We start from the raw sequence: 144,179 nt of genomic DNA, 5'->3' as shown, positions 1-144,179 counted from the left end.
CTTGCCATGTTGTCCTAGCTGGTGTCAAATGCCTGGCCTCAAGCAATCCTCCCACCTCAGCCTCTCAAGGCTCTGGGATTACAGTCATGAGCCACCAAGCCCAGCTTGAACCAGCTTGGTTTTTTTTCTGCTTTCTTTCTTTTTTTTAATTGAGATGGGGTCTTGTTACCAGCAGCAACCTCAATTCTTGCCTCCTCCAAAGAAAGAATTCTACTGAGGGGCATAAGACAGAAGGATAGACTGAGGCAAGTTTCACAGCAGGAGTGAAAGTTTATTAAAAAGCTTTAGAGCAGGAATGAAAGGAAGTAAAGTACACGTGGAAGAGGGCCAGGCAGGAGACGAGAGATCAAGCACACCATTTGATCTTTTGACTTGGGGTTGTTTTGTTTTGTTTTGTTTTGAGATGGAGTCTTGCTCTGTCACCCAGGCTGGAGGGCAATGGTGCAATGTTGGCTCACTGCGACCTCCGCCTCCCGGGTTCAAGCAACTCTCCTGCCTTAGCCTCCTGAGTAGCTGGGATTACAGGCACCCAACACCACGCCCAACTTAGTTTTGTGTTTTTAGTAGAGATAGGGTTTCATATGTTAGCCAGGCTGATCTCGAACTCCTCATCTCAGGTGATCCACCCGCCTCAGCCTCCCAAAGTGCTGGGATTACACGCATGAGCCACTGCGCCTGGCCACCTTGGGGTTTTATACATTGCATATTTCTGGGGTCTTGCAGTTTACCTCTCCCCTGATTCTTTCCTTGGGGTAAGCTGTCCGCATGTGCAGTGGCCTGCTAGCACTTGGAAGAGGAGCATGCGCAGTGTGTTTACTGGAGTTGTACACATGCTCACTTGAGGCGTTCTTCCCTTGCCAGTCTAGCATTCCTAGAGGAAGGTCATATACCAGTTAAACTCTGCCATTTTGCCTCTTAATGCGCATGCTTGAGCCAACTTGCCCAACTCCTGGGATCTTATCAGAAAGCTGTTGATGACCAGTTTTGGGTATTCTTCCTTTTCCTGGTGCTGGCTGTGACCAATTATTATTTTAAAGAGCCAGTTAACAATTGCCTGACCATCACCTGATGGTCACCTGACATTCGTGGTATACGTATGGCAGGGGTATAGCAGGGAGCCCCTCCTGCCCTGCTTATGCCTGACTAGCTACCTAAAATAACAATCTCACTGTCTTACCCAGGCTAGTCTTGAACTCCTGAGCTCAAGTGATCCTCCCACCTCGGCCTCCCAAAGTGCTGGGATTACAGGCATGAGCCACCAAGCCCAGCCTTGAATCATTTTTAAAAACTCTGGCCGGTGCGGTGGCTCACACCTGCAATCCCAGCACTTTGGGAGGCCAAGGCGGGTGGATCATGAGGTCAGGAGATCGAGACCAGCCTGGCTAACATGGTGAAACCCCATCTCTACTAAAAATACAAAAAATTAGCCAGGCGTGGTGGCACACGCCTGTAGTCCCAGCTACTCTGGAGGCTGAGGCAGGAGAATCGCTTGAACCCGGGAGGTGGAGGTTGCTGTAAGCCGAGATCACGCCACTGCACTCCAACCTGGGCAACAGAGCGAGACTCCATCTCAAAAAAAAAAAAAAAAAAATTTAATGCTAGCCAGGTGTGGTGGCTCGTGTCTGTAATCCCAGCACTTTGGGAGGCTGAGGCAGGCAGATCACCTGAGATCAGGAGTTCGAAACCAGACTGACCAACATGGTGAAACCCTTTCTCTACTAAAAAAAAAAAAAATACAAATACAAAAAAAAAAAAAAATTAGCCAGGCGTGGTGGCGTGCACCTGTAGTCTCAGCAACTCAGGAGGCTGAGACAGCAGAATTGCTTGAACCTGGGAGGAGGAGGTTGCAGTGAGCTAAGATCGTGCCACTGCACTCCAGCCTGGGCGACAGAGCCAGACTCTGCCTCAAAAAAACAAACAAACAACAACAACAACAAAACTTTGATGCCAAACTAGTGTTCCCTACTTTTTTTTATTTTACCAAGTACAGACATTAAAAAAGGAAACAATCCACTACCATCATCATCACTTTATGAAATAAAAGACATTTTAACCATAAAAATGAAGAAAATAATCTCAGAATTGAGGTCAATCATTTAGTAAAAAGAGTTGCATTACTTTTATTTTTCCCATTTCTCTTAGGCCTGGTGAAAGCACTATCAGGAACCAGCACTAGTTTGTTGGTGGGTATTTGGGGACAGCAAACACAAGGCACATAGCAGAGAGGCATTGGCTGTGACAGGTATGGGAGGCAGCCTGGGGCCACGGAAACAGCTCTGGAGGCCAACCACTTCTGGTTAGACTCTCACCACAGCAATTTCTCCTGAGCGAGTGACAATCTTTCTGAGCCTCAATTTTCTTTGAAATTGGGAGACAAGTAGTTCCCTCAGAGAGTTTTTGTGGGAATTAAACGAGAAAAGTATATAAGGCACCTAAATATACAGCACCTGACACTTAATAAGTATTGAGTAAATAGTGCTTTCCTGGCCGGGTGTGGTGGCTCATGCCTATATTCCCAGCACTTTGGGAGGCCAGGGTGGGCGGATCATGAGGTCAGGAGATCGAGACCATCCTGACCAACATGGTGAAACCCCATCTCTACTAAAAATACAAAAATTAGCTGGGTGTGGTGGCATGTGCCTGTAATCCCAGCTACTCAGGAGGCTGAGGCAGGAGAATTGCTTGAACCTGGGAGGCGGAGGTTGCAGTGAGCCAAGATTGTGCCACTGCACACCAGCCTGGCGACATAGCGAGACTCTGTCTCAAAAAAAAAAAAAAAAATTGTGCTTTCCTTCCTTTGAGGAAACAAACTCAGAGTGGGCCTTTAACTGCCTAGAATGACTTAGGGATGGCCTTTTCTGAAAATAAGTGGGTTTCTCAACGTTCACAAACTGGAATGCATCAGAATCATTGGGAAGCTTGTTAGACATATACATGACCAAACTTCACCTAACAAGTTCTGATGCCAGGGCTTTAGGGTTAGGCCCTGACATCTGTATTTTAACAAGCTCTTGAAGTGATTCATATGCACACCAAAGTCTGAACCTCTGTGCTAATAACTCATTGATTGAGCCATTCATCGAATAAGCATGTGCTAGGTGCTGGGCAGAGGCAAAGAAAACTATATATATATATACTTTAAGACAGAGTCTCACTCTGTCTTCCAGACTGGAGTGTCGTGGTGCAATCTCAGCTCACTGCAACCTCTGCCTCCCAGGTTCAAGCAATTCTCCTGCCTCAGCCTCCCAAATAGCTGGGACTACAGGCACGTGCCACCACGCCCAACTAATTTTTTTATTTTTAGTAGAAACGGGGTTTCACCATGTTGGCCAGACTGGCCTCAAAGTCCTGACCTCAAGTGGTCCACTTGCCTCGGCCTCCCAAAGTGCTGGGATTACAGGCGTGAGCTAGCGCGCCCAGCCAAGAAAACAATTTATTTTTCGATATGCCAATGCCTACCACAGGGCCTTGCACATGTGAGCATTTATTTAAAAGTTAACACATAACAGTCTTTAAGGAGGTGCATCTTTATGTGGGAGACAGACATAAGAATCAATACATCTGTAAATAGATTGAGTACCAAGAAAGGCTAATGCTGCCTTCAGAGAGAGATATCTGAGAAGGCTTCCTAGGGAAGGGATATCTGATAGCTTAAAAGATAGGCAAGGTTGGGGCTGGGCACGGTGGTTCACACCTGTAATCCCAGCACTTTGGGAGGCCGAGGCGGGCAGATGACGAGGTCAGGAGTTCGAGACCAGCCTGGCCAACATGGCAAAACCCTGTCTCTACTAAAAATGCAAAAATCAGCCGGGCGTGGTGGTGGGCACCTGTAATCCCAGCTACTCCAGAGGCTGAGGCAGGAGAGTCGCTTGAAACCAGAAGGTGGAGGTTGCAGTGAGCCAAGATCACACCACTGCACTCCAGCCTGGGCCAAAGAGCAAAACTCCATCTCAAAAAAAAAAAAAAAGAAAAAAAAAAAAAGGGCAGGGTTTACCAGCCAGAATATCGCATGTGTGCAAAGATGCAGAGGAGTGACAGAAAATGACTAGGTGTGTCTGGAGCTTAGGGTACCAGGGAGAATGGTGGGCAAGGAAGCAGGAAGAGGTGTGTGTTTGAGGACCAGATTGTGGTGGGCCTGCTCTGCCAGAGTTTCAACTTTGTGATGAAGTTCATGGGAGCCATGAAGATTTTCAGATAGGAGGTGAATTATCAGATTTTCATTGTAGAAAGATCATTCCAGCAGCAACCAATGTGGAGAATGGGAGGGCATAGTCAGTACTGGAGGTAAGGAGAGCAATTAGGAAGCTGTTGCAATAGTCCACAAAAAGAATGCAGAAGATCTGAACTGGAGTAGTGACAGTGGAGTGTGGAGGAGAGGCATGAAGACCCATTCAAAAGATTTTTAAGCAGTTCCTTCCAGTATCATGATTCTATCATCGCAGTATGGCCCTTTTCAAAACTTAGGGGAAATATTTTTTGCCTTATAGGCTATTATAAAGAACTCTTATGGTTATGAAAGTAACATAGGCTGGGCGTGGTGGCTCACGCCTGTAATCTCAGCACTTTGGGAGGCCAAGGTGGGTGGATTACCTGAGGTCAGGAGTTTGAGACCAGCCTGGACAACATGGTGAAACCCATCTCTACCAAAACTACAATAAATAAATAAATAAATAAATAAATGAAATAGCCAGGTGTGGTAGCGGGCACCTGTAATCCCAGCTACTTGGGAGGCTGATGTAGGAGAAGCACTTGAACCTGGGAGGCAGAGGTTGCAGTGAGCCGAGACTGCGCCATCGCACCCCAGCCTGGGCAACAAGAGGGAAACTCCACCTCAAAAAAAAAAAAAAAAGTAACATATATATAGATTATGAGAACTTTAGAAAGCATAATAAAGCATAAAGAATATAATATAAATCACTGGCCGAGCACAGTGGGTCAGCCTTTAATTTTTATTTCATGCATTTTTCTTGACCCTTGACACTTTCTATCTATACAAAGGCCTAATGTATTGCAGTAAGTTAGGTAATAGTTAAAATTAATATATCAGTGTTTCATAAAGTACACAAGCAATAGGACAACTGAGGCTGTTGGGAAATATCTGGGGAAGAAGGTTGCAGATGGCAAGATTTGTTTGGACATGGCAACCAAGCTACCTAAGCCGTGACCTTAGAAAGTGGTATGAGAGGCTGGGCACGGTGGCTCACCCCTGTAATCCCGACACTTTGGGAGGCCGAGGTGGGTGGATCACCTGAGGTCAGGAGTTCAAGACCAGCCTGGCCAACATGGTGAAACCCCGTATCTACTAAAAATACAAAAATTAGCCAGGCATGGTGGCACGCGCTTGTAATCCCAGCTGAGGCAGGAGAATCGCTTGAACCCAGGAGGCGGAGGTTGCAGTGAGCCGAGATCAAGCCACTGCACTCCAGCCTGGGCCACAGAGCAAGACTCCATCTCAAAAAAAAAAAAAAAAAATAGTGCTTGCATGTGACCAGAGGGGAAGAGTCAGCTCTTTTGATGGTCACATTGTCCTTGCTGCCTTAGGCTGAGGTTGCAGTTAATTAAATTCCAAAATATTTTCTTCCATCCTGTACTTCACAGTTTTCTGGATCTAAATTCAGGACTTGATGTTTTTCCTATCGTGTTTCATCTGCTATCTTCCTGACCAGGGAGAGATTTGTGGATCCAGATGATTCTGGCAATAAATTCCACAGGTCCTGTCAATCCCCTCTGCTAGGGACTGAATTGTGATCCCCCAAAGTTTATATGTGGAAGCCTTAACGCCCAATGTGCTGGTATTTGGAGATGGGGCCTACGGGAGGAGGTTAGGGTTAGATGAGGTTATGAGTGTGGGGTGCTCATGTTGGATTAGTGCCCTTATAATAAGAGACTCCAGAAAGCTGCTTTTGATTTCTCACTCCCCTGACCCCAAACCATGTGAGGAAGAAAGCCCTCACCAGAGTTCAACTATGCTGACACCGCGGTCTTGGACTTCCAGCCTCCAGAACAGTGAGAAAATAATGTCTGTTTTTTAAGCCATCCAGTGTATAATACAGTTGACCCTTGAGCAACGCAAGGGTGAGGGGAACCAACCCACCATATAGTCAAAAATCCACATATAATTCTTGACTCCCGCAAAACATAACTACTAGCCTACTGTTGGCCAGAAGCCCTACCGATAACATAAACAGTAAGTTAACACATCTTCTGTATGTTATATGTATTATATACTTTATTCTTACAAAGTAAGCTAGAATAAAGAAAATGTTATTAAGAAAATCATAAGGAAGGTAAAATATATATACTATTCATTAAGTGGAAGAGGGTCACCATAAAGGCCTTCATTCTCATCATTCTCACAGTGAGTAGGCTGAGGAGGTGGGAGAAGAGGAGCAATTGGTGTTGTTGTCTCAGGGATGACAAAGCTAAAGGAGGTGAAAGGGGAAACAAGAGAGGCAGGCACATTTGGTGTAACTTTATGAAAATACGTTGTAATTTGTCTTTTTTGCTTTTTCATTTCTCTAAATTTTTTGTCTATACAATACCAATCCTTCTCCAACCATATGCTTTAGTTTCAGTCTCTGTATCACAGAAAGGTCCATGTCGTAAAAGAAGTCAAAAGCGGCCGGGCGCAGTGGCTCACGCCTGTAATCCCAGCACTTTGGGAGGCTGAGGCAGGTGGATCACCTGAGGTCTGGAGTTTGAGACCAGCCTGGCCAACACGGTGAAACCTCGTCTCTATTAAAAATACAAACGTTAGCCGGGCATGCGGGCTCACGCCTGTAATCCCAGCACTTTGGGAGGCCGAGGCAGGTGGATCACTTGAGGTCAAGAGATTGAGACCATCCTGGCCAACATGGTGAAACCCCATCTCTACCAAAAATACAAAAATGAGCTGGGCATGGTGGCGCATGTCTATTGTCCCAGCTTAGGAGGCTGAGACAGGAGAATGGCTTGAACCCGGGAGGCGGAGGTTGCAGTGAGCCGAGATCGCACCACTGTACTCCAGCCTAGCAACAGAGCGAGACTCCGTCTCAAAAAAAAAAAAAAAAAAAAAATTAGCCAGGCGAGGTGGTACACACCTATAATCCCAGCTACTCTGGAGGCTCAGGCATGAGAATTGCTTGAACCCAGGAGGCGGAGGTTGCAGTGAGCAGAAATTGCGCCACTGCACTGCAGCCCAGGTGACAGAGTGAGACTCTGTCTCAGAAACAAAAACAAAAACAAAAAAACAAAAGAAAAAACAGCAGAACAACAAGAAATTACTTTTTTTTTTTTTTTGAGACAGCGTTTCACTCTTGTCGCCCTGGCTGGAGTGCAGTGGCGTGATCTTGGCTCACTACAACCTCCACCTCCCTGGTTCAAGCAAATCTCCTGCCTCAGCCTCCCAAGTAGCTGGAAATTCAGGCGCCTTCCATCATGCCCAGCTAATTTTTTGTATTTTCAGTAGAGATGGGGTTTCGCCATGTTGGCCAGGCTGGTCTCAAACTCCTGACCTCAGGTGATCCACCCACCTCAGCCCCCCAAAGCGCTGGGATTACAGGCGTGAGCCACCGCGCTCGCCCTAAGAAATCACTTTTTACTGTGATGTACAATTTCCTGGAGAGATTAACTACTCACTTGCTCACTCAGAGATGATCAGCGTCACACACTGTTTTAAGTGGGTACTCACCATGCTTGAGCTCACCACAACAGCAACAGGAAGTGGCTAGGAAATTATTATAGTAGTATAATATATCCTACTGTTATTGTATACAATTATGATTTAATACTGCATCTTTACATTTACATACGTTTGTCTTGACTTCAAATGGCGCCATGTGCTGTCTGTGTATGTGTGTATATGTTTTTATGAACTTTAACTTTTTATAATAGATTTGTGTGTATTTTATGGTAGTAAGTGATAAAATAGACTAATATCTACATGTATTTTATGTATTCATGACCTACCTAACTTTTTCTTATTTTTTATATTTATTTCCAGGCTACATGGTTCATCTGTATTTTTATTTCATTTTTATTTTTTTATTTTTATTTTTGAGATGGAGTCTCACTCTGTCACCCAGTCTGGAGTGCAGTGGCGCAATCTTGGCTCACTGCAACCTCTGCCTCCTGGGTTCAAGCAATTCTTCTGCCTCAGCCTCCTAAGTAGCTGGGACTATAGGCATGCGCCACCACACCTGGATAATTTTTGTATTTTTAGTAGAGATGGGGTTTCACCATGTTGGCCAAGCTGGTCTCAAACTCCTAATGCCAGGTGATCCACCTGCCTCGGCCTCCCAAAGTGCTGGCATTACAGGCATGAGCCACCATGCCTGGCTGATCTGTATTTTTAAATAGTCGCAAATCTCAAAAAAATTTTTCAATGTATTTATGGGGGAAAAATCCCATATATAAGTGGACCTGCACAGTTTAAACTCATGTTGTTCAAGGGTCAACTATATTTTGTTATCGCAGCCAGAGCCTGAGCCAAGTAAGACACCTTCTTTATTCCATTATCTCATAACTCCATTATCCTCAATTCTCACTTTCTTGTCATATAGTAGCATCACCAGGTTACATGGTGACTCACCTTCCAGTGCCCTTGCATTTGCTCCACAAGCTGCCTTAGGTTCCACCTGGCCTCCAACCCCCACACCTCCTACAGATTTGAGCATGCCCTCCTCGGGGCCCTCCAGCCCCCTTTAATCAAGATATGAAAGACAGACAGACACTAATATTTAATAAAACAGTTAAAACTGTAGGCTCTGAGGCCAGAATGTCACAGTTCTATCCTCTGCTAATTCCCTGACTTTAGGCAAGTAATTCAACCTACCTGTGCTTCAGTTTCCTTATCTGGAAAACAAGGTCATTACATGAGTTAGTCTACCCATAGTACTTGGAACAGTGTCTAGCACATTACAAACATTCAGTAATTGTTACCATAATTAATACCCTGTCTCGGGCACAATGCTAAGTGCTTCATATGTAGTATCTTATGTAATTTTGATGTCAACCCTGTGAAACAGAATTGTCATCTCCTATTACATATAAGCAACATCCCTGGTCACTGTATCATTTTATCTTATTTTATTGTTTTTGTTTGTTTTTTGTTTTGAGACAGGGTCTCACTCTGTTGCCCAGGCAGGAATGCAGTGACACCATCAGGGCTCACTGCAGCTTCCACCTCTCGGGCTGAGGTGATACCTCCTGCCTCAGCCTCCCAAGTAGCTGGGACCACAGATGCACACCACCACACCAGCTAATTTTTTGTTTATAGTAGAGACAAGGTCTCACTATGTTTCCCAGGCTGGTCTCAAACTCCTGGGCTCAAGAGATCCTCCTGCCTTGGTTGGGGTTACAGGCATGAGCCACCATACCCAACCATCTTATCTTATTGTCTTTTTAGTATCTACTACCATTTCCATATTACACCATTTATTAGTTTTCTTGTTTATTGTGTCTCCCCAACAACCCTGCATGCCTGAAAGCTCTAAGAGATAAAGAGACTTTGTCTTGTTCACCACAAAATTGCAGTGCCTAGTAGTAAATTCTCAATAAATATTTTTGAATACATGTATCATCAAATGAATGAAAAGGAGAGGTGAGGCCAGATGTGATGGCTCACACCTGTTACCCCAGAACTTTGGGAGGCCGAGGTGGGTGGATCACCTGAGGTTAGGAGTTTGAGACCAGCCTGGACAACATGGCGAAACCCCGTCTCTACAAAAAATACAAAAAATTAGCCGGGCGTGGTGGCAGGCGCCTGTAGTCCCAGCTACTTGGGAGGCTGAGGCAGGAGAATGGCGTGAACCCGGGAGGCGGAGCTTGCAGTGAGCCGAGATTGTGCCACTGCACCCAGCCTGGGCGACAGAGCGAGACTCCATATCAAAATAAAATAAAATAAAATGAGAGGTGAACTTGCTAGGACAAGGTCACACAGCAAGTAAGTGACAGAACCAGGATTTGACATCAGGTCTAGATGGTTCTAAAAATCAATATTTACTTCTGCTTCCCAGAGCAGCCACAGCTTGGGGGAAAAAGCTGTAGAGGGCAGGGAGAGGGAGTGGATAACATTCAGCTCCCTAAGCCAGCGCTTCCCCTCTCTCTTCCCATTGGTCAAGTGACATCACAGCTGGCGGAGTCGACATTGATATCCAAGGTGCTTTATGGACTAGCAACCCAGCTCCAGGTTGCACTTACAACCTCTTATGTCTCCACATCTAAGGGAGAGTAAATCTGTCTGATAAATCCCTGGGAGTTACATCATTGATTAAAGGCTATGTGCATCTCTTCTTTTGATATTAATCCAAAGAGGATGCACCAGTCTCTACTCACATAGTATTTTCTCACACTTTCACAACAGAGTACTAGTAATCTTTTTTGATATTTTAATTTTTGCCAATCTGAGAGATGCAGCTGGAGACTGCAATATTCTAAACCTCCCCAAATTGCTCCCGGGGATAACATCTTAGGTTACAGTAAAACCTAAGATCAGTGCTTGAGATAGTTTGCAGATCCTGTACTCGATGGATCAGCTGACACCACCCAGATCAATAAACTGGCTCATCTGGTCTTGTGGCCCCCACCCAGGAACTGACTCAGCGCAAGAGGACAGCTTCAGCTCCCTATGATTTCATCTCCAACCTGACCAATTAGCATTCCCCACTTCCCAAGACTCTACCCACCAAATTAACCTTAAAAACTCCAGTCCCTGAATTTCTGTGACCAGTCTCTGCTCTACATAGTATTTTCTCACACTTCCACAACACAGTATTAGTAATCTTTTTCATATTTAAATTTTTGCCAATCTGAGAGATGGAAAAGAACTCATTTTAGGTTGACTAATTCAATTATGAGTAGGACTATGCATTTTTTTCTTTTTCTTTTTTTTCTTTGTTTCTTTTTTTCTGAGGCAGAGTTTCACTTTTGTCCTCCAGGCTGGAGAGCAATGGCACGATCTTGGCCCACTGAAATCTCCGCGTCCCGGGTTCAAGTGATTCCCCTGCCTCAGGCTCTTGAGTAGCTGGGATTACATGTGCCCACCACCACGCCCAGCCAATTTTTTGTATTTTTAGTAGAGATGGGGTTTCGCCGTGTTGGCCACGCTGGTCTCGAACTCCTGACCTCAGGTGATCCGCCTGCCGGAGCCTCCCAACGTGCTGGGATTACAGGCGTGAGCCACTGCGCCCAGCCCGTCTTTTCTTGTTTATTAGCCATGTATAAGCTGTTCGTCTGTGAGCTGCCTGTTCCTGTCTTTTGCTAATTTGATTTGAGATTCTGCATGAGGACCCAGAGCGGCCCCAAAGTCCCACACCCGTCCGCTCTTCTCTCCCCACTATGAGCCCCTCCCCCTGCTCTGCTCGGTTCTCTACTGCCGCCTAGTGACAGGGGTTAGTCTTACCACAGGCCTCACAGACGCAACTACTGCCTGCCTCTCCCTGAGGATAAATTTCCTGCTGGAATCATGCCCTTGATTCCTAGGTGGGATTGCCAGGTGTAGTTAATAAGAATGCAGGACCTCCCGTTAAGTTTGAATTTCAAACAAACAAGTACCTTTTTAGTTGTGACATACTTTTATCCAAATTTAACTGAGTGTCCTGTAATATATCTGGCAACCCTATTCCAAGGCTTCCCATTAAATTTCAGTCCCCACCCTCCACCATTCCTCACTGGCTCTCATTCTCAGCAAGTTCCATTCTACTACATTCCTCCCCAGTGGTTTCCTAAATGGCACGGTTAGGCGGTACATGAATCACTGTTGTTAAGACCTTGTCTCTGGCTCAATCCTGGGTTTGAATCCTAGCTCCAAACACTTTGCTAATTTCTTTTAAAACTGTATCTAGTCAGAACTTAATCATTTTATTGCATATGTTTTTACAGTTGCCTTCTATTTAAGGCGAGTGATAGTGAATTCCCAGATTTCTTTTTAAAACAGATTTAAGGCCAGGCACGGTGGCTCACGCCTGTAATCCCAACACTTTGGGAGGCCAAGGCGGGTGGATCACGAGGTCAGGAGTTCAAGACCAGCCTGGCCAAGATGGTGAAACCCCATCTCTACTAAAAATACAAAAATTAGCTGGGTGCAGTGGCAGGCTGAGGCAGGAGAATCGCTTGAACCCAGGAGGCAGAGTTTGCAGTGAGCCAAGATCGCACCACTGCACTCTAGTCTGGGCGACAGAGCAAGACTCCGTCTCAAAAAAAAAAAAAAAAATGAAAAAAAAATTTAATCTTTAAAAACCTGAAGAAAAGGGATTGAATAGTACAGATGATAAGTGGAAATGGCAAAAGTCATAAGGCAGCTTCTGAAATGATTAAAGTTTGGGAAATACTGTCCTGTTCCCATCCTGGGAGTCAACACAGATCAGCACAGTGCTGACTGAAATAATGTGCTCCTTTTGTAGCGGGACAAGCTGTAGACAAAACCCCTCAGACACTGAGTTGAAGAAGGAAGGGCTTTATTCGGCCAGGTGATCGGCAAGACACATCTCCAAAAAACCAAGCTCCCCGAGTGAGCAATTCCTGTCCCTTTTAAGGGCTCACAACTCTAAGGGGGTCCACGTGAGAGGGTCGTGATCGATTGAGCAAGTGGGGGTACGTGACTGGGGGCTGCATGCACTGGTAATCAGAACGGAACAGAACAGGACAGGGATTTTCACAATGCTTTTCCATACAATGTCTGCAATCTATAGATAACATAACTGGTTAGGTCAGGGGTCAATCTTTAACCAGGCCCAGGGCACAGCGCCAGGCTGTCTGCCTGTGGATTTCATTTCTGCCTTTTACTTCTTCTAGTTTTTACTTCTTCTTTCTTTGGAGGCAGAAATTGGGCATAAGACAATATGAGGGATGGTCTCCTCCCTTACTTTATGTGGCCCTGGTTTCAGGAGGAACCTTCATAACTCAGAGGGTGCCCAGAGGAGGAGGGAAAACTCAAGAATATATAACTGTTTCATTTGGGGGCTGAGGCAGTGTAACGACTCAACAGGTTTTCCTTGCCTGCTGCCTAGACAAAGCTGATGCATCAAGACAGGGGAACTATGGCCAGGCGCGGTGGCTCACGCCTGTAATCCCAGCACTTTGGGAGGCTGAGGTTGGTAAATCACAAGGTCAGGAGTTCGAGACCAGCCTGGCCAACATGCTGAAACCCCGTCTCTAGAAAAAATACAAAAAAATTAGCCAGGCGTGGTCGCAGGCTCCTGTAATCCCAGCTACTCAGAAGGCTGAGGCAGAGAATTGCTTGAACTCAGGAGGCAGAGCTTGCAGTGAGCCAAGATCTCACCTCTACACTCCAGCCTGGGTGACAGAGCGAGACTCCCTTTACTTTACTTTCTTAATAATTTACTTAATTCCTTTACTTTCTTAATAAACTTGCTTTCACCCCATCTCAAAAAAAAAAAAAGAAAAGACGGGAATTAGAATACAGAAGGAGTTTAATTCATGCAGAACTGGCTGTATAGGAGACCAGAATTTTATTATTACTCAAATTAATCTCCCCAAAATTTCAGCAATCTGAATTTTTTTTCTAATACTTTATTAATTCAAAAGCACTTTACAAGAAAATATAAGTATGGCTTCCAATAGGAATGTTATACCTGGACTTGGTACCAAGCTCAGCTCACAGATTTGAGTTTGCAAGGAGAAACAGGCTTTCAAGTTAAACAACAATTTGTAACCAAAACTTTAATCCCAAGGATTCTCACAAAACATATTACAAATGACAGCATGAAAAAAAAATCTTGCACAGTAACTCAAAGTTCGGCTCTACAATGTATCCTTAAACTGGCAGGACATTTTTGAAATCTCAAATTTGCACATAAAAGATGTCACGAACAGCCATGTATTCATATACAGCAATCAAATAAGTAACTTATGACCTAAAGCAAAGGCAAACTTTCTTGAAACTTAACAGATTCTATACCAACTAGGCAACCTCTGCCCAGGATGAAAGTGAGTTGGATTTTTCAAAAACCTGTAATTTAATAGTGCAGCGTTTATTTCTACCTGATGGCTTGTGTTTCACAGCAGATTTTAAAGACTGCTTGTTCAACTATAGCTGCATCCTATATCCCAGCTATGGAAAAAAAGTAAATCTTAGTTCAATTTTTGCCAGTTGCTTCTGTATTAAAAAAAAAAAATCACACTTCTGCTGGGCAGGTTTAGAGGTTTATTGTCAGTCTATGCGTAACTAAAGTTCAAAGCAAATTCAATCTTGCTTAAGGGAACATTGTAAAGTAACAATTCTTGGTATTACATGCCTCATATGATCCATTTCAAACCATAGAGAATTACACCTCTGTGTCACTGATTCCAGAGACAGATTTGAACAGCTAAAACATCTTAAAAATGCACCAAGCTTATGAAGTCTCAAACAAAACTTGAATTTTCTGTACATACTCCTGTCAGATGAAGTAATTTCCTGTACACCACTTCTCTTGCAAACTGTCTCCTATTTCCTTTCATTTGACCTAGATGGGCTACGAGACCTAGAGAAGGATCGGGATGGCTTGTGATTTCTCTCCCGAGACAGCGACCTCTCTCTTCTCCTATCTCTAGAAAGGGACCTGCTCCAGCTGCGAGAGAAGCTTCTCCTTCTTGGAGATCTGCGACGAGGTGGAGGACTACTCCTACGATAATCATCTTGAGGGCGACGACCCCAAGAGGGAGGTGGGCCATGATTTCTACTTCTTTTTTCACCATTGGACAGTTCCACTCTTACACGGCAGCCACATAGTGTTCTTCCATCTAGCTCTCGGGGATGGAACTGCATCAGCCGCATCTCGGGGATCTTCAAATTCAACAAAAGCAAAGCCAGATGGGTTTCTAGCAACCCACACACTTTGGAGTGGTCCACAGTAGCCAAAAGCCCGTTCCAATTCGGTCTTGTTGCCATTGTTTCCAAGATTGCCTACATAAACCTTTCAGTCCAACGGACAGGAATCACGATGCATTTCAAGATCTAGGGTTAAAAAATGTGGTGGCTCAAATCCACATGCTCCGATGGGCCTTCCTGCTTTCCTCCGGCCCAACACCCACCAATGCTCTCACTCACCCGGCTTCCATGAAATGGCTCCTGAATTTTATTTGATTTTATTTTATTATACTTTAAGTCTAGGGTACATGTGCACAATGTGCAGGTTTGTTACGTATGTATACATGTGCCCTGTTGGTGTGCTGCACTCATTAACTCATCATTTACATAGGTATATCTCCTACTGCTATCCCTCTCCCCTCCTCCCACCCCATGACAGGCCCTGGTGTGTGGTGTTCCCCACCCTGTGTCCAAGTGTTCCTATTGTTCAATTCCCACCCATGAGTGAGAACACCCGGTGTTTGGTTTTCTGTCCTTGCGATAGTTTGCTCAGAATGATGGTTTCCAGCTTCATCCATGTCCCTACAAAGGACATGAACTCTTCATTTTTTATGGCTGCATAGTATTCCATGGTGTATATGTGCCACATTTTCTTAATCCAGTCTATCATTGATGGACATTTGGGTTGGTTCCAAGTCTGTGCTATTGTGAATTGTGCTGCAATAAACATACGTGTGCACGTGTCTTTATAGCAGCATGATTTATAATCCTTTGGGTATATACCCAGTAATGGGAAGGCTGGGTCAAATGGTATTTCTAGTTCTAGATCCCTGAGGAATCACCACACTGACTTCCACAATGGTTGAACTAGTTTACAGTCCCACCAACAGTGTAAAAGTGTTACTATTTCTCCACATCCTCTCTAGCACCTGTTGTTTCCTGACTTTTTAATGACTGCCATTCTAACTGGTGTGAGATGGTATCTCATTGTGGTTTTGATTTGCATTTTTCTGATGGCCAGTGATGATGAGCATTTTTTCATGTGTCTATTGGCTGCATAAATGTCTTCTTTTGAGAAGTGTCTGTTCATATCCTTCACCCACTTTTTGATGGGGTTGTTTGATTTTTTCTTGTAAATTTGTTTAAGTTCTTTGTAGACTCTGGATATTAGCCCTTTGTCAGATGAGTAGATTGCAAAAATTTTCTCCCATTCTGTAGGTTGCCTGTTCACTCTGATGGTAGTTTCTTTTGCTGTGCAGAAGCTCTTTAATTAGATCCCATTTGTCAGTTTTGGCTTTTGTTGCCGTTGCTTTTGGTGTTTTAGTCATGAAGTCCTTGCCCATGCCTATGTCCTGAATGGTATTGCCCAGGTTTTCTTCTAGGGTTTTTATGGTTTTAGGTCTAACATTTAAGTCTTTAATCCATCTTGAATTAATTTTTGTATAAGGTGTAAGGAAGGGGTCCAATTTCAGCTTTCTACATATGGCTAGCCAGTTTTCCCAGCACCATTTATTAAATAGGGAATCATTTCCCCATTTCTTGTTTTTGTCAGGTTTGTCAAAGATCAGATAGTTGTAGATATGTAGCATTATTTTTGAGGGCTCTGTTCCGTTCTATTGGTCTATATATCTGTTTTGGTACCAGTACCATTCTGTTTTGGTTACTGTAGCCTTGTAGTATAGTTTGAAGTCAGGTAGTGTGATGCCTCCAGCTTTGTTCTTTTGGCTTAGGATTGACTTGGCAATGCGGGCTCTTTTTTGGTTCCATATGAACTTTAAAGTAGTTTTTTCCAATTCTGTGAAGAAAGGCATTGGTAGCTTGATGGGGATGGCATTGAATCTGTAAATTACCTTGGGCAGTATGGCCATTTTCATGATATTGATTCTTCCTATCCATGAGCATGGAATTTTCTTCCCTTTGTTTGTGTCCTCTTTTATTTCATTGAGCAGTGGTTTGTAAGTCTCCTTGAAGAGGTCCTTCACATTCCTTGTAAGTTGGATTCCTAGGTATTTTATTCTCTTTGAAGCAATTGTGAATGGGAGTTTACTCATGATTTGGCTCTCTGTTTGTCTGTTATTGGTGTATAGGAATGCCTGTGATTTTTGCACGTTGATTTTGTATCCTGAGACTTTGCTGAAGTTGCTTATCAGCTTAAGGAGATTCTGGGCTGAGACGATGGGGTTTTCTAAATGTACCATCATGTCGTCTGCAAACAGGGACAATTTGACTTCCTCTTTTCCTAATCGAATACCATTTAGTTCTTTCTCCTTCCTGATTGCCCTGGCCAGAACTTCCAACACTATGTTGAATAGGAGTGGTGAGAGAGGGCATCCCTGTCTTGTGCCAGTTTTCAAAGGGAATGCTTCCAGTGTTTGCCCATTCAGTATGATAGTGGCTGTGGGTTTGTCATAAATAGTTCTTATTATTTTGAGATACGTCCCATCAATACCTAATTTATTGAGAGTTTTTAGCATGAAGGGCTGTTGAATTTTGTTGAAGGCCTTTTCTACATCTATTGAGATAATCATGTGGTTTTTGTCGTTGGTTCTGTTTATATGCTGGATTACGTTTATTGATTTGCATTTGTTGAACCAGCCTTGCATCCCAGGGATGAAGCCCACTTGATTATGGTGGGTAAGCTTTCTGATATGCTGCTGGATTTGGTTTGCCAGTATTTTATTGAGGATTTTTGCATCGATGTTCATCAAGGATATTGGTCTAAAATTCTCTGTTTTTGTTGTGTCTCTGCCAGGCTTTGGTATCAGGATGATGCTGGCCTCATAAAATCAGTTAGGGAGGATTCCCTCTTTTTCTATTGATTGGAATAGTTTCAGAAGGAATGGTACCAGCTCTTCTTTGTATGTCTGGTAGAATTTGGCTGTGAATCTGTCTGATCCTGGACTTTTTTTGGTTGGTGGGCTCTTAATTATTGCCTCAATTTCAGAGCCTGTTATTGGCCTATTCGGGGATTCAACTTCTTCCTCGTTTAGTCTTGGGAGGGTGTATATGTCCAGAAATTTATCCATTTCTTCTAGATTTTCTAGTTTATTTGTGTAGAGGTGTTTATAGTATTCTCTCATGGTAGTTTTTATCTCTGTGGCATCAGTGGTGATATCCCCTTTATCATTTTTTATGTGTCTAATTGATTCTTCTCTCTTTTCTTCTTTATTAGTCTTGCTAGCGGTCTATCAATTTTGTTGATCTTTTCAAAAAACCAGCTCCTGGATTCATTGATTTTTTTGAAGGGTTTTTTGTGTCTCTATCTCCTTCAGTTCTGCTCTGATCTTAGTTATTTCTTGCCTTCTGCTAGCTTTTGAATGTGTTTGCTTTTGCTTCTCTAGTTCTTTTAATTATGAAGTTAGGGTGTCAATTTTAGATCTTTCCTGTTTTCTCTTGTGGGCATTTAGTGCTATAAATTTCCCTCTACACACTGCTTTAAATGTGTCCCAGAGATTCTGGTATGTTGTGTCTTTGTTCTCATTGGTTTCAAAGAACCTCTTTATTTCTGCCTTCATTTCGTTAAGTACCCAGTAGTCATTCAGGAGCAGGTTGTTCAGTTTCCATGTAGTTGAGCACTTTTGAGTGAGTTTCTTAATCCTGAGTTCTAATTTGATTGCAGTGTGGTCTGAGAGACAGTTTGTTATGATTTCTGTTCTTTTGCATTTGCTGAGGAGTGCTTTACTTCCAACTATGTGGTCAATTTTGGAATAAGTGCAACGTGGTGCTAAGAAGAATGTATATTCTGTTGATTTGGGGTGGAGAGTTCTGTAGATGTCTATTAGGTCCGCTTGGCACAGAGCTGAGTTCAATTCCTGGATATCCTTGTTAACTTTCTGTCTCGTGGATCTGTCTAATGTTGACAGTGGGGTGTTAAAGTCTCCCATTATTATTGTGTGGGAGTCTAAGTCTCTTTGTAGGTCTCTAAGGACTTGCTTTATGAATCTGGGTGCTCCTGTATTGGGTGCATATATATTTAGGGTAGTTAGGTCTTCTTGTTGAATTGATCCCTTTACCATTATGTAATGGCCTTCTTTGTCTCTTCTGATCTTTGTTGGTTTAAAGTCTGTTTTATCAGAGACTAGGATTGCAACCCCTGCTTTTTTTTGTTTTCCATTTGCTTGGTAGATCTTCCTCCATCCCTTTATTTTGAGCCTATGTGTGTCTCTGCACGTGAGATGGGTCTCCTGAATACAGCACACTGATGGATCTTGACTTTTTATCCAATTTGCCAGTTTATATCTTTTAATTGGAGCATTTAGCCCATTTACATTTAAGGTTAATATTGTTATGTGTGAATTTGATCCTGTCATTATGATGTCAGCTGGGTATTTTGCTGGTTAGTTGATGCAGTTTCTTCCTAGCCTCAATGGTCTTTACAATTTGGCGTGCTTTTGCAGTGGCTGGTACCAGTTGTTCCTTTCCATGTTTAGTGCTTCCTTCAGGAGCTCTTGTAAGGCAGGCCTGGTGATGACAAAATCTCTCAGCATTTGCTTGTCTGTGAAGGATTTTATTTCTCCTTCACTTATGAAGCTTCGTTTGGCTGGGTATGAAATTCTGGGTTGAAAATTCTTTTCTTTAAGAATGTTGAATATTGGCCCCCACTCTCTTCTGGCTTGTAGAGTTTCTGCTGAGAGATCAGCTGTTAGTCTGATGGGCTTCCCTTTGTGGGTAACCCGACCTTTCTCTCTGGCTGCCCTTAACATTTTTTCCTTCATTTCAACTTTGGTGAATCTGACAATTATGTGTCTTGGAGTTGCTCTTCTCAAGGAGTGTCTTTGTGGTGTTCTCTGTATTTCTGAATTTGAATGTTGGCCTGCCTTGCTAGGTTGGGGAAGTTCTCCTGGATAATATCCTGAGGAGTGTTTTCCAACTTGGTTCCATTCTCCCCATCACTTTCAGGTACACCAATCAGACGTAGATTTGGTCTTTTCACATAGTCCCATATTTCTTGGTGGCTTTGTTCATTTCTTTTTACTCTTTTTTCTCTAAACTTCTCTTCTCGCTTCATTTCATTCATTTGATTTTCAATTACTGATACCCCTTCTTCCATTTGATCGAATCGGCTACTAAAGCTTATGCATGCATCACATAGTTCTCGTGCCATGGTTTTCAGCTCCATCAGGTCATTTAAGGTCTTCTCTATGCTGTTTATTCTAGTTAGCCATTCATCCAATCTTTTTTCAAGGTTTTTAGTTTCTTTGCAATGGGTTGGAACATCCTCTTTTAGCTCAGAGAAGTTTATTATTATCGATCTTCTGAAGCCTTCTTCTCTCAACTTGTCAAAGTCATTCTCTGTCTAGCTTTGTTCCATTCCTGGTGAGGAGCTGCGTTCCTTTGGAGGAGAAGAGGCATTCTGATGTTTAGAATTTTCAGCTTTTCTGCTCTGGTTTCTCCCCATCTTTGCGGTTTTATCTACCTTTGGTTTTTGATGATGGTGACGTACAGATGGGATTTTGGTGTGAATGTCCTTTCTGTTTGTTAGTTTTCCTTCTAACAGTCAGGTCCCTCAGATGCAGGTCTGTTGGAGTTTGCTGGAGGTCCACACCAGACCCTGTTTGCCTGGGTATCACCAGCAGAGGCTGCAGAACTGCAAATATTTCTGCCTGATCCTTCCTCTGGAAGCTTCGTCTTAGAGGGGCACCTGGCCGTATGAGGTGTCAGTCGGCCCCTACTGGGAGGTGCCTCCCAGTTAGGCTACCCACTTGAGGAGGCAGTCTGTCCATTCTCAGATCTCAAACTCTGTGCTGGGAGAACCACTACTCTCTTCAAAGCTGTCAGACAGGGACATTTAAGCCTGCAGAAGTTTCTGCTGCCTTTTGTTCAGCTATGCTCTGCCCCCAGAGGTGGAGTCTAAAGAGGCAGGCAGGCCTCCTTGAGCTGCAGTGGGCTCCACCCAGTTCGAGCTTCCCGGTGGCTTCGTTTACCTACTCAAGCCTCAGCAGTGGCGGGTGCCCCTCCCCGAGCCTTGCTGCCGCCTTGCAGTTCGATCTCAGACTGCTGTGCTAGCAGTGAGCAAGGCTCCGTGGGCGTGGGACCCTCTGAGCCATGCGTGGGATATAATCTCCTGGTGTGCCGTTTGCTAAGACCATTGGAAAAACATGGTATTAGGGTGGGAGTGACCCAATTTTCCAGGTGCCGTCCGTCATGGCTTCCCTTGGCTAGGAAAGGGAATTCCCCAACCCCTTGCGCTTCCTGGGTGAGGCATCACCTCGCCCGCTTCGGCTCACAGTCTGTGGGCTGCACCCACTGTCTTGCACCCACTGTCCGACAAGCCCCAGTGAGATGAACCCAGTACCTCAGTTGGAAATGCAGAAATCACCCGTCTTCTGCGTTGCTCACGCTAGGAGATGTAGACTGGAGCTGTTCCTATTTGGCCATCTTGGAACCAATCAATCTGAATTTTTAAGGATAATTTGGTGGGTAGAGGCTCGGGAAGTGGCGAATGCTAATTGGTCAGGTTGGAGATGAAATCATAGGGAGCTGAAGCTGTCCTCTTGCAGTAAGTCAGTTCCTGGGTGGGGGCCACAAGACCAGATGAGCCAGTTTATTGATCTGGGTGGTGTCAGCTGATCCATCAAGTACAGGATCTGCAGACTATCTCAAGCACTGATCTTAGGTTTTACTGTAACCTAAGATAATACCCCCAGGAGCAATTTGGGGAGGTTTAGAATCTTGCAGCCTCCAGCTATTGGACTCCAAAGCCATAATTTCTAATCTTGTGGCTAATTTGTTAGTCCTGCAAAGGCAGTCTAATCACCTGGCAGGAAGAGGATTTATTTTGGGAAAGGGCTGTTATTGTCTTTGTCTTAAAGTTAACCTATAAACTAAGTTCCTCACAAAGTTAGTTCAGCCTATGCCTAGAAATGAACATGGACAGCTTGGAGGTTAGAAGCAAGATAGAGTCAGTTAGGTCAGATCTCTTTCACTGTCATAATTTTCTCAGTTATAATTTGTACAAAGGTAGTTTCAGTGATGAGAATGTCAGAGACATATTTTGAACCAGAGCAACTCCATCTTGAATAGGGGCTAGGCTGCATTCCCAGGTGTTAGGTATGCTTAGTCACAGGAGGAGATAGGAGGTTGGCACAAGATACAGGTCACAAAAACCTTGCTGATAAAACAGGATGCCATAAAGAAGCCAGCCAACACCCGCCAAAACCAAGATGGTGATGAACGTGACCTCTGGTTGTTCTCACTGCTAATTATACACAAATTGTAATACATTAGCATGCTAAAAGACACTCTCACCAGACCCATGACAGTTTACAAATGCCATGGCAACATCTGGAAGTTACCCTATATAGTCTAAAGAGAGGAGGAACCCTTGGTTCCCGGAAATCCCTGCCCCTTTCCCGGAAAATACATGAATAATTCATCCCTCGTTTAGCATACAATCAAGAAGTAACTATAAGTGTACTCAGCTGAGCAGCCCATGCCACTGTTCTGCCAAAGGAGGAGCCATTCTTTTATTCCTTTACTTTCTTAATAAACTTGCTTTCACTTTACTCTATGGACTCACCCTGAATTCTTTCTTGCACATGGTCCAAGAACCCTCTCTTGGGGTCTGGATTGGGACCCGTTCCAGTAACAAGAAGACCTAAGTGGGACAGGGAGATGTCTTTATATGGTGATGGGGAAGGGTATAGGAAGTACAGAAGACAGAAGAGGGGACAGCCAGAGCAGGTGGCTTCAGAGCACAGCTCCTGGAGCAAAGAAAGGATGGAAGGAGGCAGACGGAGGTTTTTGACCCAAGAGAAGTAAGAATTTTTCAGTGGTGAGAAAAGGAAACTTTTGGCCAGGTGTAGTCTCACATCTGTAATCCCAGCACTTTAGGGGGCTGAGGCAGGAGGATCTCTTGAGCCCAGGAGTTTGAGATTGGTTTGGGCAACATAGCAAGATCCCATCTCTACTAAAAATAAAAAAAATACACCAGGCACGATGGCTCACACCTGTAAATCCCAGCATTTTCAGAGGCCAAGGCAGGTACATCACCTAAGGTCAGCAGTTCGAGACCAGCCTGATGAATATGGTGAAACCCCACCTCTACTAAAATTACAAAAATTAGCCGGGCATGGTGGGGTGCACCTATAGTCCCAACTACTTGGGAGGCTGAGGCAGGAGAATCGCATGAACCTGGGAGGCAGAGGTTGCAGTGAGCCAAGATCGCACCACTGCACTCCAGCCTGGGCAACAGAGTAAGACTCTGTCTCAAAAAAAAAAAAAAAAATCAAAAAAATGGCTGGGCACAGTGTCTCATGCCATAATCCCAGTACTTTGGGAGGCCAAGCAGCTGGCAGATCACCTGAGGTCAGGAGTTCAAGACCAGCCTGGCCAACATGGTAAAACTCGGTCTCTACTAAAAATAAAAAAATTGGCCAGGCATGTCTGGGTGTGGTGGCTCGCACCTGTAATCTCCAGGACTTTGGGAGGCCGAGGCAGGTGGATCACGAGGTCAAGAGATCGAGACCATCCTGGATAACATGGTGAAACCCTGTCTCTACTAAAAATAGAAAAAATAGTCAGGCATGGTGGCGGGCACCTGTAGTCCCAGTTACTCAGGAGGCTGAGGCAGGAGAATGGCGTGAACCCAGGAGGTGGAACTTGCAGTGAGCTGAGATCATGCCACTGCACTCCAGCCTGGGCAACAGAGGGAGACTCTGTCTCAAAAAAAAAAAAAAAAGGTGGTCGGGGGGGGCAGGTGAGGTGGTTTACACCTGTAATCCCAGCACTTTGGGAGGCCGAGGCGGGAGGATCACGAGGTTAGGAGTTCGAGACCAGCCTGTCCAACATGGTGATACCCCATCTCTACTAAAATACAAAAAATTAGCCGGGCATGGTGGTGCATGCATGTCATCCCAGCTACTCGGGAGGCTGAGGCAGGAGAATCACTTGAACTCAGGAGGCGGAGGTTGTGGTGAACGGAGATCATGCCACTACACTCCAGGCTGGGCGACAGAGCAAGTCTCCATCTCAAAAAAAAAATTAAAAAAATTAGTCTGGCATGGTGGCGTATGCCTATAGTCCCAGCAATCGGGAGGTTTAGGTGAAGAAAAAGAAAAGACACTTTCATCCTTGGGGTTGTTTGAGCACAGAGCCAAGTGATCACATGTCAGAGCTTCTCACAGTCCTTTTTTTTTTTTAGATTTTTAGTGAAGATGGGGTTTCACCATGTTGGCCAGGCTGGTTTCAAACTCTTAACCTCAGGCGATCTGCCCAAAGTGCTGGGATTACAGGCATGAGCTACCGTTCCCGGCTTTCTCACAATCCTTAAACCCAAAAGTCTATGATTCTTATTTTAAAATTCCAGGTGCTTCTCTTTCTAGGCTGGAGAGATATTCCCCTAAAGTCAATTCAGGTTCATAGTTGAATTCCTGTCTACGGATTCTAGGAAGGCAACAGAATAAGGATCTTTGAGGTTTAAAAGCCTTTTTTCTTTGCTTTCTCTTCTTTTAAAAAAGGAAGGGGGGCTGGATGTGGTGGCTCATATCTGTAATCCCAGCACTTTGGGAGGCCGAGGCAGTTGGGTCACTTGAGCTCAGGAGTTCAAGACCAGCCTGGGCAACATGGTGAAACCCCATCTCTACAAAAAAAAAATACAAAAATTAGCCAGGCATGGTGTTGCATGCCTGCAGTCCCAGCTACTTGGGAAGCTGAGGTGGAAGGATCACCTGAGCTGGGAGAGTTTGAGGCTACAGTGAACCAAGACTACACCACTGCACTCAAGCCTAGGTGACAGAGCAAGACTCTGCCTCAAAAAAAAAAAAAAAAAGAAAAAGAAAAGAAAAGAAAGAAAAAAGGGAAAAAAAAAAAGAAAAGAAAGCATGGTTAATACAAGTTGAAACATAGTAGTTAACTAGCAGTTGCCTGGCGCGGTGGCTCACAACTAATCCCAGCCTTTTGGGAGGCCGAGGCGGGCGGATCACGAGGTCAGGAGATCGAGACCATCCTGGCTAACACAGTGAAACCCTGTCTCTAGTACAAATACAAAAAATTAGCCAGGAGTGGTGGCAGGTGCCTGTAGTCCCAGATACTTGGGAGGCTGAGGCAGGAGAATGGCGTGAACCCGGGAGGCAGAGCTCACAGTGAGCCAAGATCGTGCCACTGCACTCCAGCTTGGGTGACAGAGCGAGACTCCATCTAAAAAAAAAAAAAAAAAAAAAAAGTAGTTAATGCTGCATGGTTTGGAGTCAGACTCTGCCTAGATCCAAATCCTTGCTCTTCAGCTGTGTGACTTTAAGCCAGTTGCTTAACATCCCTGTACCTTGATTTTCTTAATCAAGAAAGATTAAGATTTTCTTAATCAAGAGAGATTAAGATTTTCTTAATCAAGAGAGAAATAATTCTAGCCTCAAAAATTGCAAGGTTTTTTTTGTTTGTTTTTCTGTTTTTGAGATGGGGGTCTCATTCTGTCACCCAGGCTGGAGTGCAATGGCGTGATCTCAGCTCACTGCAACCTCCACCTCCCGGGTTCAAGTGATTCTCCTGCCTCAGCCTCCTGAGTACTGGGATTACAGGAGCCTTGCACCACACCCAGCTAATTTTTGTATTTTTAGTAGAGATGGGGTCTCGCCACATTGGCCAGACTGGTCTTGAACTCCTGACCTCAGGTGATCCACCTACCTCAGCCTCCTAAAGTGCTGGGATTACAGGCATGAGCCACCACGCATGGCTATAAATTGCAAGTATCAAATGAACTAAAATGTAAAGTCCTTAGAACCTTCTAAGGTTTACCCATATCGAACACTCAATAAATGTTTGCTCTCATTAAAAATAAGGGAGGAGCCGGGTGTGGTAGCTCACGCCTGTAATCCCAGCACTTTGGGAGGCCGAAGTGGGTGGATCACAAAGTCAGGAGTTTGAGACCAGCCTGATATGGCGAAACCCCGTCTCTACTAAAAATACAAAAATTAGCCAAGCATGGTGGTGGGCACCTGTAGTCCTAGCTACTTGGGAGGCCGAGGCAGGAGAATCGCTTGAACCCAGTAGGTGGAGGTTGCAGTGAGCAGAGATCGCGCCATTGCACTCCAGCCTGGGCGACAGAGTGAGACTCTGTCTCAAAAAAAATAAAATAAAATAGAATAAAATAAAATAAAAGGAGGAAATATGCCCAAAATAAACATGTATATATATTCACCATAACACATGTTCAAGAAGATTCATAGCACCAAACTCATAATAGCTCCAGACTAGAAACAACCCAAATATCCATTGACAGAAAATAGTGATATATTCAGGCAGTGAATACTACACACAATGAGAATCAATAAACTACAACTACACACAGAAATACAGATGAATCTCACAAACATAATATTGAGCAAAAGAAGTCACAAAAGACATATACTGCCTGATTCCATTTATAGAAAATTCAAAACTAGACAAAACAAATCTATGTTGTTAGAAATCAAGATAGTGCTTTTCCTTGGAGTAAGGGTAATGACCAGAAAGAGGCTTCTGTGAGTACTGATAATGCTCTTTTTTGTGATCTGTTTACTGAAGTGTGTTGACTTCGTGAAAATTTATCTGTATACTTTCAATTTGTTTATTTTTAGTATGTTTGTTATACTCCAATTAAATTATTTCCTTTTTTTTTTTTTTTTTTTTTTTGAGACGAACTCTCACTCTGTCGCCCAGGCTGGAGTGCAATGGTGCAATCTCGGCTCACTGCAAACTCCACCCCCCGGGTTCACGCCATTCTCCTGCCTCAGCCTCCCGAGTAGCTGGGACTGCAGGCGCCCACCACTATGCCCAGCTAATTTTTTGTATTTTTAGTAGAGACGGGGTTCACATGTTAGCCAGGATGGTCTTGATCTCCTGATCTCGTGATCCGCCCACCTCGGCCTCCCAAAGTGCTGGGATTACAGGTGTGAGCCACCGTGCCCGGCCAAATGATTTCTTAAAAGTCAAAAGTGGCAGGGAATAATATGCACAATCTTACGCTCTTAAATAACTACCATTGTCATTTTGGAGTGGATTCATCTGGGCAATTTCTACACATATATAAACATATAAATAGGCCAGGTGCGTTGGCTAACACCTGTAATCCCAGCACTTTGGGAGGCTGAGGCAGGTGGATCACCTGAGGTCAGGAGTTTGAGACCAGCCTGGCCAACATGGCAAAACCCTGTCTCTCCTAAAAATACAAAAATAAGCTAGGCGTGGTGGCACACACTTATAATCCCAGCTACTCGGGAGGCCGAGGCAGGAGAATCGCTTGAACCTGGGAGAGGGAGGTTGCAGTGAGCTGAGATCACTGCACTCTAGCCTGGGCAACAGAGCAAGACTCCATCTCAAAAACAAAAACATATAAATAGATGAGCTTATACTACACTATTATTTTTTTCACCTATCACCTAATTTTTTCACTTATTAATATAAATCTTAAACACTATTTCATGTACAACATTATTCTTAGTGGTTATAGAGTATCACATGTGCATACCACAGTTAATTTAATAAACTCTCTATAGCCAGGCACGGTGGCTCATGCCTGTAATCCCAGCACTTTGGGAGGCCGAGGCGGGCAGATCACCTGAGGTCAGGAGTTTGAGACCAGCTTGGCCAACATGGTGAAACCCCATCTCTACTAAAAAATACAAAAATTAGCCAGGCATGGTGGCAGGCACCTTAATCCCAGCTACTTGGGAGGCGGAGGCAGGATAATCATTTGAACCCAGGAGGCAGAAGTTGCAGTGAGCGGAGATCAAGCCATTGCATTCAAACCTGGGGGACAAGAGCGACACTTCTCTCAAAAATAAAAAATAAAAAAATAAAATAAAATAAACTCTCTGTAGATGAACATTTAAGCTATCTCTACATTTTTGCTGTATAAAGAACACTTGGCAACAAGTATTTTTAATTCATTTTTGTACTAGTTTTCCATTATTTATCCTTGTATTTTTGCTGGGAACTTTTTTTTTCTTACCTCACTCGTTCTTTCCTCTTCACCCCCTTTCTCCTTGCTCATTCTTCATGCTCAAACATACCTAAATATCTATAAGGGTTTAATTCTTGTTCACTTTACAAAAATAGAATCAGCCAGACACAGTGGCTCAAGCCTGTAATCCTAGCACTTTGGGAGCCCAAGGCAGGAGGATAGCTTGAGGCCAGAAGTTCCAGCAGCCTGGGCAATTCGGTGAGATCACATCTCTATACTAAATAGAGAAATTAGCCAAGTGTGGTGGTACACACCTATAGTCCTAACTACTCAGGAGGCTGAGGTAGGAGAATTCCTTGAGCTCAGGAATTTGAAGTGATAGTGAGCTATGATCTCACCACTACACTCCAGCCTGGGTGATGGAGTGAGATCTTGTCTCTTGAAAAAAAAAATCATAGGCTTTCCTCTGAAATTTGCTGCTTTCATTTTGCCAAAGCTCACAGAAGCCCCTCTAGAGCACTTGATATGGCTCTAACGTGTATTTTAAGTAGCTGCCACAATATCCAGTGGGATGGGTATACCATGATTTTAGTCAATCATTCTCTTATTGAGAACACCCAAGTTATTTCTAGGGCTTAAACATTACAAAAAAATCCTGCAATAAATGTCATTGTGTGTATGACCTTATGTGCCCATTGCCAGTTTATTGCCTCTTCCAAATTCATCCTTTTTGATGGCTCTGTAAATAATAGTTCTGGGCCCTTTAAATATTTTCCTTTGCAAGTGATGCTGAGGCTTTGTCAGTAGAGGGCGCTACAGACATTGAAGGAGAGTCTCTTGCTTCCTGGTTCCTGTGTGCTTCCTTGGCCGTCTCCTTGCAGGCGACTTGGTGTCTTAGTCCTCTGGCTCCTGCAATGCATGGCGGTTCGTGCACCAGCAGCCGCAGCTTCCTCCCGGTACTCTCCCCCAGGGAGTTTTATAAAAGAGTTCCTACAGTGAGACATCTCCCTGTGAACAGCTTTCCCCAGCACCCTAGAAGACAGATATTTAACACGTTTCAGAGGATGGATTTCCAGTCAGTTCTACTGATTTCTGTCACTTAGTGAGCCACAGCCATGTCCGTTCCAACAAGATCTGGATCTCAGCCGTAGGTCTTCCTTGGATCTTCTATCTCATTTATGGGGTTAGTGGTTGCTTCCTAACCTAACCGCTTCCTTCCTAACCTAACCGCTTCCTTTTTGTTTGTTTGAGACGAAGTCTCGCTCTGTTGCCCACGCTGGAAGGCAACGGCACGATCTCGGCTCACTGCAACTTCTGCCTCCTGGGTTCAAGTGATTCTCTGGTCTCAGCCTCCAGAGTAGCTGGGATTACAGGTATGCACCACCATGCCCCGCTAGTTTTTTGTATTTTTAGTAGAGATGGGGTTTCACCATGTTGGCCAGGCTGGTCTCAAACTCCTGACCTCAGGAGATCCACCTGCGTCGGCCTCCCAAAGTGCTAGGATTACAGACATGAGCCACTGCACGCAGCCTGCTTCCTGTATTCTTTAGAATTCTACTTCTTACTAGTCAATCCCTCATTACTCCAATCTTCTGTTATAGTTAATAATTCTTCATGTTAAACTTCTCTGTTTGAATTACTAAGTGGTTTTTCTCTCTTGATTCTACTCAGACTGAGACACTACCTGCCATGTTGCATGGGTGGAGTATGCTATAGTTTTCCTCTGTCATTTACCTACTGAAGGCATCCGGGTTGTTTCTAGGTTTTAGCCAATACACATAAATCTGCAATAAATATCCTTGTACATATAACTTTGTGTACTGGTGGTTTTATGTCTGAATGTTCTATCTCAAAATTGGAATTGCTGCTTCAAGGCACCAAGGAGCTCTCGTCACCAGCCAGACCCATTCTCCTCAGTCCCTGCTTTCACCAAATGGTTTTGTCTTTTACCTGATTAAGAAAATGAAAGTTATCTCATGTGATGGCTGCATGTCCATTTCAAAGTATCTTGGTTTTCATCCTTCCTCTTTCTTTATGCTTTTCTCTAAGGAAAAGTGTCCCTCCCTTCTCCATGCATTCATTTAACTAGCATTTGCTGAGCTCCTTCTATAAGACTGGCCCTGTGCCAGTGGCTACAGATATGGAGATAAACAAGAATTGGTCCCTGCACACACAGTGCTGGTTACCTATCTTGGAGTTTACTTCTTATGGCCTCTCTCTTATCTCTTCAGACACTTTTTTTTTTTTTAGATGGACACTCGCTCTGTCACCCAGTTTGGAGTGCAGTGGCGCAATCTTGGCTCACTGCAACCTCCGCCTCCCGGGTTCAAGTGATTCTCCTGCCTCAGCCTCCCGAGTAGCTGGGACTATAGGTGCAAGCAACCACGCCCAGCTAATTTTTGTATTTTTAGTAGACACGGGGTTTCACCATGTTGGCCAGGCTAGTCTCGAACTCCTGACCTCAAGTGATGAGCCTGCCTCGGCCTCCCAAAGTGCTGGGATTACAGGCATGAGCCACCGCACCCAGCCACTTTAGACACTTACTATTGTGTTTTCCCTTCAGCCTGCGTGTGTGCTCTCATCCTTCCTCTGAGGATAGTTTGCCTGGACCCAGCTTCCCTTTCACACTACTGTCCTGACCCTTTTCCTTTATTGCCGGACTTCCCAGTGGTGGCCTTGGCTCACTGCCCCCGCTGTTTCTCATCTCATTTTGTCTTTGTCTCACGTGTCCCTGTGAAGAGACCACCAAACAGGCTTTGTGTGAGCAACAAGGCTGTTTATTTCACCTGGGTGCAGGTGAGCTGAGTCCGAAAAGAGAGTCAGCAAAGGGTGGTGGATTATCATTAGTTCTCATAGGTTTTGGGATAGGTGGTCGAGTTAGGAACAGTGTTTTGTGGGCAGGGGGTGGATCTCACAAAGTACATTCTCAAGGGTGGGGAGAATTACAAATAACCTTCTTAAGGGTGGGGAGATTACAAAGTACATTGATCAGTTAGGGTGGGGCAGGAACAAATCACAATGGTGGAATGTCATCAGTTAAGGTTATTTTCACTTCTTTTGTGGATCGTCAGTTACTTCAGACAGTCTGGATGTATACGTGCAGGTCACAGGGGATATGATGGCTTAGCTTGGCCTCAGAGGCCTGACATTCCTGTCTTCTTAAATTAATAAGAAAAATAAAACAAAATAGTGGTAAAGTGTTGGGGCGGCGAAAATTTTTGGGGGTGGTATGGAGAGATAATGGGCGATGTTTCTCAGGGCTGCTTCGAGCAGGATTAGGGGTGGTGTGGGAACCTACAGTGGGAGAGATTCAACTGAAGAAAGATTTTGGAGTAAGGGGTGATATTGTGGGGTTGTTGGAAGGTGCATTTGTCATATAGAATTATTGGTGATGGCCTGGATGCGGTTTTGTATGAATTGAGAAACTAAACGAAAGACACAAGTTCCGAATAAAAGAAGGAGAAAAATAGGTATTAAAGGACTAAGAATTGGGAGTACCCAGGACGTCCAATTAGAGAGTATCCAAAGGGGTTCAATGTTATTGTTTGCTTGATTGGCAAGTTTTTGGGCTCTATCCTTGAGATTTTTTATGTTGTCATATACCAGGCCAGATTGATTTAGGTAAAAACAACACTCTTCATTTAAAAATATACAAAGTCCTCCTTTTTCAGCAGTGAGTAAATTGAGGCCTCAGCAATTTTGGAGGAAAGAGAAATGCAAAGCCAGCAACTGTTTGTTAAAGAAGGATTAGAAATGGCTAGGAGAGAGTGAGATTGATAGTGTGGTGGAGATAGCTGGGAGAGGTAGAGGGTGGAATAAGAACGGGAACCAGAATAAGAGTGAGTATAAAAGTAAAGAATAGGACTTCATCAGGGTGAAAGTATTGGAGTGTACTTTGTCACTGAAGATCTTCTATCCACTTAAAGAGAGACTTAAGGGTGGCAGTTTGAGGTAAAACCAGGTGCCACTGAATACCAAGAGCCTGAGAAACTGAGGTGGGAAGGCCAAACTGAGGTGGGAAGGCCAAACTGAGGAATTACGTCTGACAGAAGGGAAGAATTGACCGCGGTGGCCTTCTCAGACCCTGTGGGGAAGGCCTCTACCCATCCAGTGAAAGTGTCTACCTAGACCAGGAGGTATTTTAGTTTCCTGACTTGAGCATGTGAGTAAAGTCAATTTGCCAGTCCTGGGTGGGGGCAACTCCACGAGCTTGATGTATAGGGAAGGGAGGGGGCCTGAACAATCCCTGAGAAGTAGTAGAATAGCAGATGGAACAACTAAGAAGTGATTTCCTTGAGGATAGATTTCCACAATGGAAAGGAAATGAGAGATTCTAAGAGGCGGGCTAGTGGCTTATAACCTACATGGAAGAGGTTATGAAATGATGATAGAATAGAATGGGCCTGTGAGGCTGGAAGGAGGTATTTTCCTTGGTCCAAGAACCATTTGCCTTGTGTGGGAAGAGACTGACAGGTGGAAGTTTCAATGGAGGAGTAGGTGGGAGTGACCAGATGAGAAGGAGAAAAACTGGCCGTGAGGGACAGAAGTTGGAATTCTAGCTGCTTTTTTAGCTACCTTATCAGCATAAGCGTTGCCCTGAGTGATGGGATCTGATGCCTTTTGATGGCGCTTGCAGTGTAAGACTCCAGCTTCCTTTGGAAGTAAAGCGGCCTTGAGAAGAGTTTTTATTAAAGAGGCATTAATGATGGAGGACCTTGTGTAGTAAGGAAATCTCTTTCAGCCCATATAACAGCAAAGTGGTGCAGGATATGGAAGGCATATTTAGAGTCAGTATAAATATTGATGCCTAGTCCTTTTGCAAGAGTGAGGGTTCGAATTAAGGCAATGAGTTCGGCTTGCTGAGAGGTAGTGGAGGGGGGCAGAGCAGTAGCCTCAATGACAGATGTGGAATATACTATAGCATAGCCTGCCTTTGCTGGTATGTGGTGATTAGTCCTGGTGGAACTGCCATCAATAAACCAAGTGTGATCAGGGTGAGGAACAGGAAAAAAGGAAATCTGGGGAAATGGAGTGAACATCAGGTGTATCAGAGAGATGCAGTTATGGGGGTCAGGTGTGGTATCAGGAATAATGAGAGAGGCTGGATTGAAGTCCAGGCCAGGAAAAATGGTAACTGTGGGAGACTCAACAAAGAGTGAGTACAGCTGAAGGAGCTGGGGGGCAGAAAGTATATGTGTCAGGTGTGAGGAAGAAAATAGATTTTGGAAGTTATGAGACTGTAGAGAGTGAGTTGAGCATAGTTTGTGATTTTGACGGTGTCTGAAAGTATTAGGGTGGCAGCAGCCACTGCACAGAGACATGATGGCCAGACTAAAACAGTAAGGTCAAATTGTTTGGACAAAAAGCCTACAGGGCATGGTCCCGGCTCTTGTGTAAGAATTTTTACCACACAGCCCTGTACTTTGGCTCTATGTAATGAAAGGGGTTGGGATGAGTTGGGAAAGCCAGCGTGGGGGCAGCTTCTAGGGCTGTTTTTAAGGAACAGAAAGAGGAGTGGTGAAAGGATTTAGGAGCTATGGAGTTAGCTAGGTTGGGTTTTGTGAGTTTATATAATGGTTTTGTTAGGATGGCAAAACCAGGTATCTAAAGGCGAAAGTATCCTACCATGCCCAGTAAGGAAAGGAGTTGTAGTTTTGTAGAAGGGGCTGGGGTTTGGGAGATTAGCTGGACACGATCAGCAGGGAGAGCACGTGTTTTCATGAAGAATCATGTCGAGATAGGTAATGGATGAGGAAGAAATTTGGGCTTGACTGAAGTAATGGGGGCTGTCGACGAAGGCTTGCGGCAGTACAGCCCAGGTAATTTGCTGAGCCTGATGGGTGTCAGGGTCAGTCCAAGTGAAAGCGACGAGAGGCTGGGATGAAGGGTGCAAAGGAATAGTAAAGAAAGCATGTTTGAGATCCAGAACAGAATAATGGGTTATGGAGGGGTTGTGGAGGGAGGTATTGAGCATAGGAGAGTATATGGCTTTGGCACAATGGGGCGGATAGGTAAGACAATTTGGTTGATAAGGCACAGATCCTGAACTAACCTGTAAGGCTTGTCCGGTTTTTGGACAGGTAAAATGGGGGAATTGTAAGGAGAGTTTATAGCCTTTAAAAGGCCATGCTGTAACAGGCAAGTGATAACAGGCTTTAATCCCTTTAAAGCGTGCTGTGGGATGGGATATTGGCATTGAGCAGGGTAAGGGTGATTAGGTTTTAATGGGATGGTAAGGAGTGCATCATTTGTCGCCAAGGAGGGAGTAGAGGTATCCTATACTTGTGGATTAAGGTTGGGGGATACGAGAGGAAGACGCGAAGGAGGCTTTGGGTTGGGAAGAAGGGTGGCAATGAGATGTGGCTGTAGTCCAGGAATAGTCAGGGAGGCAGATAATTTAGTTAAAACGTCTCGACCAAAAAAGGGAACTGGGCAGGTGGGGATAACTAAAAAGGAGTGCTTAAAAGAGTATTGTCTAAGTTGGCACCAGAGTTGGGGAGTTTTAAGAGGTTCAGAAGCCTGGCCGTCGATACCCACAACAGTTATGGAGGCAAAGGAAACAGGCCCTTGAAAAGAAGGTAATGTGGAGTGGGTAGCCTCCCTATTGATTAAGAAGGGTACGGACTTACCCTCCACTGTGAGATTTACCTGAAGCTCGGCGTCCGTGATAGTTCAGGAAGTTTCCGAGGCGATTGGGCAGCATCACTCTTCAGCCGCTAAGTCAAGAAGATCTGGGAAGGAGTCAGTCAGACAGCCTTGGGCCAGAGTTCCAGGGGCTCTGGGAGTGGCTGCTGGGTGAGTTGGACAGTCTGATTTTCAGTGGGGTCCCACACAGATGGGACACATCTTAGGAGGAATCGCAGGCTGCGGGCATTCCTTGGCCCAGTGGCCAGATTTCCGGCACTTGCAGCAAGCTCCTGGGGGAGGAGGTTCTGGAGGAACCCCTGGCAGCTGTGGTTCAGGCATCTGAAAGTTCTTTGTGTTAGAGATGTGGCTGGGGTTTGTCTCACAGTGGAGGCAAGGGGTTGCAACTCAGAAATACATTGCTACTTGGCTGCCTCTACTGTATTACAGTACACCTTGAAGGCGAGGTTAAGTCCTGTTGTGAGGTTTGAGGGTTGGAATCTAATTTTTGGAGCTTTTTCTAATATTGGGAGCAGATTGGGTAATAAAATGCATATTGAGAATAAGACGGCCTTCCTCTGGGGGCCTTCCTCTGGGGTCTAGATCAGTAAAGTGTCTAAGGGTTGTTGCCAAATGGACCATGAACTGGGTTTTTATATTTGATGAAAAAGAGCCTAAATGCTAACTGATTTGGAAGAGGTCAGATAAAGAAAAAAGGAGCATTAACCTTGACTATGCCTTTAGCTCCAGCCACCTCTTTAAGAGGAAATTGTTGGACAGGTGGGGGAGGGCTAGTTGTGGAACGAAACTGTAAGCCAGACTGGGTGTGAGGAGGGGAGGTGATAGAAAGATTATAGGGTGGGGGAGCAGAGGCTGAGGAAGAATTGGGACCTGGCTTGGCCTGGTGAGGAGCAGCCTGGGGAGAAGGAGAGAGGTCAGATGAGTCCGTAGAAAAGAAGGATTCACGGGACTCAGAGCTTGGGGTGGAGACTGAAGGAACAGACAGGAGAGAAAGAAGAAAGATTTGGGACGCGTCTCAATGGGAGCAGAGACTCGGAAGGGACCAACGTGTAAAAGAATGCCTGGATGTCAGGCACCTCAGATCATTTGCCCATTTTTTGACAAAAAATATCTAGGTCTCGTAGGATGGAAAAATCAAAAGTGCTGTTTTCTGGCCATTTAGAACCATTGTCAAGTTTGTATTGGGGCCAAGCGGTGTTGCAGAAGAAAATAAGATGCTTAGATTTTAGGTCAGGTGAGAGTTGAAGAGGTTTTAAGTTCTTGAGAACACAGGCTAAGGGAGAAGAAGTAGGAATGGAGGGTGGAAGGTTGCCTATAGTGAAGGAGGCAAGTTTAAAGAGAAGGGTAGAGACACGGAGAGGGGGGATGGGGAGCAGCCCTGGGCTGCAACGTGGGCGAGCAGCCAAAGCAGGTGTCCCCACAATTGACTTGCCACCAAGGGAATGTGGGTGAATGACCAAGGCAGGCGTCCCCATAGAGATCAGACACCAATGGAACGTGGGTGAATCATCAGAGAGGCGTCCCCGCAATGATTAAACACCAAGGGAAGGCTGCCTTCCCGAGTCCATGACTGGCGCCGGAGTTTTGCGTCCACGGATAAAATGTGTCTCCTTTGTCTCTACCAGAAAATGAAAGGAATTGAAAATAAGAGAAGGGAGAGATTGAAGGGTGGCGCCAAGATTGAAAGGAGAAAGAGGTTGAAGGATAGTGAGAGAAGTTGGAGAAGAGAGTAAAAATCGGCCGCTTACCCAATTTAAAATCGGTGAGATATTCCTTGGGCTGGTTGGTCTGAGGACCCGAGGTCGTAGGTGGATCTCTTCACGGAGTGAGGGTGAGGACAGGGGACTGGTCTTCCGAAGGAGTCCCGCTGACCCGGGTCTTCGGCACCAAATGTTTCATGTGTCCGTGTGAAGAGACCACCAAACAGGCCTTGTGTGAGCAACATGGCTGTTATTTCACCTGGGTTCAGGTGGGCTGAGTCCGAAAAGAGAGTCAGCAAAGGGTGGTGGATTATCATTAGTTCTCATAGGTTTTGGGATAGGTGGTCGAGTTAGGAACAGTGTTTTGCGGGCAGGGGATGGATCTCACAAAGTACATTCTCAAGGGTGGGGAGAATTACAAATAACCTTCTTAAGGGTGGGGAGATTACAAAGTACATTGATCAGTTAGGGTGGGGCAGAAACAAATCACAATGGTGGAATGTCATCAGTTAAGGCTATTTTCACTTCTTTTGTGGATCGCCAGTTGCTTCAGGCGATCTGGATGTATACGTGCAGGTCACAGGGGATATGATGGCTTAGCTTGGGCTCAGAGGCCTGACACTCTTCTCCCCTTGTAACCTGGGCTCTGCACTGCCCCCTCCCATACTCTACTGAAACTACTGTCTAGGAAATCAACAATTAACTACAAATCTCAGTCCAAAGGACCCTTCTCATGCTTCATGGCGCTCAACATCTCTGCACTTCAGTCCTACTGAATTCCTTTTCCTCCTCCCCCTTCTTCTCCTCTTCCTCCTTCTCCTCCTCCTCTCCCTCCTCCTCTTCCTCCTTTTCCTCTTCAAAAAGTATTGTATCCTTACTTTAATTGCAAACAATAGAAAACCTAACTCAAACTAATTTTTATTTTTTTGAAACAGGGTCTTACTCTGACGCCCAGGCTGGAGTGCAGCAGCCAAATCTCGGCTCACTACAACTGCTGTCTCCTGTGTTCAGGCGATTCTCCTACCTCAGCCTCCCAAGTAGCTGGCATTACAGGCTCCCACCACCACACCTGGCTAATTTTTGTATTTTTAGTTGAGACGGAAATGTTGAGACCATGTTGGTCAGGCTGGTCTCAAACTGCTGACTTCAAGTGATCCACCCACCTCAACTGTCTAAAGTGCTGAGATTACAGGAGTGAGCCACTGTACCTGGCCCTAACTCAAACTAATTTAAACCTAAAGAATACTATGTAGTAAAAGTATAAACACATGCATGGAAATGATAAACTCCACACTCACGATAATTATTAGTTCAGTGGGGGCCGGGTGCAGTGGCTCATGCCCATAATCCCAGCACTTTGGGAGGCCTAGGCAGGCAGATCACTTGAGGTCAGCAGTTCGAGACCAGCCTGGCCAACCATATAGTAAAACCCTGCCTCTACCAAAAAAAAAAAAAAAAATTAGCTGGGCATGGTGGCAGGTACCTATAATCCCAGCTACCAGCTACTCAGGAGGGAGGCTGAAGCAGGAGAATAGCTTGAACGTGGGAGGCAGGGGTTGCAGTGAGCCAAGATCGTGCCACTGCACTCCAGCCTGGGCAACAGAGCAAGACTCTGTCTCTCAAAAAAAAAAAAAAAAAAAAGGAAATGTTATTGCTAGGCATGTGACAGAAATGTTTAACATGTGGAGAAAATTAGCAGCAGGTCCATGAAAACCGACAAGTGAATAAACAAGGCAATTATTGATTCTAAGAAAATGAGTTGTACATAAAAGGAGACATGTTTGTAGTATACTATGTGCCTCAACAGTAAACAATAGTTACATAAGAATACTGTACATGTGGACTACTGTCTTTCTAAAACACTGTGGTATTATCTATGTTGAGAGATTACAGGAGTAGGGTAGGCAGGGATGGAATGAGAAAGCTACATCCTTATCTAGCACAGTGAGATGTCATCCATCGAGTCCCAACTATTGTGGCAGCTGAGGTGGCAGGATCGCTTGAGCCCAGGACTTTGAAGCTGCAGCCATGACTGCACCACTGCACTCCAGCCTGGGTGACAGAGCAAGACCTCATCTCTAAAATAAATCAATTAATAAGACTGCAAAATCAAGACATAGCAAACAATAAAGATACTATTTAGACATGTCAAATTTGAATAAGAGGGAAGCATCAAGAGGACTTGAGAATGGTTGCCTCTGAGGTGGCAACCTGGGGAATATAGGGTGGGGAGGGATAGAATACTCCTAAAAATAAGTTTTTTGTTTGTTTCGAATTTTTTTGGGTGTTTTTTGTTTTTGTTTTTTTGTTTTGTTTTTTTGAGACAGAGTCTTGCTCTGTCACCCGGGCTGAAGTGCAGTGGCACAGTCTTGGCTCACTGCAACCTCTGCCTCCCGGGTTCAAGTGATTCTCCTGCCTCAACCTCCAAAGTAGCTGGGATTACAGGCGTGTGCCACCATATCCAGCGATAATCCCAGCTAATTTTTGTATTTTTAGTGGCAACGGGATTTCACCATGTTGGCCAGGCTCAAACTCCTGACCTCAATTTATCCGCCTGCCTCAGCCTCCAAAAGTACTGGGATTACAGGCGTGAGCTACCATGCCTGGCCCACTCAACCAACTGTAAACCAGAAAATGTTTAAATTTACCTATAGCCTGGAAGCACTGTCTCCCCACTTCCCCACCCTCTGCCCACTTCAAATTGTCCTGTCTTTCTGGACCAAACCAATGTATTTCTCAAATGTATTTGATTGATGTCTCATGCCTCCCTAAAATGTATAAAATCAAGCTGTACCCCGACCACCTTGGGCACATGTTCTGAGGACCTCCTGAGGACTGTGTCATCATGGGCCATGGTCACTCGTGTTTGGCACAGAATAAATATCTTCAGATATTTTACAGAGTTTAACTGTTTTTGTTGACATACTTAGTAAAAAATAAAATAGGTTTGCCCAGAGTCAAACCATAAAGAAAAAAAAGTTTTTAGGCAGGGTATGGTGGCTTATGCCTGTAATCCCAGCACTCTGGGAGGCTGAGGCGGGAGGATCACAAGGTCAAGAGATGGAGACCATCCTGGCCAACATGGTGAAACCCTGTCTCTACTAAAAGTACAAAATTTAGTTGGGCGTCGTGGCATGAGCCTGTAACTCCAGCTACTTGGGAGGCTGAGGCAGGAGAATTGCTTGAACCTGGTAGGAGGAGGTTGCAGTAAGCCAAGATCGTGCCACTGTACTCCAGCCTGGCCACTGAGCAAGACTCCATCTCAAAAAAAAAAAAAAAAAAAAAAAAAAAACGGAATTAAAACATTTTTTATTCCCTTAAAAAGGATTGTAGACCCTAGGCATTATGTCTACTGTTTGAGGGATATGTTGTTCCTGCCTGATTTAGGCTTGGATGGAATAGTTTCTTTGACTTAATCATGGGAAATGGTGATTAAATTATATTAATTAGGTTATAGCCAGGGGTTGGTGGTGCTACCCTAGAGTTTGGGAATGGGGTCCATCCCACCCAGATGGAATTTCTGCCGTATGATGGGAGAGACAGTGAGATTGATGCCAAAGAAATCAAAATACCCACTGCAGATGTGAACAATTTAAAGAAGAAAAAAGCCCAAAAAATTATCAAGTAGCATAAGAAAAGATGCTAGCTGGTAATCAAGGATATGCAAAATAAACAACGAGATATTTTTCACCCATGAAATTGACAAAAATTTAAGTTTAATAATATCCAGATCTGATGAAGTATAGAGAAAAGGGTGCTCCAATAGCTCCAATATATTGTTGGTGGGAATCTAAATTGGTATGCCCTTTTTGGAGGACAACTTGGTAGTAGCTATTAAAATTTGAAATGTACATACCTTCATCCCCCCAATCCAATTTCTAAGTATCTAAATATCTAACACAGGGAAACATGATCAGTATTTGCACAAAAAAGCATGTGCAAGGACATTCATGGCAGCATTGTTCATGATAATAAACATTTTTAAGCAGCCTTACAATTCATTAATAGTCCTGTGGTTAAATAAACTATGTTAAATACATACTCTGGGCCAGGCACAGTGGCTCACGCCTGTAATCCCAGCACTCTGGGAGGTCGAGGCCGGTGGATCACTTGAGGTCAGGAGTTTGAGACCAGCTGGCCAACATGGTTAAACCTCATCTCTACTAATAATGCAAAAGTTAGCCGAGCGTGTTGGGGGCCGCCTATAATCCCAGCTACTCGGGAGGCTGAGGTGGAAGAATCGCTTGAACCCAGAAGGCTGAGGTTCCAGTGAGCCGAGATCCTTCCACTGCACTTCAGCTTGGGTGACAGAGCCAGACTCCATCTCAAAAAAAAACAAAAACAAAAACAAAAAAAAACAAAAAAAAAGTATGGAATATGATATGATGCAGTAGTTATACAAAACAAAGTAGATCAATTTGTACTGACGTGAAAACAGCTATAAGACATATTTTAAATTGAAACAAGAGAAAACCCAAGTTACATATTGTCTGAATCTGCTATGGCTGCCATAACAAAATACCACAGTCCAGTGGCTTAAATAACAAAAATTTACTTTCTCACAGTTCTGGAGGCTACAAGTCTACGATTAAAGTGTCAGCATGGTTGGTTTCTTCTGAGACCTCTTTGCTTGGCTTACAAATTGCTGTTTTCTCATTGTGTCCTCACATGGCCTCTTCTCTGGGCATGTGCAACTCTGGTGTCTCTTCCTTTTCCAATAAGGGCTCCAGGTCTATTGGATCAGGGCCCCATCCCAATGACCTCATTTAACCTTAATTACCTCTTTTTTTTTCCTTTTTTTTTTTAAGACGAAGTCTGGCTCTGTGGCCCAGACTGGATGGAGTGCAGTGAGGTGATGTTGGCTCACTGCAACCTCTACCTCCCAAGTTCAAGCAATTCTCCTGCCTCAGCCTCCTGAGTAGCTGGGACTACAGGTGTGCACCACCATGCCTGGCTAATTTTTTAGTTTTTAGTAGAGATGGGTTTTCACCATGTTGGCCAGGCTGGTCTCGAACTCCTGATGTTGGGTGATCTACCCACCTTGGCCTCCCAAAGTGCTGGGATTACAGGCATAAACCACCACACCCGGCCCTTAATTGCCCCTCTATTTATTATTATTTTTTTAGAGATGTAGTCTTGCTCTGTCACCCAGGCCGGAGTGTGCAGTGGCGCCATTTCAGCTCACTGCAACCTTTACTTCCCAGGTTCAAGCGATCCTTGTGCCTCAGCCTCCCATGTAGCTGGGACTACATGCCTGGCTAATTTTTGTATTTTTAGTACAGATGGGGTTTTACCATGTTGGCCAAGCTGGTCTCAAACTCCTGACCTCCAGTGATCAGCCTGCCTCAGCCTCCCAAAGTGCTGGGATTACAGATATGAGCCATCATGCCCGGCTTTAATTACCTCTTCAGAGGCCCTGTCTCCAAATATATTCACATTGGGGGTTAGGGTTAGGGTTTCAATACATGAATTTTGAGGGGACCACAATTCAGCCCACAGCACATATACATATGTATGTGTGTGTATTTCTATAAATAAACCAAGGACACACAACCAAGTTACATGTTTTCAAAGATACATATCCTAGATTTATATTGATATGCTAATATTATATGTTCTATGTATCCTACAGATATATAGTACATTTATATATGTACATTATATATTGTACATTAGGCATAATTTTGTGTACACGAACATCTCAGAAGCACACTCAGCAACTTTATATGGTAATATCCTCTAGGGAGGGAGATGAGATTGAGGGAGGCTGATGGGAGCTTTATGTTATTTTTTTGTTTGAAAATTTTTTACATCAAACCTTATATTCAAATACTGTGCCATACATCAAAAAGTACAAAACAGAAACTTGCCTAAGGACACACAGCCCTTCCACAGCAGAGCCTGGACCTGCGGTTGGCAAAGACCCAGTTCATTCCATTCTTTCTGGTTCACACTACCCGAGTTTACCTTTTTACCAACAGCCTCTACCCACCACCCTGGTTATTGCATATCACTCGCCTTTTCTTCATCACCAAGTATCCTGAAGTATCACACTCACCTGTCCTTCCTCATGCCCAGAGTCTCACTGTCACCCAGGCTGGAGTGCAGTGGTATGATCTCGGCTCACTGCAACCTCCATCTCCCGGGTTCAAACGATTCTGCTGCCTCAACCTCCCAAGTAGCTGGGACTACAGGCGCCCACCGCCATGCCCAGCAAATTTTTGTATTTTTGTAGAGACAGGGTTTTGCCATGTTGGCCAGGCTGTTCTCGAACTCCTGACCTCAGGCAATCCGCCTGCCTCGGCCTCCCAAAGTGTTGGGATTACAGGTGTCAGCCACCTCGCCCGACCTTCACTTACTTTTCTGACCTTTATTTCCTAGCATTCTCCTAAATACACCCACTACTTGTTCTTTCAACCCTTTAATATGCTTTTCACACTCTCTAAATGTAATGTTGTAGCTGGAATTCCAACACTTCTAGAGTTGCCAGATAAATACAAGACACCTAAAGTTGAATTTCAGATAAACAACAAATGATTTTTGGTGTATGTCTTTCCAATTTAACTGGATGGGCTGGGCACGGTGGCTCATGCCTATAATCCCAGCAATTTGGGAATCCCAGACGGGCAGATTACCTGAGCTCAGAAGTTCAAGACCAGCCTGGGCAACATGGTGAAACCTCGTCTCTACAAAAAATAAAAATTTAACCAGGTGTGGTCGCATACACCTGTGGTCCCAGCTACTTGGGAGGCTGAGGTGGGAGGATGGCTTGAGCACAGGTCGAGGTTGCAGTGAGCCGTGATCGCACCACCACACTCCAGCTTGAGTGACAGAGCAAGATCCTAACTGGATGTCCACATTTTTATTTGCTAAATCTAGCAACGCTATTCCCCACACTTTGTATCCCTAATACAGTTAGCACTTTCTGTTTTACATAATTGTTACTTGTGTTCACACAAGAATTAAAAGTTCTGATCAGGCAGGCAGGATATGGGTCATCCATAAGGTTGGGCACACAGTAGTAGTTTCCCAGGAAGTATTTGCTGAACTCAATGATAGAATGTTTTACAAGGATACAGGAAAATTGCTCCTCTCATTCCTTACCTCATTCCCACCTCCAGCAGTTGTTCTTGATTTTGACTAACTAGGTATTAGTTACCTAATCCAAGCCCTTTTACATTATAACTCCATGTACATAGACTTGTACCAGTTCAAATGGGCTAACTGAAATATAGAGTCTGGTTTGGGTAATCTAAGGTTCTAGTCTTGGCTCTCCGATTGACTAATGGTACAGTATAAGTCTAATTTCATCTCTTCAAGCTTCAGCTTTTCATCTATAAAACAGTAACAGGAAATGCCTTATACAACACTCATGATTAAGTCAGATAATCCAGGTCAAGCACTAAGCATATAGTAATGGCTCAATGTATGCTAAGTACTACAATATTGAATCTTGGGAGCTTTCCACTTATTGATTCATTAATTTGGTCAAAAAATCTTTGTTGCAGCTTTTATGTGCATTAGCAGGGAACTGTGCTGGTGATGGAAATAGTGATGGGTAAAATAGGCTTATGCACATTTTCATAGCTCTACCTATCACAGATATAGCCAATAGTTTAAAAAAAAAAAGAACAAATATGTAATTACAAACCGTAAAATGTTGCATGAAGGGAAATACTGGGGGGCTCTAAGAATTTATAAAAGGGGCCCTGAGATAGCTCAGGAAGAGCTTCCCTGAGAAATGATGGTTGACATTAATTGAAAACACCATATGCCAGTGTATTCGTTTGCTAGGGCTGCCAATAACAAAGTACCACAGACTAGGTGGCCTAAACAACAGACATTTATTGTCTTAACAATTCTGGTGGCTAGAATTCCATGATCAAGGTGTGGTTACCTTGAGGTCTCTCTCCTTGGTTTGTACATGGCTGTCTTCTCCCGGTGTTTTCACAAAACGATGCAGGAAAGAAAGGCTAATCGATAATCAGAGGAACAAACGCAGCTGCCTGTTATGTAGCTCAGGTTCCATAATGACATTCTTTTAAGGCGCAAGATAACTTAAAGTTCCAACAGCTTTGATTTTGAATTACGTTCGCAGCATTAAACCATCAAAGAGTAAGACTCAGCAGCTTTGTCTAGCATGTTTTAACAGCTTGACATATTTACATACTGTATCATTCTCACCCCTCTTAAGTGTACGATTTTTAGTACATGTATAGTGCAACCATCCCCACTATCCAGTTTGGAGGCATTTCCATCTCACCGAAAAGATCCCGAGTACCTGTTTGCTATCAATCCCCAGGCGGGTTCCCACTTGCAGACCCAGGTTTGCCTAATTATTTTCAGTGTTTTTGCTAAGTCGAAATGACCTTACAGATCCAAGATAACTCTCCAAAGGAAGTCAGGACTAGGATCCCAATGAATATGAATATGAAGCATATGTTCATCAGTACACCAAAGTTATGTCAAGGCTGGGTCTGTATGTGAGAAATTCCTTAATCCATTGCCTGAGCAAAAACACAGGTTGGCTGCTCCACATAAAACTTATTTTCTAAACGGGGCAAAAGAAGTAAGCGCGTGCCCCCATCCCCGGCACGCGTGCATCTGAGTAGGAGGTAAGCGCACGGCATGTGGCCGAATTTGATGAGTAATGTGCATCCAAGACAGGACCACGGCGCTGCTGTGTGCGCCTGCGCAGCTTCGCGAGCGCCTGGACACAAGTAGCCCAAACCCCGGCTCGAGATCCGTCTGTTCAGCTGTTGTGGCGCCGCCGTTTTGGATCTAAGCGCCTACCCGTGACACCCAGAGAACCCAGGCCTGGCAAGTAAACCCTCTACCCCCTCACTTTCTCTACCCAGCGCTCACAAGAAGCAACAAGATGACAAGACCGCGCGCCCGGGCCACCAGGGAAGCCCCTCTCTCGCTTAGCCACACCCCCTTGGTTGCTAAAATGCCTAGTCCCTGCCCCTCGGGCCGACGCCAGCAGCCACGTATCACGTTTGTACGTGTCTCGGCCTAAAAGCGGAAGTTACGCAGGGACTCGCGAGCGCTGTGGCGGCCCTGAAAGGATATAGGCCGTGGAGGGAAGGGGGCGGGCAGACGGCATAGGAAGGCGCCGGAAGTGGTCCCGCAGAGGCGGGGTGGGAGTGGGGCTGCCGAGGCAGTGCATTTGGCTGTAGCTGGGCGCCTCGGTTAGGTGCGCTGTCAGTCCTTTCCGAGTGCCTGGCCCAGTCTCTCCCGCCTCGGCCCAACATGGACTTCAGAGAAATTCTCATGATAGCTTCCAAGGGACAAGGTGTCAACAATGTGCCGGTAAGTAGCAGCTGGGGCATCAATGTAGGGGACCCTAGTCTTCCAAGTTCGGAATGTGTGTGGCCCATGAAACTTCTAGGCAGCCGCCTATCGGCTCCGGGAGAGGAAAGACCCGGACGCCTTATTTCCTTTTCTTGGGTTTATACTCTTGGGAACTCGGGAGAAAGGAGCTTGGGACGAGACGCGGGAGCCTTCCTGTGAATGGGTTTCGCCAGCTTATTTACCCCTGCAACAGGGACTTTGCGGTTTGGGTGTTGTAGCTAGAATTGCGTGAAAGCCGTGAGTGAGCTGTGCCTGGCACGCGGTGGATTCTAGCTCTGGTAGTTTTTGGCTTCCACATAAACTTCAGCTCAGAGATTGGGAAGGAAATATGTATGTAAGGGAGTTAGGGGGTTTGGGGTCCTTGGCTTGATAGCTTTTTGGCTGGCTTCTCATCGATCTTCAAGTCAAACGTTTAGCGATTTCTTGAAAGAATTCTCTGACTCGGCCCCACCCACTCAGCCACCGAGGTGATTAAATTATCACCTCCCAGGGGATGGGTATCATCTTTTGGGAAGAGAGGGTTAGCAGATTCCACGAAATCCTTGGCCAACAGAATAGGTGAGCTAGTTTCAGCTTCTGTTTACTTGTAGCCTTCCAGATTTCAGTCTTTGTTTAAAATCTAGGTCCCATTTGCTCAGTAGATGTTTGTCAATTCGCTTACAGTCGCAAGAGCGGTGTAAGAGTTCAATGGTAAAGTGGTGGAGAGCGCCTGGTTTCTGGGGGTTGTGGCTGTTTTGCATAAGCTAATCATTTCCAGATTTTCAGATGGTACCCACAGCACAGCTGTAAACCGATAAGTTGCATGGTGATGCCTGCGGTTTGAGCAGTGAGGTGTAGAACTAAAACGGCTCTGAAAGTCAATTCAGCTAGAATTTATTGAGCTCCGACGAAGTGCTCTGCATTTCCTAGATATTCGTATATTGCAATATTCGTTTTTTTCTCTTCTGCAGCTTTTTTTTGTCTTCTGAGGCTAGTTCATTCTTTTATCCCTTTGAAAATATTGATCTGAAAAAGGTCTATATTTATGTTTATAAATATATGTATATATACACACACACAGCCATCCGTTATCCCAAGAACTCTGAATAACCATTCCTCTAAGCCGTGAGTCATAAGCTTTGCATGTTGAAGGTATAGACTCAGACCTTTGAAACCCAGATCAACAGATTTACTTTCCAGAAGCATCTGTAAATTTTCCAGATGAATCAATAATGGGTCTAGTAACCATTCATCTTTGCATAATTTGGTCTGTATTTCATTCTAGATCTTACTGAATTTCAGTAAAGTTCAAAGATAGTACTAGCTTTGATGCCCAGTACTGTTCTATGGAAGAATCAGAACTAAGTCATTTCTTATTCTGAAAGCCAGTAGCTGCTGGGAGAAAAGCAGACAGATAATCGTAAAGCAGAAAATTTCAAAATATGTGTATATGTCATAATATATGCATTATCTATGATTGGAATAACAGAAGAATCAAAAAGGGGAAAAAATAATTTAAAATTTAATAGATGGTCGGGCGCAATGGCTCAGGCCTGTAATCCCAGCACTTTGGGAGGCCTAGGCGGGAGAATCACCTGAAGTCAGGAGTTTGAGACCAGCCTGACAAATATGATGAAACCCCGTCTCTACTAAAAATACAAAAATTAGCCGGGCATGGTGGTGTGCGCCTGTAATCCCAGCTACTTGGGAGGCTGAGACAGAATTGCTTGAACCCAGGAGGCGGAGATTGCAGTGAGCTGAGATGGTGCCATTGCACTCCAGCCTGGGCAACAAGAGCAAAACTTCATTTCAAAAAAAAAAAATTAATAGATAATATAGCCATATATTTTATGAATCATGCATTCTCTGACCTCTCCCCGCCAAAGCTAGTAAGCCTAGAAGTTTGATTTAGTTACCAGCATTATAATTCTTATCTTTTTATGTGGAATTAAAGTCACAAAAGAAACTATTGAGGAATAGAATAAGACTGTAGTTAAATTTCTTCTTCTTCTTTTTTTTTTTTTTTTTTTAAGATAGAGTCTCACTCTGTCGTCCGGGCTGGAGGCTGGAGTGCAGTGGCATGGTCTCGGCTCACTGCAACCTCCACCTGCTGAGTTCAAGCAATTCTCCTGCCTCAGCCTCTTGAGTAACTGGGACTACAGGCACCTGCCACCACATCAAGCTAACTTTTGTATTTTTGGTAGAGACAGGGTTTCACCATATTGGCCAGGCTGGTCTTGAACTCCCTCCTCAAGTCATTCGCCCACCTCGGCTTCCCAAAGTGCTGAAATTACAGGTGTGAGTCACCACACCTGGCCAAATTTCATGCTTTACTTGATTTGCTTTAACTTGATTCATCTAACTGTTCTATTTACTTTTTCCTTATCAGCTTAAAGTAATTTGGACACTTTCAAACATAAGGCATGTTAACACATTTCTAATATACCCAAACCCCGTATTTAGCATATTAACATTTCCCCATATTTATTCCACCTATTTTAAAAGAAATAAAGGTTTTTTTCTTTTTTTGCCATCTATTTTAAAAGAAATAAAGTGTTTGTTGTTTTTTTGTTGTTGTTATCTATTTTAAAAGAAATAAAGCTTTTTCTTTTCTTTTCTTTTTTTTGAGACGGAGTCTCTGTTGCCCAGGCTGGAGTGCAGTGGTGAAATCTTGGCTCACTGCAAGCTCCGCCTCCCAGGTTCAAGCCATTCTCCTGCCTCAGCCTCCTGAGTAGCTGGGAATACAGCGGTGCACCACCACGCCCAGTTAATTTTTTTGTGTTTTTAGTAGAGATAGGGCTGGTATCAAACTCCTGGCCTCAAGTGATCAGCCCACCTCAGCCTCCCAGACTGCTGTGAGTACAGGTGTGAACCACTGAGCCAGGCCTGTCTTGAAATGTTTCTTGACTTCGATGGTAGCTTAAAAGGATACTTGCTTTGTAATAATCTGTTACCCTGTACACTATGTCTATGATATTTCACAATTATAAAAACAAAGAAATAGAGAGTTGGGGACTATCGTATCAATTAACAGCTTTATTTCTGGCCGGGTGCTGTGGCTCACACCTGTAATCCCAGCACTTTGGGAGGCCAGGGTGGGCAGATCACCTGAGATCAGGAGTTTGAGACCAGCCTGGCCAACGTGGTGAAACCCCGTCTCTACTAAAAATACAAAAATTAGCCACGCATGGTGGGGCACACCTGTAATCTCAGCTACTCAGGAGGCTGAGGCAGGAGAATGGCTTGAACTTGAGAGGCGGAGGTTGCAGTAAGACAGAGGTTGCAGTGAGTGGAGATTGTGCCACTGCACTCCAGCCGGGGTGACAGAGCGAGACTCTGTCTCAAATGAAAAGAAAAATAAAATTAAAAAAAGAAAAGACAGCTACATCCCTCCCTGCCCTATACACACCCTGCTGTTATAAATTTACTTGATTAATTGATCTGAGAACCACAGAGGCTTTGCAATAACTAACTAGGCTGCATCTCTCTCTATTGATTGGTTCATTTTTCCCTGTTCGCCAACTTCTCCCACCTTCATTTGGAACCTATCAGAGCTAATGCTCAGAATTTCAGTCTTCAGAGTTCTTGGGTCAGACCTTTACTATGGTAAGGAAATCCAGTGACTAGCGATGATTAGACTAAAATCCAAACACCTGTACAGCCACTTCAGGCCTTCAGACACTGCAGAGCTTTTTGTTGTTATTTTGAGACGAGTCTCGTTCTGTCACCAGGCTGGAGTGCAGTGGCGCTATCTCTGCTCACTGCAGCCTCCACCTTCTGGGTTCAAGCGATTCTCCTGCCTCAGCCTCCCAAGTAGCTGGGATTACAGGCGCATGCCACCACACCCAGCTAATTTTTGTATTTTTAGTAGAGACGGGCTTTCACCATGTTGGTCAGGATGGTCTCAATCTCCTGAGCTCGTGATCTACCTGCCTCGGCCTCCCAAAGTGCTGGGATTACAGGCATGAGCCACCATGCCCGGCCAGAGCTTTATTTTTATTTTTATTTTTTGAGACAGAGTCTTCCTCTGTCACCAGGCTGAAGTGCAGTGGCATGGTCTTGGCTCACTGTAACCTCCGCCTCCTGGGTTCAAGCCATTCTCTTGGCTCAGCCTCCCGAGTAGCTGGGATTACAGGCACCCACCACCACGCCCAGCTAATTTTTGTATTTTTAGTAGAGATGGGGTTTCACCATGTTGGCCAGGATGGTCTCGATCTCCTGACCTTGTGATCCACCCGCCTTGACCTCCCAAAGTGCTGGGATTACAGGCGTGAGCCACCGTGCCCGGCAGAGCTTTATTTTTTAAAGCTACCTATTGTATCTGTCTTGAGAAGCTGTGAGTATTTCCCTAATCATCATTTTTTTGTTTCTTAATTTTTAACAAATAGTTTTTTATGTTAAAGGTAGGATTGCATCAGGCCCAGAAATAGTAGGCACACTGTCATTTCCCAGTGGAAAACTGAATATATAATAACTGCTGATCAAGGTGATGAAACAAGTTGTCGTCACTGGCTCTGTTTATATATAAAGGAGAAAAGATATTTTTGGTAAACTTGCACTTGATTTTTCTCCCTGGGTTCCAGTAGGAAAAACAAAGTAGTTAACTTGTTTTGGTAGAATACTAGAGCTTAGAATGTGGATTCTTACAGGTTTCACATAGCTATAATTTTTTTTTTGAGACAAAGTCTCACTCTGTCGCCCAGGCTGGAATGCAGTGAGCGATCTGGGCTCACTGCAACCTCTGCCACCCGGGGTCAAGCGATTCTCCTGCCTCAGCCTCCTGAGTAGCTGGGACTGCAGCTGCACGCCACCATGCCCAGCTAACTTTTGTATTTTTAGTTAAGAGATGGGGTTTCGCCATGTTGGCCAGGCTGGTCTCGAACTCCTGGCCTCAAGTGATCTGCCTGCCTTGGCCTCACAAAGTGCTGGAATTACAGGCGCGAGCCACCACACCGGGCCATCACATAGCTATAACTGATGGCTTGTAAAGCATAAGCCAACTTATATGGTCTTTCTCCCAGTGAGACTGTGAAAAACAACCAGAAAAGCTGCTGAAGCTCTGGTATGACCTCCACTGCCACAAACCGAAAGGTAAAGGGCAAACCTTCATGTGGTACCAGGTATACCAGAATTTGGGGGTCTGCCTATAGCCCCTTAAGGATAAGAACCATAGGTAGTGAAAGTAAGAGCCCAGGACATTAACTAGGACAGCAAATTCAGATGTCTTCAGGGGCCAGGTAGATAATGTAAATTCTTGAAGTAGTCTGGATAAAAAATGATAGGTGCCAAGCTCCATGTATTTAAAAAAAGCCCACGATTTGCATAGTAGTTACATTTTCTTTTAAAGAACAGTGTGGGCCAACAAAAAGTTTTTGTAGATGTCTTTTTTCTGCAGGTAATGTTTGATCTATAATGGATTGTAACTGGATTGCTCCCCACCCTTGGATCTGTTAACCTTAATAACGAGGTCCTGGCAATATGATATTGAGCTTATTTGAGTGCAGTTTGAGGATGGCTACCTGGGAAGACGCAGACTCCACAAAGCAGACAGATAATCCTACAGCAGAAAATTTCAAAATGTGTGTATTTCAGGATGTATGCATTCTCTTATGTGCCAGATAGTTCTTCTGCCTTACTAAATAGAATATAATGTAATCCAGCCTGTGGCTTTTTTTCTTTATAAACATGATTCTCCACTGGGCTACCCCTATGGGATAGGGGAGCTGTCTTTTAAAACATTCCAGTACCACATCTTTTGATAGCAAGGTCTGATTGCAACCCCCTTTTGAAAGGTCTTGCTAGCTCAGTGTTAAAAAGATCTATGATCATATGCCTAAGAGAAAGGAAAACATACATCCACATAAAAACTTGTACACAAATGTTCACAGCAGCATTATTCATAATAGCCAAATGGAGTACTCCAAAATGGAGAGATCTGAGAATCTTTTATATAGGCAAGGTCTAGGGAAGCTTAACAGGATTTCAGTATTTTCTGTACAAGGTTAATGCATAGTTGCAGCAATTTGGTAGTAGGCAGTGTTTCTTTTTTGGGAAGGGTGTATTTAACATTCCACATTAAGGGTGGAATAGTAAAGGGGTCTCTTATCTCAGTCAGGTTTTTTTTGTTTTGGAGACAGAGTCTTGCTCTGTCGCCTGGGCTGGAGTCCAGTGATGCCACTTCAGCTCACTGCAACCTCTGCCTCCTAGGTTCAAGCAGTTCTCCTGCCTCAGACTCCCGAGTAGCTGGGACTACAGGCATGCACCACCATGCCCAGCTAATTTTTGTATTTTTTTTTTTTTTTTGAGACGGAGTCTTGCTCTGTTGCCTAGGCTGGGATGCAGTGGCATGATCTCGGCTCACTGCAAGCTCCGCCTCGCGGGCTCACGCCATTCTCCTGCCTCAGCCTCCCGAGTAGCTGGGACTATAGGCATCCGCCACCATGCCCGGCTACTTTTTTTGTATTTTTAGTAGAGACGGGGTTTCACTGTGTTAGCCAGGATGGTCTCGATCTCCTAACCTCATGATCCACCCGCCTCGGCCTCCCAAAGTGGTGGAATTACAGGCGTGAGCCACCATGCCTGGCTAATTTTTGTATTTTTTGGTAGAGATGGGGTTTCACTATGTTGGCCAGTCTGGTCTTGAACTCCTGACCTCAAGTGATCCACCCGCCTTGGCCTCCCAAAGTGCTGGGATTACAGACGTGAGCCACCACTCCCGGTGAAGGGTTTTTTGTTGTTGTTGTTTTTGGAGATGGAGTCTTGCTCTGTCACTCAGGCTGGAGTGCAATGGCATGATCTTGGCTCACTGCAACCTCTGCTACCCAGGTTTAACCCATTCTTTTGCCTCAGCCTTCCAGTCTTTGCTGGGATTACAGGCATGTGCCACCACGCCTGGCTAATTTTTTTTTTTTTTTTTTTTTTTTGTATTTTTAGTAGAGATGGGGTTTCATCATGCTGGCCAGGCTGGTCTCGAATTCCTGACCTCAGGTGATCCACCCACCTCGGCCTCCCAAAGTGCTGGGATTATAGACATGAGCCACCATGCCTGGCCAAGGGTCTTTTATCTCAGCCATGTAGTCTGAGCCTGGTACAAAAAAATAAGGAAGTTAATTTAAAACAAAAGGTCATTAATTAATAGGTCATGCTCCAAGACTCCGTCTCCAAAGTCAACCTCCTCGGGGCTGAACAACCTTTAGAAGCCCCAAATAGACTCTCCATTTTCTTTCACAGATCTGAAGATGACTTGTCTCATGTCTGGGGCAGTGTTGGATTTCTAGCCTAGAGCAGTACCTCTCAACTAGTGTTTTAGGGAGAGGGTCTTTTAGAAACTACTGTTCACCTTTTTCCCATAGAGGTTCTGTTATTTCCCTTCCCCATCACTACCAAGATAATCTCTTTCTGAATAACAATTAACCTTTATAGTGCTTACTCTGTGCCAGGCACTGTTCTAAACACTTTATATATTAATTAATTTAATCATCATAATAACCATATAATGAACAGTATTTTACTAATGAGAAAACTGAGGCCCGTAACTTGCCCATGGTCACAGAGCTAACGCTAGATATGGTAGAGCAGAGAATCTAATCCAGGCAGATTAGCTCCAGAGTTCTTGCTCTTAATCATGAGCTTGTGTTGAATGAGGGGCGTGTACTGAGGATGGTATAGTGAGGAAGGTTGTTACCTACACAGCTTGAACCCATCCAGTTCCCTATCCCCAACTCCAGCCTTAGGCAGTAACTCTGTTTTTTGTTTGTTTGTTTTTGTTTTTTAATGACATTCTTAGTATACAGTAGAGTCTGATGGGAGACAAATGTAAAGGCTGAACCAAAATCATTTGGAAACTGATAGGCAGAAGGATATTTACAGCTTGTTTAGGACAGTGCCAGCATGGTTAACAGAAGTAGAGTCTGAAGGTGAGGGAGGATAAGATAGAAGTTTGGTTGTAGACCTTTCTGAAGTACTGGCATTATCCAAATGGCAGGTGGAAATTAGGGAAAGGAGGTTAGAACTAGAGATCCAAGTGTTGGAGTTAAATTAAAAACTAGAGATGAAAGTGGTGGAGCCAGGCATTGTGGCTCACGCCTGTAATCCCAGCTCTTTGGGAAGCTGAGGTGGGCAGATCATGAGGTCAGGCGTTCGAGACCAACCTGGCCAACGTGGTGAAACCTGTCTCTACTAAAAATACAAAAGATTGCCTGGGTGTGGTGGCAGGTGCCTATAATCAATCCCAGCTACTTGGGAGGCTGAGGCAGGAGAATTGCTTGAACTCAGGAGGTGGAGGTTGCAGTGAGCCGAGACCACGCCACTGTACTCCAGCCTGGGCAACAGAGCGAGACTCCATCTCAAAAAAAAAAAAAAAGAAAGTGTTGGAGTTAAATTAGAAGTGACCAGCATGGGCAACAAAGTGAGACCCCCCCCCCCCCCCATCTCTACAAAAAATACAAAAGTTATTAATAGCCAGTTGTGGTGGTGTGTGCTTGTAGTCCCAGTTACTCGGGAAGCTAAGGTGGGAGACTCACTGGAGCCCAGGAGTTTGAGGCCACAGTGAGCCAAGGTCATGCCACTGTACTCCAGCCGCCTGGGTGACAAATCAAGCAAGACCCTATGTATTTCTAAAAAAAAAAAAAAATGAGATGTGTTGTAGTGAGAACATTTTGGGGCTGAGTTAGGCGATCTGGATTCTAATTCAGACTCTGCTATAAACCGTGTGATTGCCAGTAAATACACAGGTGTTCTGGGCCATTTCTAACATAGAGGTTGGACTAGAGACTCCATGAGACACCTATCTGATATTATTACATTTTATAATCAGGTATGTTTTTGTAAACACAATAACAGTAAAATTTACATTTAACTCCATAGCAATTATGAATAGCATCTTTTGGGGCAGGTTATTAATTTTTATCCTCTTAGCCATCCAGCTAAGCAGTTCTAATGGAACCATTGGTTTTCCAGGCCTACTTTCTTTCTCTGACTCTGATGTTCTGAGAAAATTTTTAAAAACTGTGGTGATTATTAAAGTTAAGGATGCAGCATTCTTTGAATATTCCTAACTCCTAATTCTAACCAGTTATAAATCTCTTATGTAAAGCCATCAAGAAATTTATATTTTCTACAGTTGAAACAATATGTTATCTCCTGGGTAAAGAACAGCTTTCATGGAGGAATTGACTTTTTTTTTTCTTGAGACGGAGTCTCGCTCTGTCGCCCAGGCTGGAGTGCAATGGCGCGATCTTGACGGACCGCAACCTCTGCCTCCCGGGTTCAAGCAATTCTCCTGCCTCAGCCTCCCGAGTAGCTGGGATTACAGGCAATGCGCCATCCCGCCTGGGTAGTTTTGTATTTTTAGTAGAGATGGGGTTTCTCCATGTTGGTCAGGCTGGTGTTGAACTCCCAACCTCAGGTGATCCACCCACCTCAGCCTCCCAAAGTGCTGGGATTACAGACGTGAGTCATCACGCCTGGCCAGGGATTGACTATCGATTCCAACATAACATACAGTAGTTGGTGTACACATGTTTCTAGACTGATGTCTCCTTATTTTCTTAATCTGGCCTAGATGATACAGTTTAAATGCAAGGAACAGATATGTTTTAAAGTGGCTTAATATTTCTAAAGCTCTTGGCTTCAGAGTTACAAATCTTGGCAAAATCTCTGATGTTGTATTTAAATGACAAGCTTCACTGTGGTGGATCATTCATTGGGGTGTAGCAGAATGACTGAGTTGGCTTGCAGTGTAATAAAATGGATATGCTTAGGATAAAAGAAACTCTTGTCCAGCTGCTTTCCATGAAGCTCAAACAATGAAGCAGCCTGGTGCCTTGACTCAGATTCAGAATTGATGGGTGCATCCTGATGTGCTGCTGCTAGAGCTAAATATGACCATGTGATGCGAGGGGAAGTGCCAAATAGTTCTTCTGGGTTATTAAATAGAATATAATTTAATCCAGCCTGAAGCTTTTTTTTTTTTTTTGTCTCTCTTTTTAAAAATGTTTCTCCACTGGGCTGCCCCTCTGGGGAACTGTCTTTTAAAATATTCCATTACAACACATCTTTTGATACCAGGGTCTATTGCAACCCCCTTTTGAAAGGTCTTGCCTGCTCAATGAGAAAAAGATCTGTGGTCATATACCTAAGAGAAAGGAAAATGTGCATCCACATAAAAACTTGTACACAAATGTTCACAGCAGCATTATTCATAATAGCCAAAAAGTAGAGACAATCCTAATATTCAGTTGATGAATATAAAAATAATGCATGGTATATCTACACAATGGAATATTATTCAGCCACAAAAAGGAAGGAAATATTGATACATGCTACAACATGAACTTTGAAAACATGCTAAGTGAAAGAAGCCAGATACAAAAGGCCACTGTATCTGTCAGTGTTCTCCATGGAACCAGTAGGATTTATTTTAGGGAATTGATTATGGAGGCCTGACAAGTCTGAAATTTCTCGGGCAGGCCAGCAGGCTGGAAAATCAGGCAGGAGTTCATGCTGTAGTCTTGAGATAGAACTCCTTTTCTTAGAAGCCTCGGGTTTTGCCCTTATGCCTTCATTGGCATGATTGGATGAGACCCATCCACATTATGGAGGGTAGTATTCTTTACCTAAAGTCAACTGATTGTAGATATTATATCTACAAAATACCTTCATAGTAATGCTTAATGTTTGATTAAATAACTGGGTATTATAGCCTAGTCCAATTGACATATAAAATTAACCATCATAGCTACATATTATACGATTTCATTTGTATGAAATGTCCAGAATTGGTAAATGCATAGAGACAGAATGTAGATTAGCGTTTGCCAGGGGCTGAGGGGAGACAAGAACATGGAGTCATTGCTAAAGCTAAGAGATTTTTTGGGAGAATGATTAAAATTTTCTGGAATCAGATGGTGGTGTTGGTTATACTCTGTGGATGCAGTTGACCCTTCAACAACATAGGTTTGAACTGTGTGGACCCACTTATACATGGATTTTTTTCCAATAAGTGTTTTTTAAATTTGTGACAATTTAAAAAAACCTGCAGATGAACATAGCCTAGAAATATTGAAAAGAATTAAGAAAAAAGTATATCAGGATTCATAAAATGTATGTTAATTGACTATGTTATCAGTAAGGCTTCTGGTCAACTTTGAGTTGTTAGTAAAGTTTTTAGGCAGTCAGAAGTTATACATGGAATGTTGTTGTTGTTGTTGTTGTTGTTTTGAGACAGAGTTTTGCTCTTGTTGCCCAGGCTGGAGTACAGTGGCGCGATCTCAGCTCACTGCAACCTCCACCTCCTGGGTTCAAGCGATTCTCCTGCCTTAGCCTCCTGAGTAGCTGGGATTATAGGTGCGTGCCATCACGCCCAGCTAATTTTTTGTATTTTTAGTAGAGATGGGATTTCATCATGTTCATCAGGCTGGTCTCGAACTCCTGACCTCAGGTGATCTGCCCGCCTCAGCCTCCCGAAGTGCAGGGATTACAGGGGTGAGCCACCGCGCCCAGCCGGAATTTTTTCTTACCACACAGGGTGGTGGCATCCCATGCTACCATGTTTAAAGGTCAACTGTATATCAAAAACCATTTAATTGTATACATTAAATGGATGAATTTTGTGGTATATGAACTTTATCTCAAAGATTTTATTTTTGAGACAGAGTCTTGCTCTGTCACCCAGGCTGGGGTACAGTGGCACAATCATGGCTCACTGCAGCCTCCACCTCCTGGGCGGAAGCCATCCTCCCACATCAGCTGTGTAGCTGGGACTACAGACGTGCGTCACAGTGTCCGGCTAATTTTTGTATATTTTGTAGAGATGGGGGTCTCATTATGCTGCCCAGGCTAGTTTCGAACTCCTGGGCTCAATCAGTCCTTCCACCTCAGCCTCCCAAAGTGTTGGGATTACAGACATGAGCCACCATGCCTGGCCATTCAAAGATATTTCCAAAAATATAAAGATGATCTCTAGTGACCCAGTCTTTTTTTTAGGTTGTGAACCTAAACTTTGTCTAAGGGTGTTTTAATATCTTATTGGTATTTGTGCCGTTGAGGTTTTTTTTGGTTTTGGTTTTGGTTTTGGTTTTTTGTTTTTTGTTTTTTTTTTGAGATAGGGTCTTACTCTGTTGTTCAGGCTGGAGTGCCATAGCACAACCATGGCTCACTGCAGCCTCGACCTCCCTGGCTGAGACAATCCTCCTGCCTCAGCCTCCCGAGTAGCTGGGACCACAGGCATATGCCACTGTGCCCAGCTAATTTTTAAATTGTTTGGAGAGACAGGGTCTCCCTATATTGCCCACGCTGGTCTGGAACTCCTGTGCTCAAGCGATCCTCTCAAATTAGCCTCCCAAAGTGCTGGAATTACAGGTGTGAGCCACTATGCCTGGCCTGAGTACATTTTTAAGCTGCAGAGGATATAAGAAATTAATTGATTATGGCTCAGTTCATATAAACAAGATTAAGCCTCATTAAAGCAGTGCTGACCTTGCCTTACTGCTAGCCTTTTAAGTTGTTGAAGATCAACAAAATAGACATTGTATAGATTTATTGAATTTCTGCTGCATCATAAGGACAGTACAACAAGTACTGCAAAGTTGTTGGGTTAAATGTGAGACCAGCTTAAGTATCCTTAATGATTAGAGCTGTTTAAAAAGGCAGAATTTGAAGTTGACTTATAAATTGATGAGAATAGGTGTATACTTTGAAAAAAAGCTAAAAGTAGCCTTTGTTATTCTTTTCAAAGCAAATCTGAGTTCCTGAACACCACCTTCCTTGTTTTTCTGCCTTTCCTGTATTTTTGTTCCCTAAGTCAGTGTTTCTTTTCTTTTCTTTTCTGTTTTTCGAGACAGAGTTTCACTCTTCTCACCCAGGGTAGAGTACAATCACCCAGGCTGAAGTGCAGTGGTGCGATCTCGGCTCACTGCAACCCTTCACCTCCTGGGTTCAAGCAATTACTGCCTCAGCCTCCAGAGTAGCTGGGATTACAGGTGCCCACCACCACGCCTGGCTAATTTTTGTATTTTGATGGGGTTTCACCAAGTTGACCAGGCTGGTCTCGAACTCCTGACCTCAGGTGATCCACCCGCTTCAGCCTCCCAAAGTGCTGGGATTACAGGCGTGAGCCACCACGCCCGGCCTCAGTCAGTGTTTTTAAAGAGCAGCACATATAGGGCCTGGATATAAATGGTATACAAATATACCATTTAAAATATTTCTACTTTTTTTTACAAATAAAATATTTTTTATTTTAATAGTATGTATTTTTTTTTTGAGATAGGGTCTTGCTCTGTTGCCCAGGCTGGAGTGCAGTGGCGCGATCTCGGCTCACTGCAAGCTCCGCCTCCCGGGTTCACGCCATTCTCCTGCCTCAGCCTTCCGAGTAGCTGGGACTACAGGCGCCCACCACCACTCCTGGCTAAGTTTTTTGTATTTTTAGTAGAGACAGGGTTTCACCGTGTTGGCCAGGATGGTCTCAATCTCCTGACCTCATGATCCGCCCACCTTGGCCTCCCAAAGTGCTGGGATTAAAGGTGTCAGCCACCGTGCCCGGCTTAATAGTATGTATTTTTATATGAATTGGAAAAATATAACTAGTTGTTCAAGTCAGTCATTTTGTGGATATTATTGCTGAGGTAAAGCTATAATAATGGCTCATGATGTTTTTGTTTTTGTTTTTTTGAGACCGAGTCTCACTCTGTTGCCCAGGCTGGAATGCAGTGGCGTGATCTTGGCTCACTACAACCTCTGCCTCCTGGGTTCAAGTGATTCTCGTGCTTCAGCCTCCCAACTGGCTGGGACTACAGGCGTGAGCCACCATGCCTGGGTAATTTTTGTACTTTTAGTGGAGGCAGGGTTTCACCAGAGTTCGAGGCCAGGCTGGTCTCGAACTCCTGACCTCAAGTGATCTGCCCGCCTCGTCCTCCCAAAGTGCTGGGATTACAGGCGTGAACCACCGCACCCGGCCAACTCTGTATGTTTTTTTAAATTATTAAGTAATGGTAGGGGTAGTATACCACAAAGGCAAAAATCATAAAGGTAGTATGCAAATGACTGAAGCTTACTGAACACTGCATTAAACTATGCCCCATTGACACTGATGTTTTCCCTTTTGGATACCAGTATTCAGTCAAGAGCAGCTTTTTGGTTTGTCATATCCCACTTTCTATCTCTTGCAGTCCCAGGTTAAGACAAAAGATACCTATCCCAAAATCATGTTAGATAGTGCTCAATGCTGGGTTATTTGGACAGCAAACCAGTCCTGTTTAAAATAAGTAACGCTAATATATGTATTTGCATTTTTCTTGGGGAAAACCTTGTATGGGGCTTTGATTTGTATGGGGCTTTGTAACTCTATGAGCTATATAATGGACAGGGACAGGAAATTTTTGTTTTTTGTTTATTGAGACGGAGTCTTGCTCTGTCACCAGGCTGGAGTGCAGTGGCGCGATTTTGGCTCACTGCAGCCTCCGACTCCCTGGTTCAAGCAATTCTCTTGCCTCATCCTCCCAAGTAGCTGGGCTTACAGGCAGGCACCACCACGCCCAGCTAATTTTTGTGTTTTTAGTAGAGATGGAGTTTTACCATGTTGGCCAGGATGGTCTCGATGTCTTGACCTTGTGATCCGCCTGCCTCAGCCTCCCAAAGTTCTGGGATTACAGGCGTAAGTCACTGCACCCAGCCTTTTTTTTTTTTTTTTTTTAAAGAGATGAGTTCTCACCATGTTGTCCAGGCTGGCGTCTTAACTCCTGGGCTCAAGCGGTCCTCCCGCCTCAGCCTCCCAAAGTGCTAGGATTACAGGCTTGAGCCACTGCGCCTGGCCAGGAAAATCTTAAGTGTTAGTGAAAAAAAATCCACCTTCTTCTGCTTCCAAATCCCTTAATGGGATGGAGTGGAGTGAGTGTGTGCCTCTGCTTATGAGTTTTTTTCTATGTCTTCATTTGAATCATATTCATGGTGCCCTTTCCACAATGAAAATGTAAGTTCCTTGTGATTAATACCTATGTTTGTGGTTCTTTTCTTGTAAACAAGGGCAATTTTATATATATCTAGTTAGGTTAGCAGTATTACTTCTCCTTTCTCCTCTCCCTTCTCCCTTTTCTCCTTTAAATATTGAGCCCCTATCCACTATGGAAAGAGTCTAAAATTAAATTTACAAAGATATGGACTTTAAAGGATCTCACTGTGGCCTAGCCAAGGTGACTGGGAAAGAAATCTGGATGCTGTCTTGGGACTTCTCTCTATTAGGGATATGTCACTTCTCAGCATTGCTATCATGTGAGATTTTCAGGTTGGATTAGAGCCTGCTTCCTTGGCCAGCTGCTTTGTTGGCAGACTAATTTAGTTGAAACTTCCAGCCTGTTTCAAGATACGTCGTATTTGGCAGCCTTATAGTAAGCACATATCGTTTGGTTTTCCTCCAAGAATTTCATACATATTTGGGAATACTTTTTTGGTTCCTAAGTTGTTCCTAAGTTGTCTCAATTTGTTCTTGGACATGTTTCTTTTTCTGCTAGCCACAGCAACAGGTACGTTAGATGAGAATGCATCTGCCTAACAAAACAAAAAAAGGAGGATACTTTAAAAATCTTATTTCCTGGATTTAATGGTCGTAGAGGTGAATCATCCCTGGTCTGAATTTATTTTAGCTCTATGTTCATCATATTTCTCTCATAATAGGTACTTATAAAGTGGAAATATTTTTCCTTTTGTAGTTCAAATTAACATTACTTGAGTTTAGTAATTTCTTGATGCAGTTACATAAAAACTGAGGTCCAGAGACTTCATCTGTGCCAGGATAATGTAAGCTTTTTTTGGGTGTTATAGGAACCTGTCTAAAAAGGAGGTTGTGAGGCAAATTAACATTTAGTGAACATAAGAGCTACAGTTAAAGGTTGCTGGGAATTGGGCCTTTATTGCATAGATTTTTTGAAATGCTTTTTTGCTATGGTTTGCCCCAGCCTTTGTGTGTGGTCAAAGTAAAACCTCAGTGTTTCCGTGTTCTAAGCAAAATAAAACATGTAGCTATGAGTCTCTACTAGAATGTCATCTGGAGTAGTCAGGAGAGAAAATAGTTGTGAGGAGTAGTTTTTTCTGTTCGTTTGAAAAGTTGGACTTTGAAATGCTTCTTTCTAAGGCAGGCTATTTTTAAACCCAGAATTTTATACATTTACTTACTTACTTACTTACTTACTTATAGATTGATTGATTGAGACGGAGTTTTGCTCTGTTGTCCAGCCTGGAGTGCAGTGGCGCAATCTCGGCTCACTGCAACCTCTGCCTCCTGGGTTCAAGCCATTCTCCTGCCTCAGCCTCCTAAGCAGCTGGGATTACGGGTGTGCGCCACCATGCCTGGCTAATTTTTGTATTTTTAGTAGAGACGGAGTTTCGCTATGTTGGCCAGGCTGGTTGCTAACTCCTGACCACAGGTAATCCTCCCACCTCAGCCTCCCAAAGTGTTGGAATTATAGGCGTGAACCACCGCACCTGGCCTAAATCAGATTTTTTTTTTTTTTTTTTTTTGAGACAGAGTCTTACTTTGTCGCCCGGGCTACAGTGCAGTGGCACAATCTCGGCTCACTGCAACCTCTGCCTCCCGGGTTCAAGCAATTCTTCTGCCTCAGCCTCCTGAGTAGCTGGGATTACAGGCACCCGCCACTACGCCCAGCTAATTTTTTGTGTTTTTAGTAGGGATGGGGTTTCACCATGTTGGCCAAGCTGATCTCGAACTCCAGATCTCATGATTCGCCCGCCTCCGCCTCCCAAAATGCTGAGATTACAGGCATGAGACCCTGAGCCCAGCCTAAATCAGAATTTTAAAACACAAATAATCGATTCTTCTAAGTGGTGATTTCATTTAGTTACCCAGTCCAGGTTCTTTTTTGGAAAATAGCCTGAAAACAGTGTTTCTGTGAATTGTTCATTTATGCATTATTTTGGGATGTTACATGGAAACTTTGTACCCCAAAATCACCATACGTAATAAATAGTCTGAAATTTTATAGCTAAGCTTTATTATGGGTTATATGATCTCTCAATTATTCCGAATAGGTTTCACAGTTAACATTTATACCTCTTATTACCTGGCACAGTGCCTTATACCTAATAATGTATTTTAAAAGTTGAATTGCTTGTAACTTTTACTGTTTTTGTTTTTAGAAAAGGTATAGTTTGGCAGTGGGGCCTCCAAAAAAAGACCCAAAAGTTAAAGGTGTCCAATCAGCAGCTGTACAAGCTTTTCTTAAAAGGAAAGAAGAGGAGCTGAGACGAAAAGGTATGTATCTATAGCCTTATTCTCAATTTTAAAGTATTCCATCTTCACCATCTAGCTTGTACTAAACCAGCGGCTGTTTATAAAAACATAACAGGCCAACAGATTTGGGAGGGTGTGTGTGTGTGTGTGTGTGTGTGTGTGTGTGTGTGTGTGTGTCCAGGTTAACTGACTGTATTCATGGCTTTACATATGTTATCTCGATCATTTGTATAAACGTTTTCCTTTTTTCTCCCCTTGAAGTAACAGCTTTTTGGGGGTTAGTAGCCATGTCTTCTAATTGGCCATAGTAAGTCCCCAGTAAGAACTCCATTCTTTCTTTAATCTTGGTTCTGAAAGTGTTTCTACCCATTTTGTATTTTAATTTTTATTAACAGAATGCTATCTAAAAGGCTAAAGTAGAGATAAGTTTTAAAGTCTTTATTTCGAATAGTTCTACTTCATGCAAATACAAAGAAACTGATTCAATATGTTTAAGTATTCATTGAATCATAATTAATAACAACTACTAAGTGGATACTAATGTTCTCTTAACTTGGTAATGTATTTGGTTTGAAGTATTTTGTATATTTAAAGCTGAAAACCAAGTCTCCCACTTGCTTAGTCATATAGAAAAACCCATATGTCTCCCACTCATTATGTAAAGATGACTCAATTGATACTTGTTCAAATGACTTCCTCATTTGATTCCTAGATGTCTTCAAACTGTAACCTGAACATTGTGTTTTGACTTGAGCATACTGCAATCTTGAGATCTCGAAGTAATAACATATTCTTGTTTTGTCCCTTTTAGCCTTAGAGGAGAAAAGGAGAAAAGAGGAACTAGTGAAAAAGCGAATTGAGCTCAAACATGACAAGAAAGCAAGAGCTATGGCCAAGAGGACAAAGGATAATTTCCATGGTTACAATGGGATTCCTATTGAGGAAAAGTCAAAGAAGAGGCAGGCAACAGAAAGCCATACCAGCCAAGGAACCGACCGAGAGTATGAAATGGAAGAAGAGAATGAATTCCTGGAGTACAATCACGCAGAGTCAGAGCAGGAGTATGAGGAAGAGCAAGAACCTCCCAAAGTTGAAAGCAAACCAAAGGTCCCCCTTAAAAGTGCCCCACCACCCATGAACTTCACTGATTTACTCAGGCTGGCTGAGAAAAAGCAGTTTGAACCAGTGGAAATCAAGGTAGTGAAGAAATCAGAAGAGCGACCTATGACCGCAGAAGAACTTAGGGAGCGAGAATTCCTTGAACGAAAGCATAGGAGAAAAAAACTTGAGACAGATGGAAAACTACCTCCAACTGTGTCCAAAAAGGCACCCTCTCAGAAAGAAAGTGTGGGCACAAAACTTAGCAAAGGTTCTGGAGACAGGCATCCTTCTTCCAAAGGAATGCCCCTTCCTCATGCTGAGAAGAAATCAAGACCCAGCATGGCCAATGAGAAACACCTCGCTTTGTCTTCATCCAAATCCATGCCAGGAGAGAGGATCAAGGCAGGATCTGGCAATAGCTCCCAACCCTCACTTCGTGAGGGCCATGACAAACCTGTTTTTAATGGAGCTGGAAAGCCTCATTCCAGCACCTCTTCACCAAGTGTCCCAAAGACTTCTGCTAGCAGGACTCAGAAATCTGCTGTTGAGCACAAAGCCAAAAAATCTCTGTCCCATCCTAGCCATTCCAGGCCTGGGCCCATGGTCACCCCACACAATAAGGCTAAGAGTCCAGGTGTCAGGCAGCCAGGCAGCAGCTCTAGCTCAGCCCCTGGGCAGCCCAGCACAGGGGTTGCTCGACCCACAGTTAGTTCTGGCCCTGTGCCTAGGCGCCAGAATGGCAGCTCCAGCTCAGGACCTGAGCGATCAATCAGTGGATCCAAGAAGCCAACCAATGACTCAAATCCCTCTAGGCGGACAGTCAGTGGTACATGTGGCCCTGGACAACCTGCAAGCAGCTCAGGTGGCCCTGGGCGACCCATCAGTGGTTCAGGTAGTTCTGCAAGACCCTTGGGCAGCTCTCGTGGCCCTGGCCGGCCTGTGAGCAGTCCACATGAACTTCGACGACCAGTGAGTGGCTTGGGCCCCCCGGGGCGGTCTGTCAGTGGCCCTGGGAGATCCATAAGTGGCTCAATTCCAGCTGGACGGACTGTCAGTAATTCAGTCCCAGGAAGACCAGTGAGCAGCTTGGGACCTGGGCAAACAGTTAGTAGCTCAGGTCCCACTATAAAGCCTAAGTGCACTGTTGTCTCCGAAACAATTTCTTCCAAGAATATCATTAGCCGGTCCAGCAATGGACAGATGAATGGAATGAAGCCTCCCCTATCTGGCTACAGAGCTGCCCAAGGTAAAATTTCCCCTCACCCGAAAGAGTATATATTTGTCATTAGGAAATTGGAAAGAGTTTTTATATTATCAGGGACCCTTTGAACCCCTCATGTGCTGTCCTTTAATGTGCTGTAGTGTTGATAGAATCGTGATGTTTTATCTGCCTTGTGGTTGAGAGTTCCTTGTTTTTTTGTTTTTGAGACAGGGTCTTGCTCTGTTGCCCAGGCACAATCACAGGCTCAAGCAGTTCTCCCACCTTAGCTTCCCAGGTAGCTGGGACTATAGGCGTGTGCCACCATGCCTGGCTAACTTTTTATTTTTTATAGAGATGGGGTTTCAATATGTTGCCTATACTAGTTTCTAACTCCGGGGCTCAGAGATCCGCCTTCCTCAGCTTCCCAAAATACTGGGATTATAGTCATGAGTCACTATTCCCTGCTGAGAGTTCCTTTAATGGCTTGGAAAGGTCTTTAGAAAGAGACTTGTCTAGGATCTCTGTGTTCACCCTTGAAATGTCCCCAAGTGTGATAAACTTAGCTTTGTGATTTGTGAACATTCAGGGTGAATGTACGTGACTTACATATGTATGCTACAATGGATGAATTAATCTACTTTTTCCTGAGGACTAAAGAGACCTGTCTTCAAGGATCAGAGTATAATCGGAAGCTTATTCAGCAGATATTTCTTGGGCACCCGTTATGTGCCAGGAACTGTTTTTAGATTGTACTTGTGTTTCTGCTTGTTATAATGGTTAGTATCAAGATCCTAAACACCGATCCTTCAGGAATCTGCTGTCCCAAGGTATATGATCATTGGTGGCACCTGCTAGCTGCTAGGTCGTACTTGCTTTATGCTAATAGACATTTATTAAAGCACTTGTTAGGCTCCACGGAGAATATAAAAAGGAACCAATGATTGAATTACTTGTTTTAAATTTCCTAGTTCAACTAGACCATTGATTCTTAACAAGGGCAATTTTGCCCTCCAGGGGACTTTTGGCAATCGTCACAACTGGGGATGGGGGATGCCACTGGCATCTACTGAATAGAGGACAGGGATGCTGCTGACAAACAATGCATGGGATAGCCCCCTGACAGCAAAGAATTATCTGGTCCGAAATGTCATTGAGCTAAGGTTGAGAAACTAAGCTAGGGAGACAAGCCATGCATATTAAAAACAACCGTAGAAGAACAAAAGAAGTGTCTGTAATCAAAAACTAGAAAGTAGTTGTTCCCAGATCCTGGGCTGTTGATCAATGCCTGTCTTTTGCAAAGTTTTTATCAGTCTTTTGGTAAAATGACAAAAATAAGGATAATGTAGTGAGTTTTTCCTACAGTCAAACTTACTCAGTTTGAACAATATAATTCTGAGAGTCATTCATACTTCATTCAACTTTAAATTTTTAAATGAAATTGTGATTATAGTAGATGGTAGTTGCTACTTTTGGTGTCTTGGCAAAAGTTAATGATTCTGTGGAGGTTTGTAAATTGTATTTATTTTTAGAAATTTTACTGATTTTGGCCGGGCGCGGTGGCGCCGCCTATAATCCCAGCACTTTGGGAGGCCAAGGCAGACAGATCACCTGAGGTCGGGAGTTCGAGACCAGCCTGACCAACGTGGAGAAACCCCATCTCTACTAAAAATACAAAATTAGCCAGGCGTGGTGGCACATGCCTATAATCCCAGCTACTCGGGAGGCTGAGGCAGGAGAATTGCTTGAACCTGGGAGGCAGAGGTTGCAGTGAGCCGAGATGGCACCATTGCACTCCAGCCTAGGCAACAAGTGAAACTCTGTCTCAAAAAAAAAAAAAAGAAAGAAAGAAATTTTACTGATCTTATAAATTCAGAAATATTGGCACTACTAAGCTAGAAAATGTAACAAGATATTTCTGGTAAGCCCTGGGATAAAACAGGAGTTCTGTTCCTTCTGGATACCATGACACAGCAAGGATGACGGCTCTGCGCTGAGGGCCAGCCTGCTTGCTCTGGTTTTAAAGGATACCATCTTGATGACTCACAATTTCAGTTTACATAGAACTGCATTGGAACTATTTTAAATTGTAATATTCTTATAAATAATGGTTTCTTAGGTCCTCAAAGGCTTCCCTTCCCTAGTGGTTACAAAAGGCAGCGAGAATATGAAGAGGAAGATGACGATGATGAATACGACTCTGAAATGGAAGATTTTATTGAAGATGAAGGAGAGCCTCAGGAAGAAATATCCAAGCACATTAGAGAAATCTTTGGTTATGACCGAAAAAAGTAAGACTAAAGAAGATTCAGATAACTATGACATCCTTTTTTTATTTTGAATAATTCATGTCATGGGGTAATAAACTAATAGTGGAGGCACTGAATACAATTCTTAATTAGGAACCCTTGGGTGATTGTTATTTAAATAAATGTACTCTTTTAGCACTAAATATTTTATATTTAATTCAAAATAGTTTCTGTAGTTATTTGCATGAGGAACAAAAAATAACCCTTTTAAATTGTTATTCTTATAAGATATATATTTAGTGAGATGGAAGCAGCTTAGTGTAGTAGAAGTAGATTGGCTCTTGAAAGAACAAGCTGTATGTTCTTGGTCAGTCTGTTAACCCAACTGCTTCAGTTTCCTCTGGTCTAAAGTCTTTCCCCACCTCATGATGGTCATGAAGCTCAAATTAGATTATTATATATAAAATAATTTTCAAATATACTGTGCTTTCAAATTTTAATATTATAAATTATCAAGTAAATGTAGGTGAGTGAGTTGAGGAAGCACTGTAGGATCGGTACCTTCATGAACATTAGCTTCAGAATAGTTGCCCTCTGAGGGTAATAAGGGCTTATCTAAAACTTGTCTTTACTTCAGAAACCTATCCATCCTCCACTCCCCTCACTCGCTGCCAAGCAAGGAGTAATTCTAAATGTGTGCTTGATTTAGTTTTAAAGGAGATACTGATTTTTTAAATGAGAGGACGTAGTTCCTTTAGAAAATTGAAGTTTTCTCTTCTTATCATTTTGATTTCCTTTTATCAGATACAAAGATGAAAGTGATTATGCCTTACGTTACATGGAAAGTAGTTGGAAAGAGCAGCAGAAGGAAGAAGCAAAGAGGTAAGCATAAAATTTAACATACTTGTGCAAAAATGTCCTAAAAATTCCTTTCTGCGTATTGCTACAATTGCACCATTGGGAACTGGGGCTTTGGGCCAGAGAATTCTGGATTCCAATCCTGTTTACTAGCTGTGGGGCCTTGGACAAATTCCTTAACAGTTCTGTTTTTTCACTGGTTTTTGTTTTTTTTGTTTTTTAACAGAGATGGGGTCTCGCTATGTTGACCAGGCTAGTCTCAAACCCCTGGCCTCAAGTGATCCTCCCATCTCAGCCTCCCAAAGTGCTGGGATTACAGGCATGAGCCACTGCACTGGACCATCACTGTTTTTTTTGTTTGTTTTGTTTTTAAGAGATGGGGTCTTGCTTTGTTATCCAGGCTGGTCCCAAAGTCCTGGGCTCAAGCAATCCTCCTGCCTTAGCCTCACAAAGTGTTGGGATTATAGGTGTGAGCCACCATGCCTAGCCTATTTTCTTTTGTAAAATGAGAATATACTGTTTTACTCATTTAAGTATAATGAGGATTAAGACGTGTACAAGATGCCTAGTGCAGTGCCTCACATGTGTGGATATACAGTAAATGTTAGATGCTTTCCCTAATCCTGTTGTAGCAAATTCTTGCTTTTTTTTCTGCATCAGACACATCTCAATCTTGGTAACCTGTAACATTGCTGGCCTCAGGGATGTAGGTATATTACATTTCCTCTGATTTCTGTTTGGCTATCTGATAGTAAGCTAATGATACTTTCTCTATTGGGGTAAAAAGTAAATACTTTGTTTATAGTATTGTTGTTGTTTTTTGTTTTTTTTTTAAGAGACAGGGTCTTGCTCTGTCGCCAAGGCTGGAGTGCGGTGGCATGATCACGGCTCACTGCAACCCCCACGTCCCCGGGTTCAAGCGATTCTTCTGCCTCAACTTCCCAAGTAGCTGGGACTACAGGTGTGCGCTACCACGCCCAGCTAATTTTTGTAATTTTTAGTAGAGATGGGGTTTCACCATATGTTGGCCAGGCTGGTCTCAAACTCCTGACCTCAGGTGATCTGCCTGGCTCGGCTTCCTAAAGTGCTGGGATTACAGGTGTGAGCCACTGTGCCCCGCCATAATGTTATTATAGGTAAATAATTCACTTCAGTCTCAAGCCAGAATACTATATCTTTTTCTCCCTCTTGCCCATGAAATTTCAAACTAAAGTGTTGGAAGAGAACAAGAATAGAATGTTAGTTAATGAATAAATGCTTCTTGCTGTTTATTTTTAAAAGCTATTGAGATAAACCTATATTTTATTATTTTAATGGAAATAGTAAGGTTTTTGTGGTGTGTGAGTTCTTTTTCCCACGACAATTTGGGTCTGTGGCCCCTGGTAAAAAAATATCCCTGCTAGTTTGTTTTCAGTGGTAAAGCCGTGAGGCATTTTGAGAGCATCAGCACAATCCATGTGAGCTCCCAGTTGGAAATTTCATTCTTTTTAAGGAAAGTGGTCATCTCATGTATATTGACAAATACCCTTTAAAAATTCTTTGGCAGCTTAAGACTGGGTATGCAAGAGGACTTAGAGGAAATGAGACGTGAAGAAGAAGAAATGCAACGTCGAAGGGCCAAGAAGCTGAAGAGGCGTTAGCTGCTGCTTTTATTTTTGTGAAATTCTAGAGCTGCTCTGCTGCAAGGATTTCCTGCCTTCAGACTGAAGAAGCCCCCTTATCATTTTAGATTTATACTTGGGTACTCAAGGAGAAGGAATGCATACTGTCATTTGCAGGCTGTCATTTGAGCATAAAATATTTTCAGATATTTTCCAGGGTGAAATCTGTAATGCAGATGATATAATGCCCACTTGTGCTCTTATGAAGTTAACTGTTCACAGATGCCAGCCTTGATCCTGATGAGCTATGCACTCTAATGTGGGGCCACTCACCAGTCAGCCAATCTTTTATTGTTCCTTTGCTACTTTGAAAGGAAAAAAAAGGTTGTCTCTTGATTTCTGTAATTCTTCTGCTGATCTGTGAGCAGGGCACTGCCCTGCTCCCAATCAAACTTAGTCTTTTTATGAGAAACCTGGACCTTCCATGAATGTTGCCAGCAATAAAGTGACTTGTCCTAATCTATGGATTGAGAACTTGAAAATGTAGAGTAGAATTTATAACTATCATATGGATGTCATCCTGTGACTTTGAAGTACAAAGTAGAATAAATTCTGTATTCATGGATTGGATGCTGAGCATTCTTACTCATTAATTTAGGTGGCTAGGAATTAATGAAAAAATTTTCAAGTTAAAATACAGGTTATAACAGTATAATATTCTTTTCTAAGTTTTCCTTTCAGATTTACTGTTATGTTGGCTTTAGTGTAAGACAAGGTCACTGTGCTGATTGATTTTTATCTAAAAAAAATTCATTTTTATATCGAAGAAAAAATATTTTATTCAAACATTAGATTTGAAAGAGTAATAGTTTATAAAATAAGGAAGTAACATGTGAGGCTCTCCCCTCCTCCCCTTCCCCATCATAAAGATATTTTGAAATCCCAAGGTGCCCTCGTACCTCTTGACATTAATGACTTCATTTTTTAGCTTGAATTTGTTAGCAAATATTAATGGCAGAAAACCAAAAACTAAATTTATGGTATTGAGAGCACCACCTTCTCTTTTTGCCCATATTGCACTTTGATTTCAAACTATGCACTGTGAAGAGATTTTTTTCCCCAGGTAGGAAGGGATGTTCCCTGTTATCGTTATTTTACTGAGCTGTGGAAACTCATTTTTACCCTTTTTAAAGTCATAAATATGGACTTAATAGCCCTTAACCTTCAAGTCCAAGCAGTTCCAATCAGGCTGACTTAGGATCATGCTGGAAGGAAGCCAAGTCTCAAGAACTGTCAGCAACAGAAAATGAGATATGATGCTAGACAGCATTTGTCCTTGACTGTAAGTACAGAGGCTTAGGGGAAGTGAGACATAAGCTTGTAGGAATAATAAACGTTCTACAATAAACGTTTTGGCTATCTTAAGCCATTGTATGGGGGGGATTAGGAAGTAGGAGGGATTGTCCTACAACAGGCCCTTATACTTCAACAGCCCAAATATTTTGGTTTATTCCTTTTTATCCATAAAGTCTTTATTCTTCAAGTTTGGGTATTATAGATTACCATTGTTAGCCTCCCTTAATGGGATCATATGAGCCAGGCTTTTAAGACGGACTCATTTTGAATTGAGTTTCAAACTTTGAAAGTGCAAGGATTTAATTTTTAAGTTGAATCCCATGAAAGGTGTCATCATCACTAGGAATAACACCCTTTGTAACTACATATAGAACTGTTACAATGGTAGCAGAAAATCCTATTGATTTCATCTCACCCATTTCAGATACCTTCAGTGAAATTAAGGGTAGTGTGATGTCCCATGTAATAAAACAGGCTTAGAACATCAATTCCTCTGCTGCCATTTATGTGCTTTTATTCCCCCTTCAAAAATTTTTTATTGGATATATGTATTTTTCAGTATTCAGACTCTGAAATCTGTCATTACAATCAAGTGCTTGTCACAGCTGAAAGATTTCTGGTGGCTTAAAGTTTACTAGCAGTAAATTTATGATATGGTACAGTTCTTTGTACAGAAAGGCACCATTATGTTAGAATAAATTTCCAGAACTTAGTGGGAAGAATCAGGTTTTAACCTTGTGTGTCTGTTACTTCTGAGTGCATTTCTATAATATAAATGTTGATTTGCATCAACATTATAAAAGAGCACTTCTGTGGCTCATTTAAAAGAAAAAAAGGTTAAGTCTTTTAAATTTTGGCCTTGTTTCCAAATCCTGTCTTCCATGTTGTTTTTCTGCACTTCCTGACCACTCTTATAAAAAGCTCACAAACCTTTGAAGAAACTGGAGTAGGCTGTTATTTCATTAAGGTTTACAAATTAAATGCTTGATTTTTAATGTATTCTCTACTGTTTTGATTTTTGGATTTTCTTAATTCAACATTTGAAGATGTGCCTTTTGGGTAATGTTAATCACGAATGTAGTAATATTTCATGATTGTAATAATGTTACATGATCATGGGTGTGGCATTCTCTAACAAATGATGTGAAAGGAAAGTAGTTTTCATAAAACTCATGGCTCTGATTGCACAGTCCCACTTGCTTTTGATATTGCTATGTCAAAGCAAAGGGCACTTCTTTTAAGGCTACTTTCAGAACTTTGTATTTTCGCTAAACTATAAATGCAGTTGTGTCCAGTTGGAGGCCAGGGTACCACATGTCACAGGCAGCCTTACATGTGTGCCGTGAAAAGATTCAAAGACCGTTAACAAAAAAGTAAGTCTGGCCGGGCATGGTGGCTCAAGCCTGTAATCCCAGCGCTTTGGGAGGCCGAGGCGGGCGGATCACTTGAGACCAGGAGTTCGAGACCAGCCTGGCCAACATGGTGAGACCCTGTCTCTACTAAAAATAAAAAAATTAGCCGGGTGCGGTGGCACACACCTGTAATCCCAGCTACCGGGGAGGCTGAGGCAGGAGAATCGCTAGAACCTGGGAGGTGGAGGTTGCAGTCAGCCAAGATAGCACCACTGCACTCCAGCCTGGGTGACAGAGCGAGACTCCATGCCAAAAAAAAAAAAAAAAAGTGGGAACTCAAATTTTCATTTTTAATGTAATCCCCAAGATTTTCTCCAAGAAATAAATTGTTGTTTTGTATTTTGTAACTTAAAAGCAGCTATTGGTAAATTTCTGAGATATAGCAGGAGACCAAAACATGTTTGGAAAGAGAATAAATATATGAAGAGAGACTGGTTGTTTTATTTTCAATGTATTGAATATATTAGACTACTATTTATTTTCTGAGTGGATGTGATTAAATATTCAGACGTTTAGTGTATGATTAAGAGTGAGATAGAGATTTCTTTGGAGTAATTAAATCCATCCTGTCTTTTACACAATGGACAAATCAAGTTAAAAAAATTTTTAGATAGTTTAGCTTGTTTTCTGGTGCTGTTGACCTGCAAGAGAATATACTTTTGCATATACAGGTGAAAGTTTTGCAATTTATGTATACAAGAAATTGTAGGCATTAAAAATATTTTATTGATATTTTTGCTGGTTTGCATTTATTGATTAAAACTTTGAGATATTCTTTATCTCATCACCCTGAACATTTTTCCAGCTAGAAACCCCGGTATACTCATCACACTTCAGAGATACGGTTTGCCTATTGCACACACTGCTCTGCTTATTCTCCCTTACACATTCATGTCTGCTCTAACATGATAGAGTCTCTCCCCCTACCAGCTTAGAGAACTGTTCTGCTCTCTGACCCATGTTAGGAGAACTGTTAGGTGGTCAGAGCAATGGAATCTTTTAGTGGCTCAAGTTTTGGAAGTTTACTCAAATGGAGGGAGGACACAGCTGGGTATATGGTTCCTCTTGTCAAAATGAGCAGGGTCCTATCTCTTATGATAAAAGCAGCTTGAGATGGCTGAGAAGAGGAGTCCTTAGAAATGTATATGAGGCAGGCTGGGCACAGTGGCTCACACCTGTAATCCCAGCACTTTGGGAGGTAGAAGCAGGTGGATCACTTGAGGCTGGGAGTTCGAGACCAGCCTGGCCAACATGGCAAAACTCCGTCTCTACTAAAAATACAAAAATGTGGCGTGCGTTGTAATCCCTGCTACTCAGGGGGCTGAGGCATAAGAATCACTTAAACCTGGGAGGTGGAGGTTGCAGTGAGCCGAGATTGCACCACTGCACTCTATCCTGGGTGACAGAACGAAACTGTCTCAAAAAAAAATGTATTATGAGGCAAATGGGCACAGCTATACAGCCAGAGGATGTAAGTACTTAACTCACTGGAAAATGTTGAGTCTAAATCACATAAGAAATAGAAGATGCTAGTATCCTAGAGTCAGAAATTACTAAAGTTTTGCTTATGGATTTTGAATTTATTTTCTTTCCATTAAAAAAAGGTAATCCATTAATCGCAAAGAGCCACTTACAAATAGTTAAGCAAACTTCCCAAATAACAAAATGTTTTCTATGTAAACAAAAGATCTGCTTTGCTGGAAAAGTTATACTTGTTCTGAATACTGGAACTGTATCAGTCATCCTCAGAATGGGTACAGTTCCATACAATTTGTTTTTAAAGTATTTACTCCTGTTAGGTCTTTCTCACGCTCCCATCTTTTCAGTAGTCATGAAAAAGAATTATCAGGCAACTTCCTGGGTTTTCTTTTCTCTTTTTTTTTTTTCTTTTTCTTTTTGAGACAAGGTCTTGCTTTGTCACCCAGGCTGGAGTGCAGTGGTGCAATCTCGGCTCACTGTAACCCCCACCTCCTGGGTTCAAGCAATTCTCCTGCCTCAGCCTCCCAAGTAGCTAGGATTACTGGTGCCCACCACCACACCTGGCTAATTTTTGTATTTTTAGTAGATACGGGGTTTCACCATGTTGGCCAAGCGGGTCTCGAACTCCTGACCTCAAGTGATCCGCCTGCCTCGGCCTCCCAAAGTGCTGGGATTACAGGTGTGAGCCACCACGCCTGGCCTAACTTCTTGGGTTTTCAGGTGAGGGAGACATTTAAACAGCAAGATCTTGGATATCCCACAGTCTCTTGTTTGGCTCTTTTCCTTGGCACATGAAAGTGTGAAGGGAGAAGGCCTGGATCTTAATCTTGACTCTGCAGCCCAGGGCTGTGTGTGTTGGCAAGATAAACATGCCCCTCAACTTCATTTTTGCCATTTTGTAAGATGAGGCTAATAGCTTCAGAAGGTTATTTTAAGGATTAGGATAATTATACTTCAGTATTTAACCCTAATATTAAAAATGAGGTTCTTACCCCACATGGTATAAGCTTAGGGTTCTTTTTTTTTCTTTTGAGACAGTCTCACTCTGTCACCCAGGCTGGAGTGCAGTGGCCGATCTCAGCTCACTGCAACCACTGCCTCCCGAGTTGCTGGGACTACAGACGTGCCACCACACCACACCCTAGCTAATTTTTTGTGTTTTTAGTAGAGACGGGGTTTCACCATGTTGGCGAGGCTGGTCTTGAACTCCTGACCCTAGATGATCCACCTGTGTTGGCCTCCCAAAGTGCTGAGATCACACGTGTGAGCCATCGCGCCAGGCAAAACTAGGTATCTTAATGCCAGTCTTAGAGACCATGTAGCAGAAGGACCCAATTGTCTCCCATCCACTCAACTACTTCCCCACCCTCTGTCTCTCTGTTACAAGCTAACAGAATACTAAGTCTTCATTCATCTTAAAAAATGCGGTAATGCCGGGCGCATTGGCTCATGCCTGTAATCCCAGCACTTTGGGAGGCCGAGGCAGGCAGATCATGAGGTCAGGAGATCGAGACCATCCTGGATAACACGGTGAAACCCCGTCTCTACTAAAAACACAAAAAAATAGCCAGGCGTGGTGGCAGGCGCCTGTAGTCCCAGCTACTCGGGAGGCTGAGGCAGGAGAATGGCATGAACCCAGGAGGTGGAGCTTGCAGTGAGCCGAGATCGCGCCACTGCACTCCAGCCTGGGCGACACAGCGAGACTCTGTCTCAAAAAAAAAAAAAAAAAAAAAAAAAGTGCGGTAACTTCTTAACATAAACTATGACAAAATGATGTGCAATTACTTTATGCGAAACCAACAACAGGAACTGTACAGCTGGTCAGGTGAGCTTCACAGCTGCATTACTTCACCAGGATCATCCTTGCTTACTTCCACTGGAGTCTGTGGGGGAAAAAAGAAAGTGTGTGTCATGCAGGCCTAGTGGTTTCTAGTGTGGGGGCTTAGGCATTTGGCCTCCCAGGCAAGGACTGGCAGGGGAGGTTACCTCCAATTCTGTCTCACCTAATGCCTCTGATCCCGGATGCAAGGGGAGCTTAGCACTGGGGAGCTGACAAGAGGCAGAGAAAAGACAGAAATTCCAAGGTCTAGCAGGAGGAGAGAGAAAAGAGACATCTGCCACCAGATCCCTTTTACAGACTAGTGTTTACTTGTGGAAGAGAGAAGTTTGGATTTCTGAAGTGGACTGATCCTTAGGAAATGGCATCAAAGACTGGGCATACAAAATGTCCATTAGCACAACAGAGACAAGACTGCCCAACTCAGAAAGCTTTGACTCTGGGCCTTAAAGATCACGTGAAAGAAAATGGGAACCCTCCCAACAGCTACAGTAACTTTAAAAAAATAATAAAAGTATTTGTTTCTAATGTTACTAGAGTTGGATTTTCATACTTAGTTTGTTTTTGGGGGCGGGAATACATTTCAAAGTAGGAATAGAGAACAAAGTTGAAGGTACACTTACCCCTCCTGGGGGATATTTATATCCCTTCCACATGGTTCCTGCAATGAGAAGCATCCATAAGACAACAATCATCATGAGGCTTCTTTCTCAGCTGGTGGTGTACCCACGAAGAAACAAGTGCTTCTGGAAGGTGCAGTGTTCTATTCCCTGAGTCGTAGGAATCCAGATGGTGGATGGCCCAGCATGGCAGCTCCTCACTAAGGAGCTTCGTGGCCTAGTCTGAATTGAAGTGGCTCCTCATGGCCATTTAGGGGGGCAGAGCTCAGACACCAATTATGATATCAGCTCCTGTAACCTTGGCAACCCAGTCAGCATGAGCACCTATGGGATGGTTGGCCAGGGTGCTAGATGCGTTGGGTTAAAGAAAATTTATCAAAAGGGCCCTGTGCTCTGGTGTGTCTGTGATTTGGACCTAGCTGGCAGTATACTCATTAACTCGTCACCTGCCAAAATGTTTAACTATTGGCTTTGTGCAATCAGATGCTATGCAAAAGAAAAAAAGCCTGGATTCATTAAGAGAATTAGCTGGCTAGGTATGCCATGAGCAAATAACTTTATATGCTATTGTTAGGCTGTTCAAAAAAGAAATCTTTCATTTTATAAAATGGTACAGTTAAACTCTTAACATGTAGGGTGAGCCTATTTACAACTTTCCTGAGAAGGGAAGAGAAGGAAGATGGGCTGTCTGTTTACTCATTTCGCAGCTGGAGAAAGTGAGGCACAGAATAGTTTAAGTGGTCTGGTCAGGACTGCCACAAAGTTCTGACTGCTTTGGGCTAATGCATTCACAGAAATCCTGGGGCAGATGGAGATAAAAACCCCAACCATCAAGTCCTGCTCTTAGTATACCTGGGGCTGGGGCTAAACACCCCTAACTTCTGGAGTAGCTTCCAAAAAACCTTCTGCTCCTGTAATCAGTATATTATTAAAACTCTCCGAGTTAAGTTTCTCTAACAATAGGCACAGCTCTGAAAAAAAACAGGTCTGAATGAAATGGGGTGAAACGTAAGAAACCCAGGAGACGGCCTGCTAAAAGGGTACTGCCATTAGTGTTTCCTGTAGGCAGGCTGGTCTAGTGGAATGAGTATGGGAGGCTATTAAGTCCAGAGACAGAGAAATGTGCTCGCATCCCACCTTTACCAACGAGCTACTGTGTGTGGCCTCAGGTAAATAGCTGAGGTCACTGTCACCAGTAAATCTTTGTTGACTGGTTCATTATTTGCTTGTTGTTAAGTTAGTATTTTACTAAATGCTAATTTTTGAGCTTTGCATTAAATGCTTTACATTAATTCCCAAATATAATCTTCACAAAAATAGTGATATCTCCTGTTGTACAGAAGAAACTTTGAAACTGAAGTTCAAAGAAACTAATTAAACTTTCCCAAGGTCACATAGCTAGAAAGTCACAAAGCTAGGACCTAAACCCAAGTTCAATGTTAACTCCAGTTTCAGTATCTGCCAAAAGGGACATTAAAAATGCTGGTCCTGGCAAGGCACGGTGGTTTATGCCTGCAATCCCAGCACTCTGGGAGGCCAAGGCTGGAGGACCACTTGAGGCCTGGAGTTCAAGACCTGCCTGGGCAACATAGTGACACCTTGTCTCTACAAAAAATAAAAAAAAAATTAGCCAGGCATGGTGGCATGTGCCTGAGGATCAGCTACCCAAGAAGCTGAGATGGGAAGACTGCTTGCACCTCACTCCAGCCTGGGTGGCAGAGCAAGACCTGTCTCAGAAAAAAAAAAAAAAAAAAAAAGAATGCTATTAATAGTATAATATATTACAGTGTTGTGAGGAGAAAAATAATAGATGGGAACAGTCTTCAAAACAACACCTATGAGACATGGTTATTAATAGACAACTTTGGCCTGCTGTCCTCAGCAGTACTCACCAAATCATTTCCCCTTCCACAGTTTATTATATTTTCCAGAGGAATAAGCACTCTCCACTGAGACTTCAGGGTGCTACCAAGTACTCTGGAAAGGGAGGAATCCAACCCACCAGACCTGACCACCCACTTACTGCAGCAGATCTTCACCTAAAGCCCGCCTCCTCAGTTGTGTTTTGCTCTCCTGAGCAGGCCACCTCTCCTGCCACTTCAGAGTTGGAGGCTGAATCAGAAAGAAAATTTGAGGGCAGAGATGGCTCTACTCATTGGCCCAGTGGGTAACCACTCTGTGTGGTGACCAGAAGGGCTGCTAAAAGGTCCCACCAATCCCTACCATCCCCCTTCCTACCAATAACCACTGATCCACTTGGCCTGCAATCCGCAAGTCAAATACGGTCTCCAGCAGACCCTTTGCAAATTCCATAGTGCTTTGAAACAAGTACAGCTATATATGCAAGGGAGGGGGAAACAAAAAAAGACTTAAAAGGATGTCCTGGCCGGGCGCAGTGGCTCACGCCTGTAATCCCAGCACTTTGGGGAGCCGAGGCAGGCGGATCACGAAGTTAGGAGATCTAGACCATCCTGGCTAACACAGTGAAACCCCGTCTCTACTAAAAATACAAAAAATTAGCCAAGCATGGTGGTGGGTGCCTGTAGTCCCAGCTACTCGGGAGGCTGAGGCAGGAGAATGGCATGAACCCAGGAGGCAGAGCTTGCAGTGAGCCGAGATCGCACCACCGCATTCCAGCCTGGGCGACAGACCAAGACTCCATCTCAAAAAAAAAAAAAAATAAAAGAAGTATATGATAAGAATACATATATGTGTGATATCTGGAATAACAAGGTTTTGTCCCCTAATATGTCTGCTAGGGCCAATAATCATGAAAGCAACAAAGGGTATAAAGAGAGATCAGAAGTACAGCACCAAAAAAAAAAAAAAAAAAACAAGCTCTAATTTTAAACAAGCCATTTTTGTGTTTTTTCTAAAACTTACAAAGATGCAGCATATACACTTTTCCCATTTCTTAGTTTGGGACATTTTTCCCCCTTTTAACATTACTAACATCTTTGTACATATATCCTGAGTACTTTTATTTCTGTAAGACAGATTCCCAATGTGGCATTATGGGGTCAAAGGTACAAGACTACTCTGCCCAAAGGTTGTAGCAAATTATGATCCCACCAACGACACTTGGGGTCTAGCAGACTTCAGTAAATCTACAAACATTCCAGAAACTGGACACAAAACAAACTGTATACGTGACTATGTATACAGGGACAGGTCTATATCTTCAACAGATTTTTTTTTGAGACACGATCTTGCTCTGTCACCCAGGCTGGAATGCAGTGGCACAAACACAGCTCAGTGCAGCCTCAGCCCCCTGGGCGCAAGAGATCCTCCTGCTCTAGTTTCCCAAGTAGCTGGGATTACAGGTGTGCACCACCATGCCCGGCTAATTTTTAAATTTTTTGTAGAGTTGGGTCTACAAAACCAGACTGGTCTCAAACTCCTGGGCTGAAGTGATCCTCCTGTCTCAGCCCCAAAGTGTTGGGATTACAGGAGTGGGCCACTGAGCCCGGTCTCAACAGATGTTTTAAAAAAAAGTCTGAAGCCCAGATAAGGCTGAGAACTAGTACACTATACCTTCTTCTCCTTAAGGCATTGATCACCTTATACGTTCATTCATTCTGCAAACTTTCCACTGCAGGTTCTTTATATCTGGCTTTCTACATATAAGAAGGAATATATGCATAAATAATTATGCTAGGCACTAGGAATATAGAGATGAATGAGATTCAACCCCTATTTGCCAGGGCCTTACAGTATCTGAGGACAGAAAGAGGAGTGGAGATGGAGGTAGACAGGTACAAAAGTATAATAAAACACTCCTGGCAGCTACTAAGGCATGAGGCAAGGAAGAAGACAATGTACTTGGGGAACAGTGAATGTTTCAGCCTAACTGGATTATAGGATCTAATAGCACCAGTTTCAGGAGATGAGGGTAGCCTGGTGGTCAGGATGGAAGTCAAGGGAGAGGCTTAAAAAAAAAAGCCAATTTCAGTACTACACAGCCTTTCTCTTGTAACTGCATAGCAATATAAGCACATAATTCAGACTTTGTAGACCTTTTTTTTTTTGATGGAATCTCACTCTGTTGCCCAGGCTGAATACAGTGGCAAGATCTCGGCTCACTGCAACCTCTGCCTCCCAACTTCAAGCAATTCTCCCTCCCTCAGCCTCCCAAAGAGCTGGGATGAAAGGCACCTGCCGCCACATCCAGCTAATTTTTGTATTTTTAGCAGAGATGAGGTTTCGCCATGTTAGCCAGGCTGGTCTCGAACTCCTGACCTCAGATGATACGCCCGCCTGGGCATCCCAAAGTGCTGGGATTACAGGCATGAGCCACCACACCTGGCTGATTTCCTAGACTATTATTAATCACAAAGTGTCATCACAATTTCACCCACAGTGAGAGGCACTATAACATGTAGTTTAGGAAGATAGTCTTTGACATCATCTTCTGCAGTAATTTAACCTTAGTCTTTGGTTTCCCTATCTGTAAAATGGAGACAATTATACACATATCCTCTATTTCACATTTACATTCTTTTCAAATAGTTGTGTTAAAATCAGTATGTATGTTTAATTTTGTAGTTTTCTTCTCCCCCCAAAAGCTATCATTAATACATCTCTTATTCAACAGAACCTCAGAAACAAGTAAAATAGGTAATATAACAATACACCTCAATTTTCTTATCAGTAAAATTGAGGTAATAATTCTATCCAGGTCATAGGGTCTTATGAAGATGAACAGAGATAAAGCACATAAAACTCTTAGCAGTATACCTTCCACAAAGGAAATGCTACATACACACACACTCACTCACTCACACTCTCTCTGGCATAAAGTGTGCATAGTGACTAAACCAGAAGAGAATTGGTTTGGTTGGAAGGCCTCTTTCATAAAAGGCTCTTTCATAAAAGATGGAAGAATCTTGCTCTGGCCTTGCTGCTAACTGGTATCTTTTCCTTATACCACGGATTTCTGGCAGGATCTATTAGAATTTGGAGCCCCTGGCAGTTCTACTGTTTTAAGGTTGGTTAGATCTGGCTGAGATGCACTTAACAGCCCTTCTATCAACTTTTCTCTGTAATCTTCCTCCTACCTTGTCTTCTGGCCTACTCTTGCCTGACACTACTGCCTCTTCACAACACTGCAGAGTTATTAATATTTTTTTAAAGCTCAGTCAGATCATGTCACTGTTCTGTTAGAAACCTCCCAGTGGCTTTCTCTTTCTCCCAGATTAAAAGCCTGAGAAAGGAAGAGGCAGGCCCTGACATCTGAGAGCTGGTCTGACACAGCTAGACTTCAGGGTTGTTAGAAGCTGGCCTGATGCTCACAGCTTGGCCCAGTTATTCTTCTGTGGGACATAATCTCACAGAACACCAACATGAGACAAGGTCAGTCAGACTATAAAAAAGGGACACAACAACATGGCCATTTCAAAATTTTGTCTAAGCAGAGACAAGAGAGCAAGGTCACTGTGCAAGCCATGAAATACCAAACGTCCTTCTCTGCTATTATGAGTGACTGCTGCTTCTTTACTAAGTATAGCTTTATCCTCACTCTAGTCTGTCCATCTTATAGACAATACTTATTCAGATACCTAGTCACAGAAATGTCCCTGCTTTCTGACAGCACCCAATCCAGGGTGAAGCCTGGCTTTCTTGAGCCCTCCCGCAAATCGCCCAAATTCTATAATAGGTTCTCTCACCCTCACCAAGCTGTCCCAATGGTCCTCCACAACACCTGCTTCCTCACTGCAAGAACTATTAATAATGAACTCAACTTGTTTAAGCACCGGTGTGTTCCTGATGGTCTCTGGCTGGAGGGCAGGGACAGGCCAGAGTCCTTACAATTGTCTACAAAGTCCCACAGTGGTTCTTGGACTTCATCACCCATCAGAATCATCTGGAAGAATTGTTAAAAGAGAATTGCTGGTCCCCAACCCCAGAGCCTGTGATTGAATAAAGCTGGGGTTGAGGTCTTAGCATCTGCATTTCTAACAACTCCCAGCACCTGAGGCTGCAGATCTGGGGCTCACGCTAGAAGACTCACTTCTCTAAACCACTTGTTCCCCCCTCTTATTTCCCTGACTTAGCCTCCTTGTCTCCGCTCCCATCTTACTTCATTCTACTCCAGCCACACTGGCCTCCTTGCTGTGTTGAGCCTCCCTGGGAACATGCCTTAGGCTACTGCTTTGTCTGCACTCGGATTCGTAACACTTACTCCCTCACCCCTCAGTGAGACCTACCCCAATCTCCTTACCCTTTTCAGAATTTATTCTCCACAACACGTAATCAACCTTCTGATATGCTGAATAATTTACTTATTACATTTATTGTTTTGCTCTCTCTCTGCTAATAAAGGAATGACACCCTTAAGACATCAGCTATCTGAGTGTATTTTGTTCACGGCTGTATCCTGAGACCTGGAAAAATAGCTGGCAAGTAGTAGATGCTCAACAAAAACTTTCTGAATGAATGTTCCTTCCAGCTTTTCAGCTTCTTCTCCTGAGTCAGGGCAGCACTCCCTTCAGATCTTCCTATAAATACAATCTCTCTCCTATATGTCCAACCTCTTGACAATTACAATATCCAGCTCCTGGGACTTTTCGCTTCAGTGGCTCAAGCCAGGGATACAGGGCAGGTAAGTCAGCCATGGGTCAAGGAGATCAAACAACGCCAGAAAATTACTGTATCCTGCATCTCTTCTTCGCCCACCTTCTCCAGATGACCTTATCCACCCATCTCCCTCCTCTCTTGTTTTGCAACTATTTGTTCACCTGGATTTCTCATCTCTTTGACCACCAACATTGTTATGGCACCCCTAAAAAAAATTTAAAAAGCAACCACTCTCCCCGTGCTAAGCCACCCTCATGCTGGGGCTGTCCTATCTCCGCTTCTCCGGCAAGGCTCCTCCTGACTTTGTTTTTCCTTTCTACTCCCTGAAATTTTGCTTCTGAAGTTCCATTACCGCCTCCTTCCTAAATTCAACTGCAATTTTCGGTCTTGCTCTTTCCTGATACACTGTGGAATTTAATACATCTGTCTGGAAACTCTTCAAGAACACCGCGTGTTGCCTCTACCTCCTTTAGTGCTTCTACTCCGGTCCTTCCTAGTCTTCTCTTCATAAGTGTCCCCAAATTTCCTTCCAGGAAGATGGGTCGTGGTTTCCTTGACGCCAATGCGTTTCTGGCCGTGCCCTCGTCACTTGCCCACTCCGGGGTCACGAAGGAGAGGCCCCGGATTCCGGGCGCAGCCGCGGCTGAGCCCGGGGCGTTGAATGCGGGTGGAATTTCCAGTCTGGGAAGGGGCGGGGCCTTGGACCGCCGGGAAGTTTGGTCCTCAGCGGCTTCCGTCCTGCAGCAAGTCCGGAAGAAGGTCCGGGGGCTGGAGTCCTGGGACCTAGCTCGGGACCGGCCTGGAGATGGAGTTTGACTGCGAGGGCCTGAGACGGCTGCTTGGCAAGGTGCGGGCAGTCCGCTGGGCCAGTCTGGGTCCTCAGGGTCTTGCGGGGGGTGCCTCTGCCTTTGGTCAGGTTGCCTCTGTTTTGCGTTTCCCGGCTTGTAGTGGGGCTTGGAGCCGGGGCGGCTGGTCTGAAACCGGCTATGGGGCGCGGCCCCAGGGAGGCTGAGGGGACCTGGATTCTGATTTCTCCCGCAACTCTGAGGTTTCCCAACTTCCACCTGGTGCGAGCCCTCCTCATACCCCCAGCTTCACTGACCTCAAACAGCTCCCAGCACACGCCTAACCACGCCTTTCTCTCTTTCTCTCTGCTGAAATGGTCTGCCTTTTTTTTCTTTTTTCTTGAATTGCAAAGCTCATCCTTTGTTAAGACCCAACTCAGTCACTCCCTGTAAGATTGAATCAACCCTTCTGTTTTCAAAGATATCGATTATCACATTGTGGAGTAATTATGTATTTACAAACCGTAATCTTGCTGTGAGCCCCTTTGACTGCAGACATTGTGCTTTTGTATTCCCTTCCTCTAGCCACTATGTTTGACAACAACATAGGTACTAAGTAACTGTGCAGTGAATGAAAGACCTGAGTAGATTTAGAGATGAAGACAGCTTGAAGGCCCTGGAGAGATCTTAATGTTGGAAGGCTGGGGAGTAGGCGGGCCGACCTAGAAATCTGACCTATATTTCCGAGACCTGACTAGCCTGAGTTTCCGGTGTACAATCTGAGGGAATCCCCGCCAATTTTCTAGTTAAGAAGACTAGTTTTCACCAGTTTCCTAGTTAAGGTGGTTTTTTGTTTTTTGTGTTTTTTTTGACAGAGTCTTGCTCTGTCCCCCAGGCTGGAGTGCAGTGGTGCGATCTCGGCTCACTGCAACCTCCACCTCCCGGGTTCAAGCCGATTCTCGTGCCTCAGCCTCCCAAGTAGCTGGGACTACAGGCGCGTGCCACCATGCCTGGCTAATTTTTGTATTTTAGTAGAGATGGGTTTTCACCATGTTGGCCAGTCTGGTCTCGAACTCTTGACCTCAAGTGATCCACCCGCCTGAGCCTCCCAAAGTGGTGGAATTACAGGTATGAACCACCGCACCCGGCCTTAAATAATTCTTAATGCTTCTTAAGACTTCCTAATGCAGAAACCATAGTTTATGCCGTTTTTGTTATACTTGCTTCTTTCTTTGTTGGGGCAGTTTACATACCCGTGGGAGGTTTTGAAGTCCTAAGATTGAAATTGTTTATGTAAGTGACTTGAATGAATTTATCTACTGCGACAGGTGCAGATCTTGTAGGAGGAGAAGTATCATAATGCTTAGGATTACTACCCTTTCTGTCTCCTCTTCAGAGCATGTGAAATTAAAAGAACCATTCAAGTTTTAATGTGCAGACGATGATGGATTGTCCGATGGGAAGAATTGTTCAAGTTAAGATTCAAACGTAGAGCATATTTTTGGTGGAACTGGAATGAAGGAAAAGAAGAGAGACAATGGTTTTTTCAAGGGTGAGAGTAGAATAGTAGAGGATTTTTTTTCCCCATCAGTGCATAGCATAGAGTCTGGCACATAGATAGCTTATTATTATTATTATTGTTTGTTTTGAGACGGAGTCTCGCTCTGTCACCCAGGTTGAAGTGCAGTGGCGCGATCTCTGCTCACTGCCATCTCCACCTCCTGGGTTCAAGTGATTCTCCTGCTTTAGCATCCTGAGTAGCTGGGACTACAGGCGCCCGCCACCACGCCCGGCTAATTTTTTTTGTATTTTTAGTGGCGACGAGGTTTCGTCATATTGGCCAGGCTGGGGTAGCTTATTATTAATAAGTATTTGTTGGCTGTATAAATTAAGGAAACCAATCAGAAACAAGTCAGTCCAGCAAATATTTGAAGTTTCCTGACCATTCATTGCAGTCTGCAAATAATATGGTTTAATATCTAGAAATAATTTTAGTCTGGGCACAGTTACTCATGCCTGTAGTCCCCGCTGCTTGAGAGGCTGAGGCAGGAGAATAGCTTGAGCCGTGGAGTTTGAGTATGCAGAGAGCTATGATTGTGCCACTGCTTGCCAGCCTGGGAGACAGAACGAGACCGTGTCTCTAAAAAGTAGAAATAAATGTAAGGCCAGGCACGGTAGCTCACGCCTGTAATTCCAGCACTTTGGGAGACCGAGGCGGGTAGATCACCTGCGGACAGGAGTTCGAGATCGGCCTGTCCAACATGGTGAAACCCCATCTCTACTAAAAATACAAAAAAATAAGCCAGGCGTGGTGGCCCGCTCCTGTAATCCCATCTACTCGGGAGGCTGAAGCGGGAGAATTACTTGAACCTGGGAGGTGGAGGTTGCAGTGGCCCAAGATCGTGCCACTGCACTCCAGCCTGGGCAACAGAGGGAGACCCCATCCCAAAAAAATAAAAAATAAATGAATTTAAAATTTTTAAAAACTTAGAAATAATTTTGTTGCAGAAAAAATCGATGGAGAAGTGATCAGTACATTAAAAAATTAAGCAACTATGGAGAAAGTAAAAAATCTAATTAAATAGATATCCCAGTTTCATAGATGTGAAGATTGTCAGTTCTCTCCAAATTTATCTATAGGGTCAATGCATTTCTTGGAAACTTCAAACTGATTCTAAAATTCATTCAGAAGAGCAGAAGGCCAAGGATAACCTTGACATTATTATGGAAAAAAAATAGATACGAGGGCTGGGTGTGGTGGCTTACGCCTCTAATCCCAGCACTTCGGGAGGCCGAGGTGGGCGGGTCACTTGAGGTCAGGAGTTCAAGAGCAGCCTGGCCAACATGGTGAAACCTCGTCTCTCCTAAAAAATGTAAAAACTGGGCATGGTGGTGGGCACCTGTAACCCCAGCTACTTGGGAGGCTGAGGCAGGAGAATCGCTTGAACCCAGGAGACAGAGGTTGCAGTGAGCTGAGAATGCGCCACTGCACCCCAGCCTGAGCCACAGAGCAATACTCTGTCTCAAAAAAATAATAATAAAGAAAGAAAGAATAGATGATAGATTTGAGGACCTGCTCTACCAAATATCAGTACTACGGCAAGTAAAATTTAGTGTGGCATTGGTGTGGAGACTAACCAGTGAAACAGACTAAAGGGCTTAGAATCGTAGTCACACATGTTTGGAAATGCAATATAAAACAGAAGACATTGCAGATAACTGGCGAAAGGAGAATGGAGAGACAAGTGAATATCCACATGAGAAAAATGAAATTGTACCTTGTATCCCTACCTTACGCCAAACATAAAAATTTCCAGTGGATTAAAGACCTAAATGTAAAAGACAACTTTAAAACCTAAAAAGATAAATGTTATAGGCTCAGAATATGCAAACCGTTTTAAAATAATACACAAATAAGAGACAAATTCAACTGTATTAAAATTAAGAACAGAAGACACCATGAAGAAAGTGAAGAGGCAGCCAGGTGTGGTGGCTCACACCTGTAATCTCAGCACTTTGGGAGGCCAAGACAAGCAGATCTGTTGAGTCCAGGAGTTTGAGACAAGCCTGAACAATATGGCAAGACCCTATCTCAATTTTTTTAAAAAGAAAATTAAAGAAAGTGAAGAGGCAAGATACAAACTTAGAGAAGCTATCTGTAGCACACATAACTGACAAAGTATTGGTATCTAAAATATATAAAGCATGCCTACAAATCAGTATTAAAACCAATAAATAGGCCAGGCATGGTGGCACACACCTGTAATCCCAGCACTTTAGGAGGCTGAGGCAGGCAGATCACGAGGTCAGGAATTCAAGACCAGCCTGGCCAACATAGTGAAACCCTGTCTCTACTAAAAATACAAAAATTAGCCGGGCATCCTGGCATGGGCCTGTAGTCCCAGCTACTCAGGAGGCTGAGACAGGAGAATCGCTTGAACCTGGGAGGTGGAGGTTGTGGTGAGCTGAGATCACGCCACTGCACTCCAGCCTGGGCAACAGAGCAAGACTCCGTCTCAAAAAAACAAAACAAACAAAAAAGTAAATAGATAATTGGGCAAAAGATATAAATAAGCATTTTTTAAAAACAGGAATAAAATCACTAATCACATTTCAATTGTTAGTAGCCACATGTGGTTTGTGGCTATCATTGGACAATGTATGTGTAGATTATTTCCATTATGGCAGAAAGCTTTGTCAGACAGTTCTGTATCATAAGTGGGTGGGTCAATTCACCAGTACTTATTATTCTGCAAAAAGCGTGTGCTTTTTCTTTTTTTTAAAGAGACAGAGCCTTGCTCCGTCTCCCAGGCTGGAGTGCAGTGGTACCATCATAGCTTACTGCAGCCTCAAACTCTTGGGCTCAAGTGATCCTCCTGCCTCAGCCTCTGGAGGTAGCTAGGACCACAGGCAACATCACCACATCTGGCCAATTTTTGTTTTTATTTTTGTAGAGACAGTGTCTTGTTGTGTTGCCCAGGCTGGTCTCAAACTACTGGCCTCAAGTGATCCTTTGTCCTTGACTGTCCAAAAGGCTGGGATTACAGATGTGAGCCACCATGCCCAGCCAATAAGTATATTCCTTCGTTTATATTAAGTGTTACATTTAGAGAAATTACCTAGTTCCCTAATTCCTATTTTCTGCTCCTCCAGCTGAGTTACCTCGGAGAGGCAACTTAACCTAGATTTGCTCACTCATAAAATGGTAATACTGTGGTGGCTCACACCTGTAATCTCAACACTTTGGGAGGCTGAGGTGGGTGGATCACCTGAGGTCAGGAGTTCAAGACCAGCCTGACCAACATGGAGAAACCTCATCTCTACTAAAAATACAAAATTACCCGGGTGTGGTGGTGCATGCCTGTAATCCCAGCTACTCGAGAGGCTGAGGCAGGACAATCGCTTGAACCTGGGCAGTGCAGGTTGCGGTGAGCCGGGATTGCGCCATTGCATTCCATCCTGTGCAACAAGAGTGAAATTCTGTCTCAAAAAAAAAAAAAAAAAAAAAGTAATACTGGACTTAATCTATAAGATTCCTTCCTGCTAAAAACTTCTTTTAATAAATGATACTACAAAGTATTATTATTCCTCAGTGTGTCCTACATTTGAGCAAAGTCATATAAGAATACTCTTGAAATATCAGTCTTCTAGGCCGAGCGTGGTAGCTCACGCCTGTAATCCCAGCATTTTGGGAGGCCAAAGCAGGTGGATCATCTGAGGTCAAGAGTTCGAGACCAGCCTGGCCAACACGATGAAACCCCATCTCCACTAAAAACACAAAAAAGCCAGACATGGTGGCGGGTGCCTGTAATCCCAGCTATTTGGGAGGCTCAGGCAGGAGAATTGCTTGAACCCGGGAGGCGGAGGTTGCAGTGAGCCAAGATAGCGCCACTGCACTCCAGCCTGGGCAACAAGAGTGAAACTCTGTCAAAAAAAAAAAAAAAAAAAAAAAGCTGGGCACGATGGCTCACGCCTGTAATCCAAGTACTTTGGGAGGCTGAGGCAGGTGGATCACTTAAGCTCAGGAGTTCGAGACCAGCCTGGCCAACTTGGTGAAACCCCGTTTCTACTAAAGATACAAAAAATTAGCCAGGTGTGGTGATGCGCATCTGTAATCCCAGCTAGTCGGGAGGCTGAGGCAGGAGAATTGCTTGAACCCGGGAAATGGAGGTTACAGTGAGCTGAGATCACGCCATTGCACTCCAGCCTGGGCGACAAGGTGAGACTGCCTCTCAAAAGAAAAAAGAAATATCAGTCTTCTGAATAAATACACTGTAGTGCAGCAGGCAAATTTAAAATTTTATTAAACTCAATTTTTCAGTCTTCCTAATTTTTATAACCATGTAATTGTATTACTTTTAGAATGTCTTGGACCACTTTCTTCTTTAGTGAAGTACCTGTACCCTTTAAGCACATGGCACTGCTTGAGACACGTTTCTTTAGAGAATGTTATGCAGAATTTTTAGTGGTGAGGACCAGTATGGAATCTGTCTTAATATTACACTAAGAAGATACACTGTTTAATATGTAGTGAAAATAAGGCTGGGTGTGGTGGCTCACACCTGTAATCCCAGCACTTTGGGAGGGTGAAACAGGTGGATCCCTTGAGCCCAGGAGTTCAAGGCCATCCTCGGCAACATGGTGAAACCCATCTCTACGAAAAATACCAAAGAATTATCCAGGCATGGTGGCACACACCTGATTGTGCCACTGCACTCCAGCCTGGGTGACATAGTGAGACCCTGTCTCCAAAAAAAAAAAAAAAAAAAAAAGTTAATATTTTCCTTGGGACAGATAAAACAGGTACTTTTTGGCTCGGGCCGGGAGCGGGGGTGGGTGGTGGGTGTCAAAACAAAACAGCAAATGAAATATTTAACTAATAGTAACATTTGGGTTTTTAAGTCCCGAGAAGAGTGCTTTTGCTGCCTTTGAGAAACTTGTGTAGCAGTTTTGCAATTAAATCAATTCTAGTGTAGCCTTATATAGCTATTAATAATCATGTTCTCCAATGATTTTAAGGATGTAAAAAATAGTGGAAAATGAAACATAAATTATATTTGTTGATAATACGTATATTCCAGGTGACAACAATGCAGCCTATTGTACATTTGTGTAGTGTTTGGAGTTGAGGTGACTTCATTCAGTTTTGTTTACACTGAATCATGGGCACTGAATCTAGGACTCATTTTGCCCAACAGACTAAACAAGTCTGTTTTAGTTAATACTGATCATTTCTTAGTTTTGATGCTCAGTGCTGTGGATCATAATTACTTTCTATGTCTACTCTACTCATATAAATCTGCCTATTTGCTAACTCCTATCCAAAAAACATAATTCTATCAAAGGCACGCCCTGTACTAAGTACTGTGAAGAGCTAGGACAATGAGGGAAAGACGATTCCTGCTCTCAAGTTGTTTATAATCAGGCTTCTCTTCTAGCAAATTCTTCCCCATCTTAGAATGACCTTCCCTTTTCACCCTAATTTTCTTTTTTTTTTTTTTTTTTTTGAGACAGTGTCTCGCTCTGTCACTAGAGTGCAGTGAGGTGATCCCAGCTCGTTGCAACCTCTGCCTCCCGGGTTCAAGTGATTCTCCTGCCTCAGCCTCCCGAGTAGCTGGGATTACAGGTGCATGCCAGCATGCCTGGCTAATTTTTGTATTTTTAGTTGAGACGGGATTTCACCATGTTGGCCTGTCTGTTCTCGAACTCCTGACCTCAAGTGATTTGCCTGCCTTGGCCTCCCAATGTGCTGGGATTACAGGCATGAGCCACCTGCCTGGCTTAACTACTAATTTTCTATACTGTTCTAGACTCTAGGCTGAAATGTAGATTCAGCTTCTCCAGAGGCCTTTCTGTAACTTAGATGTTCTTTGTGTCAATTTGTAGTTTCCTGCCTGTACTTACTATTGTATACATATTTTGTTTATTATCTCACTTTTACATATGTTAATTGTAAGACCTTCATACACACCTGTTGAAGTTTGTAGGCAGTAGAGCTATATCTTTTTTTTTTTTTTTTTTTGAGACTGAGTCTAGCTCTTGTTGCCCAGGCTGGAGTGCAATGGCACCATCTCAGCCCACTGCAACCTCCGCCTCCTGGGTTTAAGCGATTCTCCTGCCTCAGCCTTGCAAGTAGCTGGGATTATAGTCGCCTGCCACCATGCCCGGCTAATTTTGTATTTTTAGTAGAGATGGGGTTTCACCATGTTGGTCAGGCTAGTCTTGAACTCCTGACCTCAGGTGATCCACCCACCTTAGCCTCCCAAAGTGCTGGGATTACAGGCGTGAGCCACCGCGCCTGGCGAGCTATATCTTTTTTGCAGGTGAACAACTTCAGGCTCTGAGAGAGGAAACAGGATCCACTAGCAATCCTCTTCCATTTTCTCCCAAACTCCCACAATCCTAGGTTTCCACTAGTCTACTTTGTGTTTCTATGTATTTGCCAGTTGGAGATATTGCATATACATGGAATCATAAAATATATAGCCTTTGTGTCTCATTTCTTTTATTTTTAATTTTTCTTTTTTTTTTTTTTCTGGGAAGCACAGTCTTTGTCCAAGACCAGAGGCAGGCACTTCCTGTGTCTAGTTTCTTTCACTTAGCATAGTGTTTTTAAGGTTCATCCATGTTGTAGCATATATTAGCATTTTATTCCTTTTTGTGGTTGAATATTTCATTTTATGGATATGCCACATTTTATTCATTCATTAGTTAATGGACATTTGAATTGTTTTCACTTTTTGGCTATTATGAATAATGCTGCTATGAACAATTGCATACAAGTTTTCATTTTTCTTGGGTGTATACCTAGAAGTGGAATTAATTGCTCAGTCATGTAGTAACCCTGACTCTGTATTTAGTCTTTTGAAGAACTACCAGGCTGTTTCCCAAAGCAGCTGCATCATTTTGCCACTGGCAGTGGTGTATGTGTGAGAGTTCTGATTTCTTTACATCCTCTCCAACACTTGTTATTTTCTCCTTTTGATGATAACCTGTCTTTTGATTATAGTATGAATCCACCAGCTGTTTTGTTCTTTTTCCTGATCGTTTTGGCTATTTTAGGTCCCTTGAATTTCCAAATGAATTTTAGAGACTGTAAATCTTTGCCAAAAAAAAAAAAGCCAGCTGGGATTTTGATAGGGATTATGTTGAAATCTGTTGAGGAAAATTGCCATCTTAACAATACTGTCTTCAAGTCCATGAACAAGGGATGCTTTCCATTTACTTTGGTCTATTTTATTTTTTTCAACAATGTTCTGTAGTTTTCAGAGTCTAAGTATTGTACCTTGTTAAATTTATTCCTAAATATTTTATTCTTTTTGATACCATTGTAAAAGGAATTGTTGTCTCAAATCCATTTTCAGAATGGTAAACTCTTAATATACTTATTTTCTTTCATTTAAACCTAACCACTAGTGTAAGAGGTAAGTATTGTTTATTTTTGCAGATGAGAAAATAAGCTTAAAGAATTTAAATGATTTTGCCCACAAGACAACCAAGTCAGTATCTCTGAGAAGACATCTGGATAAATGAAGAGGCAGTTCACACACCTGACTACAAAACTTGCATGCTTTTGTTTTCCATTTGAAACCCAGGATGCAGTGCCAGGAAGGTGGGAGGGGAAAGTCGAGGTATCTCAAGTGAATGAGCCATGCCAAAAAGACGGTTGGATCCTGCATAGTGGTGAGAGGGGTGATCCATTCTGCCTCATCATTTAAGCTGTCTGGAGGTATTTGGAGGCAGTTTGATTTAGAGATTAAAGACTCTGGTCCTGGATTTGAGCTCGGGCTTCACTATTTAACTTGCTATATGACTCAGCAAGTTACTTTGATTCTCTAGCTTTCATTTTCTTCTCCTGCTCCTATAGAGCAGTTGTAAAGCCCTACCTACCTGGTAGGGTTGTTGTTAAAAAGATTAAATCAAATACCATTCTTGTTTGCAGAGCTCAGGGCCTACCACACGGTAAATTGTCAGTTAAATATTAACTGCAGGCCGGGCGTGGTGGCTCACGCCTGTAACCACAGCACTTTGGGAGGCGGAGGCAGGCAGATCACGAGGTCAGGAGTTCGAGACCAGCCTGACCAACATGGCAAAACCCTGCCTCTACTAAAAATACAAAAAATTAGCCAGGCGTGGTGGCGTGCGCCTGTAATCCCAGCAACTCAGGAGGCTGAGGCAAGAGAATCACTTAAACCCAGGAGACGGAGGTTGCAGTGAGCTGAGATCCCGCCACTGCATTCCAGCCTGGGCAACAGAGTGAGACTCCGTCTCAAAAAAAAAAGTTAACTGCAATTGTTCTTTTGCTTACAGCTTTATTCTTACTCCATGCTTATTTTTCTCTTTTCAGTACAAGTTCAGGGACCTAACTGTGGAAGAACTAAAGAATGTAAATGTATTTTTCCCACATTTCAAATATTCCATGGACACCTATGGTAAGAATCATATCCTCTAGTTTAAATGCTGCATTATTTGAACTACTAATTTTTGGTCCTAAAGAGCTGCAAAATTGTAATTTCTCTTTTTCTCTTTTATCCTCTGATTTTCAGCTATACTTTATGACCTGCAATTTCTGAGAAAGCTTAAATTAATACAATGTATCTTGTATTAGTTTTGTATTGCTGCTGTAACAAACTACCACAAACTTAGTGGCTTTAAAAAACACACATTTACTGTGTTATAATTCTGTAGGCAAGAAGTCCAACACAAATTTCTATAGCTTAGAAAGTGAACTAGAGGTTTGACTTGGCTAAAATCCAGGTGTCAACTGCTTTTGTTTCTGGAGGCTCTGGGAGATAATGTTTCCTTGCCTTTTTCAGTTTCTAGAGGTCACCCACATTCCTGGGCTCTTGGTCTCCTTTCTCCATCTTCAGAGCCAGCAGTGTTGCATGTCTCTAACCATTCTTCTATAGTCAAATCGCCCTCTGACCACAGCTGGGAAAGATTCTCTGCTTTTAAGGACCAATGTGATTAGATTAGACCCACCCCAGTAATACAGGATAATTTCTTCATCTCAGACTCCTTAATTTTTTTAAGGCTAGCCAAGTGATCAGAGTCACTAATCACATCTAAAAAATCCCTTTGCCAAGTAAGGTGACATATTCACAGGTTCCAAGGTTTGGATATGGACATCTTTAAAGGACCTTTATTCGGCCTATCATATATATATGGTTGATTCTAAATCATTAACAGTTTTACTTATTCTGTTCACCTAATAGTAAGAATTTGGTTTTCTAAGAAATATTTTACTTTATTATCTTTATCTTTCTTTTTTTTTTTTGAGACGGAGTCTTGCTCTGTCGCCCAGGCAGTGGCACCATCTCAGCTCACTGCAACCTCTGCCTCCTAGGTTCAAGCGATTCTCCTGCCTCAGCCTTCCGAGTAGCTGGGATTACAGGCACCCACCACCATGCCCGGCTAATTTTCTTGTATTTTTAGTAGAGATGGCGTTTCACCATGTTGGCCAGTCTGGTCTCGAACTCCTGACCTCAATTGATACATCCACCTTGGCCTCCCAAAGTGCTGGGATTACAGGCGTGAGCCACTGTGCCCGACCATGGGCTCTTTTATGAAGACACTAGTCTCATTCATGAGGGCCCAAAGGCCCCCTCCAAGGTAGTTTGATTGTTTGAAACCAGAGATAGTGTTTCCTGTACTCAATTCTGAGATTAGGGCGTTGATTCTCTATCAGTGTGTTCCAGTTATTGATGGGAAAGTTGAACTTTCAGAGATATGAATGTTGAAAAGAGGTTGAGAATAATGGAATTAGAGAAACCAAAGAAGGTAATTATTGATTTAACAGGTTGCTTTAGAAAGCAATGCTGGTAGTTTTTCTTCTGGTTCTAAAAGTGACTATAACTGATTTTGTTACATGCGATAATGTTTTTTTGTTTGTTTTTTGGTTTTTGGTTTGTTTTTGCGGGAGACCGGAGGTTGGTTGGTTGGTTTGTTTGTTGAGACATAGTCACTGTCTGTTTGCCCAGGCTGCAGTGCAGTGGCACGATCTCAGCTCACTGCAACCTCCCCCTTCCAGGTTCAAGCAATTCTCGTGCATCAGTCTCTCCAGTAGCTGGAACTACAGGCGCATGCCACCATGCCCTGCTAATTTTTGTATTTTTAGTAGAGATGAGGTTTCACCATGTTGGCCAGGCTTATCTTGAACTCCTGACCTCAAGTGATCCACCCACCTTGGCCTCCCAAAGTGCTGGGATTACAGGCATGAGCCACTGTGCCAGACCTGGAATTTTACTGTTACTCAAATCAGTCGCCCCGAGCATTGTGAGAACAGTTTTTAATGACAGCTTGGTGGGTTGGGGGAAGCCAGTGAGCCGGGAGTGCTGATTGGTTAGGTAGAAGATGAAATCATGGGAAGTTGAAGTTGTCCTCTTGCTCTAGGTCACTTCCCAGGTTGGGGCCACAAGATCAGATGAGCCAGTTTATCAATCTGGGTGGTACCAGCTGATCCATCAAGTGTAGGGCCTGCAAAATATCTCAAGCACTGATCTTAGGAGCAGTTTAGGGAGGACCACAATCTTGTAAGCCTCCAGGTGCATGATTACTAAACCATAATTTTTATTTTATTTTACTTTATTTATTTATTTTTCTGAGATGGAGTCTCGCTCTGTTGCCCAGGCTGGAGTACAGTGGTGTGATCTTGGCTCACTGCAACCTCTGCCTCCTGGCTTCAAGTTATTCTCCTGCCTCAGCCTCCCGAGCAGCTGGGAACCACCACACCCTGCTGATAGAGATGGGGTTTCATCATGTTGCCCAAGCTGGTCTTGAACTTCTGACCTCAAGTAATCCACCTGCCTCAGCCTCCCAAAGTGCTGGGATTACAGGTGTGAGCCACCGTGCCCGGCCATAAACCATAATTTTTAATTTTGTGGCTAATTTGTTAGTCTTACAAAGGCAGTCTAGTCCCCAGGCAAGAAGGAAGTTTGTTTTGGGAAAGGGCTGTTATTGTCTTTGTTTTAAACTATAAATTATAAATTAAGTTCTTCCCAAAGTGAGTTCAGCCTATGCCCAGGAAGGAACAAGGACAGCTTAAAGGTTAGAAGGAAGACGGAGTTGGTGAGGTTAGATCTTTTTCGCTGTCTCAGTCATAATTTTGCAAAGGCAATTTCAACCCCTCCCTTTGGATTTTTAAAACACCTTAATCTTAAGGTGTTGGCTAATGAAAATGGGAAAAGGCCGTCGATCACTCTGGCTTCTTCTTGCTGAGGGGGCGTAGTGGAGGTAGGTGTTGACACCGAGGTGAGAGGAGTGGAACTGCTTTGCAACTGACATGTGACAATTATTTAATAATGGCCCCACATATTATAGTACTTCTTAAGTTTTCAAATTTTCTCATTTGATCCTTATGACAACTTTGTAAGGCAGTCTTATTATCTTTATTTTATAGATGATAAAACTGAAGATCAAAGATGATTAAAGTCACCAAAAGTCACATTCCTCTAAGTGGGGAAGGTGGCCCTAGAACTTGGGGTTTCAGTATCAAAGTCCTGTATTCTTTCAGCTACCCTTACTGCTTTCTAAGTAAACAACATCTAGTCATTTCCTCTTGTTGACAGATTTACCGATTCCTAGATTATGTTTAGAGATTGTGTGTGTATTTGTGTGTGTATTCATGAGCACACACGTGCACACTTACATACTTTACTACAGTTCTTTCTGTTTCTGATTGCACATTTTGGGGCTTTTTTTTTTTTCTTCTAGTTTTTAAAGATAGTTCTCAGAAAGACCTGCTGAATTTTACTGGCACAATTCCTGTGATGTATCAGGGTAAGTGTGGAAGTTGAAAAAATGTGTGAGTTTTCTAAAAGAGCAGTTCATTTAATAACTTTAATTTGTTTATGCCATAACATTCTTAAAGTATTATTGCAGATATATGACCTATACAGAACCTTACTGGATCTGTTCCAGTCAAGGAAGGCCTATATTAATGTCAACAAGTTCAGTTCAATTCAACAAATACTTACTATCAACTAGATAAATCAAATAGAACAGCGTAACTTCGATCTCTTAAAAAGAGTTCAGCATTGTACAATGAGAATACATTGCCCAAAAGACACTAGGAAGCTGCATTTTGGGGGGACTTCTTTCAAAGTAGGTGCTTCTTTGTGGTAGCTCCTGGATTATCACAAACCCCCTACTACCACTACTCTGAAAGGCTCCAGGGTACAAAGGAAAGCAAGACAGACATAGGCCTGCCCTTGGGGAGAGTTACTTTTTTCTTCATTACACCTATATTTTGTTCCCCTCCTTTCCTCTCTATGTGATATAGCATTATCTCCATTCCATAGGTGAAACTGAATCTTAGCCTGGTCTGATTTACCTAAGATCACATAGCTAGTGTTAGCCTGAAACTCAGACTCCAATAGGAAAATTTTACAACACAGAGGCCATTAAAGCTCAAAGAAGGGAACACATTTTAGAGTGACCTAGCAGTTTAGAATAGCTAAGTGTTTGCCCAAAAATAAAGGAAAACAAATCACTTACTTTTCTTACACTTAACTCTTCCCATTTTTCCAGACCTACTTCTCCTGTGTTCATCAAGGACTAACCTTTCAGATAAGAATCACAAGAGGTTGCTTATATATAGTATGATTTTAAGAACACCAGTGAATCTTTGTTTCCAAATATTTATCTGAAGTGGTGCCTGAAATTTCACCATTAGAAATTCACTGTTCTTGCCGAGTGTGGTGGCTCATGCCTGTAATCCCAGCACTTTGGGAGGCCTAGGTGGGCAGATCACTTGAGGTCAGGAGTTCAAGACCAACCGGCCAACATGGTGAAATCTCATCTCTACTAAAAATACAAAAATTAGGCCTGATGGCACGCGCCTGTAATCCCAGCTACTCAGAAGGCTGAGGCAGGGGAATCTCTTGAACTCGGGAGACAGAGGTTGCAGTGAGCCGAGATTGTGCCACTGCACTCCAGCCTGAGTGACAGAGTGAGACTCAGTCTCAATAAAAGTTCACTGTTCTTTTGAAATGCAAATAATCCCAGGACGAATAACATCCATAATCACTAATATACAGTTATGTGCTTAAAGGACATTTTTGGTATTTGTTGAACAGTGGAGTTAGTTTGATTATTGACTGAAGGGCTTAGGAATAAGTGGCTTACTGGGGCATTTGAAACAGAAGATACACTGAAAGGGGGGCTGAGAAAGATCTGGAAACCAAATAGGGAGAGAATAGCGTAACTTTGATCTCTTAAAAAGAGTTCAGCATTGTACAATGAGAATACATTGCCCAAAAGACACTAGGAAGCTGCATTTGGGGGGACTTCTTTTAAAGTAGGTGCTTCTTTGTGGTAGCTCCTGGATTATCACAAACCCCCTTAATTCCCCACTCCCCACCCCCAGTCATGACTTGTTGCTAGAGATGCACTCATGTTTTGTTCTGCTTCTGTGTATGTCCCACCATGATACCTCCTTTTGCAATAGTAGGCACTCAGGAAATGTGTAGGAATTCATTTTGTTTTTATGCATAGGAGAATGGATGGAGATGAATGCAGCTAGCCATGGGATCCATGCAGAGATTGCAGAGTGAAGTAGGCAGAACAGGCATAGAGTTGATTTTTCTTTTCTTTCCTTGGTCTTCCCTGCCAAGCTTTTAGACTGTTTCCTGGCTGCGTAGAGAATTTTACTCAGACCTGTTCCCCTTAAGTTGTATTCTGAATTTATCTTGGTTAGACGTTGAAAAGGAAGAGAAGGGAAGGGTATTAGGGAAAGGAGGAAGGGAGAGGAAGAGGGAAGGAAACTGATTAAGGTGATTCATTCTGAGAGATAAAGGCTAATTCTTAACCCACCCCAGTGTTTTCAAGGGTAGTTGCATATTAACAGAGGAGCTTGTGAATTTAAATGAATTACTGCTTAGTAGCATTTCCGTTTCTAATACAGAGTAGGGCGGTAACATGAGGGCAGAAAGGTTATCTTAATACCATTGGTAAAATCCCGCTGATTGGCACTATGCCTGTCCTGCAGTCATTGAGTTGTCATTGATTCTTATGCTGGGGTCTTCCTCAGGTGCTCCCCCCACCTTTTTTTCCTTCATTACACTTTTCCTTTGCTTTGGAATTATATCAACTCAGTGTGAATGCACACTAATTATTTCCTGCTGATCAGAAGGTCAGAATGTATATTATCTTTCTCATCTGTAAAATGGGCCAATAGTAGAGCCCACCTCAGAGTTGTAAGGCTTAAATGAATTACAGTAAGTAAAGCTCTGGGCATAGTGCCTGGCATATAGTGTGTGCCAGTATATGCTCAGTACATGTGGCCATTATTATTTGTCTGCCTTTTTTTTTTTTTTTTTTTTTTTTTGAGATGGAGTTTTGCTCTTGTTGCCCAGGCTGGAGTGCAATGGTATGATCTCAGCTCACTGCAACCTCCACCTCCCAGGTTCAAGCAATTCTCCTGCCTCAGTCTCCTGAGTAGCTGGGATTACTGGTGTGCACCACCATGCCCAGCTAATTTTGTATTTTTAATAGAGACGAGGTTTCTCCATGTTGGTCAGGCTGGTCTTGAACTCCTGCCCTCTGGTGATCCGCCCGCCTCTGCCTCCCGAAGTGCTGGGATTACAGGCGTGAGCCACCGCGCCCAGCCTTGTCTGCCTTTATTACTCTCTTTTAGTTAACTAGTTTTATTAGTGTAATGATTATACATGCTTATGCTAAAAAAAATGTAAACATTTGGGAAGGGATGAAGTGAAGCCTGTATCTATCCTCCCATCTGCATGGAACTTCTGTTAATATTACCTTACGTTTACCTCTAGAAATTTTTGGTATTATTTCTTATACAGCCAACATTGTGTTAAGTTATAATGATACTTTTTCTTCAAACACTCATTTTTTAGAGATGTATGTAATCTTTTTTTCTTTTACTTTTTTTTTGAGACGGAGTCTCGCACTGTCGCCCAGGCTGGAGTGCAGTGGCGCGATCTCGGCTCACTGCAAACGCCGCCTCCCAGTTTCATGCCATTCTCCTGCCTCAGCCTCCTGAGGAGCTGGGACTACAGGTGCCCGCCACCACACCTGGCTAATTTTTTGTATTTTTAGTAGAGATGGGGTTTCACCGTGTTAGCCAGGATGGTCTTGATCTCCTGATCTCGTGATCTGTCCGCCTTGGCCTCCCAAAGTGCTGGGATTACAGACGTGAGCCATCACTCCTGGCCTGTTCTTTTTCTTTTAAGAGAGAGGGTGGTGCTCTGTTGCCTAGGCTAGAGTACAGTGGTGTGATCATAGCTAACTATAACCTCAAATTTCTGGGCTCAAGCATTCTTCCTGCCTCAGCCTCCTGAGTGGCTAGGACTACAGATATGTGCTACCACACCAGGGTCTTGCGTTGTTGCCCAGGCTGGTCTTGAAGTCCTGGACTCAAGCTGTCCTCCCATTTTGGCCTACCAATGTATCATCTTAAGATCACACCTATCTAAACTTTGTTTACATCCAACTTAAGTTATGTTCTTATGATATAATTCCTTTAAATCTGAGGACTTTGTGTCAGGAGTTCGGACTCTTCAGTGCTGAATTACTAAAAGCTAGATGTGCAGGGTAGGAGTCAAGGTATTTGCTGATAGGAAAGAGGGAAGGAAGAAGAGACTAGTGAACTAGTGGTGAAATCTTAACGTTTAGACACAGGAATCTGAGTCACCAGGTGCTTTGCCAGTCATGGGCTGTTAAAATGCATGAATACTGCTGGGGAGGGGCATTGGTGGAGGCAGATCCTTGATCAACCAGGGGAATACCTTCAATAGACATTTTTTGTTTTGTTTTTTTGAGACAGAGTCTTGCGCTGTCACCTGGCTGGAGTGCAGTGGCGCAATCTCGGCTCACTGCAACCTATGCCTTCTGAGTTCAAGCCATTCTCGTGCCTCAGCCCCCCAAGTATCTGGGATTACAGGTGCTTGCCACCATGCCCGGTTAACTTTTTGAATTTTTAGTGGAGATGGGGTTTCATCATGTTGGTCAGGCTGGTCTCAAACTCCTGACCTCAAGTGGTCAACCCACCTCGAAAGTGCTGGGATTACAGGTGTGAGCCACCACGCCCAGCCTTCAATAGACATTTCTTTCCTTTTCTTTAATGTGTAGTGATTAATGTAGGAAGTGACTCCATCAGGATTTGGGCTGCCACTCTGGCTATATTAGTAAACATTTTTGAAAATTTGATTTTTTTTTTTTTTTTTTTTGAGAGGCAGGGTGGATGATTTGGCCATTGTTTTAATTAAACTTACTCAAATGTTATACCAGTGATCTAATAGGAACATATTTCCAATGTGAATGTGGATGAAATGGGGGGGAATAGGCCTTGATTAACATTAATCCTTTATATGTAAACCTGACTAGACTGCTCATTTCTTTTCTTTTCTTTTCTTTTTTTTTTTTTTTTTTTTGAAGCAATGTCTTACTCTGTAACCCAGGCTGGAGTGCAGTGACACAATCATGGCTTACTGCAAACTTCACCTGCCAGGCTCAAGTCATCTGCCCATCTCAGCCTCCCCAGTAACTGGGACTATAGGTGTGTGCCACCATACCCAGCTAATTTTAAAATTTTTTGTAGAGATGGGGTTCCTCCATGTTGCCTAGGCTGGTCTGAAACTCCTGGGCTCATGCAATCTGCTCACCTCTGCATCCCAAAGTGCTGGGATTACAGGCTTCAGCCACCACCCCAGCTACTCATTTCTTAAAATGCCGCCTAGCTATATCATAATGTGTGTGCTTTATTATTGTTTGAAGATATGTTTCTTTTGTCTCAAATAGGTAATACATACAACATACCAATTCGTTTCTGGATTTTGGATTCTCACCCTTTCGCTCCCCCTATTTGCTTCTTGAAGCCAACTGCAAATATGGGAATCTTAGTCGGAAAACATGTGGATGCTCAAGGCAGAATATATTTGCCCTATCTCCAAAACTGGAGCCATGTAAGATCAATTTGGATTTTCTACAGAAAGCTTTTTTTTTTTTTTTAAATACTTATCATTGATTCTGCTGGTACAAATAAGTATGATACTGCATTTTCTTTCAATGATATTCTTCATGTAGTCTTTGGAAGTAATTTGAAATTGAGCTCTCTAGGGTTACCCAAGTCCCAGAACCCTGATGACAACTGCCTGTACAAAGCTGCTCCCTCCAGGTTTTGGAGCCAACTGTTTGCTCCCTGTCTTTTTATAGTCGTTTCCCACTTGAGAAAGTACAGGAGGAGCTACTAGCAAGTGATTGGGGCATTATTTCCAAGTCCCTTCCTATTACAGATTTTTATGTTACATTTATTTGTAGTTTTGCCTGTTTTTGACTTTCATATAAGTTGAATCATACTGTATGTAATCTTTTGTGACATGCTTTGTTTTAACCAATATTAAGTTTTAAAAAGTCATCCACATTGATCTATATAACTGTAGTATTTGTTTTATGTCCTCATGTTATGTAATTTTGTATTCTGCATTTTTCATTGACCATTATATTGAGCATTTCTCCATGTTAAACCATTTTCAAAATGCATGGTTTTTAATGGTTACCTGATGACAGCATAAGGATATTGCGTATTGTATTTACAAATTGCCCTAACGTAAGACATTTAATGATGAACATCTTTAAATGTAAATGTTTGTATATATCTAATATATCTTCGATACTTCCCTAATGATAAATCTCTTGGAGTAGAATTATTGGACCAAAGGTTTCCAATATTTTCAAGATTTTCTTATATATTACTAAATTGGCCTCCAAAAGTGTACACAAAATGATACATTTCTATAATCAGTAGAAATCAGTGTAGGAGGGTACCTATTTTACAGTACCTTTTCTCTAATAGAAGGTATTATCCTTAAAACAAACCTTTGCTTATCTTCTATACATTGGTTTAGACAGATGTATAGTATTCTCTCATTTTTGTAAATAATTAAAAATCTGTATAAAAGGATAATTTATAATATGTTTATATGAGGCCAGGTGCAGTGGCTCACACCTGTAATCCCAGCACTTTGGTAGGCCGAGGCGGGTGGATCACGAGGTCAGGAGATCGAGACCATCTTGGCTAACGCAGTGAAACCCCGTCTCTACTAAAAATACAAAAAATAAGCCAGGCGTGGTGGTGGGCGCCTGTAGTCCCAGCTACTTGGGAGGCTGAGGCAGTAGAATGGTGTGAACTCAGAAGGTGGAGCTTGCACTGAGCCAAGATTGCACCACTGCACTCCAGCCTGGGCGACAGAGCGAGACTCCGCCTCAAAAAAAAAAAAATGTTTATATGTACCAGAAAGCTAGTAGGGCTGGAGGACAGGGGTATGTTGGAGTCCAGTGAGGTTGGAGTAAAGAATGCCTTAGGATTATCACTTTTTATTTTATAGACAGCTTATAAAAAGGTGTATAATTGTAGATGCATTTTACTTTGTTTTATGGTTTTCTATATTTTTATATAGAAAACATTTAAAAAGAAGAAAAAAATAGAAAAAACAAAGGACATACTTCGGATTATCAGTAGTAGGAATTGACATTTTACTTTGTGAACATTTATGTTATTTGCATTACCTGATGATTTAAATAAGATTACCAGTTAAATGTGATGAATGGGGCATAATAAAAATTTGTCAGTTGGAAGGACAAAAATGGATCTTACTCTTAATTTTCAGTTGTTTGGTTATTTGAGAAATTGAAATCATTTTCATTTACTTATCAATCATATGTTTCTTCCTTTTTGAATTGTCTGTTTCTCTCCTCCATCCATTGTTACACCCTTCTTTAAACAAAACAAAACAAAACTATCCTCGAGTAGTATTTTGACATCTGTACCATGTTGCAGGAATTCGTGTATCCTGTTTCTTCTCTCTGGTTTTCATTGGCATCTCTTTTCATAATTTTGTTTGTTTAATAAATCCTCGGGGATAGTCTTATAATCTGGTGAAAGTTGTGTTTAATTTTAGTTTAGACAGTTCTGATTTTATTTTACTGTTCTGAGCCTCTTTATTATAAGCTAAAACTAGTCTCTTTTTTTGAGACAGGGTAATGCTGTCTTCACCCGTGCTGGAGTGCAGTAGCACAATCATAGCTCACTGTACCCTGAAATTCCTGGGCTCAAGTGAGTTTCCCACCTCAGCCTTCTGAGCAGCTGGGACTACAAGCATGGTCTACCATCCACTACTAATTTTAAAATTTTTTGTACAGACAGGATCTCCCTATGTTGTCCAGGCTGGTATTGAACTCCTGGGATCAAGGCATCCTCCCACCTCAGCCTCCCAAAGTGATGGGATTACAAGTGTGAGCCACAGTGCCCCCACTTAAAACTAGTCTTAAAAAGACATTACATTATTTAAATTGCCCTATTTAAAAGTACTGCAGCACCTTTAAGTTCCACATGCAGTTGGAATTATAATTATGTAGCATAATTTTATAGAACTTTGGAGCTAGAAGGAATCTAGAGGTCATCTAGGCCAGGGTTTGCAATTTCTCTAAGAGATTCAGAGGGCCGCGTTAGGCCTATGGAATTTGTTTGAACAGCACAGTTCGTTTTGTTTTACCTTGTTTTGTTTTGTTCTTAATGTAAATTTGAATGCCTATTGGCATGCTGTTTCCAATTTGCCACAATAACCGTCTCTCCAGATTTTCTTGTACTTGCCAGCTTCACACATTTAACGTTACCTGCTTGGTCCCCAAAGGTATTTGAATTCTTGGCCCTAATAGCCTCTTCTTACTTTATAAATAGTGAAATTCAGACTCTGAGAAATTAAGCACTTTTTAAATGAGCATACTACTAAATATTCCCAGGAATAATAATAAACATCTGTTTTACACTCAGGGCGTATAGTTTGCATTCATTGACTCATTTATTGCTCATAACAACCATTTGGGATTTATTATTCACTTTGTATTACTGATGACACTGAAGCTCAGAAAGGTTAGTGAATTTCATCAAGGTTGCTTAACCAATTACATTAAAAGAATATAGTACCAGATTAGATACTATTAGTGTTAATTTTCTGATTTGATGACGGTTAAAAGGAGAATGTCTTTTTCTTTTAGGAAATATACATTAAAGTACTTAGGGGTAAAAGGACATCATGTTTGCAGTTTACTTGCTCAGTTTGTTCAGAAAAACAGAGAGAGAAAGACTGAACAAGCAAATGTGATCAAATGTTAACATTTGAGTAATCTAGGTGAAGAGTATATGTACTATTTTTGCAACTTTTCTGTAAGTCTGAAATTATTTCAAAATGAAAAGTTAAAAAAAAAAAAGGAGAGTTCCTAAACCTAGGTATTCGGCTATTAAGCATATTCATGCTATTTTTCTACTTTTGGGAAATGTTGAATTAGCATTTCTTCTTCCTTTATTTTTCAGTTAAAAGTATTCAATAATTTTTCATGAAAAGCATTATAACAGTTAAAAGTATCATATAATGTGTATGATTATTTTTGAAAAATGAGAACATGATTGAATGCTTCTTTTTGACTAACTCTAAAAGAATGTATAGGTTAAAAAAGATTTTTTGTTTGTTTTGTTTGGAGATGAAGTCTCATTCTGTTGCCCAAGCTGGAGTGTAGTGGTGCAACCATAACTCACTGCATCTGAAACTCCTGGGCTCAAGTAATACTCTTGCCTCAACAAAGGTAGTATTCTTCAGCAAAATTTTTGTGTAACTTTTCTGTTTTTTGTGTATTCTACAGCCTAAATCTGTCATTGTTGGATTAATTAAAGAAATGATTGCCAAGTTTCAAGAGGAACTTCCCATGTATTCTCTATCATCATCTGATGAGGCACGGCAGGTAGACTTGCTAGCCTATATTGCAAAAATCACTGAAGGTTTGTATATTTGTCAGGCAGATTATCTTGAGAGTTAATGAGTTACCAGTTTCTCACTAAACTTTACTTTCTGCCACTTGATTTTTATAAATAAATTTGTATGCGTATGTACATCTGTTTTTGAAATAAGAAATTCCTGTGCCTCAGGCCAGGCGCAGTGGCTCACTCCTGTAATCCCAGGACTTTGGGAGGCCGAGGCAGGCAGATCACCTGAGGTCAGGAGTTGGAGACCAGCTGGGCCAACATGGTGAAACCCTATCTCTACTAAAAATTAAAAAAGTAGCTGGGTGTGGTGGCGGGTGCCTGTAATCCCAGCTACTTGGGTGGCTGAGGTGGGAAAATTGCTTGAACCCGGGAGGCAGAGGTTGCAGTGAGCTGAGATTGAACAACTGCACTCCAGCCTGGGCAACAGAGCAAGACTCCATCTCAAAAAAAAAGAAAAAGAAAAAAAAAAGTAATTCCTTTGCCTTTATCACAGGGTATTACCATGTAATTCCAATAAATATTATTTATTTTTTTATTTTTTTGAGATGGAGTCTCGCTGTGTCACCCAGGCTGGAGTGCAGTGGTACCATATGGGCTCATGCAACCTCTGCCTCCTGGGTTCAAGCGATTCCCCTGCTTCAGCCTCCCATGTTGCTGGGACTACAGGCATGCCCGGCCAATTTTTGTATTTTTGATAAGAATGAGGTTTTGCCATGTTGGCCAGGCTGGTTTTGAACTCCTGACCTCAGGTGATCCTCCCGCCTTGGCTTCCCAAAGTTCAGGGATTACAGGCATGAGCCACCGGGCCTGGCCAGGTTTCTTAAAGTGTAAAGAATTAGTCTTAAACAGATAAAACAATTCTTGTTCAAAACCACTTGCTGTATGTTAATGATCCCAAACCTTTTTTGATGATATGTATATGTGGCTTGTTGGCTTATTCAATATATTGGACCAGAATATCTATGATTCTCATCAAGAATAAAGGCAAATACCTATGTTTGAAACATTTGGTAAGGTGTTAGACATATTTTTTTATTGTAGACCAGAGCAATGAGTTGGAATATTTTTCAGAATTATGGAAATCCTACTTTTTTAGAGTCTTACACAATATTTTAAAAATGTTTAGAAAGATACATTCTCTTTAGAAGGATAATTTCTATTTAGTCGACTATTTAATAGGAAATGTCTGTCTTCCTTGCATTCATTTGTTCAGTAGTATTTTTTGCCCATTATGGACTAGCACCATATTTTCTCTCTAAGCTATGAAGCCTGCTATATTTTTTTTTAAAAGATCCTAAAAAAATTCTTGATATTTTTGAATTCTCAGGATAATCCACCTTTCTTTCTAGGTGTTTCAGATACAAATTCAAAGAGCTGGGCAAATCATGAGAATAAAACAGTCAATAAAATTACTGTGGTTGGAGGTGGAGAACTGGGTATTGCCTGCACATTAGCAATTTCAGCAAAGGTATGTAAACATAGTGGTTATAAATACATCTATCATAGTGCCACACTTCTAGGCAGGTTGTGTTTTACACAGCAAAAAATGCCTTCATTTTGTCATGTGGGAAAACCTTATTTTGGCTTAAAATATATTTAGTAAGTTGACAAAAAAGTTGAAAGCTTTCATCAATGATGTTGCCTTTTAATTAGTAGGTTTAAAAAAGTGATTTGAACAATGGGCTTATCCTCATCCAAGGGAAAGCTCAATTTGACATTCATATGACTTAGTCACAAATTCTTTTGTATTTTCTGAATCATGCCACTTTAATTAAACTCTTATTTAATATAATAATTTTAGCTCTTTCTAAAATTGGCTTTTTTTTTTTTAAAGATGGCCTTTTCTTATATAATTACTTTCTTTTAGGATCACAGTTTCTGAGTTGATATTTAATACTAGTTTAGGGTTTGTTTTTTTCATCAGTCCTTTTTACTAGTGTCTGCATAAATTGTTTGCAGGAAAGCTTAAATGCCCTTCCAGAGAGGTTCAAAAGACCTGCCTGCCTCCCTCCAGAGCCTAGTATCATGATAACAGCATGTCTTTTGTCATTTGAGAGATGTAGCCCTGAATAGAATAGCTGTACCTCTATATATTTATTTGGTGGCTGGCATTAGTTTTTCTTTTCTATATATATTTGATTGTTTTGCCATCTAAATTCTTCCCTTTCCATTTAAGACTCACATATGTCTTGGAGGTGGGTTCTACTGCAGCAAATAATTAAATTATATCCATGGAGCTAGAATATCTTAAAAGCTGGCTGCTCAGAGTTAAATATGCCAACTTTTGGCATGCTATAGTTTTATTTCTTTCACCCTCCATTTGAATACACTATTACCTCTTTTTTTTTTTTTTTTTTTAGGTGGAGTCTCGCTCTGTTACCCAGGCTGGAGTGTAGTGGTACAATCTTGGCTCACTACAGCCTCCGCCTCCTGGGTTCAAGCGATTCTCCTGCCTCAGCCTCCAGAGTAGCTGGGACTACAGGCATGCGCCATGACGCCCAGCTAATTTTTGTATTTTTAGCAGAGACAGGGTTTTGCCATGTTGGCCAGGCTGGTCTAGAACTTCTGACCTCAAGTGATCCACCTGCCCTGGCCTCCCAAAGTGCTGGGATTACAAGTGTGAGCCACCGTACCTGGCCTGCTATTACCTCTTAATTAGAATTTGAGTTGTATTCAGTCTTTTGTCACTAAATAAATGCTTCTATAAACATTTCAAGTTGCTTATTTTCTCGTCTGAATTTTTATTTGGTCATACATTATTTTGTTTTATTTAGACAGGGTCATGTTCTGTTGCACAGGCTGGAATGCAGTTGTGCAATCTCAGCTTACTGCACCCTCCACCTCCCCAGCTCAAGCCATCCTCCCACCTTAGCCTCCCAAGTGGCTGGGCTTACAGGCGCCAGCAACCATCCCCACTAATTCTTGTATTTTTTTGTAGAGACAGGGTTTCACCATATTGCCCAGGCTGGTCTTGAATTCCTGGGCTCAAGCAATCTTCCTGCCTCAGCCTCCCAAAGTGCTGGGAGTACAAGCATGCCCCACTGCACCCGGCCTGGTTGTACATAATTTTAAAAAATAGGACTAGTGAGTCAGAGGGCATGAATGGTTTTTATAGCACTTATGACATAGTGCCAGATTGCTCTTTGGAAAGGCAGAACTAATTTATGCTGCTAATAACATGCACATCAACCTGATTTTTGACATCCCTAACAGTACTAAGTTTTATTTATTTGTAATTATTTGTCTTTTTTTTTTTTTTTTTTTTTTGGTAAGCACAAGAAGGCATCTGAAAGTCTGAAAGTCATGGTTTTTCATTTTTGTTTTTGAGACCAGGTTTCTCTCTGTAGCCCAAGTTGGCATGCACTGGTATGATCATGGCTTACTGCAGTCTCTATCTCCTGGGCTTAAGAGATCTTCCCACCTCAGCCTCCTGAGTAGCTGGGACCACAGGGGTGTGCCACTACACCTAGGTAATTTTTAGTTTTTTTGTAGAGATAGGTCTCCCTGTGTTGCCTAAATTGGTCTTGAACTCCTGGTTCAGACTATCTTCCTGCCTTGGCCTCCCAAAGTGCTGGGATTACAGGCATGAGTCACTGCTCCTGGCCATGTTTTTAAACTGTTAGAAGAATCTCACTGTCATTATTTGTCTGTGAATTGTCTGGGTGGAAAATTTGCCGTTTTTCAGCTGGGCCCGGTGGCTTACACCTGTACTCCCAGCACTTTGGGAGGCCAAGGCAGGAGAATCAGTTGAGCCCAGGAGTTTGAGACCAGCCTGGGCAACACAGCGAGATCCCCATTTCTACAAAAAAAAATTTTTTTTTTTTCTTTGGAGATGGAGTCTCACTGTGTCTCCCAGGCCGGAGTGCAGTAGCATGATCTCAGCTCACTGCAACCTCCATCTCCCGGGTTCAAGTGATTGTCCTACCTCAGCCTCCCGAGTAGCTGGGATTACAGGCGTGTGCCACTATACCCAGCTAATTTTTGTATTTTTAGTAGAGAGGGGGTTTCGCTATGTTGGCCAGGCTGGTCTCGAGCTCTTGACCTCAGGTGATCTGCCTGCCTCAGCCTCCCAAAGTGCTGGGATTACAGGTGTCAGCCACTGCATCCACCCTACAAAAATTAAAAATTAGCTAGGTGTGGTGGTGCACACTGGTAGTCCCAGCAACTTGGGTGGCTGAGGATTGCTTGAGCCTGGGAGGTTGAGGCTGCAGTGAGCTGCGATTGTGCAGTTGCACTCTAGCCTGGGCAACACAGTGAGACCCTGTCTCAAAAAAAAATTCTGTTTTTCTTTTTAGACGTTAATATTTTGATACAAAGTACAATATTCATAGGCCACTATTATGACTGCAACAGTGATAGCACTCATAATAGTGGCAACAAAAGTAGTGGTGGTAGCAGCAGTAACTAACCTTTACACAATGCTTATTAGGTACCAGGCACTTGTCTAAACACTTGACTCTTTTTTTTTTTTCTTGAGATGGAGTCTCGCTCAGTCACCCAGGCTGGAGTGCAGTGGCGCAAACTTTTTTTTTTTTTTTTTTTTGAGACGAAGTCTCGCCCTGTTCCCCAGGCTGGATTGCAGTGGTGTGATCTCAGCTCACTGCAACCTCCTGCCTCCTGGGTTCAAGTGATTCTCCTTCCTTAGCCTAGGATTACAGGCGCCCGTCACCACACCTGGGTAATTTTTGTATTTTTAGTAGAGATGGGGTTTTACCATGTTGGCCAGGCTGGTCTTGAGCTCCTGACCTCAGGCAGTCTGCCCTCCTCGGCCTCCCAAAGTGTTGGGATTACAGGCGTGAGCCACCGTGCCTGGCCAGTGGTGTGACCTTGACTCACCACAACCTCTGCCTCCCGGGTTCAAGCGATTCTCCCACCTCAGCCTCCCAAGTAGCTGGGATTACAGGTACGTGCCACCATGCCTGGTTAATTTTTGTACTTTCAGTTGACATGGGATTTCACTGTGTTGGTAGGCTGGTCTGGAACTCACTCCTGACCTCAGGTGATGCACCAGCCTCAGCCTCCCAAAGTGCTGGGATTACAGGCATGAGCCACCGTGCCTGGCCCACTTGACTCATTTTTACAACAACCCTTTGTTTAGGTACTGTTATTACTGACATTTTACAAATGAAGAAACAAAGGCATAGGGCGGTTACCCAAGTTGCCCCAAATTACACTGTTAATAAATGATGAAGCGAGAATTTAAAGACCAGGTAATCTGTTTATCAGAGCCTGTATTCTAGATCCTTACTAAACAAAGTGTGGCTTTCAAACTAGCAGCATTGGTACCACCTGAGTTCTTGCTAGCAATGCATAATCCAGGACCCTTCCCAGACCTACTGAAACAAAATCTGCATTTTTTTTTTTTTGAGATGGAGTCCCGCTCTGTCCCAGGCTGGAGTGTAATGGCGCAATCTCCACTCACTGCAACCTCCACCTCCCGGCTTCAAGAGATTCTCCTGCCTCAGCCTCCCGAGTAGCTGGGACTACAAGCATGCGCCACCAGGCCCAGCTAATTTTTGTATTTTTGGTAGAGACAGGGTTTCACCATGTTGGCTACGGGGCTCTCAAACTCCTGAACTCAGGCAACCAACCTGCCTTGGTTTCCCAAAGTGCTCAGATTACAGGGCTGAGCCACCATGCCCGGCCAAAATCTGCATTTTAATAAAATCCCTGGTGATAATATATGCTTCACTGATTGATTACATGGTGACATTTTAAAACTTTTTCAATCTCTGCTATAAACCACTATATTGTCTCGTTGTTACTGATGAACGTTTTGTTGTTCCTAGTCTTATGAATATCCTTAATATTGTACTCTTTTACACATGTACTGATAAATTTGTAGGATGATTTCTATAAATGAATTGATGGATTCAAGGAGTTGTTTTAAATTTTTGATAGAAAATTGTCAAATTATCTTTTATTAATTATACCAGTTTATTCCCATACCCATAATATGTAAGAATACTTATTTTCCTACAACTACTGCTAAACTTTTGGATTTTTTTGTGCCTTATAAATGAAAATGGTAACTCATAGTTTTCTTTGCATTTTCCTTATGGGTATGGTTAGCAATAAAATTAATAACTATGTTTTAGAGGTGATTACTATATGCAAACCCTGTGTCACATAATTAATCCTTACAACCTCATAAAGTAAGGCCGAATTCAGTGACTGTCCTGGTGTTACATAGCTAATACATAGTGTAGCAGGGTTATTTTCTTTCTCTCTCTCTCTCTCTGTGTGTGTGTGTGTGTGTGTGTGTGTGTGTGTGTGTGTGTGTGTAGAGACGGGGTTTTGCCATGTTGCCCAGGCTGGTCTGAAACTCCTGGACTCCAGCCTATGCCCATCCTGTCCTTCCAAACTGCTGGGATTACAGGTGTGAACCACCGTGCCCAGCCAGGGTTGTTTTCTTTACCATCACACTTTCTGCTGATACTCTGGTAGATCTTTGGGTACTTTTGCCCGTGAATCCTAAAATAGGAGATATCTTCAAGTCTCCTACTACTTTGAAGAAAGACCTTCCATAAAGGTAAACTGATTTTTAGGAGTTTCCATGCTGTTATTTACAGTCAGCCCACTGTGCCGCCCTATTTACAGGCATGTGGAGTATTTTCCATGAGATCTCTGGGGAGAGTACTGCATGATAATAGGATTTGATTTTAGATTTTATAGCTATTATACTTTTTTTAAGAAAAAGCTGGCATTATTTTTTTAACTTTTCTACTAGAAATAAGACACACAAATAGACCCAAAAGCACTTTCAGAATGAAAATGATAACATCAAAATGAAAACATAAATCAAGAGCAATAGCAGAAGTATTGAGTGCACCAAGTCATCTTTATTAACTCATCCCATTAAAAGAAACCTGCAGGTGCCAGGCATGGTGGCTCATGCCTGTAATCCCAGCACTTTGAGAGGACGAGGCAGGCAGATCACTTGAGGTCAGGAGTTCGAGACCAGCCTAGCCAACATGGTGAAACCCCATCTCTACCAAAAATATAAAAAATAGCCAGGTGCGGTGGTGCACGCCTGTAATCCCAGCCACTTGGGAGGCTGAGACAGGAGAATCGCTTGAACCTGGGAGGTGGAGGTTGCTGTGAGCTGAGCTCATGCTAATGCATCCCAGCCTAGGCGACAGAGCAAGACTCCTTCTCAGAAAAAAAAAGAAAAGAAAAGAAAAAGAAACCTGCAGACCCGGGCACGGTGGCTCACACTTGTAATTCCAGCACTTTGGGAGACCAAGGCGAGCACATCACCTGAGGTCAGGAGTTCGTGATGAGCCTGGCCAACGTGGTGATACCCCGTCTCTACTAAAAATACAAAATTAGGTGGGCATGGTGGTGCATGCCTGTAATCCCAGCTATTTGGGAGGCTGAGGCAGGAAAATCACTTGAACCCAGGAGGCAGAGGTTGCAGTGAGCCGAGATTGTACCATTGCACTCCAGCCTGGGCAACAAGAGTGAAATGCTGTTCTCAAAAGAAACCTGCAGTCTGTGACTTGTGAGTTAAGCCCTGTTAAAGCTTTTAGTAGTCCAGCCTAAAGGATTACTTATTGAAGTTCATAATTTCTTTTTTTTTTTTTTTTTGAGATAGAGTCTCGCTCTATCGCCCAGGCTGGAGTGCAGTGACACAATCTTGGCTCACTGCAACTCTGCCTCCTGGGTTCAAGCGATTCTCCTGCCTCAGCCTCCTGAATAGCTAGGATTATAAGCATGTGCCACCATGCCTGGCTGGTTTTTGTATTTTTAGTAGAGGCGGGGTTTCACCATGTTGGCCAGGCTGGTCTCGAACTCCTGACCTCAGGTGATCCGCCCGCCTTGGCCTCCCAAAGTGCTGGGATTACAGGCCACCAAGCCCGGCCAAAGTTAATAATTTCTTGCTTGCATGTCACTTTTATTGCTATTGTGTTACTTACTCTTCTTAACACTAAAAGACAGTGTATGAGGCCTGTTTATTGTCCTTTAGTCCTTATTGTTGAATGAATTTAAATTGAGTCACTGGCCATGTTCAGTGTAATGTTCTTTCTCTTACTGTACAGGGTATTGCAGACAGGCTTGTCCTGTTAGACCTCTCAGAAGGGACTAAAGGAGCCACGATGGACCTTGAAATCTTCAACCTTCCTAATGTGGAGATCAGCAAAGGTCTGTTTATTCTGCTTAAAGATGTTTGCCTTATTAGATCTTCATTTTTGACTCCTAGAATGTTAATGCTGAAAAGCACCTTAAAGATCACCTTGTCCAAGTCTCTCATTTTACATAATGGGAAACTAAGATTGAAATAAGTTAAATGACTTACCCAAGGAGTCATTCAGGGATTTTAACTGATTATATTAATAGGAATCAAATGAGCAAATAATTCAGATTTATTCAGATTGGTCAGAAGGAGTTATTCTTTGTTTTTGACTTATACCTCAAAATAAATTTATCTCTGATTGCCTCTTTTCTTAGAATATATTGGTTAAGAGCATTGGCTTTAGAGTTCTACAGATAGAAGTTTCCATCCCTGCTCTGCCATAATAGTGCTGACATTTGTCAGATTATATAATCTCTCAAACTTCAGTTTTTTCATCTATAAAGTAGAAATAATACCTACCTTTTGGTATATAGCAAAGTGCTAAACCAAGAATAAGAAAAAAAAATTAGCTGGGTGTGGTGGCTCATGACTGTAGTCCCAGCTACGTGGGAGGCTGAGGCAGAAGGATTACTTGAGCCCAGGTGTTCAAGGCTGCAATGCACTAGGATTGTGACTGTGAATAGCCACCACACTCCAGCCTGAGCAACATATCGAGACCCTGTCTCTGAAAAAAAAAAAAAGAAAAAAAGAAAAAAAATTCAGTTTACATTCATTGCACTAAAAATATATTGTTAAAATAAATTTTAATAATAAAAAGATTTTCTATGTCAATAACATTTGAGTGGGCCGGGCGCGGTGGCTCACGCCTGTAATCCCAGCACTTTGGGAAGCCGACGCAGGCAGATCATGAGGTCGGGAAATCGAGACCATCCTGGCAAACATGGTGAAACCCCATCTCTACTAAAAATACAAAAAAATTAGCCGGGCATGGTGGCGGGCACCTGTAGTCCCAGCTACTCGGGAGGCTGAGGCAGGAGAGTGGTGTGAACCCGGGATGCGGAGTTTGCAGTGAGCCGAGATGCGCCACTGCACTCCAGCCTGGGCGACAGAGTGAGACTCCGTCTCAAAAAAACAAAAACAAAAACAAAAACAAAAACAAAACGTTTGAAATGTTAAATTTTCTCTCTCTCTCTTTTTTTTTTTTTTTTTTGAGTCGGGGTTTCACTCTGTCACCCAGGCGTGAGTGCAGTGGCATGATTCAGCTCACTGGAACCTCCACTTCCCCAGCTCAAGCTATCCTTTCACCTCTGCCTCCCAAGTAGCTGGGGCTATAGGCATGCACCACCACACCTGGCTAATTTTTGTATTTTTAGTAGAGACAGGATTTGCCTTATTGCCCAGGCTGGTCTTGAACTCCTGGACTCAAGTGATCTGCCCGCCTCAGCCTCCCAAAGTACTAGGATTACAGTCATGAGCCACCGCACCCTGCCCTATCTCATTTTTTAATTAAAAAATTTGCATGTATTTTATAATGTACATAACATATTAGTATAGACATATTTATGTAGGTAAATACCATATTTGGGGATGTGGAGTTGAAAGTATTTTACCAAGGATGCATGATCCAAAAAAAAGAAAAAAGGCCACTGAACTAGAATAAACATTTCCTAAAGCCTTTCTACCAGGTTATGGGTAAGGTCAGATTATAACATGCTATAGTTGTTTGGCTTTCCTTTGCCTTTCCTTAGGTCCCCTTTATTCCTTGACAATATTTTCCAAATAATATATAAAGACATACAGTATTACAAGCCTCAATAAACTAAGGAATGGTAGTCAGAAAAGTTGAAATTATACCTATCAGTTGTAAAAGTTAGGTGTAAAAGTTTTAGTAAGCCTTCGGCTGCCTGTAGGATACAATGAGTTCATTTTCCTTCTCTGGAAAGAGTACCATAGTTGCTTTAAGGATCTTTTTTGTAGGTCTCATGTAGAAGTTCTTTGGGGAACTGGATATTCTCTTGTGCCTGTGATTTTCAGGTACTGAAGTTCTTAAAGGACCTCTTAACTCTTCAAAATCACTTTAGGAGACTCTTCAGTATATGGACTCTAGAGGTTGTGAGGCCACGTAGGACTGAAGAAATTGTTTCTTCCTGTGTGTCTCATTAACCATCAATAGGTATTGCTTCAGATAATTGAAAGACTAGAATCCTTGGAATAGATGTGTAGTGCGTGGTGCTTGCCACCAAGTAGGGAGTCAGTAATTATCTGTTGAATGTTGAATGAGTGTATATCATCTTGGGGTAACTTTCATTCATGTTCCCCTTATTAATTGTGGTTGTACATTTTTTTTTTTTTAGAGACAAGGTCTTGCTCTGTGGTCCAAGCTGGAGTGCAGCGGTGCCATCATAGCTTATTGTAACCTCAAACTCCTGGGTTCAAGCGATCCTCCCACCTCAGCCTCCTAAGTAGCTTGGACTACAGGCATGTGCCACCATTCCTGGCTAATTTATTTTCATTTTTGCAGAGACAGGGTCTTGCTATGTTGCCCTGGGTGGTCTTAAACTCCTAGCCTCAAGCAGTCCTCCTGCCTCAGCCTCATAAGTATCTGGGACTACAGGTGCACGTCACCATACCCAGCTTGGTTGTATATTTCTGATAGCATTTATTTAATTACTATTAGATGAAGTAATTTTATTTATTCATTTGTTTATTTTTTTTAGACAGTGTCTCACTCTGTTGCCCAGGATGGAGGGCAGTGGCAGAATCATGGCTCACCGAAGCCTTGATCTACCAGGCTCAAGTGATTCTCCTATCTCAGCCTCCCAAGTAGCTGGGACCACAGGCATGCGCCACCACATCTGACTAATTTTTTTTTTTTTTTTAGACAGTCTCGCACTTTCACCCAGGCTGGAATGCAGTGGCACGATCTCCGCTCACTGCAAGCTCCACCTCCCGGGTTCACACCATTCTCCCGCCTCAGCCTCCCGAGTAGCTGGGACTACAGGTACCCACCACCATGCCCAGCTAATTTTTCGTATTTTTAGTAGAGATGGGGTTTCACCATGTTAGCTAGGATGGTCTTGATCTCCTGACCTCGTGATCCACCCTCCTCAGCCTCCCAAAGTGCTGGGATTACAGGCGTGAGCCACCGCGCCTGGCCCTAATTTTTTCATTTTTTGTAGAGACAGGGTCCCACTATGTTGCCAAGGTCGGTCTTGAACTCCTAGGTTCAAGCCGTTCTCTCTCCTTGGCCTCCCAAAATGCTGGGATTACAAGCATGAGCCACTGCACCCATCCTTAGATGAAGTAATTTTAAATGTAATGTTAACTGACTTCTCATGAATATATTCTGAGATATGGAGAAGTACATTAATAATTCAGGGAATTAAAGCTCATTTGGAAATTTTAGTAATGCTCCATTGTAACACACATAGATGACTGCAGCTGACTGATCATTTGATGTCTTTTTTAATAACTACTATAACATTTTGGGGAGGGATATACATATATACATATGAGCATGAAAATTTACATACAGATACATACATACACAGTTATGCTTGTGTATATACCAACAATCTGGAGAAATACTAAGAAACTGTTAAGATGTTGGGCACGGTGTCCCATGCCTGTAATCCCAGCACTTTGAGAGGCCGAGGCGGGTGGATCACCTGAGGTCAGGGGTTGAGGACCAGCCTGGCCAACATGGTGGAAACCCATCTCTACTAAAACTACAAAAAATTAGCCAGGCATGCTGGCGGGTTCTTGTAATCCCAGCTACTCAGGAGACTGAGGCAGGAAGATCGCTTGAACCTGGTAGGCGGAGGTTGCAGTGAGCTGAGATTGTGCCATTGTACTCCAGCCTGGGCAACAAGAGTAAAAACTCTATCTCAAAAAAAAAAAAAAAAAAAAAATGGCCAGGCACAGTGGCTCACACCTGTAATCCCAGCACTTTGGGAGGCCGAGGCGGGAGGATCACCTGAGGTCGGGAGTTCGAGACCAGCCTGACCAACATGGAGAAACCCCATCTGTACTAAAAATACAAAAATTAGCCAGATGTGGTGGTGCATGCCTATAATCCCAGCTACTCAGGAGGCTGAGGCAGGAGAATTGCTTGAACCTTGGAGGAAGAGGTTGCATTGAGCCGAGATCGTGCCATTGCACTCCATCCTGGGGGCAACAAGAGCGAAACTCCGCCTCAAATAAAAAAAAAAAAAAAAAACTATTAAGAGTAGTTGCTTTAGGAGTCAGACCGAGGGAATTGATTTTGCACTTGTTTTTTGCATATAATAGTATATATATTTAAATCCTTTTATCTTTTTATTGTGCTCAAATACACATAACATAAAATTTACCATTGGTGACTTTAGGTACTCATTCACAATGTTGTGCAACTATCACCACTAATTTCCAGCATTTTCACCACCCCAAAAGGAAGCTCTGTACACATTGAGCAATTACTCTCCATTTTCCCTTCTCCCAGGTTCTCGCAACTACTAATCTGTCTGTTCTGTGGATTTTCCTCTACTAGCTAATTTATATAAATGGAATCATATAGTATGTGACTTTTGTGTCACTTCGCATAATGTTTTCAAGGTACATCCATATTGTGGCATGTGTCAGTGCATCATTCATTTTTGTGGCTAATGTTTCTTGGTATGGATATAGCACATTTTATTTATCCGTTTATCAGTTAATGGACATCAGGTTGCACTTTTTTACTATTGTAACTAGTGCTACTATGAACATTCATGTACCAGTTTTTTTAATACCTCTTTTTGGTTCTTTTGGATATATATCCAAAAGTGAAATTGCTGGATTATAAGGTAATTTGATCTTTAACTTATTAAGGAATTAATTCTACACTTTTGAAGATGTTTATTAACAGTACATATAGCTCTAAGTAACTCTATTTCTTTGAAAACGTTCTACATAATATTCCATCATATGAGTGACTGTATTTTCTTTTTTCTTTTCTTTTTTTTTTTTTGAGACAGAGTCTTGCTCTGATGCACAGGCTGGAGTGCAGTGGCACAATCGTGGCCCACTGCAACCTTCGCTTCCTGGGTTCAGGCTATTCTCCTGCCTCAGCTTCCCAAGTAACTGGGATTACGGGAGCACGCCACCATGCCCGGCTAATTTTTTTTTTTTTTTGAGACAGAACCTCACTCTGTCACCCAGGCTGGAGTGCAATGGCGCTATCTCGACTCACTGCAACCTCTGTCTCCTGGGTTCAAGTGATTCTCCTGCCTCAGCCTCCCAAGTAGCTGGGACTATAGGCGCATGCCACCATGCCTGGCTAACTTTTTGTATTTTTAGTAGAGATGGGGTTTCACCATGTTAGCCAGGATGGTCTCGATCTGCTGACCTTGTGATCCACCCGCCTTGGCCTCCCAAAGTGCTGGAATTACAGGTGTGAGCCACCACGCCCAGCCTAATTTTTTTTCTTTTTGAGACCAAGTCTCACTCATTCAGGCTGGAGTGCGGTGGTGCCATCTTGGCTCTCTGCAAACTTCACCTCCTAGGTTCAAGCGATTCTCTTGCCCCAGCCTCCCGAATAGCTGGGATTACAGTTGTGTGCCACCACACCTGGCTAATTTTGTATTTTTAGTAGAGACAGGGTTTCACCATGTTGGTCAGGCTGGTCTTGAACTCCCAACCTCAGGTGATCCGCCCACCTCAGCCTCCCAAAGTGCTGTGATTACAGGCGTGAGCCACCGTGCCCGGCCTAATTTTTTAATTTTAATTTTTATTTTTATTTTTTGAGACAGTCTCGCTCGGTTGCTCAGGCTAGAGTGCAGTGGTGCCATCTCGGCTCACTGCCACCTCCGCCTCCTGGGTTCAAGTGATTCTCCTGCCTCGGCCTCCTGAGTAGCTGGGATTACAGGTGCACACCATCACACCTGGCTAATTTTTGTATTTTTAGTAGAGACGGGGTTTCACCATGTTGTCTCAAGCTGGTCTCAAAACTCGTGGCCTCAAGTGATCCACCTGCCTTGGCCTCCCAAAATGCTGGGATTATAGGCGTGAGCCACTGCACCTAGCCTTCAGGAAGATTTTTAATAGCTATCATTTTAGCACAGTTTTCTAGATTAAGGGTCATTATCATTAGTATGAGAGAACACACATTTCTAAAATTTTGGGTCATATTAAATAATTTGAAAAGAGTATATTCAATAATTTTTAGTACCGTAAGAATGGCTTAATGATATACCAGATAAATGAAAATATGTGTAGTGTCTTCAGTATATTCAGACTGATAGAGTAGCTAGAATATTTCAGTAGGTCTGCACGGTATTTACCCATCATTATGTGATACAGAGTTACCTGGTCTTTCAGTATTTTAAATAATCAGCAGTGTTTTAAAATGAGTTCATATTTCATTCATCATAACATTGGCCTCATAATCCGAGAACAGTAGTATATTAAAGCATGAAATATTATTTACTGGGTCTTTTGACATACTTGATTTGATCATCCCTTAGTATAACTGTGACCAGCCTTTGGTTTAGGTTGTAGACCTTGGCTTAGCAGGAAGGATATAGTTTTTTCTGGGCTACCTATAGAAATGGGAAAGAGGTGAGAGGCTTGTGTCCTGGTAACACAGATGCTGACTGAGTTCTTGGCATGGGAGGAAACTTAGCATTATGCTAATGTCTAAGTGGGACAACTCATATTTGAACCAGGCAGTCTCATTCTGAAGCTCTCCTTACTAACCCTTGTACTACATTGTGTGATATATAGAGTAGGGACAATATCATGTTCACTTTTGTGTTCTTAGGGCCTAACACATTACCTGTGACATGACAGGACCTTAGTAGGGGTTTGTTGAATTCATTATTGTCGAATGAACTTTTATCCTGATCCTTTTTTTTTTTTTTTTTTTTTTTTTTGTGATGGAGTCTTACTCGGTTGCCCAGGTTGGGGTGCAGTGGCGCGATCTCAGCTCACTACAACCTCCCCCTCCCAGGTTCAAGCGATTCTCTTGCTTCAGCTTCCTGAGTAGCTGGGATTACAGGCACGTGTCACCACGCCCGGCTAATTTCTTTTTAGTAGAGACAGGGTTTCACCATCTTAGCCAGGCTGGTCTTGAACTCCTGACCTCGTGATCTGCCCACCTCAGCCTCCCAAAGTGCTGGGATTACGTGTGTGAGCCACTGCACCCGGCCTATCCTGATCCTTAACCTTGTAATTTATAGCTTTAATAATCATGCTTAAAGTTCTTTCTAATTCTCTTTATAACTGTATAATCTTCTTCCCTTGTTAAATCATCAACTTGTAAGGGAAGACTTGAAAAGTCAAAGATTTTGAGTGCCAGGTACAAGGAACTTAGTTGCCTGTGGAGCAATGCTAACCAAACCTGGCTGTGCATCAGAATCATCTGGGGGTTTGCATTCTGGAACCTATTTCCCCTTATATATTTAAGTAAAATCTTCAGAACATGGGCTACTCTGCATTTTTATTAAGCTTCCCAGGTTAGGCTTAGGCACCTAGCCTAGCATTTAAGAACTGCTGCAAGAGATTGATAGAAATGGAAGACTCTATTTGGTCAGAAGCAGCTTAAAGTTTAGATAAAAAGACACATGCAATATATAAACAGTTATTCATGACAAGAGAGTGAGGAGGCACTATGTGATTAATGCCAAGAGAGTGGTCCAGACAGTGATGACTCGAAGTTGGGTGGAGACAGAGATCGCTTTCAGCTGATTAGGATTGAGATAGTTGCTGGTTCTTCTGGGATTGGAGAGATTTGGACTGGCAGAAAGCTGGGGGAAATGTTCCAATTGCTATGCGACTAGATCTTGGAGGTGGAAAGATGAGTAAGAAACAAATAATCCCTGTTCCCCCAGAGCTTGTAATATGTTTGATGTAGACAGTTAAGCAGATGTTTGTCAAACATGTGGTGAGTGCAGTGAGAATTTGAGCAAAAGCCAGTATCAGGAAAATTAGGTAGATATTCTAGGGAATGAGTATAGACCAATTCAGCCTGCATCACAAGTTTATGTAGGAGAATTTAAAGAAATACTGAGCTGGGTGCTGTGGCATACACCTATAGTACCTCCTACTTGGCAGGCTGAGGCTGGAGGATTGTTTGAGCCCAGGGATTTGAATCCAGCCTCGGCAACATAGCAAGACCCCATGTCTAAAAGAAAACTTTAAAATATAAGAAATACTGGCTTTTAAACTCAAAGGAGGCCGGGCACAGTGGCTCACACCTGTAATCCCAGCACTTTGGGAGGCCGAGGCAGGTGGATCACCTGAGGTCAGGAGTTCAAGACCAGCCTGGCCAACATCGTGAAACCCCATCTCTACTAAAAATCCAAAAATTAGCTGGGAATGGTGGTGGGCACCTGTAATCCCAGCTACTTGGGAGGCTGACGCAGGAGAATCACTTGAACCCGGGAGGAAGAGGTTGCAGTGAGCCAAGATGGCACCATTGCAGTACAGCCTGGGCGACAAGAGCAAAACTCCATCTCAAAAAAAAAATTAAATAAATAAAAAATAAACTCAGAGGAATTGATTAAAAGGCCTGAGAGCTTGATGGGAAAATCTTTGGGAGTAGGAAGCCTTTCTTGTACTTTTGAAATCATATTAGGGGCTGGGCACAGTGGCTTACGCCTGTAATTCCAGCACTTTGGGAGGCCAAGGCAGGCAGATCATCTGAGGTCAGGAGTTCGAGACCAGCCTGGCCAACATGGTGAAACTCTGTCTTTACTAAAAATACAAAAATTAGCCAGGCTCAGTGGCGGGCGCCTGTAATCCCAGCTACTAGGGAGGCTGAGGCAGGAGAATCACTTGAAACCGGGAGGCGGAGGTTGCAGTGAGCTGAGATTGCATACCACTGCACTCCAGCCTGGGCAACAGAGTGAGACCCTGTCTCAAAACAAAAAAGAAAAGAAATCATATTAGGTAGCCACTACTATGTTTACTCCTAAGTCAACCTTGAAGATGAGGAAGCTAAAGGAGCAAAGAAAAGAAATAATCACAATAGCCTGGGGCCAGATTGTAGAGTTAGAAATTGAACTGTCCACTAATATTTCATAATATGGACAGACCACCTAACCTCTCCACATAACAGTTTCCTCATCCTTATGAGGGTGTAGGACTAAGTTTCTAAATGTAGCATAGTGTTTAATAGCACTTTGAAGTCAGACTGCATGGGCTTAACCTCTGGCTCTACACTTCAGCTCTATGACTTTGAGCAGGTTATTTAACTTCTCTGTGCCTCAGATTTCTCATCTGTAAAATACTCCATTGTGTATTGTTGATTAGATTAAGCAAATAAATTTATGGAGAACTGTTAGAACAGTGTTTGACACATATGGAATTGTTAAGTATATCCCTTCCAGTTCTAATGTCTTCTAATTCTTAAGGTTTTGACTCATCACCAGGTATCTACTGTGAACCCTACAACATAGGAATTACTTAAGAGGACTCATGAAGAACCATAATTAAAATCTAGGACTTAGTGTTTAGATCTACCATCACTACAACTGTATCAGAATAGGAAGTAAAATTAGATAATGCATCTCCCAGTGGACACATTGCACAAGTGTTTCCTTCTGAAACTTGTTTAGAAAGATGGCCTTAGCCAGGTGCGGTGGCTCACGCCTGTAATCCCAGCACTGTGGGAGGCCAAGGTGGGTGGATCACCTGAGGTTGGGAGTTCGAGACCAACCTCACCAACATGTAGAAACCCCGTCTCTACTAAAAATACAAAATTAGCTGGGTGTGGTGGCATATGCCTGTAATCCCAGCTACTTGGGAGGCTGAGGCAGGAGAATCACTTGAACCCAGGAGGCAGAGGTTGTGGTGAGCCGAGATTGCACCATTGGACGTCAGCCTGGGGCAACAAGAGTGAAACTCCATTTCAAAAAACAAAAAAGAAAGATGGCCTTAGAGGCTTAATTAGGAATATAAACCATGGAGTCTACTCTCTCCCTGGGAGGTTAATATTCATTTGTAAATGTTGACTGGACTGATGCCATTCTAATTACTTTATTATGGTTCTCTTATTTCTGATGTTGGTAACATCTGGCCACGGTTTGGGCATGTACTTACTGTAAAACACACTGTGCAATGGAGAGTAATATAGTTGTAACAGCATAACGTGTGCTGGAGGGTCAAAGGTGCTCTGGAGTCAGAGTGAACCCCATAGACTAGCTTTTCCTAAGTCATAACAGTTGATTACCTGTAGTTCCCATGGAAAGAAGTAGTTACCCAAGGACAGCTGGGCTTCCGTATAAGAAAAGTCAGTTTAAAATGATCCAAGAGGCAGGTGTGGTAAAGTCTCAGCTTCTCAGGAGGCGGAAGCAGGAGGAGTACTTGAGCCCAGGAGTTTGAGTCCAGCCTGGGCAATATAGTGAGACCTTGTCTCTTTATTAAAAAAAAGTCAAGATATTTAATTTAGAGATTTTTGAACCATTCTTTAGAGTAGAATCCTTAATAAGTAAAACAGATTTTTAAAAAGCACCACTACTCTGCTTGGATAGGCCAAAGTAAGTGGCCTGGAGCTATGCTTACCAGCCTTCTTCCTACTTATTTCCACTCCTCCCTGATGGCCTCTGAGTTTCTTTCAAGGAACTTTAGGGCACCTAAGCTCACAGTTTAGGAATCAATGGTGTAATTGATGGTAGGTTCATTTTGCCTGTAGCATAATATTTATTTTCCTTTAAAAATTGTAATTTATATAAAAAACTCAGTTCTTGTTTGTAGGTTTTAGATCCCATAATTTATTTTGATTATTACTATTGCTATCTTCCCCACTGGGGATACACTCTTCCTTTTTTATTGAGACAGAGTCTCACTCTGTCACGAGACTCTGGAGTGCAATGGCAAGATCTCAGCTCACTGAACCTCCACCTCCTGGGTTCAACTGAATCTCTGCCTCAGCCTCCTGAGTAGCTGAGACTACAGTCACACACCACCATGCCTGGCTAATTTTTATATTTTAGTAGAGACAGGGTTTCACCATGTTGGGCAGGCTGGTCTTGAACTCCTGGCCTCAAGTGATCCACCAGCCTCAGCCTCCCAAAGTGCTGGGATTACAGGCATGAGCCACCACACCCAGCCAACACTTACTCTTAATCCTCTTTTTGGAGGCAAACCTCCGCATTTTATATGCTTTTGTGGATCTGGGGTTGATTTATGGGGAGGCGTGCCTAAAAGCTCTCTTATTTGTTGAAAAGAACAACCTTTTAATCATGAACTAGAACTTGATTAAAGCCTGTATCTTCAGCTCAAACTGTTTCTTTTCATTCACTAGATTTGTCTGCCTCTGCTCATTCCAAGGTGGTGATCTTCACAGTCAACTCTTTGGGTAGTTCTCAGTCATACCTTGATGTGGTACAGAGCAATGTGGATATGTTCAGAGCCCTTGTCCCAGCTCTGGGACATTATAGTCAACACAGTGTCCTGCTCGTTGCATCTCAACCAGGTAAAATGCTTTATTTTAAATTAAGTTGATGGTCCAGTACATCAGTAGAATTGCCATTACTGATAAAAACCATAAAACTTTAGGGCCGGGCACGGTGGCTCACGGGCGGATCACCTGAGGTCAGGAGTTCCAGACCATCCTGACCAACATGGTGAAACCCCGTCTCTACCAAAAATACAAAAGTTAGCCAGGCATGGTGGCGGGTGCCTGTAATCCCGGCTACTTGGAAGGCTGAGGTGGGAGAATTGCTTGAACCCTGGAGATGGTGGTTGCAGTGAGGCCAAGATGGTGTCACTGAACCCCAGTCTGGCCGACAGAGTGAGACTCTGTCTCAAAAAAAAAAACAAAAACAAAATAAAAAACAAAACAAAAAAACCCTTTAAATTATAAAGAGATGGCTAGAATATTCAGCAAAATTGCCTATATAATAAACAGTGTAATATTCTGGCAACCAGTTACTTGTTATGACTAACATTATCTAGAAGGTTCCAGCATACAATTTTTTAATGAAATATGATATTATGTTCTAGGTTCTAAGCCATACCTTCCTCAGTGAGAAGATGTTTAAACTCCCAAGAGAAAAACACAATGACTTATATGCATGATATTTTGTTAATTCTGAAGTATCAAAAATGTTAGCATGCCAGAGTGCATTTTTAACATTTTGTATTTTGCAGGTTGTTTTGGAACTGTCGTACTCAAAAATAGAAATATTTTCAAAGAGTTAGTTTGTACTGGGCTCAAATTGGTGAACAGATTTTTTTTAAATGTTCCCAATGTAGGGGTATTGTATGCATTTCACTTGTTTTTTTGTAGTAATTTGTTGAGGGACATTGATCTCTTTAATTCTCGACATCCTTTTGGAATGTAAGAAAAAAGTAGTTGTGTTTTCATTCATAATGTGACACTGAATCATGGTGGCATATGAATCAGTATTTTAATTTAAAGATAGAAATTCAGTTTAAGATAGATAGATGTAAAAGAAAACTCGATCAATAAGAAGAAATTATTTTTTAGTTTTTTGTACCAGTTTTTATCCTCACTTAACTGTTCTAGGAATTATCTATTTTCTACCCCTGACAATTTATATTTAACAATAAAATTTGACCAGGCACGGTGGCTCACGCCTGTAATCACAGCACTTTGGGAGGCCAAGGCAGGTGGATCACCTGAGGTCAGGAGTTTGAGACCAGCCTGGCCAACATGGTGAAACCCTGCCTCTATTAAAAATACAAAAAATAGCCAAGTGTGGTGGTGCACACCTGTAATCCCAGCTACTAGGGAGACTAAGGTAGGAGAATCCCTTGAACCTGGGAGGCAGAGGTTGCAGTGAGCCCAGGTCATGCCACTGCACTCCAGCCTGGGGGACAGAGCAAGACTCCATCTCAAAAAACAAACAAACAAACAAAACACAGTAAAATGTATCTTGTTGAAACCTTGTTAGTGTTTCTAATGTACATTAAAAATATGTTATGGGCTGGGCGCAGTGGCTCACACCTGTAATCTCAGCACTTTGGGAGGCCGAGGCAAGTGGATCATGAGGTCAAGAGATCGAGACCATCCTGGCCAACATGGTGAAACCCCGTCTCTACCAAAAATACAAAAATTAACTGGGCATGGTGGCAGGTGCCTATAGTCCCAGCTACTTGGGAGGCTGAGGCAGGAGACTTGCTGGAACCCGGGAGGCAGAGAGGTTGCAGTGAGCCGAGATCGTGCCACTGCACTCCAGCCTGGGCGATAGAGCGACACTCCATCTCAAAAAAATATATATAGATAGATAGATAGATAGACAGATAGATAGATAGATATAGATATAGATATATACACACACACATATATACACGTATATATACATACGTGTATATATATGTGTATGTATTATATGTGTGTATATATATGTGTGTATATATATATACATATAATGCCTCAGTGCATTGAGGACCTAATATACTTATTAAAATAATAAATATTTGTGAGCTAGGCTAGAAGTATATATTTTTTAACCTTTACATTTTTTACCTTGTATGCAATATTTAGTGGAAATCATGACCTATGTAACATGGAAACTGAGTACATTTCCTGCAAATCGAGTGATCGGAATTGGATGTAATCTGGATTCACAGAGATTACAGTATATTATTACAAATGTTTTGAAGGCACAGACTTCAGGCAAAGAAGTATGGGTTATTGGCGAGCAAGGAGAAGACAAAGGTAAGAAGTATATTTTTAGGCTGGGTGTGGTGGCTCACGCCTGTAATTCCAACACTTTGGGAGGCCAAGGCAGGATTGCTTGAAGCCAGGACTTCAAGACCAGCCTGGGCAACATAGCAAGACCCCATCTCTACAAAAAGATATAAAAAATTAGCCAGGCATGGTAGTGCATGCCTGTAGTCCCAGTTACTCAGGAGACTGAGTGGGAGGATCACTTGAGCCCAGGAGGTCAAGGCTGCAGTGAGCCATGATCGCAGCACTGCATTCAAGCCTGGGTGACAGGGTGAAACCCCATCGCTAAAAAAAGAAGTACATTATTATTAGTTACAACCAAAATTGCCAGTGGTCATGGCATTCACATATATCTGAGGACTCCAGAATTGTGGGCTTAATTGGCTTTGTTCCACATTTGAGTGTGCCTTCTGTATAACAGGCCCTATATTGTGAATAAATTCTTCATATGTGTCATTCTCGTTGTAATTACTTTTCTGTAAGTTTAAGGTTAGACAAGACCGCTTAGTAGGATTTTATATTTTTAAATTGAATTTCAGAGTTCAGGATCAATTTAAAAATTTAATTTTCCAGAAAGAAACATTTAAATAAACCTTAAAGCATATATAGAACTCTTTCCTTTACTCTTCCCACCCTTCAACCTTGCTTACCTTTCCCAAGTTCAGACCTTCTCCCTAGATACATGCCTTCTGTCTGCTTCTTTTTAAACAGAGTTTTCACTCATTGTTTATCCCTATGGCCTTTTTCTCCAGCCACTTGCTCTTTCCCACAAAAGGCATTCAGTTTCCTGTATTGGAAAGCTCCTTTTCCTATTTCCAAAGAATGCTTTCCCTATTTGACTTGAGAATCTCTTCCCTTACTCTTTTATTGTTTCTCTCTTGCTATAAAGCCAGATTGGTCAGTGATTTAAGTGCTGTTCACCCTGATTTTGTTCATTTAAGTATATGAGTAAAATAAAGATAATAGTATACTATTAGAGTAAGTGCCAAAGTGAGTACTATACACTTACAGTGCTTAGATACTTATGAGTGAGCATTTAACATGGGCTGAAATGACTAGAGAAAATTCTATAAAGGCCATCTGGAGTTTGAACTGGAGTTTGGACGAATGAATAGGATTTTAATAGATAGTGAACAATAGGAAAAACACTCCAGGAGTGGGAAATCAGAATTAGGCAAAAGCACAAAGTTAAGTATGGCATGTTCATGGGATAAAAAATGTGGACTAGTTGTTGCAGAAGGTTTCAATGAGATAAATCTAATTGAAATTACATTTTGAAGATCTGTGAATACCCGATCGAAGAGCTGGAAAGTGATCTGGGGGAAATTAGTCATTACTTCATCATTTGAAGTACTTACTGTTAACTCTACTCAGCATGTAAGTGCTGCAAGGTAGAGCATGATATAGAAAATAACCTCTCTGGGCTGGGTGTGGTGGCTCATGCCTGTAGTCCCAGCACTTTGGGAGGCCGAGGCGGATGGATCACAAGCTCAGGAGATCGAGACCATCCTGGCCAACATGGTGAAACCCCGTCTCTACTAAAAATAACAAAAATTAGCTAGGCATGGCAGCGCGTGCCTGTAGTCCCAGCTACTCAGGAGGCTGAGGCAGGAGAACTGCTTGAACCCAGGAGGCGGAGGCTGCAGTGAGCCGAGATCACACCACTGCACTCCAGTCTGGGTGACAGAGTGAGACTTAGTCTCAAAGAAAAAAAAAAGAAAAGAAAAGAAAAGAAAATAACTTCTCTGCCGGTGAGGAGGTAATAATTTAATTGAAGAGTTAGAGAAAGACCATGCACATTAAAAAGTTAAATAGATGTCAAACCATATTTCCACAAAGCAAATCACCCTCTCAAAACTATTTCCTTGGAATTTAAAGTGTCATCTATACTTTGATGCCATTAAAATAAAATATTAACATTGATGATATCTAGGTTAGAGGTAACTTTTAAAAATTTATAGTTTTCTGTGTAGTAAAAATATGTAGTATTTATATAATTTTCAAGAAAAGCATTTTAATAAAATATAACAGTATTTTAAATCTGTAAAAATCTGCACTGGCTACTAGAAGGCTCAGTGCTAGAATGAGTCAGGCTATAGAATAAACCCTTAAAAAACCCGACAGCATGACTGAGCAAAAATACTTTTGAGGCTCCAAATGCTCCCTGACACTACACGCTAATCAACAGGACCCTGGAAAAGGGTAGCAAACAAGAACTTGGAGCAAATGTATTCAAGTAATGAATGTCTCCATTCATTCATTACTTGAATACATTTGAAATTCATGGCTCATTCAAACTCAAAACCCAACATAGACCAAACCCTCTGGTCCATGTTGATCTCTTGCTTGCCTGGTTATTGCACATCTCATGGTTAGTTTGCCTCTTCCCCTCTAGTCTACCCGGTAAATGATGTGAAATTAATAATAATATTACTCAAAACTTATAGAATGTTTATTGTGTGCTCTCACATATTAATTCAATCTTCCTAAAACATGTTATTATTTTCAAAAACTTTCAGAGGCTTCCTCTGACCAAACCATTAAATTGCATTGCTTGGCACTCAGGGACCCCCAAAATATAACCCTAATCTTTCTTCCCAATTATAGTTAGGGAGATAGCCACGTTATTAGAGAGCTGGAAGGGACCATCTATTACATTTTGTTTTAGGGAGCCAGTGAATGCAGGCATTGTAAAAGTGACCTGCGTGGAAGCCTACAGCTTTTAGGGTCAAAGGACTAGCACCCAGGTCTTGTGTCTCCCAGGCCCACCCCACAGCTTTGCCACAGGGACATTTACTCACTTTGTTTACCTCCCTTGTAATCCCTTTGCCTTCTCGGCCATCTTATTGACATCTTTCAAGGTCTAAGTCAAGCATCCCTCATATGATAAAGGTTTTTTCCTGATCACATCACTTCACAGTGATTTCTTCACTCCTTTGAGCTAAAGCTATTTCAATCTATAAGGTAATAAACTACATCTTGTCTCATCATGTTACTTTTGTTGTCCTGCTGCTTGTTCTTATCTGATTTTTGTGTGTGACCTTCTCCTTATTTAAAGTGCAAATTATTAAGTTATTTTAGTTGAAAATGTAGTACATTCACACTGGAAAAATAAGTACAAAAAGATATGCAGTCAAAAGTCTCCCTTAGATACCAGACACTCAATCCTTCTTCCTAGGGACAATCACAGTTATCAGTCTCTTTTATAATCTTCCAGAAATATTCTGTGTATAGACAAGCACACATGTGAAATAGACATCATACATCATTCTCCACCTTGCCCTTTTACTTACCAATGATTATGGAATGATTGCACAGTAACATAGAGCTCATTCATTCTTTTTAACTACTGGATATACCATAATTTACTTAACCAGCCTCTCTAATTTACAAGTTTTGAGGAATAGTTGATATACAATAAATATTGAATGAGTAAGAATGTTTGAAATATGGTTGTATTAATTTCTTAAGTCTCATAAAGAGAAAATACAGGCTGATGTGATGTGATAAATATACCACTTACCCTAACCTAGTATATCTGGGTGAAGGAAAAAAACAATCTAATAGAAGTTAATTGTGAGCTCTTCAAAGAGGAACAATTTAAAACCTACCAAAAAGCAGTTTGTATTTGATTAAATGACCTTTTATCCCAAATGTAGGAATTTATTTTCAGAAACATTTATTGGCCACCTGCTTTGTTCAATAAACACTGTGCTGATTGCTGTTAGAACTATATAGATGTGTAAGAACCTGACCCTGTCTTTAGGAAACTTTGAGTCTAATACTGGAAATGACTGGAAGGCTGTACTCTGAGAGAGGTCCAAGGGAAGTAGGATAAAACCACAGGGAAGAGATGTGGTAATTCTGTCTTGAGGTCTCAAATTGGAACTAGAAATAGAGAGATGTAGGTGCATGCAAATTGAGATCACATAAATGTAGTATTATGTAATATTTGACACACATAATGCCAATGTTAAAACATAACTGAGCACGTATGAATCCATACTCAATCAAGAACATTACCGATACTGAAGTTAACTATGTAGTTCTCCCCAGTCTATCTCCCTGTCTGCCTTCTAGAAGTACCATCTGATCACGTTTTATTCTGTCTTCTACTCTTCTTGAAGAGCTAGTTATATCCATGGATAGGTATATTTACCTTGGTCCTGGTGTCAGAAATGGATTAGAAGCTCCCTCTGCTGGTTTCAAGTATAGATACCAACTGTTTAGACTTTTGCATAAGTGATACCATCACAGTAACTGCAATTGTAATTATTTTTTATTGTACCTACTATGTGTATTAAATATTTTGCATATCTCATTTAAATTTTATAAACACTCTGTGAAGGAGGTAGTGGTTTTCCAGATTTATGTATGAGGAAACTTAAGGCTCAATGAGATAAGTAATTTGCCCAAGGTTGCATATCTGTGAAGGGCAGAACTGAGATTTGAACCCTGATCTGACTCTGAAGCTGTGCTCTTCCTTGCTGTCACTTAAGATAATGTATCTAGAGCATTTAGTACAGTATCTGGCACACAGCAAACACTCAGCAAATGGTAGCTATTATTACAGTGATTGGCAAGATGGTGATGAATAGAAAATTGGCAAAAAACATGTAAAAGAACTCTTTGAAGTAAAGCAACATTAGGGTTCGGAAACAGATATAAGAGTAACAATTGTGTAAATAAAATATCCTCTTCAAGTATTTCAGAGACAAGTGACAGCTACAGCCTAGGGAGGAATCACATGACATACAAGACCTTTAGGTCTATTTCCTGCTTCATCGTCTCCCATTCTCCCAGGCATTCTATGCTAGTCAGGTGGTTGACTTGCAGTTTACTGAATGGTTTATGCACTCTCATGCCTCCTTAACTTAGCAACTGCTGCTTCCTTTCCCTGAACTCGTTCACTTGGCTAACTCCTGCTTACCCTTTAGGATTGGGCTTGAGTGCCACCTCTCCCAGGAAGCCTTCCTTAATTTGCCAAGTTAAGTAAGTTCATACAAATAATGTAACAAATTTTTAAAGAAAGTAATCCACCTATTACCCTTTTATCTAAGTAAAACATTCATGCCAAAACACAATTTTCAAAACATCCCGCCTAATGTAACAAATTTTTAAAGTAATCCACCTATCACCCTTCTATCTAAGTAAAACATTTTAAAAATCCCTTAAGTCGTCCATATGTATTTATATTTTTCATATAACAGTTCATGGTTTTGTGTTTTTTTCTTATACAAAAACTTTTGGCTGGGTGCGGTGGCTCATGCCTATAATCCTAGCACTTTGGGAGACCGAGGCGGGTGGATCACAAGGTCAGGAGATCGAGACCAGCCTGGCCAACGTGGTGAAGGCCTGTCTCTACTAAAAATACAAATTAGCCGGGCGGGTGGCTGGCACCTGTAGTCCCAGCTACTCGGGAGGCTGAGGCAGGAGAATTGTTTGAACCTGGGAGGTGGTGCAGTGAGCCGAGATTGCACCACTGCACTCCAGCCTGGGCAACAGAGCGAGACTGTCTCAAAAAAAAAAAAAAAACTTATAAAACTTTTTCTGTTTTTCTTTTTCTTTTTTGGGGGGGTTGGGGACAGAGTCTCGCTCTGTTGCCAGGCTGGAGCACAGTGGCACGGTCTCGGCTCACTGCAACCTCTGCCTCCTGGGTTCAAGCGATTTTCCTGCCTCAGCCTCCAAGTAGCTGGGATTACCGGCATGCGCCACCACACCTGGCTAATTTTTGTATTTTTAGTAGAGATGGGGTTTCACCATGTTGGCCAGGCTGGTCTCGAACTCCTGACCTTATGATCCACCCGCCTCGGCCTCCCAAAGTGCTGGGATTACTGGCGTGAGCCACCACGCCTGGCCCTTTTTCTGTTTTTCAACTTAACTATGGCAAGTATGTTTTCCCCTTTGTTACCAAATATAATTATGAATCATGCGAGAGGTTTTGTATTTTCTTCTGTGTACCCAACACCATGGTAAAGAATACGTGCAAGAGGTGCCAGCCATGGTGGCTCACAGCTGTAATCCCAGCACTTTGGGAGGCCAAGGCGGCTGGATCACTTGAGGTCAGGAGTTTGAGACCAGCCTGCCCAACATGGTGAAAACCCGTCTCTACTAAAAATACAAAATTACCCGGGTGTGGGGGTGCACACCTGTAATCCCAGCTACTTGGGAGTCTGAGGCGCACACCTGTAATCCCAGCTACTTGGGAGGCTGAGGCAATAGAATCGCTTGAACCTGGGAGACGGAGGTTGCAGTGAGCCGAGATGGTGCCACTGCAATCCATCCTGGGTCACAGTGAGACTCCGTCTCCAAAAAAAAAAAAAGAATATGTGTAAGAGAATGCAAAAGAATAATACATGGTCCCTGCACTCTGGGAGCTTATAATCAGTTTGAGGAAGGGAGGCATCTGGATACATATGGGGTCCTTTGTTGCTGACACATGACTAAGTGGTCTAATTTTGAATGTAGTTTAGAATTCTTGTATCTTAAACATATTATTCTATAGCCACAAGTATTCTTGTTTTGCCTACTCAAATATGTACAGATTTGTGCCAAACAATCTCTTCACACAGATGAGAAACAGGTGAACATTGGAAAGGTTTCAAAATGTTACTGTCAACTTCAATTTAATATTAAAGTACAGTTCGGCTCAGTGGCTTATGCCTGTAATCCCAGCACTTTGGGAGGCCAAGGCAGGCAGATCACCTGAGGTAAGGAGTTCAAGACCAGCCTGGCCAACATGGTGAAATCCTGTCTCTACTAAAAATACAAAAATTAGCCTGGTGTGGTGGCAGGCACCTGTAATCCCAGCTAGTTGGGAGGCTGAGGTAGAATAATTGCTTGAACCCAGGAGGCAGAGGTTGTAGTGAGCTGAGAGTGTGCCACTGCACTCCACCCTAGGTGACAAAGTAAGACTGTGTATCAAATAATAATAATAATAATAATATTAAAGTGTGATATAAATTTCTAGTCTGGCCAGGCGCAGTGGCTCACACCTGTAATCCTAGCACTTTGGGAGGCCAAGGTGGGTGACCTGCCTGGCTAACATGGCAAAATCCCATCTCTACTAAAAATACAAAAATTAGCCAGGTGTGGTGGCGGGTGCCTGTAGTCCCAGCTACTCAGGAGGCTGAGGCAGGAGAATTGTTTGAACCGGGAGGCGGAGGTTGCAGTGAGCCAAGATCACACCACTGCACACCAGGCTAGGTAACAGCGAGAGTCCGTCTCAAAAAGAGAAAAAAAAAAAAAAAAAAAAAAAAAAAAAAAAATATATATATATATATATATATATATATATATAAAAAGAAATTTCCAGTCTGTGTATGCAGCTTTGAAGGTTTGAATTGTTTTTGTAAATGATGTAGTAAAAGGAAATGGGTAACCCAGAAGATTCTTTTAGAAAACAGGACCCTGGGGCTGGGTGTGGTGGCTCAAGCCTGTAATCCTAGCACTTTGGGAGGCCGAGGCAGGTGGATTACGAGGTCAGGAGTTCGAGACCAGCCTGGCCAACATGGTGAACCCTGTCTCTACTAAACACACACACACAAAAATTAGCAGGACATGGTGGCATGTGCCTGTAGTACCAGCTACTCGGGAGGCTGAGGCATGAGAATTGCTTGAACCCGGGAGGCAGAGGTTGTAGTGAGCCAAGATCATGCCACTGCACTACAGCCTGGGCGACAGAGCAAGACTCCATCTGAAAAAAAAAAAAGGAACAGGATTCTCTGCCTCTGTAACAGCTGTGGAAATTCTAGCCCAAAATAGGTGACCAGATTATTCCCTACCTGGTGAAATTAGTCTCAGTGCATTTCTCAGCAGAACAAATGTCAAGTGCTTATAGGTTTCTACCTAGATAGTAAAATGGCCCTTGCAGAACTGTTACTGATGAGAGAAAACAGGTAAGGAGACTGCAAGCAGACTTTGGGGATCATGTTTTTTGTAGTTCAGAGTTTTCCTCACCTCGGGCTAGTGGTACAGCACATTCATTGTTATCCAGTGGAAAAATCTAACTTGCTAGAAATGAGAAAACTTCTATATAAATATTAGCACAGGTACCCTTGACTCCAAAAGATCTGTTATCACATCTTAATCCAAAGAGTCACTGGCAAAACATAATTAATTCTTCATCTAATTTTAGTGCTCACATGGAGTGGCCAAGAAGAAGTAGTGAGTCATACCTCTCAAGTGCAGCTGTCCAACAGGTAACACTGACTGGAAATTTGCATTTATCCAACGAAAAATCATTTACTTCATAGCTAACAGCTATTTATACAGTATGTACTTAACCAGGCTTCTGGAAACAAAACTAATATGGACAAACCCAAAAGTATAAAGGAGCAGTGTTTTATATTCTTTGATTTCTTATCTGAAGGTAGATCTAAGAGTGCTTTGCAAGCTTTTTCAGATAACACAGTTGACATTTAAACGGTAAAACATGTTATTTGTAGACAGTGATTTACTGCTTCTCTACCTAAACATCTGAGCCCCACTCTGTCACCAGGCTGGAGTGCAGTGGCGCGATCTCGGCTCACTGCAGCCTCCGCCTCCCGGGTTCAAGCGATTCCCCTGCCTCAGTGTCCCAAGTAGCTGGAATTACAGGCATGCGCCACCATGCCCAGTAATTTTTTGTATTTTAGTAGAGACGGGGTTTCACCATGTTGGTCAGGATGGTCTTGATCTCCTGACCACATGATCCACCCGCCTTGGCCTCCCAAAGTGCCGGGATTACAGGTGTGAGCCACCGTGCCAGGCCAACAATTTTCTTAATGTAGAAGATAATTTGTCCACACCACTTAAAAATGAATATCTATTAATCACACACAAATAGAACTGGAAATCAGTCTAATGTGAATGGATAAGCCATATTATATGTTCAGGCAAAAAAAAAGTGTAACACACAGATCCTTGTATATTTTGCTTTTATCCAGAGGCCTTCCAGGGGTCTGTACCGCATAGGCAGGACTCTACACAGAATTTATACTCATGGCATTTGTTGTTTCACCATCATATAACATTTTCCTGAAGTCTGAGAGGTGGTGATCTTTAGCTTTCAAAGCCATCAGCTTATGACTTTTAGAATATAACAACTGGAAAAAGTGTTCTCTTTCTTGAGAAGATTAGTGTATGGTATAATTCATTCTAATCTGATTATACAATCCTGCATTTATACTTTTTAAAAGGAAGAAATTTAAGTGTTTATGTATTTTTATCATTTATAAAAGAATGTATGCTTATTATAAAACTTCAGATACTGCAGATATCTAGAAAATATTAAAAGAAAAAGCTAAGGTAATTCCATTTTTCAGAGACAACCATTTTTAACAATTTAGTGTCCACATGTCCAAAAAATTTTTTTTCTACTCAGGAGGCTGAAATGGGAGGATCAGTTGAGCCCAGGAGTTTGAGACCAGCTTGGACAACATAGAGACCCTGTCTCTAAAAAGAAAAAATTGTTTTTCAATGCTTCTACAAATGTATAATAATATAGATTTATGCTATCCATACTATCTTGCAACTTCATTTCTTTCCTTAATGATGAAATCTCAGACATTTTTGCACATTGTACATGTAAATCTACCTTATTCTTCTCAAAAGCTACATGGTACTACGCTTGGTAGTGATTTAACCAGTCCTCTTTTGATGAGTTGTTTCCAAATATTGCAGACATGCTTATTATGTACATCTTTGCACACTTGAGCATACTGCTGTAAGATAAATGCCTAGAAGAGGAATTTCTAGATCAGACGTTACCAAATCTTCTTCTTAAAAGGTTAGATCACTTTACATTCTCAATAGCAGTTATGAGAATGCCTGTTTACAGTTTCTCCAAATTAGTTATCAATCTTTTTAATTTTTGCCAATTATCGATAGGCAAATTGGTATTTATTGTTTTAATTCATATTGGTTAAATATCAATGGCAGTGAACATTGTGTATGTTATTAGGCCATTTGTATTTTCTTTGAACTGCCTATCTGACATCTTAGGAAAAGTTTAAATAAACATTAGATTAGATTATCTATAGGCTTCCCTAACAATTGCTGCATAACTCTTGTTTCTGTCATAGAAACATCTAATTAATACCTTAGCCAGAATGTAAAACTAAATGTGCATATTTTATGCATTTTCTGAGATCACGTATTTTTGTAACCTAGAGCCATGGAACTGCTAAGAGTAAAAGGTCAAAGATCCTGGTCTGTTGGACTATCAGTAGCTGACATGGTTGACAGTATTGTAAACAATAAGAAGAAAGTGCATTCTGTATCAACTTTAGCAAAGGTAATTGCTATTCTTATTCTCTTATTATATTTTAAACTTAGATATTATTAATACAAAACTAACAAAATCATTATTCATACTCTAACCCCAGGTGTCTTCAGTATCACCAGCTTTTAGAGTAACAGGTAGGAGAAGGCAGTTTAGTTTAAGCCCTATCCTGCTTAGCTATGAGAAGTCTGCCAGCTTGGGCAACATAGTGAGACCCCAACTTTACAAAAACAAAAACAAAACTTTGCCAGGCATGTGACAACCACTCAGTAGGCTGAGGTGGGAAAATCTCTTGAGCCTGGGAGGTTGAGGCTGCAGTGAGCCATGATCATGTCACTGGACTCCAGCATGGACAACACAGCGAATCCCTGTCTCCAAAGATAAAATTTTGACTGAGGGCAGTGGCTCACGCCTGTAATCCCAGCACCCGGAGGCCGAGGCAGGTGGATCACTTGAGGTTAGGAGTTTGAGACCAGCCTGGCTAACATGGTGAAACCCCTCTCTACTAAAAATACAAAAATTAGCCAGACATAGTGGCGTATGCCTGTAATCCCAGCTACTTGGGAGGCGGAGGTTGCAGTGAGCACCTCTGCAACTCCAGCCTGGGTGACACAGCGAGACTCAGTCTCGAAAACAAACAAACAAAAAAAGTGTGGACTTCTATCAGGTTGCCTTCTCACCCTCATGTGATTTTTGGTAACCCCCAAATAGTGTTTATATATCTATAAATTTATTCTTACTGTCATTTATCATCTCAGCCAGCCAAGTCACCCCAGATTTATGTGCCAGAAAGACAAATATCACATATTCTTACTCATGTAACCCCCAAATAGTGTTTATATATCCATAAATTTCTTCTGTCATTTATCATCTCAGCCAGCCAAGTCACCCCAGATTTATGTGCCAGAAAGACAAATATCACATATTCTCACTCACGTGGGAGCTTTTTTTTTTTTTTTTTAAAGTTGATCTCATGGAGGTAGAGAGTAGAATGTTGGTTACCACAGGCTGCAGTTGGGGGATAGAATGAAAAGCAGTTGGTTAATGGGTACAAAAATAGATAGGAATAAATTCTAGTGTTCAACAGCACAGTAGGGTGAGTGTGATTATTAATAATTTATTGTACATTTCAAAACAGCTAGAAGAAGCTGGGTGTGGTGGCCCATGCCTGTAATCCCAGCACTTTGGGAGGCCAAGGTGGGAGGATCACTTGAGCTTAGGAGTTCAAGATCAGCTTGGGCAATATAGAGAGACCTCATCTCAAAAAAAAAAAAAAAAAGAAAAGAAAAGAAAAGAAAAAATAGCCAGAAGAGACCATTTGGAATGTTTTCAACACAAATAAATGATAAATGTTTGAGGTGATGGATAGCCCCATTACCCTGATTTGCTCATTACATGTTATATGCATATATTGAAATATCACATGTACCCCACAAATACACACTATTATGGTACCAGTTGTTTTATTTTTTAAAGAAGCTATTGTCATGACTGTGCCCAGAGACCATCCCATGCCCCTCCCCAGGAAATACATTCTTAACTATCTTTTTCCTTAGCCCCCAACCTCCTACCCATATTGCAGGGGGGGCTAGCTTGCTTCTCTACAAAGTGGGTGTCTGACCAAGTTGCTTCCATCTCTCAAAAATTTTCTGAAATGATAACAAGTTTATAGAATCAATGAATGATTGTGAGGTCTGGACTTCTAAAAATAAAATAAGTAAGTGAACAAAAAAAATTTTTTAAGTCCAACTTGTATCACTTTGTCCTAGTTAAGAAAGCAAGAAAATATGCATTTTTGTATTAACTTCTTTGCAATGATTTAGTTCTATTAAATCCCTATTTTTCTCATTTCAGGGATATTATGATATAAATAGTGAAGTGTTTTTAAGTTTGCCTTGCATCCTTGGAACCAATGGAGTATCTGAAGTTATCAAAACCACACTGAAAGAAGATACAGTTACTGAGAAACTCCAAAGCAGTGCATCCTCAATCCACAGTCTCCAACAACAGTTAAAACTTTGATTCTCAAATGCAATTTGAGAGGCTGGACTTCTACCTAAAGGGAAAAGTCATTTAATTTTACCTATATATAGGTTTGAGGATTTCTGTATCCTGCTACTTACTTTTACAAACTGCTTGGTTAAAGTAGAGGGTTTCTTGATTAGCTTTGTGATGTAAATCCTTAAGGAGTTATACAAGGAGGGGAAAAATTAATTTTATTTGGGGTTCTTGAGATATCTGTGCTGTTCTTTAAATCTACAGCAGGGGTAAACATTCGTCTGCAGTGTGCATCAATTTAAATCATATATCCTAAACTAAAAGCACAATTCATACTTCGGGAATATTTTATAAGTAATATATCTTTAAAAGAAAATTACCCTTTGACTTTTATAATCAACATAAGTTCCAGGCCCAGTATGGATTTACAAAATCTGTGTCAGTTGTACATTCACAGGATCCACAGCTTAAGTTACTAATGTTTCTTGTGTAAAATCCTGTTGATAGTAATAGTAAAGCATTGTATTTCCCTTCTTCAAATTAATTACCTACCAAAAAATGGAAAAGAATTTTACATGCACTTTAAAATAGTAAAATGGAAAGTGAATTTTAAAAATATATGCATTAAAAGTTTACTTTAATTTCCAGTGGGACTTCCTTTATGAAATTTTCCATAACCTCTTCCTGGAGTATTACAAGATCTCCAACATCTCATAAACTAATTGTGATATTAGTGGAACCATAAGCAAATGTATATTTTTAGTGGAAATAGATTATGAATGAAAGCCAAGCAGCTTACTTTAAAGCCAAAATATGAGATTTTCATTAAAAACATTGGTCATAATAGGGAGAGGTTTTTTATTTGTTCTGAGCAAATCCTTTAACCTCTCCTGATGATACAGTTCAGAGTACACACACTTTGGTGATGGATCAAGAGCAATATTTTCTTATGTGAAAGATAGCTTATTATTACTATTGTGACATACAACTAATAGTAACAGTTAACATCAACACTTCATATATACCAGGCAGCATGATAAGCACTTTATTATTTTACTGAATCCTCACAACAGACCACTGAGGTAGGGACTATTGCCATCATCATTTTATAAAAGGAAATTGAGGTTTAGTCCTCAAGAAGTCTTGGCTATTAAGGGGCACTTATCCATTACAACCTCTACTTTTTCTAGGCACTAAAAGGGGGAAAAGGCTTAATAGCCAAAATAGTTATCACAAGACCCTAAAGCTGGGGTCCTATACACCATGAAAGGATTACTTTCATTCTCATGTAAGGGCATGCTTTTATAAAAAACAAACATGGGCTAGGCGCAGTGACTCACGCCTGTAATCCCAGCACCTTGGGAGGCTGAGGCGGGCAGATCACGAGGTCAGGAGATTGAGATCATCCTGGCTAACATGGTGAAACCCTGTCTCTACTAAAAATACAAAAAATTAGCCAGGCATGGTGGCAGGTGCCTGTAGTCCCAGCTACTCGGAAGGCTGAGGCAAGAGAATGGCGTGAACCCGGTAGGTGGAGCTTACAGTGAGCAGAGATCGCGCCACTGCACTCCAGCCTGGGCGACAGAGCAAGACTCTGTCTCAAAAAAAAAAAAAAAAAAAAAAAAAGTTTAAAAATTAGCCAGGTGTGGTGATGTGCACCTGTAGTTCCAGCTACTCAGGAGGCTGAGGCAGGAGGATCACTTGAGCACAGAAGTTCAAGATTACAATGAGCTATGATCATGCTACTGCACTCCAGCCTAGGCAACAGAGTGAGACCCTGTCTCTAAAAAAATAAAAATAAAGCAAGCATATAATAGGTTAATCCAGATGGAGTTAGGAGGATTTATAAGGGCAGACACATCCTAGTAAAGAGGAAATAGGCAAACTAATGCTGTTTTAGTGTAATAAGGAATGCTTATAATGATGAACTTTAGTCATAAAGAAAAGGTGAAATTATATTCAGTAACCCATGTTAGGAAAGCAGAAAACTATTTAATATGCTTGGAAAGATTCCAACCAGAGTTAACTGAATAAAAACCTTGGACATTTGAAGAGAAAAGCATTTAGTTCTATCTAATTTCAATATGCACGTGAATTAGTTCATGTTACTCTAACAATGTATTCTTACTGTCCTTTTTTATGAAATAGGAAAGTAAAACTGAAAGAACTATTTCTTGTGTTTTTAAAACTAGCCTTTTCTAATATTTGATATCTAATTAAAGTTAGATAATATGTAATATGCTTTTGAACAATAATCTAACCAGAAAATATTGTATAATAAATTACCAAGAAATCATTACATTAATTATAAAAGGAACATGTCAATACAACAAATGTTTATTTAACACCTACTGTTACTCCAAATACTGTGTTAGAATTTGACTATTCGAAGATGAATAATAGTCTTTGCCCTCTGGAAGGCCACAATGTAGAAGTAATTCTCTGTATCAGATATTTCCTTGAGTGTTAAGTCTATTAGTAATCATGTTGTAAATCCCAGTGTAAGTCAAGAAGCAATATCACCACCACTACCTCCCTATGATTTTGTGATAATTTGGCATTTTCAATGCTTGTTAACTTTCATGTTTTCATTTTTATGAAATCATGCAGAGCTTGTTATAATTTTTAGTGGGGTTTGGATTAAAATGCTTTTTTGATGTAGCAGAAGATACATTTTTTCCCATTTTACATTGTTTTCCTTAAATATTAAGAATAATGAGTAAAATAAACTGATTTTAAAATCACCAGGAGATGCTTCATTTATTAAGTGAAACATTCAGATTAAGGAATTTTTTTCATATAATTCACACAGTACCCAGGATATTTAGTTATTTTGTGTAAAATGAAGAGACTAGATTTTATCGTTTTCAAACTTTTAAAAATTATTTTTAGCAAGAAAACTTTTTAAATCTTTTTGTTTTTGAGCCAGGTTCTCACTATATTGCCCAGGCTGGACTCAAACTCTTGGGCTCAAGTAATCCTCCTGCCTCAGCCAATGGAGTAGCTGGGACTGCAGGTGCACCATCAGGTTATTTGTGTTTTCATCTGTGATAATCGGAGGATTTAAAATTCTCCACTAATATACGTGAGGATAGAAATCAAAATGCCTAATGAGTGGAAAAAAACTCATCTTTAGTGTTGAAATGGCAAGCAACTTTCAAAAGCATTTCAACTACTATTACCTTCACATTAAAAAATTAACTGATTTTGCATATTTCTAAAACCACAAAGACATTTTCCCCACACACATTCAATCCTCCATGGTTCCAATGAAATAAATAAGAAGTTAACACTTTATATTGAGGTATAGTGTTGACCCTAAAAGATTGCAAAAGACTGATAGTAAACATGCAGCAAGAAAGCTTTTTAAACAATATATTGCTGGGCACAGTGACTCACACCTGTAATCCCAGCACTTTGGGAGGCTAAGGTGGGAGGATCACCTGAGCCCAGGAGTTCTGAGGCCAGCCTGGGCAACAAAGTAAGACCTCATCTTTACAAAAAAATTAAAAATTAGCTGGGCATGGTGGCACACGCATGTGGTCCCAATATACACGGGAGGCTGAGGCAGGAGGATCACTTGAGCCAGGGAGGTCGAGGCTGCAGTGAGCCATGTTCACATCACTGCACCATGACCTGGGCAACAAAAATATATAAATGGGCTGGGCGCAGTGGCTTACGCCTGTAATCCCAACATTCTGGCAGGCTGAGGCGGGTGGATCACCTGAGGTCAAGAGTTCCAGACCAGCCTGGCCAACATAGTGAAATCCTGTCTCTACTAAAAATACAAAAAATTAGCTGGGTGTGGTGGTGGGCACCTGTAATCCCAGCTACTCGGGAGGCTTAGGCAGGAGAATTGCTTGAACCCGGGAGGCAGAGGTTGCAGTGAGCCAAGATCACACTATCGCACTCCAGCCTGGGAAGCAAGAGCAAAACTCTGTCTCAAAAAAAAAAAAAAAAATATATATATATATATATATGTAAAATTTATTTTAATATTTATAAATGTTGCATTTATAAAATATATAAATAATATATATTACCTGGCATTCCTCCAACTCACAAAGGTACAGTTGCTCTAATTAAAGGGACTCCTGGTTAAGCCGTGGCTTTAAGAACAGTTTGAAAACCTTCTTGCTTTTAAAAGACATAAAACAGCAAGTAAAATGGAAGGACAGACAGACCTCTAGTTTGGTTTGACTGGAGCTGTATGCTTAACTAAGGAGCTGAAAAACAGAGGCGGAGGT

At 42.4% G+C, this 144,179-nt stretch overlaps 2 protein-coding genes and 1 pseudogene across 9 annotated transcripts; 2 read left to right on the top strand and 1 right to left on the bottom strand.

Annotated features, from left to right (window-relative positions):
- Window positions 1-13,639: 13,639 nt before the first annotated feature.
- Window positions 13,640-14,942, bottom strand: LOC100615845 (serine/arginine-rich splicing factor 3-like; annotated as a pseudogene).
- A 30,063-nt stretch (window positions 14,943-45,005) lies between these two features.
- On the top strand, window positions 45,006-73,092 carry SPTY2D1 (SPT2 chromatin protein domain containing 1). The gene is made up of 6 exons (XM_508321.7): window positions 45,006-45,322; window positions 62,492-62,606; window positions 63,397-64,932; window positions 67,004-67,175; window positions 67,938-68,015; window positions 69,538-73,092. Exons 1-6 carry the CDS (start codon window positions 45,263-45,265, stop codon window positions 69,629-69,631), a joined length of 2,055 nt encoding a protein of 684 aa, XP_508321.5. The 5' UTR covers window positions 45,006-45,262; the 3' UTR covers window positions 69,632-73,092.
- Window positions 73,093-83,483: 10,391 nt separating this feature from the next.
- UEVLD (UEV and lactate/malate dehyrogenase domains) lies at window positions 83,484-142,676 on the top strand. Of its 8 annotated transcripts, XM_001173464.7 has the most exons (12): window positions 83,484-83,719; window positions 93,505-93,589; window positions 96,870-96,935; window positions 101,919-102,082; window positions 105,816-105,951; window positions 107,286-107,404; window positions 113,979-114,081; window positions 125,277-125,447; window positions 127,485-127,658; window positions 135,808-135,871; window positions 137,823-137,946; window positions 139,789-142,676. In XM_001173464.7, exons 1-12 carry the CDS (start codon window positions 83,678-83,680, stop codon window positions 139,954-139,956), a joined length of 1,416 nt encoding a protein of 471 aa, XP_001173464.3. In that variant the 5' UTR covers window positions 83,484-83,677; the 3' UTR covers window positions 139,957-142,676. The 8 variants fall into 8 exon arrangements, 7 of the variants coding, with proteins under 7 accessions (XP_001173464.3, XP_063639967.1, XP_001173448.3 ...); XR_010147508.1 differs by lacking the exon at window positions 135,808-135,871 and having other exon boundaries at window positions 83,586-83,719; XM_001173448.8 differs by lacking the exon at window positions 96,870-96,935 and having other exon boundaries at window positions 83,586-83,719.
- The last annotated feature ends 1,503 nt before the right edge of the window (window positions 142,677-144,179 follow it).

Source organism: Pan troglodytes, chromosome 9, assembly GCF_028858775.2.
Source record: "Pan troglodytes isolate AG18354 chromosome 9, NHGRI_mPanTro3-v2.0_pri, whole genome shotgun sequence".
Lineage (NCBI taxonomy): Eukaryota > Metazoa > Chordata > Mammalia > Primates > Hominidae > Pan > Pan troglodytes.
The sequence above is the reverse complement of the archived record's forward strand: the minus strand, read 5'-3'. Positions and strand labels throughout refer to the sequence as shown.

Bases quoted from the DNA above. Each gene is read 5' to 3' on its own strand.
- SPTY2D1 (XM_508321.7), top strand. From the start codon at position 45,263: ATGGACTTCAGAGAAATTCTCATGATAGCTTCCAAGGGACAAGGTGTC. The intron at 64,933-67,003 runs GTAAAATTTCCC...ATGGTTTCTTAG, and splicing joins TGGCTACAGAGCTGCCCAAG to GTCCTCAAAGGCTTCCCTTC. The intron at 68,016-69,537 runs GTAAGCATAAAA...ATTCTTTGGCAG, and splicing joins CAGAAGGAAGAAGCAAAGAG to CTTAAGACTGGGTATGCAAG.
- UEVLD (XM_001173464.7), top strand. From the start codon at position 83,678: ATGGAGTTTGACTGCGAGGGCCTGAGACGGCTGCTTGGCAAG. The intron at 93,590-96,869 runs GTAAGAATCATA...TTTTTCTTCTAG, and splicing joins ATATTCCATGGACACCTATG to TTTTTAAAGATAGTTCTCAG. The intron at 135,872-137,822 runs GTAACACTGACT...TTTGTAACCTAG, and splicing joins CAAGTGCAGCTGTCCAACAG to AGCCATGGAACTGCTAAGAG.